The 120,732-nt window shown below is 53.7% G+C and overlaps 5 protein-coding genes and 1 long non-coding RNA gene across 10 annotated transcripts; 3 read left to right on the forward strand and 3 right to left on the reverse strand.

Moving 5' to 3' along the window:
• Window positions 1–990: 990 nt before the first annotated feature.
• Window positions 991–82,910, reverse strand: LOC103299427 (polymeric immunoglobulin receptor-like). Its single transcript, XM_054709505.1, is given in 8 exon segments — window positions 991–1,901; window positions 3,487–3,541; window positions 5,454–5,612; window positions 5,615–5,800; window positions 14,658–14,987; window positions 17,867–18,196; window positions 65,980–66,309; window positions 82,795–82,910. Coding segments are annotated over 8 exon segments (1,638 nt in total). The 5' UTR covers window position 82,910; the 3' UTR covers window positions 991–1,768.
• Window positions 20,853–27,036, forward strand: LOC114227626 (CMRF35-like molecule 7). Its single transcript, XM_028130659.2, has 4 exons — window positions 20,853–20,981; window positions 22,657–22,986; window positions 24,305–24,476; window positions 26,424–27,036. The coding sequence occupies exons 1-4, from the start codon at window positions 20,942–20,944 to the stop codon at window positions 26,599–26,601; spliced, it is 720 nt and encodes a 239-aa protein (XP_027986460.2). The 5' UTR covers window positions 20,853–20,941; the 3' UTR covers window positions 26,602–27,036.
• On the reverse strand, window positions 30,887–35,807 carry LOC103298408 (CMRF35-like molecule 2). Its single transcript, XM_054709323.1, has 4 exons — window positions 35,768–35,807; window positions 33,260–33,607; window positions 32,038–32,137; window positions 30,887–31,160 (listed from the first exon to the last, which is right to left on the reverse strand). The coding sequence occupies exons 1-4, from the start codon at window positions 35,805–35,807 to the stop codon at window positions 30,887–30,889; spliced, it is 762 nt and encodes a 253-aa protein (XP_054565298.1).
• Window positions 56,013–59,592, reverse strand: LOC129147438 (uncharacterized). The gene is made up of 2 exons (XR_008554794.1): window positions 59,383–59,592; window positions 56,013–56,254 (listed from the first exon to the last, which is right to left on the reverse strand). It is a non-coding gene; the product is annotated as an uncharacterized LOC129147438 (long non-coding RNA).
• On the forward strand, window positions 72,497–101,888 carry RAB37 (RAB37, member RAS oncogene family). Of its 4 annotated transcripts, none has more exons than XM_054709509.1 (9): window positions 72,497–72,568; window positions 92,036–92,146; window positions 98,626–98,667; window positions 99,164–99,230; window positions 99,326–99,378; window positions 100,510–100,575; window positions 101,175–101,231; window positions 101,310–101,386; window positions 101,571–101,888. In XM_054709509.1, the coding sequence occupies exons 1-9, from the start codon at window positions 72,497–72,499 to the stop codon at window positions 101,674–101,676; spliced, it is 651 nt and encodes a 216-aa protein (XP_054565484.1). In that variant the 3' UTR covers window positions 101,677–101,888. The 4 variants fall into 4 exon arrangements, with proteins under 4 accessions (XP_054565484.1, XP_008153317.2, XP_054565483.1 ...); XM_008155095.3 differs by lacking the exons at window positions 72,497–72,568; window positions 92,036–92,146 and adding exons at window positions 94,535–94,634; window positions 97,581–97,691; XM_054709508.1 differs by lacking the exons at window positions 72,497–72,568; window positions 92,036–92,146 and adding exons at window positions 94,535–94,634; window positions 97,581–97,691 and having other exon boundaries at window positions 101,175–101,386.
• Window positions 101,889–104,212: 2,324 nt separating this feature from the next.
• On the forward strand, window positions 104,213–120,345 carry NHERF1 (NHERF family PDZ scaffold protein 1). 2 transcript variants are annotated; one of them, XM_028130651.2, is made up of 6 exons: window positions 104,213–104,910; window positions 114,784–114,945; window positions 115,708–115,861; window positions 118,249–118,295; window positions 119,377–119,466; window positions 119,695–120,345. In XM_028130651.2, the coding sequence occupies exons 1-6, from the start codon at window positions 104,446–104,448 to the stop codon at window positions 119,881–119,883; spliced, it is 1,107 nt and encodes a 368-aa protein (XP_027986452.1). In that variant the 5' UTR covers window positions 104,213–104,445; the 3' UTR covers window positions 119,884–120,345. The 2 variants fall into 2 exon arrangements, with proteins under 2 accessions (XP_027986452.1, XP_008153315.1); XM_008155093.3 differs by having other exon boundaries at window positions 118,249–118,289.
• The last annotated feature ends 387 nt before the right edge of the window (window positions 120,346–120,732 follow it).

A 120,732-nucleotide genomic window follows, 5' to 3' on the forward strand; every position in this document is an offset into this window, starting at 1 on the left:
ATGGAATTCTGCCGGGAAGTCTGGATTCTTGTTGTTTGTTGGTCTGCAGCTGTGATAGCAGTTCTCTGTCCCCAGTGGCTGCAGGGTCCTGATTTGTGTCAGAAGCCAGGATCCGAGTCTCAGGCAGCTCTGTTTCTCAAGATGGCGTGGTCTCCGCGTCCGCACCAGCCGCTGAGATGTGTCTGCTTTGTGCGCGGGGCTCCGCCGTCTAGGACTGCCCGGTTAGGCAGCCCCTTGGAAGACGTGCAGAATCTAACTGACCCTAGCTCATACACACACACACCACACGTCTACACTCTTCTCTATGGGTTCCTCACTCACACTCTCTCTCTCCCTACCTTCCTGCCGGTCGCCATCTTCCCACCATGTTACAGACTAATTTTGAGGCTGTTCATGGGGTGCCAGGCCAGGGCCCAACTGTAGACTCTCCCAGGACACTGCAAGATGGACCCCGCCACCCCTCCCCACTTCCCACCCATCTCTCTTCACCCCTGCACCCCTGTCTCCTTGTTTCTAACCCCAACAGCGGCCCTTCCTTAGATGCTTCCTGGCACTGGTCATAGTTAGTCCTTTAGTCACAAGTTCCCTTGCTCCTGGGGAATAGGAAGTGGTGACAGCTGTCACCCCCTGAAGTTCTAAGCTAGCAGAACGTGTTCCCTGAGGGCCTGGGTCTCTGCCTCTCCCAGGGAGTGAGAAATCAGATCCACGTGGTGCTGCTTTTCAGAAATCTGAAGCCTTGGACTGGAATCGGGTGTGTCTTTGTCTCTCGCACCTGGCTCCATCCCCTCCCCTAGGTCCAGTCTACTCCAGTCTGAGCTGCCCACTGGGCTCCAGACCCTTGCTTGTACCTTGAGCCCTGGCCCTGGCCCCCTGAATGCCTGAGTCCACATCTGGTTGGCCCCAATGGAGACAAGGGGGTCCCTACTCAGATAGCCCAGGCTGCTGGGAAGGATGGTGCAGGGAGTGGACCCAGCCTGGGGGAAAGGCAGCAGGATACAATGGGTCTGGATTTGGGGATCAGCCGGAATGGATCCAGCAGCTAAGAAGCAATTCTGTTGGAGAAGAATTATTTCTAAGTCCATGGAGAGATCCATAGTAAAGCTCTGCAAATTGCCTCTGGCGCCATCTCTTGGTGGCTTTAAGAACTGCCTCAAGCATGCTCTTCCTTCTTACCCATGAGGTTGGGAATAGAAATGATGGGCACAAACTAATCCAGAGAGTGGTTGACTCTGGCAGCAAGAGGAGGGGCTTGAGGGCAGGGAGAAGTAGGTGGGGGCTTTATTATTATTATTTTTTTTAAATATATTTTATTGATTTTTTACAGAGAGGAAGAGAGAGGGATAGAGAGTTAGAAACATCGATGAGAGAGAAACATCAATCAGCTGCCTCCTGCACACCCCCCACTGGGGATGTGCCCGCAACCAAGGTACATGCCCCTGACCGGAATCGAACCTGGGACCCTTGAGTCCGCAGGCCGACGCTCTATCCACTGAGCCAAACCGGTTTCGGCAGGTGGGGGCTTTAAATGTCTCAATGATGGTTGATTTCTTAGGCTGAATGGCGGGTACACAGATGTCTATTTTTAGTCCTTCAACTGTTCCTATACACACGTTTGTGTAGGTGATATATTCACTGACATGTTTTTTAAAGTCTCTGGCGATAAGCTGAAAAGGGATGTAAGGTTCAGGGATGAGGTTCCGTCTTCTCTAGTCCAAGTGGCTGTGTCTCTGGACAGGCCATCGCTGGGTGGGGACAGTGGCAGGTTGTCTTAGCCAAACTGTGTTTCCTCACAAGTTGCCCGCTGAGGCCTGTTCACCCAGAGGACAGCACTGAGCATGCTCAGAAACAGGGGTATCTTCAGGAATATGAGGAGCAGGAAGTGGACGCTGCTGAATAGGGACCTGTGAGAGGGACAGTGGCCAGCAGTCAGTGGGAGGCCCAGGCTCCGCCGCTCCCCCACCTTCCTTTGAGCTCAGGTCCTGTGGCCTCAAAACTCAGTATCAGTGTCAAACCTGGGTGGTGCCAGGGCCAGACAGCTCATGCTGAGGACCACAGAAACCTGTCCTTCATTTAATTCAGGAATGAACTTGGAGGCCAGGACACAGCAGGTGCGCGAGGACGTGGTATGAGAAGAGGAGGGAAGACAGATACAGGATTCTGGCCAGACCCTCGTGCCCAGAAAGCCCTCAGCCATCAACACTCACAGGACCCCAGCTATTGCTGGGACCAACTTTAAGAATGAATGTCCCCTTATAACCACTCCACACGCAAATGCAAGTCCTGGCTCACCCTTGAATCAATCATGGGAGCAGATAGTCTGCTTAAACCACCCAACGACCTCTCCCCCAAGGAGTGACTTTGCCCATCCCCTCACCTCCTGGGTCCCAGTACACTGCCCATTCCAGCTCCTCACAAATGTAGCAACCCCTGTTGGTACCCTCTGTTTGCCCACTTGAGCTTCTGGTAGCTGTGGGCAGTTTTGGACCCGCCAATGTCTTCTCACCTCAAGCCGCTGCCCCTTCTTGCCTGAGGATTCTCTGTGGCCGTAGGAGTGGGCATGGCTTGCTGGGCAGAGCAGGCCAGAAATCCCCAGGATTCAGGCCCCAGGAGTGACCCTCTGCCTGGACCAGTCCTACTCCAGATGCTTTCTTGGTTGACTCTCCCACTTCCTTCAGGTCTCTGCTCAGATGTCACTAGTTGAGAGGCCTTCGCTCATCACTCTGTATACAACTAGCAAACCGGCCATCTGGCCCCGCCAGGAGGGCAGACGTGTGTGGATCCCCACCCCGGCTTCCTCACTGCTCCGTGGGCCGGCTCTGAGGAATGTCCTGCACAGCCTCTCTGAGGGAGCCCAGGGGAGTGAGCCCAGTTGCTCCAATGGGAACTCTCTCATCAATGGGCACCTCATTTGTCTTTCCCTCCTTCCCGCTCCCTCACTAGACCTCCTGGGATCACCTCTCTGTAAACTCACTACACCTACATTCTTGTCTCGGGATCCGATTGTGAGGAAACCCAATCTAAGTCTCTTTGTTACTTGTTTTCATTGAGCATCTCATCATGCCCGATCATCTTCCCCACATACATCCCATCACCCTGTCCTTTAATACCTACCTGCTTAATTTTTCTCCAGAGTAATGATCATTAATGACATTTCCTCTATGTGTGTGTGTATCTATCTATCTATCTATCTATCTATCTATCTATCTATCTATCTATCTATCTATCTATCTATCTATCTATCTATCTACCTACCTCATCCATTTGGTCGTTGTTTAAATCTGCCCATTTGAAAGAAACTTCCTTGAGAGAACAGCCTTGCCTGTTCACTGTCATATCCCCAGCATTTGCATCAGTTTCTGGCACATAAGACGTAAATGAAATATTTGCTGAGTGAGTGGCCTATTTAGGAGACCTGTGTCTGGGAAGCCCTACCCTCGGGAAGATGCCGTGCAGATGATAGCAGACACGAGGACACATGCGCCTTACCCTGGGTCTCGGCTGGGAGGTCCAGGCGTCCTTGCAGAGCTCTTGCTGCTGGAGGCTGTGGGGGAGGTGGAGGGTGAGGGACAGGGCCCAGGGCCCCGCCCAGGACTCTTTCCACTTAGGTACCTCTCCCTTGCACGGTCCTAACTTCACAAAGCAGAGGGAACTCAGGGAAGGGGCTGAACAGATGTTCTCAGACCATCCTCTCACCATAGTCAGACCCAGGCCTGAGCAGCGTAGAGGAGTATCCCTCTCCAACCCCATCCCAATGTGCTCTTAGCCAGGTGAACACTATAAACAGGACGAGCGATGCATCGCCTTCTGCCATTAAGCAGTTAGGCATTCCTTGTCTCCCTGAAAACAGGAGTGCTTGAAGGTCAGGTCAAGAGTTAGACCTCAGGTTCCACACACCCCCAACCAGTGCACTCACTTATCAACCCCCCCCCCCCCCGCCACCCCTTGGCAGAAGACTATAGAGGTTGATTCAGGGAAGATTGAAAGTGGGGATACCTCACACAGCTGATGGCTGGAAAATGCTACCAAAGACATGGAATCTGTACTCTGGAAAGTGGGACCCCCCAGCCCCCTCAGCCAACCCAGCTCCTCAGACATTGGCAGCCTCCCCTGTACTCCTTCAGGCGGGAGACTGGAGGTTCTCACTGGCTCAGTGGACCAACTCGGAGGAAGAACCTCCAGATTCAGACACTTAGGGACCCGGAGGAAAAGAGCTGAATCTCTGGGCAGTCACCTAAAGGTGAGGCTCCTCCTCCAGCCCCCACAAAGCACCTCAGGCTGCATTCTTAAGTGCACATAGACAAAACCTTCAGAGGAAAGCCTCCAACATGAAAGAGAGAAACCAACACAATTAGGAGAAAGTGTCAGAAGAAGCTGAGACAATGCAGAAAGCAGAAGAAAAAGAACACACCCTTAGATTGATAAGGGAAGATGCCACTCTCAGGAAAGAAGAAAAAGAAGGAAAGAAAGGAAGAGAGGGGGGCGGAGGTGAAAGGACTTATTAAAAGATCAAGAAACAATTTGAACAGAAACATATGTTAGAGGTGCCCCATCTCTCTTCTGCCCCGTCAGGCCCAGGGGTTTACTGGGCTCCCTCCTGCCTGGTCAAGTGAGTCGGAGGGAGAAGATGCAGAAACTGGGGGAGGGTGCCAGACAGACGGAGACCAGACAGAGGGTTGAGGGCTCCCTCCTTCCCCACAGCCACCAACAAACCAAGTTGACCTGCAGCCAGAGGCCAGGGCCTCCAGAAAATGGGCTTTCCCTGGGGCCAGCACACATACCAGAGGCTGAAGAAAGGCCCAGAAGCTGGGTGTTAGAGAGGCCAGGGCGAGAGTTGGGGCTGGCCATGGATTTCTGGAGCAGGGGTCCCCAGTCAAAGGGATGAGGTTGGCAGTCTGGGCCATCCCTGACCTTAGACCATCTCAAGGTTCCTGTCCGGAGCCTGGGCGAGGCCCTGGTCCCTGGGGTTGTAGAGAGCTCTTAATCCTGAGAGCTCAAGCTAACGGACAGTGTGAAGGGGGTCCCTTTGGAGTGACCTCCACCCTATACACACACTCCACCCTGTGAAGTCAGGAAGGCAGGATGAGGCCTTCAGTCTTGATGGATCCGACGACACAGGGCCCTCCCACCTCAACCCACAGACATTGTCAGGACCTGGGGTGGTGGCAGGAAACTTGGATGTGACGCACCCATGCTCACACTCTCACACGCCTGACACACACACTGGTACTCCGACTGACCCACTTTTTACACGTTTTCCTCACGCACACCCTCACGTTTTCACACACTCACACACAGTCACACACAGTCACATGCACACAACGCACTTGGTCCTGAATCTCTGGTGCACAAACACCAGGCCCCATTCCCTCTCCTGAGTTGAAGTTTCCTGGGATGCTCTGCAGAGATTCGCTCAGACCCCTTCGTCGCTGGTACCAGAGGAAGGAGGGCCTCACCTGGGGAAACAAACACTTGAACCTGGAAAAAGGGTTCAGGCAAGAAGCCAGGAAGCCCCTCTTCCATCAGTAGCGTGGAAATCCCACACCTGTATTTTCCTGCATCGTTTGCAGAGAGGTTCTTCAAGGTCACTGTGAAGGTGAGGTTGCCAGGATGGACACTCGGCCTCTCCTCACCTCTCTCCTGGAGGCGCTGAGCGTCACAGTCTCGGAGAACAGTGGCAAGCACGGCTGTCTGCACCAGTATTTGTTAAAGGCCTCATATTCCTTCTTGTACCGACACGGCACGCTCAGGGATCCACCCACGGTGCCCGTCACATTAGTGGGGCCGCTCAGAGACAAAGAGCCTAGAAAACACAATCCATCTTGTCTTCCCCTGGAAGAGCCTGAGCCAGAGGGGCCCTGGGTGTCAGGTCTTTTGGAAGTCACCCCGAGGCCTGAAGGAGGGGGCAGGCACCAGCAAAGTATAGGCAGACACAGGAGGAGATCTCAGGAGACACCTGCTGTGGGATTCTGAGACTCAAGAGGCCATGACCAGCCTGTGTGAGTTCAACCAACTCACAACGTGAGGGGGAGAGGAAGACTTTGGTGGTCCTAGACAGGTTCTGGGTCCCATCCATTACTTAGAATTGAATAAAGCTACTAAGCATGATCTGAATAAAGGGATGGATGGATGGATGGATGGATGGATGGATGGATGGATGGATGGACGGACGAACTAGAAAACAGAAAATAAGAATGGGAACCAGGAAAAATTAGATAAAGCCCAGTGCTGGGAACTAAGAGGAAGCCTTCAGCTTCTGGCTGTGTCCCTGTTCCCCGTGCTCACTGTGGACCCCGAGTTCATAAGCCCTGCTTGTACAGGTAGGACCTCCTGCTCATAGGTCTGAGTCACACAGGAGATGAGCGCTGGCCAGGGTATAAGGAGGCCATTTAAGAAGGGGCTCTTCTTGACCACGATTCAAGAACATTAAGACTTCGACTCCCCTCCTGGGACAGACGCCTGCAGCAACACTTGCCATCACTGAATATCTTTAGGGACTCTGCTCCACATGGATGACCCACCAGTGGTTCCTTCCCTCCCCTACTCCTCGGCAGCCCCCGCCAGCCTTGCCATGCCCTGGCCTTAGCTTCAGGTCCTTTGCCACCTCTAAGACTTTGGCATTGCCCTTCCTTCTCCAGTCTCTCTGAAAGCCCCAGTTCCAAGTGATGAGGCCCCAGGCCCCACCAATCTCTGCTTCCTGCCTGGAGAGTCACACGAGCTCTAGACACCTGAGGGGTCCTCTCACTGCAAGGAACCATTGCTGTCCACTCTGCCCTTGACAGGTAACACACAATCAGCCCAAAAGTCCTCGCTCTCCGCTCCCCTCCCTCTCCTCTCTGGCGTCTTCCTGACCTTAACAATGATGGTTCTAATGATTAAAATGGCTAGACTTCCTTGGGGCTCCGTCTGTGCTCACAGTGTGGAGAGCATTTCCCAGTTAATCCTCATCCTGTCCCAGGGAGGAACTGGGGTGCGCTGGGGTCTTTATAATCACACCTCATCCCTTTGGCTTGTGTTTTTGTTGCATTCCCTGCCCATCACCACCCTTTGCTCACCCTGACCTGCCAGAGCAGATTTCCCGAGTCCGGGCCCAGCCCCGCTCACCTGGGACACAGAGAAGCAGCAGAGCCCGTGGCAGCCACATGGCCCTGTCCCTCGGGCTGGGAAGGCTCCTCGCCCAGGGTCTGCTCCCCCGTCCCCTCCTCAGCTTCTCTCCGCCCGTCTCTGCTTGTTTCTGTTCTCAGAGCAGGTCAGACAATGTAGCAGCAGAGGGAGCGGGGCCATCGCATGGACGGGGAAACTCGGGGCTGAATCTGAACTTGCAGTTCCCGTTTCTCGCCCCAAACACGAGAGCACCCCTCCCATCACTCAGCCCCAGCCGCAGGCCCGCCCCAGCAGCCGGGTCCATTTCCATCCCCATTTCCCAAGCAAGCCCTGCCCTGCCCGGAGGGCTGGCTCATTTCCTGTGGCCGAGACAGCAGTCTCGTGCGGTACAGGCATGACTAGGCCTTGTCTGGACAAGGCCAGCTACGTACAGGGCCCCATGCAAATGGGCATGCCCTTGTTCCAGAATATTACGAATTTTGAAGGGCGGCTACGAGAGTTACACCGAGCGCGAGGTCCCTCTACGTGCAGGGCCCGGGGTGCATGGCACTGTGCCCCCAGAAAGCCGGCCCTGCCTCTGGGCGGGTCAGATGGTGAGGCGGGGTCCACGTGGGGGCTTTGCTCTTCTGAGCCCCCAGCTCTTGTCTGCCCTCCTCAGACCCAGAAGCCTTGAGTGGTTTCGTCTTGGTCACGTGCTCCTGACCGGTCTCCATTGCTCTGGCTTCAAGGAGAACTTAACCACCCTCAGGCCTCCCCTTGAACCCGTGTGGTTGAATGGGAGGCGAAGCGTCTCCTGGGTAGAGATCTTTCCGGAAATGGGAGGGTAGCCCCGGTGTACCTGGCCAGGAAGACACCCAATTCCGTGAGGCAGCCACGGGGACGTGTAAAGGCAGACGCAGGTGGGAAATGCTCTGTCCAAGAGCTTAGGTTCATGTACGGAGAGCGCTCTGCAATTCGGGGATTCCGTTGTCAAACAGCTTCTCTTAATGGGGCGTCGCAGTAAAAATAAAAATTCTTGCTCATTCATTTTTTTTTTTGCTGAGGAAGCTTCATATTTTCCGTGGTTTTGTGTGTGCTGAGTGTGTGCACACGCACCCGCCCCTCCCGTGTGGGGTGGCTTCCCGCACGTGTTGAGCAATCTCACTCTGCTGCAGAGCCAGGGGGAAGGCCGTGTGCTGGAAGCAGAGGCTTCTCAGGCCACTGGCTTCTGTTTACGTATGTGGACTGCTCCCGGCCCCCCACCCCCCAATGTAAACCTTAGGGGTTCAGAACATGAAAAGATGCAAAAATTCACATCCATATTCTGTGTTGTTGTTTTTTCATTGACTGTGAGAGAGAAAGGGGGAGAGAGAAACATCGATCGGCTGCCTCCGTATGTGCCCCAACCGGGGAGCAAACCTGCATCCCGGGCACGTACCCTGACTGGGAATCGAACCAGCAACCTTTTGGTGCACGGGGTGACACCCAGCCAACTGCAAGGGCCCAGGCCATATTCTGTCATTTTTTCACCACTTTTTGTAGCATCTTATGTAAGCTTACTCTCTTTTCAGCGTGACCTTAAAAGAAAAGGATGCCCCAAAAGTGATTTGTGAGGTGCCGCTGAGAGTTTTCAGCTGTGACCCTCCGTGAGTCACGTGATTGCTCTCAATTCAGGATTCAGACTCGCTCTCTCCTTCCCAGCTCACCCGGACTGGGTGCAGTTGGTGGTAGTTTACCCTGTGTGTCTGTGTGTCCTTTGAAGAAATTCTATTTGTGTGTGTGTGTGTGTGTGTGTGTGTGTGTGTGGTCTTTCCCCTCCTCAGGGTGTTGTCTGCAGCTTGCCTATTTTAACTTACTGTATTTTCAAAATCACCCCATATCAATACCTATAGACTTTTAAAAATATATATATATTTATTGATTTCAGAGAGGAAGGGAAAGGGAGAGAGAGAGAGAGAGAAACATCAATGACGAGAGAGAATCATTGATCGGCTGCCTCCTGCACGTCCCCTACTGGGGATCAAGCCCACAATTCAGGCATGTGCCCTTGACTGGAATTGAACCCAGGACCCTTCAGTCCTCAGGCCCATGCTCTATCCACTGAGCAACACCAGCTGGGGCTGCCTGTAGACCTTTGCTTTCAATGGCTGCATAGTATTGCATGCTGTCTGCATATTGCAATTTGTTTCATTCTTTCCCTCTTGATGGGCACTTGAGTTGTTTTCAGCTCTTTGTAACTACATGCAATTCCTTAATGAATGTCTTTGCATGTGTGGCTTGATACTCATTCATGAATATGCCTGTGGGATAGATTCCTGTATGTGAAACAGCTGGGTTACAGGTCTGTGCATTGTCTGTGCATCGAACCAGCAACCTTTCGGTGCACGGGGCGATGTCCAACCCACGGAGCCACACCTGCCAGGGCCCAACAGTGACGTTTAAATACACACGATATAAAGATGTTTGGAGAGGCGGACACAGGGACAGCAGACAGAGGAAGGACATTCCACAAATGCTCCCTAAGGAGGAGAAAAAGAAGCCACAAGTAAAAGTGATCGAATTGAATTTAAAATGATCCCGAAATAAAGAAACCCTTCCATCTGCAACTGAAAATCCACACAGTGTCCCAGTGGAGCGGGGAAGGGTTTCCTAATGACCCACACCTAGAACCTTCTGACGTTACAGAGCTTCCAGGACAAAGAGAGAATCGCATGGGCTCCGATCAGAGAAGACCCCGGCTCAGAGGGAGTAAGTTGCGAATATGAAGGGAAGAGGCTGGTCTCCGATGCCACCCCAGCACGGCATCTCAGGGGACGTGAGGGAAAATCTACACGTTCCCAGAAAAGACAGGGTCCCCTCTGGGAATTCTCTACCCAGGATCGTTGCTTTTGGCAACACTCTCACACGCGCAAGAACTTATGAAATACAGCACCCGCGAGCCCTTGGAAAATAGAAAAACAACATCGTGATGAAATTGTGCCTACCGAGAACTAAAGCCAATAATGAAGAAAAAAAAGAAGAAGAAGAATAGAAGCTACGGTGAGCAGGGAATATATTTTAAAATAGGAAAAAAGATGAAACTACCATGGGAAATATTTACAGAAGGGCATATAAATACCATCCATGCAAAAAGTACGACACCGGCAAAATCAGTTCTGGGAAAGGGAGGGTGGGCAAAGGGTAAGATGCCGAAGTCCTCACCTTGTACAGCACAGTCCATCGGGAGCTTGAATTGCTGTTAAAAACAAGATGCTCATGCCCTAGCCAGTTTGGCTCAGTGGATAGAGCATCGGCCTGTGGACCAAACGGTCCCAGGTTCGATTCCTGTCAAAGGGCACGTACCTTGATCGCAGGCTCCTCCCCAGCCCAGGCCCTGGTCGGGACTCGTGTAGGAGGCAATCAGTCGATGTGTTTCTCTCACAATGATGTTTCTGTCTGTCTTTCCCTCTCTCACTCTCTCTCAAACTCAATGGGAAAATATCCTTGGGTGAGGATTAAAAAAAAAAAAAAGATGCTCATGGCGGGTCTCAGGGTCCAAGCTCAGTGGTGCAGAGGGCAACCCGGTGAGAGCAAGCTGGCCCCAGCGGGATGAGCAGGGTCCCTTGCGGACGAGACCTCCCCTGGCCCTGTCCCACACCGTCCCTCCTGGCCTGGGCTCATGCTGTTTCTTCTGCCCTTTGCGCTAGTGGCCTCCCCTTTCAATCTTGAAGCTGCCAGAAGTTCAAGTCCAGGGAGGAGCCAGAGAGCAAGAATCTTTTTGTCTTTCTGAAGCAGCAGCATCCTGGTGTCCTCGTCCCTCCTCCACAATTGACGGCCCAGAAGGCTCAGATCCTGATGGGAGAGATCTGGTTCCGGCTCTTGAAAGTATGAGGAGCTGCTCCAGGCTCCTCCCTCCCCAGCTGCCCTAGCTCCCAGCCACTAGGCTGGTCCAGGCTCCACAATCTGACTGATGGGTCCCGTCTCAGTCCCCAAAATACGTGGGCATCTCCCTGTGACGCCAGAATGAGCCTGGCAGCCACACTGGATGCTCTCAAAAGAAGTGAGAACGTTTACGTATCCTACCAGGAAGGGTGATGGGGACAATGAGAGGCTGTGATGCCAAGTTCAGCGTCAGACGTGCAGGAGGCAAGGGACGGAGCTGGCACCAGAGCTTCCTTCCCCACACGTGACAAACACGCAGCAGGGCAAGGACTCCAGACGCTTCTGTTCCCTGTGCATCAGGTCTTCACTCACGGCTGGCATGTCGTCAGTGCACGGTTCAGTTGCTCTATTCATGAGTCAAGAATTGTGAAACCCGGGATTGGCGGGAGCCCTAAACCTCAGGGGACAGGGGACGCAGAAATCAGTCCCGGACCCTGGCAGGTGGCTCACGGGCTTGAGGTCGGAAATGGCCCGCAAGGACTTGGGCCCCCAGCGAAAGGCCTCTTCCTGCACTTCTGTTTGTATTTCCTGCTCTGTGGGGGCCTCAGGACAAGGGGAGACCAGAGGTTGTGCACAGAGAGGGGCCGCAGAGGCCCAGGCCTCACTGCTGTGGGTTCCCAGGGATTAGGGCCCTGACCCTGAGGCAGGGCCCAGGCTGCCTCCAGAGCCACGGTCCCTGCTGTCCACCGTCATTTCACAATAAACAATCTTTCTTCCATTTGAGTTTCTTACTTGCAGACATGACATCGATGAACATGGGAGCTACTGATTACTGGTTAGTGGTTACTGGTTCTCAGAGCGGGGCTGACTCTGCCTCTCCCCCGAGCTCCTCTGAGTCCGGTTCACCCACAGGACAGCACCGAGCATGCCCAGGAGCAAGGGCACCTTCAGGAAGACCAGGAGCAGGAAGTGGGTGCTGCTGAGCTGGAACCTGCGGGAGGGACACGGTGACAGAAGTGAGCTACCGCCCAGGACCCCTCTTCCCCGTGCATCAGGTGCCCAGACTGTGGGTCCCAATAACCTACATGAGGACAAGCCTGGGACCCCAGGCTGACAGTGGCCTCCACTGGCCCCCACACTCTCTCTTCTGATTCCTTCCTCTTCTCACCTTGGCTTGTTCTTTGGGAGGAAGTGCCTGGGGTTCTTATGAGAAGAGACTGGGACACAGACACACACGAGGGGAAACCATGGGAAGACACAAGGAAGAGACGGCTGTCTACAAGCCCAGGACCGAGGCCTCAGGAGGAACCAACCCAGCCGACACCTTGACGCAGACTTCTGGCCTCCAGAACTTGAGAAAGTTGTTTAAGCTGATGCTGCTTTGTGATGGCTGCCCGAGCTGATGAACACAAGGATTATCTCTTACTCATCACAATTCACAGGAAGTCGTAAAATAAACCCATCAATTAATTATTTAGCTCTATTTGCTACATTAACTATCTCTCGATTGTAAGAGCCTGGAGGGCAGACAGACAGCTTGATTGCTCTGTTCATCCTCCTATCCCCCTGTGTTCCCTAAATCGGTGCTAGACAGGAGGGGGGCTCAATAGTTCTTTGTTGAATAAATGAGTGAGTTATCCATAATGTGAGCAAAAGCCCTAATCGGCACTTACATCTGGCTTTGATTCTTGCATTTAAAAACTGCTAGTCTTATTAAAAGCATTTCAGCCCTGGTTGGTGTGGCTCAGTTAGTTGAGTGTCATTCCAACCACCAAAAGGTTGCTGATTTGATTCCCAGCCAGAGCACATGTCCAAGTTTCAGGCTCAATCCCCAGAAGGGAGCGTGCAGGAGGCAGCCCATCAGTGATTCTCTCTCATCATTGATGTTTCTCTCTCTCTCTCTCTCTCCCTCTCCCTTCCTCTCTCTCTAAAATCAATAAGAACATATTTTAAAAAGTGAATAAGTAGTTCGGTAGAAAGCAACTCTCACAACAGAGAGCAAATGGGAGAGGGGCAAAGGCCCCCCTGGTTTGGAAAGCCGGGATGTCCCATAGAGACTGTGGGAAGGCCCAGCAGTAGAAGATACAGCAGATCTGAAGGCAAAGCGAAGAGGGCCAAGGAGGGGGAAGGGAAGAAACGAAAGAGGCCTCTCAGCTTCCAGAAAGCTCCCGTGGCTGTGGAGCTGGGAAACATGAGCCCGGCTCAGTTTCTTTCTCTGTAAAATGGGAACATGCATGTCCATCTGCCTGCCCTCCCCCCACGCCCTGAGGTGGTCACCAGCAAGGTCAACACATGAACAGAATAACACACAGGAAAGTCCCCCGTGAGCTGCCAGGGGCTCGAGAGACACGAGGGACTATCAGGATCACTGTTGTTGCCATAACAGTAACTAGGGAAACAGGACTTCCCCAGGCCCTTCCTGTTCTCCCAGAATTTGGACCAAAGGGCCTTGTGGCCCCATGACACCCGTGTCCACACATCCTGGCCATGCCCTCTGCCCTGAATGCCTGCTCGTCCATCTCCCACCCTCTGAGCTCCTTGGGGGACGCCCCATGTCTGTGTGAGAGAAGTTTGGGACAAGTGAGCCGGAAGGAACAGCAGCGTCCAAGCTGACTTACCTGCCATCGGAGTGGTGGTTGGTCACAGTCGGAGAGCCTGTGGTGTCTTCTGGGGTGTCTGTGAATGTGTTGGCAGTGGAGGTGAGGGTGGGGGTCAGGGGTCAGCACTGTAGTTGTTGCTTGTCATACAGAACAGGTTACATTCCACTCTCCTGCTAACCCACCCGCAGCCTTGCACGTAGCTCGGAGCCAGGGAGGAATGTGGGCTGCCCTGGCCTGTGGAGCCTACAAAGGAGCCTTGGGATGGGGCCTCCAGCTGGACCACTCATACCTCCTAGGCTTCTGGGAGACTCAGAGCCTCAGAGGCCGTCGAGTCTGGGCACAGGTCCAAGAGGACATTGAGCACGCCCTGGAAGGGTGAATGGGCCCAGGACTGCCTCAGGTCAAGGGCAGCTGGGGGGCAGCTTTGGACATGTTTTTAAGTTTCTGTGATGGGGTAGCTCCTTCTCGAGGTCCCATGAGACAAGGAAGGTGCTGCACTTGGCAGCTATCCAGGCCTCCCGGGTTCCAGGTGTGGTGGGGGCGCTCTGAGTGTGTTCCCTCCCGGCCATAAGTGCGCTGTGAGCTGGTGCTGGCTGTCCGAGGATCGGCAGGAGCAGAGCCCAACAGATACACTTGTTCCCACCCGGATGCTCCCAGGAGCGTCTATTCTAGAAGGTCTTAGGAAGAGAGCGTCTCTGAGCCCAGATGCATCAGTGGCTCATGATGGGATTTCAGGAAGAGCAGGGACACCAGGGCACCAGAGGTGCCAGGGAAGCCTTGGCAGGAACTGGCTCCCACAGAAGAGGCTTCCTTCCTCCCATGAGCTAAAACTGGGGCCATCACCATGGTCTCTATGGGAAACAGACTCGGGCAATGAGCTGTGCAGATAAAAAAAATGTGCCCAGAAAGGCTTGATCCCATCTTGAGCCCCAAGAGCATCTAAGAGAAACCCTGAGCCTCTCAACCCAAGTGAGCATCCGGGGTTCCCTGAGACCTCAGGACCAACCCCCCTCTGTGGCAGTTCATCTGAGTGAGTTCAGTCACTGGAGAGGGACCTCAGGGACCAGGGCAGAGCAGGCCCTGAAGAGACACAGACACACATGCACATACTCTTACCTGGGTCAATGGTCACTTTAACAGGGACCCCAGGGTCAGTTCCAGTTCTCTCAATCCCACACCAGTAAGTGCCTGTATCTTCTCGCCTGAGCTCCTTCATGGTCACAGTGAACGTGCGGTTTGTCTGATCGTCCCTGATGGACACACGCTCCTTCACCCCAAAAGCTGATCCATTGGTTTTAACAAGGATCTTGCAGCTTCTTAAATCAGCCCCTTGACACCACCACTTCAGGTGGGTCTCCCAAAATGGGGCATAGCGACACTGCACGGTCAAGACTCCCCGCTCCAGACCTCTCACTTCTTCTGGACCCGTGATGTCAACCGATGAGCCTGGAAAACACAAATCCATGTACCTGTCACCTTACCCCACATCCCTACCCCGAGACCAGGGCCACAGCCGCCTGCACTGTGAGCAGCTCCAACAAGTCCAAGGCCTGATGAGTGGGACAGAGTCAAGGAAGGAATTCACCTTCCACAACACAGACCTTTGTCCTTCAAAGTGCCACTGGCTCAGAGCCACCGCAAAATCACCTGACAGCGCCACTGCAGAGCTCAAGAAAACAAAACCATTGATTCTGAGCAATAATTACCTCCTATAATTCACTTCCTCCCATTCCCCGTGGCCCGTAAATCTTTGTCCTTTTGCAGCATCTCTGTGTTAAGCTGGTCTCATGGAGGAAGTACCAGCGGACCCATTTCCACACGAGTGTGCTTGCTCCTGACCTGCGCTGATGGCCTCAGGAGGTCCAGCTGCTGCACCCGCTCCCCGGGCTGTGCAGAGGCTGCTCCTAGTGGGTCTAGTGGTTCCATAGCAAGCACCCCGGCTGCAGGGTCTTTGACCTTGACCAAAGCAGTAACGCCAACTACGGAATCCATATCACACTGATCCCATGTTCTCCATTGACTCGCCATACATTTCAGTTCCAGACTTTCTAGAACAAGTGATCTTATAAGATAAAAGCATTGAAGCTACAACCTCGTGTGTCTTTCTTGAACCTACTAGAAAGGATTCAAGCAAGAGCTAAAAAGTGAGAAGAGGAACAAGCTCCTGAGCCCTCATGGGTTCAGACCTAGAGATGGGAGGTTCTCCTGGGTGAGCCAGGAGGACCCAGGGCAACCCCGCCCCAGGCTGTGGGTCTGATTCCCTGGTTGCTCACCTGGGAGGATGAGAAGCAGCAGAGCTGGGCAGCCCAATGGCCCCGCCTCCCTAGACCCTGTCCTCTCTGAGCATCCAGCGCCAGCTCTACCCAAGGATTTAACATTCAACCCAGAATTAGACTCCTGGTCTCCCTCCCCATGGTACGACTCCATGCGTCTCCGTCACTGCACTGACCACACTGGATGACCATCTGGCCTTTGGTTCCACCAGAGCAGAAACTCAGGCAGGCGGATGAGTGGCTGGAGCCACGGTCCAGAGCACCTGCCCACCCCGGCCTTGCTGCCCGTCCCTCCCTGGACCTGAGCGTTTTCCTGGAAGCTTCCCAGCTCCAGCTGCAAGCCCCACCAGCTGCCAGGCTTTGGAACAACCCAGACCCTGAGCCCTGCCGTGACGGGGTGGGTCTGGGCTGAAGCCTGAGCATCTTTGCTCCTGAAAAGCCCCCAAGAAGGATTCGCCACGATCCGTCCATCTGCGTCCCCAGCGCAGCCCTGCTGAGAGACACTGACCGGGGGTGGGGGGGGTGTTGGGGAGGTTTGGGGGGTACTTGTGTTGGCTGGGGTTTCCTGTTTCTTTCCTGCACCTACAGAGACCCCGTGAGGTAGCAGCACCTTAATTTCCACTTAACCAAAAGGTGCCTGGATGCTGAAAGGGCCCTGCATTAGCCCTGACGTGTCCCGTCCCCCGGGACAGACCCTCTGGTTTCCTGTCCAGCCTCAGTCACCCCAGTTCCTGAAACCCCGGCCCCACTCACCTGGGACGATGAGAAGAGCAGGGGTGGGAGCAGCCATATGGTCCTGCCTGCCTGGCTCTCTCCCTGGTCACCGTCAAATGCCAGTGCCCTCGATTTGTCTAAGTCATTATGTTTGTTTCTCTCACCTACTTCCCTTAAATGTTTATCTTCAGTTACTTCCTCCTTTCATTAGGTAGGAGACAGGCAGTGTTGTCATTTATGCGTACATGGCTGCTGTGTCTCCAATGATTTGGAGGAAGCAAAGCGTCCAGCCCTGGCCAGGGTTCCACTCTAGAATGTGTGTGTGAGGAGCTGAGAAGGTGGCTGCCGGCAAAGCTGCAGGGCAAGCAGCGGCCCGGGAAGAGCTCAGAGCTCAGAGCTCGGGGCCAGGGAGTGACTTACTCAGGCTGGGTGTGCCCTTGGGGAGGACGCAGCGCTCAGGGCCTTGGGGACATTATGAGGAAGAAGTGGTCTTTGGCTTCAGCCTCATTTTGTCCTGGATGCTGTCCCCCACACCCTTGCATGTTTCACTGGCTGTGGGCCCTGGAAGGGTGAAGGGGCTCAGGACTGCCTCAGGTCCAGGGCAGCTGGGGGGCAGCTTTGGACAAGTTTTTAAGTTTCTGTGATGGGTAGCTCCTTCTCAGGATCCTTCTCGAGGTCCCATGAGACAAGGAAGGTGCTGCACTTGGCAGCTATCCAGGCCTCCCGGGTTCCAGGTGTGGTGAGGGAGCTCTGAGTGTGTTCCCTCCCGGCCATAAGTGCGCTGTGAGCTGATGCTGGCTGTCTAAGGATCGTCATGAGCAGAGCCCAACAGATACACTTGTTCACACCCGGATGCTCCCAGGAGCATCTATTCTAGAAGGTCTTAGGAAGAGCATGTCTCTGAGCCCAGATGCATCAGTAGCTCATGATGGGATTTCAGGAAGAGCAGGGACACCTGGGCACAGAGGTGCCAGGGAAACCTTGGCAGGAATGGAATCTCCGGGATTCCTGGTAGAAGGTTCCTTCAGCCCATGAGGTAAAATTGGGGCCATCACAGTGTTCTCTATGGGCAACAGACTCAGGCGATGAGCTGTGCAGAGAAAAAATGTGCCCAGAAAGGCTTGATCCCATATGGGGAGGTCCTGGGAGCCCCAAAAGCGTCTAAGAGAAACCCTGAGCCTCTCAACCCAAGTGAGCATCCGGGGTTCCCTGAGACCTCAGGACCAACCCCACTCTGTGGCAGTTCATCTGAGTGAGTTCAGTCACTGGAGAGGGACCTCAGGGACCAGGGCAGAGCAGGCCCTGAAGAGACACAGACACACATGCACGTACTCTTACCTGGGTCAATGGTCACTTTAACAGGGACCCCAGGGTCAGTTCCAGTTCTCTCAATCCCACACCAGTAAGTGCCTGTATCTTCTAGTCTGAGCTCCTTCATGGTCACAGTGAACGTGTGGTTTGTCTGATAGTCCCTCATGGACACACGCTCCTTCACCCCAAATGCTGATTCATTGGTTTGAACAAGGATCTTGCAGTTTACAAAATCAGCCCCTCGACACCACCACTTTAGGTAGGTCTCCCACCCTGGGGCATAGCGACACTGCACGGTCAAGACTCCCCGCTCCAGACCTCTCACTGCTTCTGGACCCGTGATGTCAACCGATGAGCCTGGAAAACACAAATCCATGTACCTGTCACCTTACCCCCACGTCCCCACCCCGAGACCAGGGCCACAGCCTTCTGCACTGTGAGCAGCTCCAACAAGTCCAAGGCCTGATGAGTGGGACAGAGTCAAGGAAGAAAATCACCTGCCACAACACAGACCTTTGTCCTGTGAGAGCCACCTCAAAATCACCTGACAGCGCCACTGCAGAGCTCAAGGAAACAAAACCATTGACTCTGAGCAATAATTACCTCCTATAATTCACTCCCTCCTGCTCCCCGTGGCCCGTAAATCTTTGTCCTTTTGCAGCATCTCTGTGTTAAGCTGGTCTCATGGAGGAAGTACCAGCGGACCCATTTCCACACAAGTGTGCTTGCTCCTGACCTGCGCTGATGGCCTCAGGAGGTCCAGCTGCTGCACCCGCTCCCCTGGCTGTGCAGAGGCTGCTCCTAGTGGGTCTAGTGGTTCCATAGCAAGCACCCCGGCTGCAGGGCTTTTGACCTTGACCAAAGCAGTGATGCCAACTACGGAGTCCATATCACACTGATCCCATGTTCTCTGTTGACTTGCCATAGACTTCAGTTCCAGACTTTCTAAAACAAGTGATCTTATAAGATCAAGCATTGAAGCTACAACCTCGTGTGTCTTTCTTAAACCTATTAGAAAGGATTCAAGCAAGAGCTAAAAGGTGAGAAAAGGGACAAGCTCCTGAGCCCTCATGAGGCTGTGGATCCGCTTCTCTGGTTGCTCACCTGGGAGGATGAGAAGCAGCAGAGCTGGGCAGCCCAATGGCCCCGCCTCCCTAGACCCTGTCCTCTTTGAGCACCAGCGCCAGCTCTACCCAAGGACTTAACATTCAGCCCAGAATTAGACTCCTGGTCTCCCTCCCCGTGATACGACTCCATGCGTCTCGGTCATTGCACTGGCCACACTGGATGACCGTCTGGCCTTTGGTTCCACCGGAGCAGAAACTCGGGCAGCGGATGAGTGGCTGGACCCACCGTCCAGAGCGCCTGCCCACCCTGGCCTCACTGCCCGTCCCTCCCTGGACCTGAGCGCTTTCCTGGAGACACCGGTGGGGGAGGGTGGATACTTGTGTTCGCTGGGGTTTCTGTTTCTTTCCTGCACCTCAGAGACCCTGTGAGGTGGCAGCACCTTGGTTTGCATTTAACCAAAAGGTGCCTGGATGCTGAAAGGGCCCTGCATTAGCCCTGACATGTCCCATCCCCCGGGACAGACCCTCTGGTTCCCTGTCCAGCCTCGGTCACCCCAGAACCTGAAACCCCGGCCCCACTCACCTGGGACGATGAGGAGGAGCAGGGGTGGGAGCAGCCACATGGTCCTGCCTGCCGGCTCTCTCCCTGGTCGCCGTCAAATGCCCGTGCCCTCCGGGGACTTGAGCGGAGCCCAGGCACTCACTGCCCTCGATTTGTCTAAGTCATTGTGTTTTGTTTCTCTCACCTGCTTCCCTTACATTTCTGTCTTCCCTTACTTCCTCCTTTCATGAGGTAGGAGGAGACAGGCAGTGTCATCATTTACGAGTACATGGCTGCTGTGTCTCAATGATTTGGGGGGAAGCAAAGCGTCCAGGCCTGGCCAGGGTTCCATGTAGAGTGTGTGTGTGTGAGGAGCTGAGAAGGTGGCTGCCGGCACAGCTGCAGGGCGAGCAGCGGCCCGGGGAGATGCAGCGCTCAGGGCCTTGGGGACGTTATGAGGAAGAAGTGGTCTTTGGCTTCAGCCTCATTTTGTCCTGGATGCTGTCCCCCACACCCTTGCATGTGTCACTGGCTGTGGGCTCTCGGCATTGCCAGTGACAGCCGAGAACCGACCCAGGAGGTGGGGTGGCAGGAGGGTGTGTTTGTGACGGTCCTTTGCTCAGAGGTGATGTTAGACAGCCGGGAAGGGACACTCCCTGGAGACAAGATTCTAGGACAGACTCCAGGAGATTGTGGGGGGCAAGGAGCAGGAGAGGGAGAGGACAGGTGAGAGAGAAGGAGGGAGGGGCTTCTGGAGGAGGAGGGGAGAGGCTCATCAGCATAAGCCGTGTCCACGCAGTGAGTTTGCCAAGAGCCCACAGCCAGCGGAATCTCAAAGATGTAGGGGAAAAGGCATGGAAGACAAAAAGCCACTTCTCCTTCCTTATCCTGTCCCCAAGGCCGTCTCTGCTTGAGAGTGACTCAGGACCTGGGAGGAAGCTGTCCTGGGGAGGGGGGGGGGAGAGCTGGGAGGGGGGAGAGGGGAGGGGGTCCAGCTCAGGGAGGGACAATGGCCCAGGGCAGGAAGGGGGTCTGAGGTGGCCTGTGGTGGCGCTGCCTGGAGTGGGGCTAGGATGGGGCTGTCCCTTCGGCCAGGCTGGGAATCAGCCCTGAGCGCTGCACCCAGCTCGAGTCGGTCACTCCCTCGCCCCGAGCTCTTCCGGGGCCGCTGCTCGCCCTGCAGCTTTGCCAGCAGCCACCTTCTCAGCTCCTCACACACACACTCGAGGTGGAACCCTGGCCAGGCCTGGACGCTTTGCTTCCCCCAAACCATTGGAGACACAGCAGCCATGTACGCGTAAATGATGACACTGCCTGTCTCCTACCTAATGAAAGGAGGAAGTGACGGAAGACAGAAATTTAAGGGAAGTCGATGAGAGAAACAAAATGTTATGACTTAGACAAATCGAGGGCAGTGAGCGCCTGGGCTCCGCGCAAGTCCCGGAGGGCACGGGCATTTGACGGCGACCAGGGAGAGAGCCGGCAGGCAGGACCATGTGGCTGCTCCCACCCCTGCTCCTCCTCATCGTCCCAGGTGAGTGGGGCCGGGGTTTCAGGAACTGGGGTGACCGAGGCTGGACAGGGAACCAGAGGGTCTGTCCCGGGGGACGGGACACGCCAGGGCTAATGCAGGGCCCTTTCAGCATCCAGGCACCTTTTGGTTAAATGCAAACCAAGGTGCTGCCACCTCACAGGGTCTCTGAGGTGCAGGAAAGAAACAGAAACCCCAGCGAACACAAGTATCCACCCTCCCCCACCCACACACACACACCCCGCTGGTGTCTCTCAGCCGGGCTGCGCTGCGGACACAGATGGACGGAATGGATGGATCGTGGTGAATCCTTCTCCGGGGGCTTTTCAGGAGCACACATGCTCGGGCTCCAGCCCAGACCCACCCCGTCACGCGGGGCTCGGGGTCTGGGTTGTTCCAAAGCCTGGCAGCGGGTGGGGCTTGCAGCTGGAGCTGGGAAGCCTCCAGGAAAGCGCTCAGGTCCAGGGAGGGACGGGCAGTGAGGCCAGGGTGGGCAGGCGCTCTGGACGGTGGGTCCAGCCACTCATCCGCTGCCCGAGTTTCTGCTCCGGTGGAACCACAGGCCAGACGGTCATCCAGTGTGGTCAGTGCAGTGACAGAACAAGGACAAAGTGTTCCGGGAGTATCGGGAGGGCTGTGTTGGCCTCAGAATCTGGGAACCTTAGGGGAGATGATGCATGAGCTGAGCCTGGAGGGATGGGTGTAAGGTTTGATTCCTTCGAGCCGAGAGAGGAGAACCTTCAGTGGGAGGGAACAGCTGTGCCAAGGTCTGGAGACACAAAGAGCATGGTTTTCAAGGTAAAAAGGAAAAAAGTGTGTGTGAGTGTGTGAGTGTGTGCATGTGCGTGTGTGAGTGTGTGCTGTGAGTGTGTGTGTGCATGTGTGTGTGTGCGTGTGTTTGTGAGTGTGTATGTGTGTGAATGTGTGTGAGTGTGTGCATGTGTGAGTGTGTGTGTGTGTGAATGTGTGTGAGTGTGTGCTGTGAGTGTGTGCATGTGTGAGTGTGTGTGCATGAGTGTATGCTTAGTTCCTGTAACTCTATCCCCTGTGCAGAGGCAGAGGGTGAGGGCTTTAGGTGTAGGGGACGAAGGAGGCCCAGATGTAACCTCATCGCTCTAGGATTCAGAAATAAACCTGTGACCTGAGCCGGTGTGGCTCAGTGGATAGAGCATTGGCCTGCGGACCAAAGGGTCCTGGGTTCGATTCCGGTCAAGGGCAGGAACCTCGGTTGCGGGCTTCTCCCTGGCCCAGGCCCTGGTCGGGGCGCGTGCAGGAGGCAGCCAGCCGATCTTTCTCTCACATCGATGTTTCTCTCTGTCTTTCCTTCCTCTCCCACTCTCTAAAAACCAATGGAAAGATATCCTCGGGTGAGGATTAAAGACAAGGAGGAGAAATAAGCCTGCGGCCTGTGGGCTGGTGGGGAAGGGGGAGTGCAGGATGGGAGAAGCCCCGAAACGGGGCAGGGGGAGTGGGCAGAGGCCCTGTATTGGGCATTCAGATCCCAAAGGGGACCTTCCCCCGAGAGGTGACAGCAAAAGGCACCTTGCCGGGGACTAAGGAACAAGCCGGAGGTGGGGACGCGAGGACCCAGAGGCTGCTGGTGGCCCGGGGCGGGGCCGGAAGCCCGCCAGCCCCGGGGCTGCAGGCAGGAGGTGCGAGCTGGGCTTCTGTTTTGCAGGCTGCTTCTCCATGTCTGGTCCGTGGTCCGTGAGCGGCCCCAGGGGGGGCTCGGCGACCATTCAGTGTCACTATGACCCAGGCTGGGAAAGCTACTCTAAGTGGTGGTGCCGCGGAGAGGCCTGGGGTTCCTGCAACACCCTCCTTAAAACCACGGGGTCCGACTGGATGGTGAGGAGTGGCCGCATGTCCATCCAGGACAACCACTGGAGGCACATGTTCACCGTGACCATCGAGGAGCTCCGGGCAAGCGACCAGGACGTCTACTGGTGCGGGATCGAGAAGTCAGGAACCGACATGGGGCACCAAGTGCGCGTGTATGTTGGTCCAGGTGAGACCTGCCCCTCCTGTCCTCGGAGCCTGGGACCGACCATGGAGCAGGCAGAACGCTCCCTCTGTCTGCACTGACAGGTGGGGGGGAGGCTGGAGACCTCATGTGTGTTTGCACCCGTGTGTCCATGTGGGCACATGCGTGTATGCACGTGCTAGCGGGGGTACGCCAAGAGTCTGGGGAGACGGAAAGAAAGAGCAAGCCTCAGCATGTCTGCGCGCCTCCATCTAGTGTCACCAGGGGGCAGAGAAGGGCCCACTGGACTTGGGCAGGCTTGTCCAGGGAGGGGGTTCCTCTTTTCTAGGCCTTTTGGGCTTTGCTCTACCCTCAGGGCAGCCCCAGCCCGACCGACCGGGGCCTTGTGGGTTGTGCAGGGAGGAGTGGAGTGTTGGAAAGCCCTTATCCGATTGTCTCAGCCACTGGACAAGTGGCCCTCTCCCTGCGCCTCCCCCCTCCCTTCTCTGGCTCCATAAGAGCAAAGGAGCCCTGGCCAGTGTGGTTCAGTTGGTTGAGCGTCGTCCCGTGCACCATAAGGTCACTGGTTCAATTCCTGGTCAGGACACATACCTAGGTTTCAGGTTTTTTGTTTGTTTGTTTGTTTTTTAATATATTTTTATTGATTTCAGAGAGAAAGGGAGAGGGACAGAGAGAGAAACATCAATGATGACAGAGAATCATTGATTGGCTGCCTCCTGCACACCCCTTACTGGGGATCAAGCCCACAACACGGGCACATGCCCTTGACCTGAATTGAACCCGGGACCCTTCAGTCTGCAGGCTGATGCTCTATTCACTGAACCAATCCAGCTAGGGCAGGTTTCAGGTTTGATCCTTGGTGGGAGCCTATATGGGAGGCAGCCAATTGATATCTCTCTCTCTCTCTCTCTCTCTCTCTCTTAAATCAATTTTTAAAAACATATTAAGAGCAAAGGAGGGGGCGAGGGACTCTGAACTCATTAGTGGCAGAAGGGAGGGTTCACCACGGGGCAGGGGCTCCCCCAGGCCTCCCCTGGCTGCCTCTGAGCCTTGACGGGGCCTCTGGGCTCTGCCACACCTACGCCGGAAGTACCACACCTGCCCCGGAAGTACCTGAGCTTCCCTGGCGTCAGTGACCCGGAAGGAGAGTCAGGTGGTAGCCCCGCCCCCAGGTCCGCTTCCTGAGCCCTCGGTCTTGTCTCCACTTTGGGAATCAGGGAAACCACCCCCTCTTCGTTCCCACTAAATATACGCGCAGACAGCAAACTCGACTGTACCTGTGTCACCAACACAGCTAGACCTGTGTCAACAAACATGGCTGAACTTATGTTAACACATGCAGCTCTACCTGTGACAACACACTCGGCTGAACTTGAGACAACAGATATGACTGAACTGACGTCACCATACCCGGCTGTATCTGTGACAGCAACCGCATCGGTCAGTCTGGCTGCCTCGCCTCCAATCGCCCAGAGCAGCAACAGCAGCATAGCTCTCACCAGATCCCTCACCAGGTGAGCAGAGCCGGGCCCCCGTGACCGCTCCCCTAGGGACGCTCTGTCAGGGACCCCCATGGCGCCACTCTGATGTGCCCCGTGCAGGGGAGAAACAGCAGAGCCTGCACTGCACCTCCAAGGCAACCTTTGACCTCTGCATGCTTAAAGAGCCCCCCACTCCCTACGTGGAACCTAAACAAAGCCCTCAGCGGGGCTACAGGCTCTGGCTCCCTCTCGTTCCCCACCCCCCAGGAAGCAAAAGGAAGTGTAGTGGGGTTCAGCCTCAAGTGGGCTAGAAGGAAGGTACTCTGTATTAGGGTCTTGTGGCTGCTGTAACAAATCACTGCTAACTCGGTGGCTTAAAACAACAAGACCGTTGTTGTCCTATAGTTCTGGAGGTCAGAGGTCTGAAGTGAGGCTCATTGCGCTGACATCAAGGTTCTGACAGGGCTGAGTTCCTCTGGAGAGCCCAGGGAAGGATCATTCCCCTGACTTTTCCAGCTTTTAGGGACCACCCACATTCCTTGGCTCATGGCCCCATCGCTCACCTGTAAAGAGCCTGGTGATTACTTGGGATCCACCCAGATAACCCAGGATAATCTCCCCACCTCTCAGTCAGCTGATTAGTGCTTTAAGTCCACCTGCAGCCTGAATGCCCCTTTGCCATGTAGCATAACGCATTCAGAGGTTCTGGGGGTTAGGGCGTCTTTGGGGATCATTATTCTGCCACAGTCACGGGTAGATACATGCTTCATTGCTCCAGCCCTTCTCTCCCCAAATGCCGGGGCGATGAGAGGAAGGGGTGGGAAGCTGAGGGCATCAACCTGAAGTCCACACCCTTCAGGGGCTCCCAAAGAGCAGTCAATGAGTTCTTCCATCAAAGGGCAAACACCCCCCAGCTTCCATCTACCCCATCACAGCCTGGTGGGCTCCCCGAAATCCAGGGTCAGGCTCCCTTCTCGCCCGGGGTCCAGCCTCTCAGGATCGCCCTCCATCCGCTCACTCTCCTTCCTTCCTCGAGGGTCCCCTTCCTTCCTCGAGGGTCCCCTTCCTTCCTCGAGGGTCCTATTCCTGGGGGCTGGAGCCCTCTGGACAGTTTGTTCAGTGCTGAGTCTGAATGGGGCGAGGCTCTGGGGGGCCTGCTTCAGAACCGGCTTTGTCTTGTTTGGAGAGCAGCTGTTCTGTCGAGTGGAGGGTGCAGAAGGCAGGGCTTTTATCGAGGCTGGAGAAGCACAGGAGGAAACGGTGGGGGAGCGATGGGTGCCGCAGGGAGCAGGACTTGTGAAGAGAGCGCAGTGGATATTTTTAGGATGTGTGGCACCCTCCCTCCCTCCAGGAAACCATCAGTGACATCAGCATGACTCACCCTGCTCAGGACAGGCTGAGGGACAGGGGATGAGGCATAGGGCGAGGGGATCCGATTCTTATACCCAGATAGGAACCCGGGGCCCAATCGGCTAACTGGGCCAAGTGTCCACCAAGAGAGATACATGATCAAGTGCACCTCACCTGTGCCCTTAGGTGGGGGGTCAGAGCCGCGAGAGGACCCTCCCAGGAGCGCCCCGCAGAGAAAGCCCTGCTTACAGGGTAGGGGGACCTTCCTCTGCTTCAAAGCCCAGACCTTCAAAGATGGGCAGGATGTACCAAGGGAGGTGGGGGTGGAGAGAAGAATAGAATAAAGCTTGGCTGGACTGTGGATGAGCTGCAATGAATTGTGGGAGATGAGCCAAAAGGCAGGAGGGAAACAGACTAAGGGTGCTGGACCCCAGCCTGAGCCAGCAGGGCAGCCCCTGCAGCTTAGCCCTTGGGCAGCAGGACTGAGCCCCTCAGAGGGGCCTTCCTGGCCAGGACAGAGGCCGGGGCTTGCCTGTCACCCCAGTCTGAGCTGTGGGAGGTGGGGGTGCTTGAGGGGGACGGGGGCTGCCCCAGAAGAGTCTCACCCCTGTGGCCACGGTCCCTGCACAGGTTCCTGCTCTGCAACCTGCACGTGGTGCTCCTGACCGTCATCAAGGTGCCCCTGCTTGGGGGCCTGCTGTGCGCCCTGATGTGGCTGAGCAGGAGCCAGGGGACCCCAAGGGGAAATAAATCCGTCTTCGCAGGAGACCACAGTCCCCACGCCATCAAGACCCTTGCCTGGGACTAGCAGAACCCCCTGCCGTCTTATCAGGGGGTGGGCAGTGGCTGCAGTTCCAGGAGAGAGGAGGGCCGCTGCTGCCCCAAGGACCCCCTCATCCTGGCCTCGGGAATAGTCGGCTGCCCCTCCCGGCACAGCTCCGGACCCTGGTCTCCACCGAAGGAGCAGAGACAGGAAAAGCGGGGTGCTCCCTCATGCCCTGGGTCCTCGGAGCACCTGCAGTCATACCTGTGTGGATGCCTCATTTCCTTGTGACTCTACTGTGGCTCTGCCCAAGGTCATGGACCACGACACTGTCTGAGGCTCCGGCCAATAATGGAAGCAAGAGTCCAGACCAACCGATAGGTACAAAACCTGAATTAAACCCAAAAGCTCAGAGTGTGTCTATAAGGGCATAGCCCCCAGCACCACCACCGCCACCGCCACCACCACCACCGCCGCCATCACCGCCACCACCATCACCAGCACCACCACTGCCACCACCGCTGCCGCCACCACCGCCACCACTGCCACCACCACCGCCGCCGCCACCACCACCACCACCACCACCACCACCACCGCCACCGCCACCACCACCACCAGCACCACCACTGCCACCACCGCCACCACCACCGCCGCCGCCGCCACCGCCACCACCACCACAGGAGGTGTCAGAGGGCTGCTGACCGCACCTCCTGTTGCATTGGAACCTTCTGGAGAATCACCTGAGCACAGACGATCAAAGACAGGGCTGGACCATCGCCCGGCTCCCACCAACGTGTCTCCTGTGTGTTTCCCATCACACCGATGGATTTCCGGGGCTCTTTGAGATTATATGGGTTGCTGCACTGTTTCCATACATTCGAGAGGGCGTGAAGGGGCCCTGAATCAAGCACCAGGGTCAGGTGTGTCGCACAGGATGTGCCTGTGAGCTAGGAGAGGGGAGAGGGGAGGAGCCTGGCAGATATCTTTCTGTCCCCGAGAGGTTGCAACTAGGACCCTCTTGTGTAGATGCAAACTGTAACTGAAGGCTAGGAGTGAATAAAGGAAGCATGGGGACGTTTGTTTGTTTGTTTTTGTTAATCCCGAGGATATTTTTCCTTTGATTTTTTTAGAGAGAGTGGAAAGGAGGGGGAGACCCAGAGAGAGAAACATGGATGTGAGAGAGACATATGGATTGGTTGCCTCCCACATGTGTCCCATCAGGGCTGGGGCTGGAGCCTGCAACCAAGGTATGTGCCCTTGACTGGAATCGAACCCAGGACCCGTCAGTCTGCAGGCCAACGCTCTATCCACTGAGCAAAACTTGTTAGAGCCATGGGGACTTTTTAAGAGAAATTTTAAAATGTTATTTTCTATATTTTTAAAAGTAATTATTAAGGTGTATTTATATCTCAAAAATTACAAAGCCTTCTCACACTAAGTTTATGGTTTAATAAGTTCTTTTAAGGTTAAACACCTAGGTTATTGTCATCTCAGCCAAGATACTAATAGAGGTGGTGGAGGGATGACTAGTTTGGTCAAAAGCATATCTTTTTTGTTAAAATTTGGGGGGTTGGGGAAAGTTTCAGAAAAATAAAGTATCTAAACAGGTTCCTTAGAAAGAGGATGATGGGAAAAGCGTAGAGAAACGCTGCTGTGTGTCCTGGTTGAAGCAGCCACCACCCACACACTTCAGGGGAGGGGACAGCAACCCACCTTGTAGGAGGAGGAGGTTTAAGGGGTTTTCATCCATTTATTTACAATATATTTTTATTTATTTCAGAGAGAAAGGGAGAGGGAGAGAGAGATAGAAACATCAATGATGAGAGAAAGTCATTGATTGGCTGCCTCCTGCATGCCCCCAACCAGGGATCAAGCCTACAACCTGGGCATGTGCCCTGACCAGGAAATCAAATCTCGACCTCCTGGGTCATAGGTCGACACTCAACTACTGGGCTATGCTGGTCAGGCTCATCCATGTTTTAAAACTGCCTCCATGCAAGTCTTAACCCAGCATCTTCATGTCACATGTGAGAACAAGAAGACCTGAAGGGTGAGGCCCCTACTCCCCAGGAGGCAGAGTTGGACCTGGTCTGAGCCAGCCCAGGGCGGGCCTGCATGTGGACCCTGCTGGTCCATCTGTGCATGGAGAAGGTCAGTTCCCAAGCCTGCTGAGGGCGCCATATGGTCCCAGGCATAAGTGCTGGGCAGACACAAAAATGCTCCACAATTTCTCCACTTCACTCAGAGGTTACATCCTGCACCCACGACTTGCAGGGACTCGCAAGCCTGTTCCATTTTTATCACAATATTTTTAATGGAGTTTGATGCCAGACGGGTAATTTCACTTCGGGCTTCTCATTTAAAAGTTTAAATGCCTGAAAACCATGAATTTCCGATGCCATGTGCTCCCGATAGCCATCCGAGTGCTTAAAAGCTCCCAGAGGCTCCCTGGGGCCTCCAGGACTCCATTAAAGCATACCCACTAGAAAAGAAGAAATAAAAGTGTCTTTCTTGCACATGGCGTGATTGTCCCTGAAGAAGATCCCAAGCAATCTACCAAAAGACTGCTAGAACTGATTGATGAGTTTACAAGGTAACAGGGACAAGATTGAGACACACACAAATTATCTACACTAATAAAAGATAAATATGCAAGTTGACTGTAACTCCGCAATGCCCACCAGCCAATCAGGTGTGAGCATGCAAATTAACCCAACTAAGCTGGCAGGTTAATTTGCATACACAGGCACAGTGTGACTGGGCAGGACACCTGCTATGAGGAGGAGGGTAGGGGGAGGAGGGAGCTACAGGAGCAGTGCTCTGGCCAGTGCAGAGAAGACTGAAGGCTCTGGCCGGAGCGAACACTGAAGGCTCCAGCAGCTGGAGCAAAGACTCTGGCCAGAGTGAAGACGGAAGGCAGCGGCCAGAGCAAAGGCCTGGGTCCCGGGTGCCAGAGGAAAACTGGTGCTGACAGCCAGGGGAAGGAAGGCCTATTGCATGAATCTTTGTGCAATGGGCCTCTAGTATTTCTATATACTACCAACAAAGCATGTAGAAACCGAAATGAAAAACACAGTACTATTGACAGTTGCTCCCCTCAAAAGAAGAAGTACCCTACCCAGGTATAAATCGACCAGAACATGAATAGCACTTTATGCTAAAAATTTACAAAATGCTGATGGTGGAAGTCAAAGAACATTTAAATAAATTGAGAGCTGCACCATGTTTGTGGATGAGAACACTCAACATCATAAAGATACCCATTTCACAATATTAATCTACTAGAGGCCCAGTGCATGAATTCGTGCATGGGTGGGGTCCGGCCAGCCCACCCTGATCGGGATTGATCGGGCCTGGCCAGCCGGGGCAAGGGGCCTCAGACTGTTGGAGGGCCAGCCCCGCCCCTGGTCAAACTCCTGGTTGAACTCCCGATGAAGGGTACAATTTGCATATTAGCCTTTTATTATATAGGATAACTTTAACACAATTCCTACAAAAGCCACAGCAAGATTTTTTTTTGGTAGCTAAAGACAAGCTTACTTTAAAATGTATGCAGAAAGGCAAAGGAACTAGAATAACTAAGACAATTTTGGAAAAGAATAAAGAGGGAGGAATTCTCTGCCTGTACTCTCTACTCTTGTTAAGGAGTCACTTCACCTGATGATGGCTTACTGCTGTGGCCACGGTAATCAAGAAATGTGACATGAGAGGAGGGACAGACACACAGATCCCTGGGAGAAAATACAGAATCCCAAACGCCTGGCTCTTAACTGTGGGGTCTTCAAATGCTCTGTCCTTGGTTCTGAACTTTTCCCTTGAAGATTTCACCTCTCCATCCGACTTCTCTCCAGCATCAGTGCTCTGCTAACCCACGTCTCTGGCTTCCTGATAGGCTTCTCTGCTTGGTCACACAGAGAAATCTAAGCTATGCATCACTCAAGCCTGTGCCTGTCTTTCCTGTGTCTGTAAACGACACCCCATTCTTGTGGTATTCTAGGTTTGAGACCCCGAGAAGAGGGGACAATGGAGCCCAGGGAGCTCAAGGACTGAAGTTGTGAGGGGCGTGTCTTCCAGGAGCCTCCTGTCCGCAGGGAGGAGGTGGTTATCGCCCTGGGGGACACTGAGCTAAGCTTTTGTGCCACAGAGAAGAATAAAGAGCCAGGCTTCTGAGCATGCAACTTCCAGAGAATACTTGAGGATCTGGGACAGAGAGAGGAGGACCCGACACAGGGGCCCGGAGATTCATCTTTCTCCCCCTTGAGGACCAGAGCGGGTGTCCTCTGAGATCCAGGACCCTCCTGGAGGCACAGGAACAATACCCTCCAAAGGCTTAGGTCCATGCAGAGTCCAGGCACTGCTGCCTCCCTGCCCTGGAGTGCAGAGCCCGCAGGTCTCTCTGGTCCAGTCGGAAGGGCTGTATTCCCGGACAGGGCTTTCCTGGAGCTGGTGGACGGCACGGTGGAGTCTCCTGGTCAGGCCGACTCTGTCCGCCTCCGGAGCCCTTCTGACACCTGCTCACCCAGAGGAGAGCAGCGAGCACACCCAGGAACAGAGGCAGCTTCAGGAAGATCAGGAACAGGAAGTGGACAGTGCTGAGCGGAACCCTGTGGGGGACACGGTGATGGGAAATGAAATGCCCCTCAGGGGGAGGCCCCAGGACCCTTTTGTCCCTGCTTCTCCCTGTGCCCTGACTCTGAAGCCCAAATCACTCAGAATCCAATTTAGAAGGGACCCACTCCAGGGCCCCTCTCTAGGGCCCCTGCCATCTCTCCCCCCTTGATCCAGAGCTGCCCTCGGGACTCTCCCAGGGGGTCGATGGAGAAAAGAGAGAAGAGGACGATGGAGAAAAGGAGAAGAAGACGATGGAGAAAAGGAGAAGAGGAACCAGGCTGCGCCCGATTTCTGAGCGTGCTCCCCGCTTTCTCTCTCTCAGTCCCTTTGCCTCTCAGCTTCCCCTTTATCAATGACGTATTGAAACTCACACTTTAAGCCCTTGTCCCTTCCTTCAGGGGCAGGCAGCAGCATCCCAGCCCTTCATTAGTATCTTTGGGAGGCTAATGGGTCCAAACTCCAGCCTGGAGCCAGCCCGTCTCCCCACAAACCCACAAGCAGCTGTGGGAGGAGCAGGATCTCCAGTAGAGAAATTGGAGCGAGCCCAGGTTAGGGACCAGAACTAGGACTCCGAGTCCAGCACAGAGTGGGGAAGGAGGAGGGGAAAGGTGGGGCTGGGAGAAGGGACTGCACTGCCACCTGAACCAGCCTCCTCCTGTGTTCCCGAAACTGCCCCACAGGATCAGTATGCACAGAACCAGTGACATTTTCCACTCAGCATCCCCATGTGAAAATCAGGACCTGAGTTGGAGGGAAACCCCACAGACAGTGAGGAGAGAAAAAAACGTAGTGTGTTTCCAGCCCCCACCACAGGGTCCCATAAGGCTGCTGACCCTCCTCCTCCATGGCCTCCGGGGCTTGGGCCCTTACCCTGGGCAGTGGTTGGTGCTGAAATTCTGCCCAGCGGTCACCGCCGGGAACGTGGCAGGTGTGGCTGGATGTGTGGTTCGTCTTGTGGTCATACGAGGTGCTGGAGGTAAAATCACACATCAGGCATCGCTGTCTCCCCAGCCATGTACCACACAGCTGTTTGAATCTGGGGGTGCGGTGGGGGTGGGGGTTCAAGAGAAAGCCTGAAGCCAAACCCAGGCCACATCCTGGGTGGAGCCCCTCAGATCCAGCCAAGAGTCACCTCTAGTAAGTGCCAGGTTGTTCCTTTCACCCCAAGTCTGATTCTACCTGGGGTGAGGGCAGGGGTCCCTCGGGGGTTCCCCAGCCTGATGAGAGCCTCGGAGGGAGGATTCTGGATGAAGATGGCTCAGAGCCTCATAGAGACTGTGGGAGGGGCTCAGAGCGATATTTATATGGAAACTAAAGCCACTTTAACCCAAAGCTGGGTGGGGATAGGTGTCACCCAGTTTCTCCCAAGGACTTCAAGTGTTCAGACTATTGGCATAACTTACAGCCCCACCTCCACTCTGTCCTAGCCTCTTGATGTCCCCTAAAAAGCAGTCATCCGGGGCTCAGCCCTTCATAGAGCACCCAACACAGGCTCAGGTTTATCCAACCACAGCCTTTGAGGTCCTTGCTGTTGGGGACTAACTGATGGATGTGACACCATCCCTGCCCTTACAGAGAGGCAGAGACACCTAAACAGATTAATTGACTCACATTAATGGAAAGTGTGGACACTGAGGTGGGACCCCACCAGGTACAGCTGGTGCACCGAGGAGGGAGCGTACCTCATCCACCTTCCAGGCCAGCAGAAAGGAGGGAAAGGAGAAACGGTGGCAGGTGGAGGAGGCCGCAGGATTACCATCTGACATGCACATGTGATAGGCCGAGGTGAAGAGCAGTGATGAGGAAGAGGCTGAGGATAGGGGAGGGTGTGGATAATGGATGGAGAAAGGCTACGGATGAGCAAAGAGGGGATTTGGTCCACGGGGATGGGAGGCAAGGAGCCATGGGGTGAGAAGCCAGCCACAGGATTATTGCTGTTGAACTGGAGGAGAAAACTTTACCCTCAACCTAAAAGAGAAAGAGGGAAGAATGGGTTAGGCTGCGCGGAAGTTTGCAGGTGAGGAGGAAAGAGATCGAGAGAGTGAGTCTGATAGCCCATGAGGTCTACCGTTGGAGCAAGGGGAGCTCTTACCTGGGGAAACAGACACCTGAACCTGGAACGAGGGGTCACGTGACCACGCGTCCAGGATCCACACTGTCTGAATTTTACACCAGTAGGATCCGGCGTCGGCCGTGTGGAGGCTCTTCATGGTCACTGTGAGGGTGAGGTCATCGGCATCGTCTCTGATGGACACACGGCCCTTTCTCTCTTCTCTCTCTGTTCCGTGGGTCTCCACAATCTTGTCACAGTCGGTGTCATACTGTCCTCGGCACCAGTATTTATTATACCCCTTGTAACCCTCCTCATACCGACACCGTATGGTCAGGGAGTCCCCCATGGTGCCGGTCACAGATCTGGGGCCCACCAGGGACAAGCAGCCTGAAAAACACAAACCACATCCCAGGACTCCATCCCGATGGCCCCCAGTAACAGCAGCAGCAGCCCGAAAGCCCCAGGGGGAAGGTGCCAGGGCGGTGTGGACGGTCCTGGGCTCAGGAATGGCGACCTGGGAGGACACCTGAGCTTAGACCGATGCCAGAGGGTCTGGGGACGGCAGTCAACAGGAGGAGAAACCTGTTCTCTGGATGCCCAGAGACATGGAGTAACCACATGGGACGCTGTCCCTTGGGGACAGGCAGAGTCGCACCACAGCTGGAGGTGGGAGCAGAGAGAGCTGGCTGTCCTGCCCTGTGCTTAGCCTGCAACCTCTGCTAGGGGCGGGGGGAGAGGGGAGATTCGGTCATTACCCAAACTTCCCTTTGGAGTGAGGCCTCTGCGTGCTGGGCTTCCTGCAACTCGGACCTGCCTTTAAGAGTCCACGTCTGTTTACTCCGCTCTCCGTGTGTCGTCGAGGGAGGAAAACTAAATCTCTGGCTCCCCGGGACTCTCTAGGGAGGATCAACACACTCTGTCTGTCACAGCCCTGGTCGCTGAGAAGGGGCGGGTCCCCAAGGAGGCCCTATTAGGCTTCCTGACACAGGTTTGGGGCGTGAGCTGGTCACCCAAAATCAGGGTCCCCAGGGCCTGGAAAGACAGGAGTGGGGATGAGAAAGGAGACTGGACATGTAAGTCTGTCCAAGTCACTTGGAAGTTTTCATTTGAGCCCCAGCTGCAAAGGGCCCTGGAGGGAGAGGTGAGCCTGTGGGGCTGCGGAGGTCAGCCGGCTGCGCGAGAAGGGGTGGGACGTGCTTTCCGTCATCCATTTCACTGCACCCAGGCTAGGGCACTTAGGTGATTTTATCTCATTGAAGCAAGGAGATTAAAACAAGCAGTGACAAAGCTGATAACCAGCTCTCTGCAGGGGTGCTAGGGAGGGGAAGAAGGCCTGATTTGAAGCAGTTGCCCATTTCCCTGGTGTAAATACTCTCACTATGACTGATTTCAAGCTAACCACATGCTGTCACTGAACGTGAAGTTGGGAAAACACGTTCATCATCGACTCTCATGAGACCGTGCAAGCTGGCTCCAGCCAACACTGCTCTGCGTGCCCATCCTGTCCTCAATGCTGATTCACAAAATGTCTATCCATGATCATCATTGTCTATCATCTTTCAGACATTTCGAGCACCTCCCAGGTGTACAGAAATATATCTCTTTGAAATGTCGTTCTACGTCTAAAACTTGGATTATGAGGGCCTCAGGACACCTCAAAGGTCAGCCAGTCCACTCATTCATTCCACTTATTAGGAAACTACACAAGGTCAGTGTCACCCAGCTGGTTTCTTCTTTGAAATCTCTGCCTTCCCATCCAGTTTCTGAAAGAGTCTGTCATTGTGTTGGGCAGGTTCTATGCTTCGTAAGGAAACCCAACCATAAAATTATTCTACAAACATGAAGACTACCCTCTCATTTTTATCCTAAACTTACTTCCCACAGAGGGGGGAAAATGTGCCCTCAGGCATTTGCAATGTATTTTCTAAGAGTTGCTCTTCTGAAAGTCCAGCCTGAGACGGACAATTTCATTTACTTGCTTACATCACACCTTGACTCTGAAAGAAAATTTAAGGTAAATGCTGAAAATGGCATTTTAGACCCCTCATTAAGTCTCTCTAGCAAATCTTTCCAACTTCTTTCAACTGGACTCCGACAAAACAGAACCACTGCCAATTTCTGAACCTTCCACGATCTCTCTAGCGCCACATTTGACGTAACCTAGTCCCCTTTCCACTCATTCTTCAAGACCAACGTCCAGTGAGGCCTTGGCGAAGACTAGTGTCCTTCCAACAGGAGAGTTAGGGGTCTCTTCTATAATGAGTTCCACGTTGTTTTGGAACTACTTGACTTCCTCATTCAACCATGAGCCCCTGAGTGCAGAAAGTGTTCTTAATTACAGTCCTGGCACTCAGTTGGTACTCAATAAGTGTATGTAGGATCTGTGGACGAATGTTTAAATGCATAGCAGAATATTCAGGTGAATGGATGGATGTGTCCTTCCCATTTCTGCTTTTGCTTTGCTTCTGGCTTGAACCCAGGGCACACCTTCTACCTTCTGTCCTGTCTCCTGTAATAGCAGGCTCCCCAAGCCCCAGCCCCGCTCACCTGGGAGGCAGAGAAGAAGCAGAGCTGGAGGCAGCCACATGGTCCTATATCCCTGGCTGGTGTCCCCTGCAATTCCAAGTCCCAGCTGGAATCCAGATGTTTGCAACAGAGCGTGGCTCATCCGCCCTCTCCTCCTTCAAGTGTCCTATGTGTTTCTGTGTCATCTGCTTCCTTTTCAATCTCTAAGCTACTTCCTAATTTGAAGCCTTACTTAGAAAAACGGGAAGAGGGGCAAGAGACATGCCGGAGAATGGACTAAGCGCAACAAGGAAAATCTGCTCACTTTTTCCCCTGCTTAGTGGCAGTATAATGTTTGGGCCACACCCTGAGCCTTCATGAAAGTCAATCCCAATTATGCGAAACCTCGCACAGAGGAGATCCTGTGTCCCCCTGACTCTTCTTGTCTGGGACTCTTCCTTGGCCTAATCAGCTACCCCTTCTCTCTGGCTGCCTACTTCTGCGTCATAAAACACCCCACTTAGAGACCACCTCCAAGCAGATGACCTCATACCTCTTCCGCAAACCTAATCTCCTTCCTGGGCTCCAGACCCAATTTTCCTTCTTCCCAAGGGGCCACTCCTCCTGGTTGTACACTATTAATCTAATCCTATATAATAAAAAGCTTAATATGCTAAGTGTCCAGTCAGCCATTCAACCAATCAAAGCGTAATATGCTAATGATATGCTAAGGCCACTCAACCGCTCGCTATGACGTGCACTGGCCACCAGGGGGCAGATGCTCCAACCTGTAGGTTAGCTTGCTGTTGGTGTCCAGCCGATTGGGACTGAGTGAGGTGGGTCAGACACGCCCTGGAGCCCTCCTGAGGTCCCTCCCCGCTGGCCAGCTTCCCAAATCTCTCCCTGGCCCTGATCCTGCACCGGTCCCTGGTCCCTTGGCCTGGCCTGCGCCCTCTCACAATCCCGAACCCCTCGGACGATGTCAGAGAGCCGGTTTCAGCTCGATCCCGCAGGCCAGGCTGAGGGACCCCACTGGTGCACAAATTCGTGCACCGGGCCTCTAGTTCAGTATAAGGGTGTTGGTTAAGAACATAGATTTGAGCACAGACTCAAATCCCATCTCCATCCTTTACTAATCATGTGCCTTTGGGCATGTTGCTAAATCGTGCTCATCCTCAGTTTCTTCAGCTATAAAATAGAATAATAATAATTCTTATCTCATAGGAGTACATGAATGAACACAAGTCAAATGCTTGGCACAGAGCCTGGAACCTAGTAACTGCTCGGCAAATGCTAAATGTCTTTGGAATAGTCGTGGACATGAAAATAGCTTCTCATCTGGTCTCTTGGCCAGTTGTACATTCCCTCCAGTCCAGCTTACAGATTGGAAGTGCATCTTTCTCTAGGACACAGGTGCCTGAAAATATAATCCAGTGATGAGCCCTGTCAGCGGCTTCTACTTTTCCCTCTATTTCCTCAGAGATCGATATTTATGGCCTTAAACTTCACTCTCTTTTATAACTCTCTGCCCATTCCTCTGCCATTTCTAACTTCTGCTCTAAGGCACAACTTCTTACCTTCCCTCTTTCGCCATATCTGGTGAAAGATGGTACATAGGTTGAGCCCGAGACCCAACAACAAAACATGTGGGTACTGACAGCATTCTATTTCTTGACCTCATTGGTAGTTATATAAACACGGCTTCAGAATTGTTCAGCAAACTATACATGTGTGTTAAATGCTGCCTTCTCTAGAAATGATATATTTTACAATTAAATGCATACATGTGTGTACCTTATATACTATACGCAATTAAGTAGACATATATACGCAATGGAGTAATGTCTATGGTATTTTGAAAGAAAAGAATCAATGCCCAAGAATGTTATATCTCATAGAGAAAAAGAGACACTTTAAAAATGCAACAACTCCAAAGGTACACCCTCCATGTATACTGTCTTTTCTTAAAAATGACTCAGAGCCCTTGCCAGTGTGTTCAGTGGTTAGAGCACCAGTCCACACATCAAACAGTCACGGGTTCAATTTCCAGTCAAGAGCACATACATACGTACGGGGCGCATGCAGGAGGCAACGAATCAATGTCTCTCTCACATAGATGTTTCTCTCTCTGTCTCTCCCCAACCCCCACCCCCATCCTGCTTCCATTGTCTCTAAAAACCAGATGGGGGGGGGGGAACATCCTCCAGTGAGAATTAACTAAAATTACTCATAGTACTCCACCCAACCGAGAATAAACCCAAAGAATTTACATTTGAGGAAGATGTGGTATACAGGCAATAATAGTGGAAAAAACTAGTTAAACTTTAACATGGAAACTTTACTTTTTTATCTTTACTGTTGAGAGTATTACAGATGCTCCCCTCTTCTCCCCCTTATTGCTCCCTTCCACCCCGTTCCCAACCCGCCCCAGGACTTCACCACCCTACTGTCTGTGTGCATAGGTAAGATCATTGGTTAATCTCTTCCCATATACCCCTCCCCACTTCCCTCTGAGATTCATCAGTCTGTACCATGCTTCCATGCCTCTGATTCTATTTTATTCACCAGTTTATTTTGTTCATTAGATTTCTTGTGTGTAGGAAACACCCCTATGGAGCAGGACTTGCTTCAGTGGGGCTTTGGTGCTCACTGAGTCTGCCTGTTGAGTGTGTCGCTCATGGATGTGTAGAGTTGTAATCTGCTATGGTCTGAAGCTGTCCACGGGGTGCACTGGCTCTAGGGCCTCCAAGGAGGTGCAGTCAGCCACTGCCTGGGGCCACCCTGCAGGAGCATTTGTATTGGGCTTGGGGGTGCCCAGACGAGGCCCAGCTGGGAAGCAAGGCAGGCTCGTGCTAGTGCTGGGTCTTGGGCCTTTTTCTGATAGGCTTGGGGCACGCTGGCCCAGCTGCAGCTTGTTTAGAGATTTTAGCAGTCTGAAGCCGGAGCAAGGACAGGCCACTTATATGCAAAAGCTGCTGCAAACAGGTTGGGTGAGGCTTCCAATCAGATGGGGCTATAAATTGGATGGGGCGGGGTCTCAGGGAATCACCAGGGCAGAGCAAACAGAGATGGCTGCCAGTCAGCCCTGGGACCAAGGCGGTCCCAGCGCAGGAACAATGACCCCTGCAAGCACCTCCATTTGGGAGAAAGCCGCCCGGAGTTCCTGCCCCAATGCCAGACAATCCAGTTCCTTCCGGTATGTGTCTGGGTTCCCCAGAGCCTCGCCCTGATGCTGGAGCTCAGAGGAAGTGGGATCTTTGTAAATTGAGGATGTGCGCCAGTCCTTACTAAGGAACACCTAGGTCTCTAGCAGCCTCCGTGTCCCTGAGCCCCAATCCCCATTAGTTTTTACAGCGAGGGGACTTTTCTTCCAGCTCTGGGAGCCTGGGCTGGGGGTCTGGTATGGGACTGGGACCCCTTGCTCCTCCTGGGCGACCTCCGCAGAGGTGATCTCCCTCCCATTCAGCCAGCTTCCAGGCAGTTCTGAATGATGGTTGTTCTGTATTTTAGTTGTAATTTTGATGTGGTTGTGGGAGGTGGTGAGTTCAGGCATTTACCTACGCCACCACCTTCTCCTCTCTTAAAATGAGGTTTGGAAAGAGGCTTCTGCAGGGGTATGTGGGATGAACTGGAAAGAGGGGAGTCTAGTAATAAAATTCCAAATCTTGAGAGTGGCTATGAGAGTTGGCAAAACAAGGAAAATGTGAGAGCTACGAAATAAAGGTAGAATTGACAAGATTTTTTTTTATCCCTTGGAGGTGAAGAACAAGGAGCCAAAAATAATCTAGAACATCTAGCTTTGGGGCTAGGAACACCATGAACTGAGTGAGGGAAGTCGGGGGAGAGGGAGGCGGCGGGGGGAACAGGCTGGGAAGGAAATGAGTTGGAGGAGCTTCAGGAATGGTCATGAAAAGATCTCCAGGTCAAGGTCCAAGAGAGAGGTGGAAGGTCGACACACTAATTGGAGAGTTTGACAGGGGGGGGCTTAGTAAGACCAGTAGAATGGATGAAACAGTGGTGAAAGGAATGTTCTCCAACGTAAGTGTATGTACTGCTCAGAGAATCTGTACTGCAGACCAAGAAGAAGACAGGAATGTTGGAGGACCTGACATTTAAGGAGTTGGCTGAGGAAGAGGAGTCAGTGAAAAACAAGAAGTTAATTTCAGAAAAACAAAAGAACCAAGGGACACGATATGGCGAAGTTTTCCAAAGGAAGCAGCCAACAATGGCAAATGAGAAAGAAGGGAAAGTTGGCCTTCGGGTGCAGCAGGCGGATGTCGCTAGAGATTTTTTAAAATATATATATATATTATTTATATTATTATATATATATTTTTTTTTTTATTGATTTCAGAGAGGAAGGGAGAGGGAAGAGAGAGCTAGAAACATCAATGATGAAAGAGAATCATTGATCGGCTGCCTCCTGCAGGCCCCACGCTGGGGATTGAGCCAGCAACCCAAGCATGTATCCTGACCGGGAATTGAACCGTGACCTCCTGGTTCATAGATCGATGCTAACCACTGAGCCACGACCACTGGGTGTCACTGGAAATCTTAATTTCCAAAGGCCACTTCAGCTCCTCAGGCCCCACAGCCTTGTCCCACACTTAGGACATGTTCTGTGTCAGGATTACAGGGGTCATTTGGCCTGGTCCCTCCATCCCCTGATGTTCCAGCCTGTGATACAATCCCCGCCTGGACCCACCTTGTGGAGGTTTGTACTGGAAAGTGTTGCTACTCCTTCCTCCACCTCTGCTTCCATCCGGATATCCCTGGACAACTTGGAACCTGAACACTGGCCTCTTTCCCCACCCCCACGACTTGATTTCTCCCCAGAGGAGCCCAGCAGAAGAGGAAGCCAGCAATGCTACAATGTTTTCCCACATTCTGGTTTCTGGCGGACTCCTGCAGCTCCTCACAAGCCCAATGTGGCCAAAAACTAAACCCAAGGCAAAGGTTTAGGCTGTCCCGGGGAAAACATCTGAGCCACAGCAGTTCCAGATATCTCTGGGCACATGTGTGAGCAGCCCCTGCAGATCCTGCTTTTCCAGTTGGTGAATCTCATAGAAGAACACATAAAATGCTCACATTCAAATACAAAGAGCTTTCACACATTCCCACTTATGTTCACATGCACAGTCCACTAGTCAGCAAGATGAATACAAGCTTCTAACTAGGAGTCAGTCATGAAGAACCACACGAGCAATAACTCTTAGAAACTGCCCAACATTGCACACTTCCTGCTAAACTGCCTGCAGTTTCAGTTCCTAGATTCCACAGAAGTTTCTATGTGAGCTCATACATGCATGAGAGTGAGTGTCCCAGAAAACTGAGGGGTGTAAACAATGGGGAGATGCAGGCACAAAGGCAGCTCAAGGCTTCCTGTGGTCATTGGTTAAGAGGTTGCAAGTTAAATAGTGTGTCGTTCCCCTAAATCTATAGGCGAGACTAGACTAAGAGATCATTGGAACTGTCTAGATCCACTGCAGAAGGTAAATGGAACTTAGCCAGTACTACCACTCTCCCAAGGTAGCACAGAGTGGGGCTGAACTAGCCGGTTGCAACCTCTTTTGAGGAGAAAAGAGAGAGTAGTGAGTGAGTGTCCAGCTTCACCAGCTATGGGGAACACTGCTGGAGAAACCCAGTTTCCTTCTGCAGCCACCAGAATATTGAGGCAGGATCGCCACAACTGGAACAAGGCAGATAAGAATATCAAAGGGCATTAATGAAACTGCATTCAAAACTCCAGCAAGAAACTCACTCATGAGCTCATAGGATAACTTCATCCAAGGATCCTCCAATCTGGCCACCCGCAATGGCCCATGCTGAGCCTACACCTCCCCCAACTCTGCAGCCAAATCCTTGTGCACGTGTTGAGTGTGGTGGCAATATACAGTCTGGTAGACAGGGAAGGAGTGTGCTCAGGAAACAGGCCAGACTCTGTGGAAAGGAAAACCACAGACTTGAGCTATAGCACCACCTACTGGAAAACAAAAGAGGTTCCCAACAGCCAGCCTAGTAAATTGTAAGGTAGAGAGAAAATATACAAGCTTAAGAATTCTGCCAAGAGAGGGAGCAAAAAGCAGATATATTCATACAAAATTGGAGAAAGTTCCAGATATAGATAAAACCAATGAAAAATATCTCCTACCTAAGCCAATTAATAAATATCGGAAGAGGTGACTTCTACTTCAAATGCAAAAACAAAATGTAATATGCCAGGAACATGAAGAATCAAAGAACCAGGATATCTCTCACACACACACACACACACACACACACACACACACACACACACAACTATTAATAATCTTCTGGTAAATAAACTCAAAGACATAAAACTCTGCAATCTACCTGATAAAGAATTCAAAATAAATGTTTTGAGGACTCAAACAAAAACACACACAAAAAGACAATTTAACAAAATCAGGTAAACTATACATGAACAAGATGAGAAATTTAATAAAGAGATAGAAATCATAAAAAGAAACCAGATAGAAATTATGGGACTGAAGAATTAAGTGAATAACTTTTTTTTTAATGTTATAAAGAGCACCAGTATCAGAATAGACCAAACAGAAGATAGAATCAGTGAGCTAGAGGATAGGAACTTTAACATAATCTGGTCAGAGGAGATCAAATAAAAAAGAAGGGGGAAGCAAAGAAAGCCAACATGATCTATAGGACACCATCAGAAGTACAAATATCAGAATAATTGCAATTGCAGAAGGAGAAGAGAGGGAGAAGAGGGCAACATTTATTCAAAGAAATAATAGCTGAGAACTTCCCAAACCTGGGGAGAGAGACTTGTACATTCAATTTCCAGAAGCTAATAGATCATCATTATCCCAATGTGAAATGACCTTCTCCAAGACAAACTATAATAAAACTGTCAAAATTTGAAGACAGAGTGAGAACTCTAAAAGCAGGGAGAGGGGAGGAAATAGTGTAAACTACAAAGGAACGCCCATTAAGTTATCAGTGGATTCTTCAGCAGAAACTCTACAGGTCAGGAGAAAGTAGGATAGTATATTCAACATGTTTAAAGAAAAAAAATTGCTAACCAAGACTACTCTATCTGGCAAAGTTATCCTTCAGAAATGAGAGAGAAATAAAGATATTATCAGACCAAAAAAAAAGCTGAGGCTGAAAGGAATACTTTCAGCTGAAAGGAATACTTCAAGCTGAAATGAAAATATGCTAATTAACAGCATGAAAATATGCAAAATATATAATATACTGGTAAATGTAAATATATAGTTAGGTTTAGAAAACCCTAATTCTTCAATATGATGGTGAGTTAACCATTACCTATAGTATAAATGTTAAAAGAAAGGAGTATTAAAAATAACTATAACTACTGTTTTTTAACAAATACACAAAATAGCAGGTAAAATGTGACATCAAATCCATAAAAAGGGTGAAGCAAAAGGGTAAAGCTTTTGTATGTGATCAGAGTTGAGTTGCTATCAGCTTAAAATGGACTGCTTTGTCTATAAGATGTTTTATAAAAGCCCCATGGTAACCACAAGGCAAAAACACTATAGTAGGTTCACAAAAGATAAAGAGAGGGGAATGACAGCATATTCACAAAGATAAACAGAAAGAGAGGGGAGAAATGGAAAATAGAAAACAACCAGGAAGCAATTAATAAGATGGCATTTGTAAATCCTTACATAGCAATACTTACTCTAAATGTAAATGGATTGAATTCTCCAATCATAAGGTACAGACTGGCTGCTGGATAAAAATACAAGACCCAACTACACACTGCCTACAAGAGATTCTTTCAGGACACACATAGGCTCAAAGTGAAGGATGGAAAAAGATATTCCATGCCAGGGAAACCCAAAAGAAATCGTGGGTAGCTATACTCATATCAGACAAAATAGAGTTTATGCCAACAATAGTAGCAAGAGTCAAGAGGACATTATAAATGAGGCTAGCCTTCAGGGAACCCCTGCTTCAATTAAGACTGCTTCCAGATTAAATTTTATTAAACAAGAGGTCCTACGACTGAAAAAAATAGTGTTAAAATACTTTATACAAAACATATATACCACCTATAAATAAATGATAAAGAGTAACAAAATGCACACCTATGTGTGCCCGCCATCCAGCTTAAGAAAGAGCATTTCTTGTTTTTTTCTAAATTTTGTTTCCTGGTTTAAGTGTATATTTTCTATATTCACTATAGAAATTTTGCAAGCTCCAGAAGACTGAGAAAATAAAAATTACCACAGTGCTTCCCTTTTTATTCCGAATATATCGTCTACATCTGAAATTGATGTCTTCTTATACAAATTGTCCCCTTTTATCATCATGACCATTTTCCGCGGGCCAGCTCATTTCTCAGTATCCTTCCACCTCCAAGAAAATGATCCTCAGATACACTTATTTTTCGAATTGAGGGTTGTTTTTCCAAAAAGAAGCAGAAGCAGGAATTGATGGATGGGGGAGTCTTTCTTGTCTGGCTTCTACCTGAAACATAAACTAAATTAAGAGGCTGATAAAGCGCATCCTGTGGTGCCTGGCACAGGGCAGTATCTGGAGAGCAAATGTTGATTGATGACTGCGTCTCACGAGGCGGAAAGCATCCCTGGAGATAAAAGAGAAAACAAAGGCCAGCACTTTGGAGATAAACAAAAATGCCAGAGAAGCCTTCTCTACAGCCCAAGCCGAGTTCAGGATCCAGGGTGGATCTCAACACATATTGGGAGTGTTTGTTTCCTGTGCTTTGTCATTGTGTCTTTATTTAGTAATTATTTATAAAGAGCATAGAGGAGGTTCTGGGTGTTTTGAGGAAGGCCACAAAGAAGCCAACATGCTAGTAGGGGGAGTGCAGGAAGCAGCTGATCAATTATTCTCTCTCATCATTGATGTTTCTATCTCTCTCCCCCTCTCACTTCTTCTCTGAAATGAATAAAAATATTTTTTTTAAAAGAAGTCAACATGGCCCTAGCTGGTTTGACTCAGTGGATAGAGCATCAGCCTGTGGACTGAAGAGTCCCAGGTTCGATTTCGGTCAAGGGCACGTACCTTGGTTACAGGTTCCCAGCCCTGATTGGGTTGCATGCAGGAGGCAATCAATCGTGTATCTCTCACATCGATGTTTCTCTCTGTCTCTCCCTCTCCCTTCCACTCTCTCCAAAACAAATCAGTGGAAAAATATCCTCGTGTGAGGATTAACAACATCAACAACAACAAAGAAGCCAACCTGTGTATTGCTCTCAAGGAGTTAACAATCTAGTGGGGAGGTAGGACATGCAGACAAATAACTCCATACCATGTAAGAGCCCCTTTGTGGCCCAGCTCCCTGTACACAGTAGGTGTTCAAGAACACTCTGTTACACAGTGGCAGGAGAATCACAGAGCTTTACTACTGGAAGGATCTGAGAGTAGAGAGAGACCTCAGTGCAAGTTCTAACTCTTACTTTTACTAGCCGTTTGTTAAATGGGACCAACAATCTGTGTCTCCTTTGATGTTATGAGGAGTAAAAAGGATAATGAACATAAGCTGTAAAGGTCTTCACAATGTAAGGTGTCTTGGAAATACCCTTCTCACCCCACCCCAAATCCAATTTGAGCAATGGGGAGACTGAGACTCAGAAGAGAAATGACATGTCTTGCCCAATACATTGGAGGCAACGTAAAGACTGGAATTCTGGTTTCTTAACCCCCAAGCCCAGAGTGAAACATTGGGTGTACTTGCTAAGAGTAGTAGATGATCCTTGGCTCCTACCTAACCCATCCCAAACTCATGTATTCCTTCTTTCCACTACTTTCTACAGATCTTGTTCATGGCCCCTTGGATGGGCTACTGCCCCCATGGAAGCCAGGATAAAGCCCAAAGGGTCAGAAAATGCTTCCTTAAATGAGCATTGGGACTGTAGGTCTCCCACCACTCTACCCAACCTCATTGATCATAAGCACTCTACCTGGGGGTGTGGGGTGCTTCTCAGCATACACCTTCCTGCCCTGGGTCCACAGCCAGCTGGAAATGTGCTGCTGGGAAGCTCACTCCCCCAAATGGAGATTCATGTTAAAAATGCAAATGGCTTCTAAAAGGTTTCCAATAAATTAGGCACTTTTTAAACTTAACATTTCTAAGGTGCTTTATGATTTGGGTGGGGCTTGAACAGATGATTGGTTAATCCCCTTAGGAACATGTGTGCAGGCAGGTAGGTTTTGTTGCTCCCATTGTATGAGTGAGGAAACTGAGGCTCAGGGACTGGGGCTTGATCAAGGTCTCATGGCTTGATCGAGTGTTGGAGTCAGATGCAAATCAAAGCACTTTCTTAGGATCTTCCCCAAAGAAAAATGGTCTCTCCTATGTCTATTGCCCATCTTACCTCCATTCCTACCGAGGCTCTCTCCCACCTCTCTGAAGGAAACAAAGTCCTATGAATTATATTCAGGCACATCCATTAGTTTTGAACCAAGCAGAAATCCCAGCAACCCCATGACCTCTTTTTGAAGTCAGATATCCCCTTCTCCATGCCTCATGCTATAGGAAAACTGCGGGGCAGGCAATGAGATCATGTAATGACTGGACATATAACAGACACAGCCCTAGACTGTGGAGATTATTCCAGGTTGACCCTATTTAGTCCCACAGCCATTGCTCACCTGGCAGACTATGAGGCCATAGCTGTAGGACAGGACAAAATAGCTCTGCCACCTGCATCGTCCTCCTGGAAATGGAAAGAGCATAGGACCAAAGTCCCATCCTCAGAGCTTGTCTTGGAAATAGGTTCCCCCTCTAGTTCAGCCACAGCTATGGCCTGGTGACCTCACTTTAAATATGACTGTGGGGTGTGGAGCTGCTGACACTCACCTGACTGTCACACATCCCTGTCCTTTGTCACACTCTCCCTGTTGAGTGCAGAATTTTTCTCCCCAGTTATGCCTGGTTTTCAGACCTCCCTTCTGTTCCCAGCTCTAAAATACAAGGTGTAAGAAATGCTCTCTTAATTAAAAGCTTTCCATGTGGAACCTTTAACATGAAGGTTGCCCTTGACTCTTTCCTCTCTTCCTTTCTTCTCCCATAATTCCTCTTCATTCCAGCCAATCCCATCCCCACTCTACTCTCATTCCATGTTACCACCATCCCTCTATTATCCATCTCCTTTCCTTCCCACGATCAAGACTACAAGAGAGGCACCTACGGCACAAAACTTAAGGCATGAAGGACCCTCAGGGGCATTGGGCGTACTTGCTAAAAGATGATCCTCAGAGTGACTGTCCCTAGACACCTATCTTGCCTTATCCTGTTCACCCTTTCCCCACATCTGCTTTACATATTTAGACAAGTCTCTTTCTCCCATCCTTCCCTACTCTTTTGCTCTTTTGACCGCCTGGTAGAGTGTTTACTCTTTATACACACAGCAACTATATTATTTAGAATACCCATTCAGCTATTGTATTAAAAAAAACCAATATTACCATGCTATGCACATGATAGAAATGTATGTATCTTTGCTCTGACATCCAAGGGTAAGCAGTCCAAGGCTGACAGGGCGGCTCCAGGGGCCTCAGGTCCCTTGTAGCCTGGAGCTCTATGATCCTCAGCACCTGGCTTGCATCTTGGGTGGAAGACGGCTGCTCCAGCTTCCACCACCACCTTCACTGGTGGGGGGAACAGGTGGCTGCATGTACAGGCTGTTCCTTCCCTCCTGTGTACTTCTCACTCACGCCAAGAGCCCAGAGCCTGGCCAGGGAGCAGTGCCAAGCCCCTCGCTAGAGGAGAGATGTTGCTGGGTTTTTAATGCAAGAAAGGCCATCCCACCTCGCCATTTCATAACTTTATGCACCATCAAATCCTCACAGGGTTTATTCTGGATATTTTATCTAAATCCATTGAACCTAGCAGTTCCCTTGTTGCCCATTTGGTACTATGATTAATAGATTACTTCCTTAGGGATCCTAAATGAAACTGCCACTTAATCACCACATGAGGGTCAACTCAAAATTTCAGAATAAAAATAGCATATTGGTTAAAAGTGTGAAATCTGAAGTCATCTATTCCTTGGTTCCAAGTCCAACTAGCTACATCCGTGTTTTTTTAAAAAAAAAACCTGAAGCCTCAGTTTCCATTCCTGTAAAATGGATACACTAGTAACTATCTCATAGAATTACTGGTCAGATTAATGAGATAATGTATAAAACATTTTGCTCAGTAACCTGGCACAAACTAAACATTATCGGAGCCAAGGTTTGAATCTGGAGTCTGTGCTCTCAACCAGCATCCTTCTGCCTTTCCCAAGCCAGTTGTTCTTAACTTTTGGGGGGTCGTGTTCATCCTAGAGAGTGTAATTTAAGGTCTGGATCCTCTCCCTAGGAAAATGCAGTTAAAGGAGAATTTTCCAAAACATTTCAGAGACTTCAGGGGCTCCCTAAAGCCCGTCATCTATCAGACTCAGGCTTCACACCGCTATTTGTCTCGTAGATGCTGGAGGGAACTGCCCAGGGAGAACAGAGAAGCGGCGCCAGCGTCTCAGGACTTCGCCTCTGCAAACCCTGGGGGAGAGCGGAGCTGCGTGGTGTGACGAGGACGCTCGTTCACTGAGAATCAGGAACCGTGAGCTCCCGGACCGCAATGCCCTGCGAATGCAGCCGGGTCGCTGAGCCTCCGGAGATCCCATAGCTGCCTGAGATACGCACGGGCCACTGGCTAGACTGAAAGCTGGCGTCCCTCCCCGCATCCTGGAGTCACGAGACGGGGACTCAGAGCAGACCAGGTCTCAGAACTCTGGTCCAGGGCGCACAAGGGCGGTGTCGCTGTTCCTGGTGCTGAAAATGCCGAGGTCGTGGACCTGAGCTCCAGGTACTCCGCCAGGGCGGCCGCGGGAGCTGTCCAGTGCTGAACCCGGATGCGGCCCGGCCCGACCCGCGGGACTTAGACCCGAGCCTGCGGCACCCAGCTGAGCCTGGAGCCTGGACCCAGCTTCCGGAAGCTCTGACGCAGAACGCGGGAGAGCGGGAGCAGCGGGCTCCAAGCCGGACATGGACCTGCAGAGACTCGACTCCTACCAGGGGGGAGCTGGCCCTGACTTCCATGAGCATGTCCTGCATAAGGTAAGACTCCCCTCCAGGCCCCCGCCCCCGTCCCAACGCTGGCGCCCTCACCAGGAGTTCTGTCTGTTCCCCTGACTTGGCTTGGGGACTTATAAAAAATCTCGCCCCTATCTGTGAGCCTAGGGAACCCTTTCTGTTGGATCCTGTTTACTGCTCAAACCAGAGATGCGTGTGCTTTGGGGGAGGGGCCGCCGCCAGAGGCTCAGGTTGTCAGGAGCTTCGTTCATTCATTTAAATCGCCGGTGTCCCTTTCTCATTCACCCCCTCCTGCCTCTCATCCATTTGAACTCCCGGTGTCCCTTTCTCATTCACCCCCTCCTGCCTCTCATCCATTTGAACTCCCGTGTAACCCTTGGGGAGGCTGTTTGTCTTCCCACCCAGGCTCCAGCCCCGTTAGGTCCTACAGTTGTGGTCAAAGACCTCAATTCCTGGCCAACTGGCTAAAATTAGACACAGAAATGATCTGCAGCAGGAAAAAAAAATTGTTGTTTTCAAACCAGACTCCCTCGTGACTCCAGAAACCTGCCCTCCAGCCCTTAACTCGCTCATAGCTGCCTGAAACTGTTAGCTCACTTCAAAGTTCTTTTTCGTCCGTGGCTTCCCTCATTCAAGTTCCTTATGCAACTCAGTCCTCAGTAATGTAGGTCTCCTCTTGAAATGATTATTCAGGAAAGTGGCAGCCTCACTCTAGGCAACACTTTTTAATCCAAAATCCATTGCTTTGAAAGAATCAGAACCTTATTTGTAAAGGGGCAGGATCTCAACATACTTGTCTTATTTTTAAAGTATATATAGTAGAGCCCAAGGAATTCCTGCTGTTTCATTAGAACACATTGACTAAGGGATGTAGCACCCCCCCCCCTCCAACATTAGTTGCTAGGAAGAAGGGTTTTTAAATAAACTTTTATTGAAGTAAAAATAAACACAAGAAAAGCTCAAATCATACATGTACACCCTGATGGATTATTGCAAAGTGAGCACCTCTGGGCAACCACTACCAAGATGAAGAGATGGGACCTTCCAGGTTCCACAACACCCTCACACATACCCCGTCCCACACACTCCTCCCTTCTTCCTCCCCAGAGGTTACCATTACGAAGGAGGAAGAATCATTTCGTGTTTTGACAGAACAGCCAGATGTTATGTCAAATAGTCCTGGAAACTTGTCAGAAAAGAATTGCTATATGGTAGAAAGAGTCTCCAGGCTTGGAATCAGACAGACCTTGATGTGACTTTGAACAACATCTGTGGTCCTTACTTTATTTACCCACAAATAGGGGGAAAAAATGATGCCTGGCTTATTGCTTTTGGAGTGAAGATGTTAGATAATGTATTAGTTGTTTGCCTGTTTGTTTTGCAAGTTGAATATTTTATTTTTCTGGGAAATATAGGAGGTGCAGTGTGGATGCCCTAAAACCTCTCATTAAAATGTACTTATATGAAACCATATGCCAAATATCATCCACCTTGCATGGCACTTGCTCTTTAGCTGGTCCCAAGAGTTGGGAGTTGACCCAAATGAGCCTGAGTAGCTCTTAGAATATTCCTGGGGACGGGGGGAGGGGGCGCTGGAAGCTGGGAACTGCTTGGAAACATTGAGTTCATCCATCACATGCCTGGAGTTTTTAAAGAGTTGCTGTTGTGCTCACAAATCTGAATATTTTATGCAACTAAATAATTTAAAACATGTGGACAACCTTGCTGCTTCTTCCCTCAGAGATGCCCCACCCTCTCTTGCTACTGGTACAGCCTTGAGAGTCATCAAGGGCAATGATGTGAGTTAGAAGCTCAGGAAAAGCCCAAGGGTTGGGTTCTTGCTGTGCCAGGCCTGACTGTGAGCTCTGGGAACATGAAGCACAGACAGGGGGCAGTGTTTGCCCAGATGCTAGTGAATCAGGACAAAGGAACTTATGTTTAAGAGCTGTAACTCACGCCCAACCAGTGCAGCTCAGTGTTTGAGCGTCAACCTATGAACCTAGAGATCACAATTTAATTCCTGGTCAGGGCCCATGCCAGGTTTCGGACTCAGTCCCCAGACGGGCGTGTAGGGGAGGCAGCCGATCAATGATTCCTTCTCACCATTGATATTTCTATCTCTCCCCCCTTCCTCTCTGAAATCAATGAAAATATTTTTTAAATAGAACTCTAACTCACTATCACCAGTGCTACAATAAGTCACCTCCGTAGCATTTCAGAAAGACCAGCACCCCGGTGGGCGGCGGGGGAGGGGTGGCAGAAAGATGTGGCCTGTCCATCCATTCATCCATTCATGTTGGGGGGGGGGGGAGGGAAAGAATTATTGATGAGATAAGAACTGACAGTGTCTGTCCTACACGCGCTTTCCATTCCCTCTGACTCTGCTCTAACAAGTCCTGTCGGTGAGTGGGAAAGGCAAGCAGGTCATCTCTACTTCTCTCCCTCCTCTCTTACATTTGTCCTTCACTTCCCTCTTGTACTGCTCACCTTGTGATTTCTGCATCCATCAGGAGTCAATGTGCCTCATCTAGTCCTTCAGAAAACCTGTATCGAGCATTTCCAAAGTGTAAGAAACTATGCTGGGCATCATAAGAGAACACACACACCAAAAAAAAAAAATAACAATAAAAAATGGCTCTCATTCGAACCAGGGATTGAGCCTGAAATCTAGGCATGTGCCCTGACTTGGAATGGAACCAGCAACCTTTCAGCACATGAAACAACTCATCCAGTGGAGTCACCCCAGCCAGGGCAAGTGGTGGGTGTTTTTTTTTAAAGAAAAAATACATGTAACCAAAATGAGAGCAGTGTCTCCACTTGTTGCCACATCTCCATCCTCAGCTCAGCAACAAACAAGAAAGCCCAGAAAAGTGAGCGGCTCCACTCCCTGTAGAAGGTTTCCGGCAGCTTGTCTGCCTCTTGCTGGAAAGCTGGGAGACTCAGATAAATAGATGAAGTGCAGGTTACATCACTGGTGACGGCTGGCTTGTGGGTCCTGCCCAGACCCCAGGGCAGGCAGCTGGCATGGGGAGTGGCGCTGGCTGGTCCTCCTGGACAGTCTGAGCAGTAAAGGATGGTGACTCAGACCAACCCCCCAACGTCATTTTCCACACTCTGCAGGCTTCCCCCTCTGCGCGCTCCCCTCTCGGGCAGAGTCCCTGGGACCTTTCGTGAGAAAGTTCCTGAAACACATGACTGTTGATGTGCTGATGTTTCCTCTTACAAGCTGCTCTGGGGAAGGGCTCTGACTTCCTCCATTTTCAGGGCAGGAAACCCAGCTTGGCTGGAGGTAAACAGTCAGAGGTGAGCACCCGGCAGGGGAAGTGTTGAACGGACACTTGAAGTGGCTCTAAATTTACCCCAGCCTGCTCCCATCTCCACCTCCCCGCTCAGGCCAGAGAAGCCCTCCCTGGGGCCCACAGGGGAGGATGGAGGTGGCAGCTCCTCTGCTCACTTGCAGAGCACGCGGGCAATGCCCTTCCCAGCTGGGCGCAGCCTGGGTCCATCCTCCCAGGGGAAATAATGGTATAATTGTTGAAATAAGTGGAGCTCCAGAGTCCCCCTAGCAAGTGGTTCCTATTCCCTGACCTTGATGCCAATGTCTGCTCCCTCCTCTTATTTGCATTTCTGCTCATCAGGGACAGCTTTCCCCATCCAGGTGGGGATGTTGTTTAACAACATCTGCTTCCGCAAATGCCTTTACATGTCTTGTATAACTTGTATAATTTTAGGTGTCTTGAACCAAGTCATGTTTAAGTTCATATTTCTTCTTGCTTTCTGCACCTCTGGCCCTGGCTGCCATCAGTACACACACATACACACACACACACACACACACACACACACACACACTCACACACTCACACACACCTCCTCTCACAAGGTATAAGCAGGGCCAGTGATGACATGTTCTTGCTCTCGGTCCCTCCTTCTCTTTTGTTGTTAAGGGCCTTTTAAAGGCAAAGCAAACCCCAACTTAAACCATCTGAAGCAAAAAAGAAAATTCATTGGCTCATGCCGCTGAGAAGCCTGGGGGTGCTGCCCATTTGGATGTGGTGACTTGAGCAATGGCATGGGTATCACTCTCTGGGTCTCTCGACCTGGATCCAATGTTCATTGGACTGAAATGGGTCACATGTCCAGCCCTGAAGATGAGAGTGGAAGAGCTTGATTTCCAAGAGAAACGAGGTGGTGGTAGCTGTAGGTAGCCATGCAGCCACAGCAGCTGCTCCCAGGGTAATCACCGGGGAGGCTGGGTCCCAATATTTTTATGTCTTCAATGAGAAGTGACTGAAAAAGAAATAAACTTGTCATTCTTGCACCTCAACTGGGCTAGTTGTGTCTCACACATGGTGTCATTTAAGAATGAATAACCAGCCCTGGCCCGTGTGATTTAGTTGGTTGGGCATCGTCCGGTGCACCAAAGGGTTGCCGGGTTTGATTCCCAGTCCAGGCACTTGCCTGGGTTGCAGGCTTGATCCCCCGTGGGGGCATGCAGGAGGCAGCTGATCATGTTTCACTCTCACATCAATGTTTTTCTCTATCTCTTCCTCTCACTTCCCTCAAAAAAAAAAAAAAGACTTCATAATCAGACTTACATTATTAATAACTGGACTTTAGGCAATGAGCTGATGTCACCCTATAAAATTACTGACTTATTGGGGCCCTGGAGCCAGACCTCACCCTTTGGGTGAGAGCAGACTTTCCTGTAGAGGGAATAGATGACCCAACTTTCAACCACCCAAGAAAAGGATTGATGTGGGGACAGGGGACGAGGACACAGGAGGGGAGGCTCAGGCTAGAATGTAGGGTAAGCTCTTTCTCCTCTTTTTGGGACCAGGGTGAGCTGGTGAAGGTGCTGGGTTTTTCCAGTGGGTATAAGGCGTAAGCAGCCATGGTCACAGGAAGGCTGGAGAGAAGTGAGGGGGATGCCTGCCAAACAGGGCTGGCTTCGTGGGTGTCACTCAGGGCCCCACGTTTAGCAGGGCCTCATGACTGGTTTAACACTCTGGGGTCACCATGTTGAAAGTCTTGATAACTTTTGTACAAAGACGTCATGAAATTCTAGCACAGCCCTGGCAACAACCTCAGCCTGGCCCAGGACAAACACCGGAGTCCGTGCCGGGGGGGTGGGGGAGCACACTCGGTCACCATGCAGATTCAAGACTCTGCCTCCGGAGCTGCTCAGATGCCCCTGCAAAGGAGGCTTGATGCACTGAGTCACCCGTAATTGGGTCTTAGGAGCTGAGCAACATTATCCCCTGGGGATTTGGCTCCATCAAAACCCAACTGCAGAATTACAGCCCCAGGGAAGCAAGCCAAGATGTACTGACATCAGGGCTGCTCGGGGCAGAACCTCCTTCACTTTACCATCACCTGCTCTCACATCTGCTCTCATGTCTCATTGTATTTTAAGATAAAATACTTCTCTCCCAGTTCTGCTTTCACTTGCCATGAGCCAGACAGCAAGATGTTTCCATGGGAGGACACTGGGTCTCTGGGCTTCGTTCTTCTGCTTCTGTGGCTTGTTATCATTAGTCCTGCAAAGGCTGTGTGAAATTTGAAATGAGGACATCATCTGAACTTTGCAACTCCTTCCAGTGCTTTTCAAATGAAAAACCAGTCACCAGGTCCTTCAACGACACAGACCCGATCGGGCATTGGGGCGGGGGGAGAAAAATATTAAAATAAGAAGAGCAGCACAGACTTGTCAGGTTAGTACAGAATAGCCTGGCCCGCATGGCTCAGTGGTTGAGCATCAACCTATGAACCAGGAGGTTATGGTTTGATTCCTGGTCAAGGCACATGCCCGGGTTGCGGGCTTGATCCCCAGTGTGGAGCGTATAGGAGGCAGCCGATCAGTGAGTCTCTCTCATCATTGATGTTTCTATCCCTCTCTTCCTCTCCCTTCTTCTCTGAAATCAATAAAAATATTTTTAAAAAAAGAATACCACAGAATGCAGACCAGCTCATCTGATGACTTTACCCATTAGTATGAAGGTGAGAACAGTGGGCCAAGGGCTGCGATGGACTGCTAGAGCTACCTATGCAGCCATATTCCTCTTTGGAAGAAAAAAAAAAAAGGCACATAATGAGCTGTGTGGCTTCAGTGGTATTTGTAATGTTCCATTTCTTCAGCACTATCCTTCATAACATGTATATACTTTATATACGTATGTAGTATGCATCAGGTATTTTATAACGTAAAATGAAAAATTAATAAGCTAATAAATGGTAGGATTGGGGCCATCTGGGTTGGTGGCACAGAAGATAGGAAGGTGGCAGGAAGGGATGGAGGAGACCTCAGAGACTCGCCAGGTGGGATTTTCCCTCGGGGACCTGCAGGGAACACAAAGAAGACTCTCTTCCGCTCTGCTAAGAGCAGATTTTCTACCGCACGAGGGTTCAGCATGTACCTTGTCTGTTCCTGAGCCTTAGAAACGGAGTCTTACCCATTCCTTAATTCTGAAACTATGCTCAGAGGTTCTTCGGCAAAACCAATGAGTCAGTCACCCTGCCTTGATGCAAGAACCCCGCACCCTCAGGGCAAGGGCCATGTGAGTTTGAGATCACTGTGGGGAAGGGCTTGTGCTGGGCAGGGGGAATCTGGCATTGGGCCATAGGGCCCTCATGACTGACAGCCTGAGTCAGCATCCAGACAACCAGGGTTACGAAAGGTAGTGAAGGGAATGCTAGACTACACCAGCTGGGACGTACTGGAGGGGATCATGTCCAGAGAACAGTATGAATGAGATCAATGGCTGCCAATCCCGAATCTATATGTGAGTGCCTGCCCTTGACAAAGTATCCATCCCTTGGGAGGAGATTAGGTGCACACAACGTAAGTCCACATGGCACAAAGTCACCAACTATCTTTTCTTGGGAAACACTGACGGCTATTCTGACTTGGGGTCCTCAAATGTCCTTTCTCTTATGAAATTATGTTCATAACAGATGGTTCAGGGGAAACTTTCTTAACCAATCCCACTCTTACTAGTTCAACCAACACCCTTTAGGCTCTTGGTGAAACATACTGACTTGGTCCCTGTGGCAAAGGGTAGATTCTTCTGTTCTCCCCCCTTGAGGTGAGCGTTTAACAAGAGTCAACTGTGTTCGGGCCCAAACTTGCTTAAGCCTGTCGTGTGCAGTAATCATAATGGTGTGATTTAATGCCTGCAGCCATAAGCTAATCAACAAGGAGTATCAACAGAAAGGATACCAATGAAAAAGAGTGTAAGCAAAAAGAGAACTGTTATTTCTACAAAAACTAAATGGAATGCTTTGGAAAGACTCGATAAAAACACGTCATTTTTTTTTTTTTTAACGCGGTCAAATTAGGAATGAGTGAGAGAACTGTGAAATATTCTGAGTAAAAACAGGAAAATGAGACAGGGTTTTGCAATCCGATTGCTTCACAACTGTCTAACGCGTCTTGCTCCACGTTAAACAAACTGGAAGTTCATGCCGAACTGGCCCCTGAAAAGAAAGGCAAAGGAATGGCTCAGGTCTACAGCAAAATACTAGCGAATTGCTGCACACTCAGATATTTGGAGTCAAGACAAAGCATTTAGAGAAAGAATACCTCTTTCATGATTCCCTGATTTAACCGACTCTTTCAATGAACTGATCAATTGCCAATTCCAATCACATTGGCGAAAAACACACCTACTTGGTAAAATAAAAGGCCGGATCAGTCCCTCGGGTTCTAAAAAATTGTTGATTACGTGAAATCAACTTAGTCCAGCAGCCTGGCCCTCCCAAGGCTAAACGGCTGCTGGTTTTTGTTTGTTTGTTTGTTGTTTTAATTTCTTTATTGATTAAGGTATTACATATGTGTCCTCATCCCTCCATTAACCCCCCAACCCCCTTCCCACTCATGCCCTCACCCCCCTGGTATTCGTGTCCATTGGTTAGGCTTATATGCATGCATACAAGTCCTTTGGTTGATCTCTCCCCCTTACCCCCACCCTCCCCTATCTTCCCTCTGAGGTTTGACAGTCTGATGGATGCTTCTCTGTCTCTGGATATCCAACACTTGTCTTCATCGTGCATTTTGAAGGTTACCAGTCCAGTATACCTGTCTCTGTCAACTGACTCTCAGAAAGGCTCAGTCTTCTGAAAGCACATCATTCTCAAAAGAAGACTGTCCAAACCCTACAGCTTTGACAAAGTAGAATCTTTAAATATTAATAATTCAAAAGCCAGAGGAGGGAAGCCCAAGGAGCATTAGACAGGCTGTGACTAATGAGGCACTCTGCCAGAGCTGAGTGGTTAGATACCTTGGACTTTGCCCTCACAGAAATGCGCTTTCCTGGAAACCGTACCGCAAAACAGCAAATGCCACCGTCCCTCACATCAGAAGAACCATGTCTGGACTCCCTTGCAGTAAAGGTGCTAGACCGCACCCAAAATCTGCCTTAAAGTATTCGTGGAGCAGCCGGATATGGCTGAGACAACACTGAGATGCCGATCTATAAACATTACGAAACAACTTCCTTTCGTACCTCTTGCATATGTCTGCTTCCCTTCCCCCCGGGCCCTGGCCACTGCCAGACCACGGTCTAAACTCCAGTTCTGGCTTGAACAAATTGGACTGGCTTCGAGGTCGATTCCTGCAGTCAGGTCAACCTAAAGCACCCAGATGCTTCCCAGGAGGACCACAGCCAGCAGTCTGCTCCGTGCCCTGTAGAACAGACTGGATAGCTTTCCCGAATGCCATGGGCTAGTCAACCCCGACTCTGAGGACATGAAGAGGTCCCTTTAACGACAGCCCCCAATCCAGCAATATATCTGGTAGGCAGCTTTATAAAAGCTTGAATAAAGCAATTGAAAGTTATCACAGTGGATGTCTTTCTTTTAAAAAACTATAATTTTATTGACTTCAGAGAGGAAGGGAGAGGGAGAGAAAGACAGAAACATGAATGGTGAGAGAGAACCATTGATCAGATGCCTCCTGCACACCCCATACCGGGGATCAGGGAATCGAACCGTGACCTCCTGGTTCATAGGTCAATGCTCAACAATGAGCCACGCCAGCCGGGCATGGATCTGTCTGTCTAAGCTGGTTTATTTTCCCTCAGCTCAGCCAGGCTGCCAGAAGCTTCCATTCCCAGCCCATATCCACGGTCCAGAGAAAGGCAGAAGCAACCAGAGTCCTCCAGTCAAATTAAACTGAGCTACATTCTAGTCTCCTCGGTGTTTCTCGATTTATGTCAGGAGATTCATGGCAGGAATCCTCACTAGTTACCAGGAAAGATGAACTCACTACTGTCCGACAAACCCAGGCACTTGTGGGTTCTGCTTGGTGCTGGCTGCTTAAAAACTCAGCGGGAAAACCACGTTATACGCAGAAGTTAAAATGGCACAGCGGTGCCCTGGCCCAAGGCTTTCTATTTTGACTTTTGTTTTTCTGTTTTGACTCACTCTGATTTTGCTCAGCGTTGACCTTTTCCATTTAAAGATCTCTCTGTCGGCACTTCCTGTTCTGTGTAAGTCCTAAAACGGCCGGGGTCACACAGTCTCTCTCTGACCCCAGCAGCATAAATGACCAGCCCAAGAATACGTAAGCTTGTCAGGGCTCTGCAAATTCCCCACCATCGTAAAGCTCTTGCCATGCTAGGGAATTCCCCCGGGAGTGAGAGCAGAATCATGCTGGGATGGCCAACGACCTCCCCAGACCCCTTGGGTGTCCACAGCTGTGAGAAGTGAGGCCAGCCCCAGGACCCACTGATAATGGCCCGCTAAACACTTCTAGGCCCCCTCACCCCGAACCTAAGGCAACCAATTGATGTGTTTCTCCCACATCGATGATTTCTCTATCTTTATCTCTTCCTCCCTTCCACTCTCTCTAAGAAAATCAATGGAAAAAATATATATCCTCAGGTGAGGATTAACAAGCCTTATTATGTTCCAAGGACAGCAGGAAGGCCCCTGGGGATGAAGGGCAGTGAGGGGCAGGAGAGTTGGCAGAGACAGGGTCATAGGGGCAGGCCTCATGGGTCCTGGTGGCCTCATAGGCTGTGGAAGAAGCCACCGCGGGTGATAAGCAGGGAGTGAGCAGGTCTGGCTGCTGCGAGAATGGACACAGATGGAAAGAGGGACTCCAGCCAGGGGACTGGATGGTAGCTTGGACGAGGCTGGTCACCATGGAGACAATGGGATTGGGACAGGATTCAGGACATGCTCTGGAAAGAGGGCTACCGGGACTCTAGAAAAATCATGGTGAGTCCAGAGTTTGTAAATATTCACTAACTATCCCTGTGTGAATGTATATGCCTGTGCGCGCGCGCGCACACACACACACACACACACACACACACACACACACACTCTATCCTCCCTAGACCCACACTGCAGGGTAATGGCCCAGACTCTGGAGGCAAAATGCCCGAGTTCAAATTCCAACTCATCCGCTTGCTGGTGAAAAAACTCAGTAAGTCACTAACCCTCTCTGGACCTCGACTCTTCATCTGTAAAATGGGGCAGTAATGGAGGCACCCTGTTGTGAGGATTGAATGCGTTACTATAGGTGTTACTATAGAGTGTTTAGGAAAGAGTGCCTACCACAATAGGGTATTTGTTTCCAATGTTGCTTAATCCATTACCTCTGATTTAGTGGCTCAAAGAATACATGTACATTTATTCTCCTATAGTTCTGGAGGCCAGAAGTTCCAAATCCCTTCCACTGGGTTTAGGTGAGGGTCTCCGCGAGGCTGGCTCCTTCTGATGGATCCAGTCCTTGACTTTTGCAGCTTCTAGAGGCGACAGCTTTCCTTGGCTCCTGGCTGCATCATTCCAACTTCTGCTTCCGTCATCACAGCACCTTCTCTTGTGACCTTCTTGCCTCCCTTTTGTAAGGAGGACCCTTGTGATTCTAGTTAGGGCCTGCCAGGATAATGCAGAATAATCTCCCCATCTCCAAATCCTTCATTTCATTACATCTGCCCAGCCCCAATGGCCACAGAAGCTAACGCTCACAGGTTCTGGAGATTAGTACATCCATAGCTTTGGGAGCTGTTATTCAACCCACCGCACACGGCAGCAATAAATAAAGGTTCGTTACTATTATTGTCATGATCATCGTTATTCCTCCCTCAGCTGCCACAGACCATAGCCCTAGCCTCTGGGAGAGGAAGGAATATGGAGAGACTCCTTTCTATCTCCCAGAAACCCCCTGAGACCAGGCTTGGAGCCCAGTTCCAGGCTGGGGGTGATGAGAGGACTGGGAGCAGAAAGCAGACGAGATAGGAAGGTGCTGACAGGCCTCATGTGGGGTCGGACAGGGGGTCCTCAGCACAGCTAAGGCTTCCTGATGGCGCTGTATTCGATGAGCTCCTCCTGGCTCCTGCTGGAAAGGGGGGTGGTGAGGTCCTGCGTGTTGATGTAGATTGAGTCCTGATCCAAGTTGTCCAGAGACAGAGCCGCATAGGAAATGTCTGTCTCCAGAAAGGGGGCCTGTAACAAAGACACACGCAGGTCAGGGAGGCTGCGGAGGTGGGGGGAGGGGGTGTGCTCATGGATGAGATGAGGAGGCCTCCCTGAGGCTGGGGGACACGCCCCTCAGGAACTCTGAAATCTCCCACCTCCCTCCTCCCTGCAGGGCACCCTGAGCTCCAGCCACAGCAGAGACTCTCCCTCAACTCCAGGCCAGGTTCTGCGTGTGCTCCCAGGTCACTGGGCCAGTCTGGGTCTCCACTGACCAGGCTCCCAGTCCCCCATGTGGAGACCTGATATGGAGACACTTCCGAAGGCTAAGCGCCTGGCAGAGCTCAGCAGGCAAGTCTTTCAATGGCTGTGATTTTGCCCAGCACCCACCCTCCTCTGTGCCCACAGGGGCGGGAGAAAGTCCATCCTCAAAGCAGGGATGATGTATCCAAGGCCCACAGCAGCCCCACCAAGTACCCACCATGGTGATGTACTCCACCTCCCCCGGGTCGTCCTGGGCAGAGGAGGAGGGCTGTGGGGGGGCCCTCTTCCTGGCGGAGCTGGGCGAGGCTCCTGTCTGCTTCAGGTTCAGGTTGGCATAGCAGACGTTGTCCTCCGGGGGCTGGAGCACCTGGGAGAGGAAGCCCGGGTTCCTCTTCCGCAGAAGGACACCAGCCCCTCTGCTGCTCTGGCCCCCCCTCCCCCAGCTTCCCGTGCAGCCCCCACCTCCCAGTCTCCTTTGCCTTCCCCCTCCCAGCCCTCCACTCCTCTGGCTGTTTCCTGCTCCCCCTCCATCCACCCTGGCCTTGCAGCTGGGAGGATCTGGACACTTGGGCACATGGTCTGCCTGATACCTTTGGACCTCGGGGCCCCTGGGAGATGGAAAATGAGGGAAAGTGCTGGTCTGACCTCAGGGACTCTCTTACCTGCTCTGGGGATATCCCAGCAGCTAAAAGACAAAAACAGTCAGATTTTTAGTTTCAAAACTCTAGATACTATGGAGCACAAGTGTACCTATAACGTGAGCCACGGACAAACCACTCGGGAGAAAATGTGATGAACAGAGCCAGGCTCCCTCCTCCCAGATTATAAGATCCCCCAGGCTGGGGGAAGGGAGGAGGGCTGGAGAGGACCCCATGAAAGAGAGTGCAGGTCCCAGTGGGCTCTGAGAAGGGGGGGGGGTGCCCTTATGTGAGGATGTGGAAGGGGAGCCAGACAGGAGAAGGGTTTGTTTGAGGCTACATCCCCTGTTGGATGATGTTGGCTTGTGAGTGAATGGCTGGGGTGGAGGAGGAGCAAAAGTAGGAATCGCAACCAACCTTTTTAAATAAAACCCAGAGGACTCTGTGTGTGACGTATATGCAAGCATGCATGTGTGTTTGCATGTGTATAATATCTGTGTGCGCATGTGTGTTAACTGTGTGTTAACTGTGTGTTCATGTGTGTGCGTGCACTTTGTTATGTGTGTGCACATTCCTTGCATATGTGTGAGTTTCTCCCTACCTCTGTGTCAGCTCAGTACTTCCTTGGCAACCATATGAATTTCACTGAAGTGTCTGGGTTCCCAAAATGGGCCTATGGTCAGGCCGCTTCTGCCACCAAGAGTCAAGGCAGGAAACAGAGAAGGAGGTGGTGGGTCAAAGAGAAGAGAAGAGCAAGGAGGAGTGTGCAAGGCAGACAGCTAATGCCAGCGCCTCCTGGGCTCAGCTACCCGTGGCCTTCGGGAAAACACCCCTTCCAAACCCCATAGGCAATCCCTTGGACCAATGGCGCCTGGATGACCATCCCAGCCATTGACCCACTCACTTCCACCCAGCCCAGCCCCAGCCAGGCACTCTCACCTTTCTTCTGTCGCTTCACCACTCTCCACACCAACAGTGAGGCTGCCACCAAGAGAAGCAGCAACAGAGTAAGGAAGAGGGGCAGGAGGATGGACAGCTTCAGGGAGGCGCCACTGGAAACAACAGAAGAACCTGTGAACCCTGCTCGCCTCCTGCCTTTGGGCCTTCTCCCACCCACCCGGTAGCAGACAGGGCCACACACCTTCTGGCTTGCCGTTTCCAGCCTGGGAACCCCCACTCCTGGGCGCCCTCAAAAATGGTTGTTGTTTTTAAATGAGAGGAGGGTTCCACAAGGCAGTTTCAATGGGTCTAGAAGCCTAAGAGAAGTGGTATGACAACAGGCACCGGCAAGGTCTCCCTGCTTCCTCACTGGTCCTCTGACCTGGTTGCATAGTGTCCCCCACCCCACAATTCATGTCACTCAGCACCTGGGAAGATGACCTATTTGGAAATAAGATCTTTGCAGATGTGATCAAGGTGATGTCATACTGGATTAGGGTGGGCCTAGCCCAATGACTAGTGTCCTTATAAAAGGAAAATTTGGGCAACAGGGACACAGTCACAGAGACCATGTGACAACAGGGGCAGAGATTGGAGTGATTCAGCCACAGGCCAAGGAGTGCCAAGGACTGCCGGCCACCAACAGCCAAGACAGAGGCATGGGACAGGTTTTACCTTTGAGCCCCAAGGAGCCAACCCTATCAACACCTTGACTTCAGATTATGGGCCTCCTGGGCTGGAAGAATAAACTTGTCTTGTGGTAAGCCACCCAGTTTGTGCCATTTCATTATGGCAGCCACAGGAGACTCATACATCCTCCAACACACACACACACACACACACACACACACACACCACACACACCACACTACAGTTCATCATCAGCACAGCAGCCAGGGAATGCTTTTAACCAAAGTTCCAGCACCTCCCTCCTGTGCTTAAAATCCCATAACAGCCCCATTTCAATCCAAGAAAATGGCCAAGGCTGACATTGGCCTCCACCCCTCACTCTCCTCATTTCTTACTCTTCTCACCCTTGCTTGCTCTTCTGGGAGGAAATGCCTGGGGTTCTTATAATAAGAAGAAGATACTGGGACACAGACACACACAAAGGGGAAACCATGGGAAGACACAGGGAGAGGACGGCCGTCTACAAGCCCAGGACCGAGGCCTCAGAAGGAACCAACCCTGCAACACCTCGACTGAGACTTCTGGCCTCCAGATCTTGATAAAGTTGTTTAAGCTGATGCTGCTTTGTGATGGCAGCCCGAGCTGATGTATTAAGGATTATCTCCTACTCATCACTATTTACAGAAATTTGTAAGATAAGCTCATCAATTAATTACTTAATTAACTCTATTTGGTACATTAATTATCTCTCGGTTGTAAGTGCCTGGAGCGCAGATAGACAGCTTGATTGTTCTGTTCGTCTTCCTATCCCCCTGTGTTCCCTAAATCGGTGCTAGACATGAGCGGGGCTCAATAGCTACTTGTTGAATAAATGAATGTGTTATCCCTGAGCAAAAGCCCTAACTAGTACTTACGCCTGGCTTTGACTCATAAAATGAGAAACTCCTTGCTATTACTTATTTTTTTTTTAATATATTTTATTGATCTTTTACAGAGAGGAAGAGAGAGGGATAGAGAGTTAGAAACATCGATGAGAGAGAAACATCGATCAGCTGCCTCCTGCACACCCCCCACTGGGGACGTGCCCGCAACCAAGGTACATGCCCTTGACCGGAATCGAACCTGGGACCCTTGAGTCCGCAGGCCGACGCTCTATCCACTGAGCCAAACCGGTTTTGGCGCTATTACTTATTAAAAGCAGTCTGGTAGAAAGAAACTCTCCAAAGAGAAGTCTAATGGGCAAGGGGACTAAGGAGTCCTTGGTGTGGAAAGACTGAGGATGGGAATGTGCATAGTCGTCAGCAGAGTCAAAGTACAAACAGAATAACACACAGGAAAGTCCTCCGTGAGCTGCCAGGGGCTCTAGAGACACGAAGGACTATCAGGATCACTGCTGTTGCCATAACAGTAACTGGGGAAACAGGGTTTCCCCAGGCCCTTTCCTGTTCTCACAGAATTTGGACCAGGGGGCACTGTAGCCCCATGACCCCGTGCCCATACAGGCAGTCAGGACAGAGGCTGCCATACCCTCTGCCCTGACTGCCTGCTCCTCCATCTCCCACACTCTGAGCTCCATCGGGGACGCTCCATGTCTGTGTGACCAGAGCTCAACACAGTCCCGGCCAAGGAGAATTTAACCCTGTGGAAATGGGATGGATGTGTGAATGAACCAACAACCTCCAAATTGCACTGAGCTCCAGGATGCAGGATGGGGGGGCGGGGTGGGGCTCACCAAGGACACTGTGTGGTCTGAGAGCAAGTGGGAGGGCCCCTGGCATCCTGGCTGGGACGTGGGACTACAAAGGGTCCCACACTGGAGAAGTCTGGGACAAGTGGGCTACAGGGAACTGCAGCATCCAAGCTGACTTACCTGTCATCAGAGTGGTGGCTGGTCACATTCAGGAAGCCTGTGGTGTCTTCTGGGGTGTCTGGTACTGTGAGCGCGTTAGCAGTGGAGGTGATGGTGGGGGTGGGGGTCGGCACTGTAGTTGTTGCTTGTCATACAGGACAGGTTACATTCCACTCTCCTGCTATCCCACCCGCAGCCCTGCACGTAGCTCAGGGCTGGGAAGGAATGTGGGCTGCCCTGGCCTGCAGAGCCTGTGGCAGGGCCATGGGAAGGGGCCTCCAGCTGGACCACTCATGCCTCCTTGGCTGTAGGAGACCTGGGCACAGGTCCAAGGGATCATTACACAGGCCCTGGAAGGCTCAGGGGGCCCAGGATTGCCTCAGGTCAATGGCAGCTGGAGTTCAGCTAAACTTGAAACACTCCCGCTGTTTATGGCAGGGCCTCCGCCGATACCTCCCCCATCTTACTTATCCAGCAAGGACAAGAGCAGAATGGGGACGTGCCAGGTAACTAACATACCCAAGAGCTATGACCTCTAAGGTCAGGGCCAGCCCTGAGCAAAATCACGATGTTCAGGAAGAGCCTTTCCTTTGGACAAGTTATTAAGTTTCTGTGATGGGGTAGCTCCTTCTCAGGATCCTTCTTGAGATCCCGTGAGACAAGGAACATGCTGCACTTGGCAGCTATCCAGGCCTCCCGGGTTCCAGGTGTGGTGGGGGCGCTCTGAGTGTGTTCCCTCCCGGCCATAAGTGCGCTGTGAGCTGGTGCTGGCTGTCCGAGGATCGGCAGGAGCAGAGCCCAACAGATACACTTGTTCACACCCAGATGCTCCCAGGAGCGTCTATTCTAGAAGGTCTTAGGAAGAGAGCGTCTCTGAGCCCAGATGCATCAATGGTGCATGATGGGATTTCAGGTGCCCAGAATGCAACTGTTTGGCTGTGGAGACCTTTCCAGACCTCAGGAGTGAACCACAGCACCCCACCTGTGCTGGGCCTCCTTCCCCGTGAGACCAGATATGGACAAGGGGTAGGAACAGCAGCTATGAGCCCGGGCCTCAACCTTCAGGAAGAACAGGGACACAGGGTACCAGAGGTGCCAGGGAAATCTTGGCAGGAACTGGTTCCCACAGAAGAGGCTTCCTTCAGCCCATGAACTAAAACTGGGGCCATCACAATGGTCTCTATGGGCAATAGTCTTAGGTACTGAGCTGTGCAGAGAAAAAATGTGCCCAGAAAGGCTTGATCCCATCCTGGGGAGGTCCTGGGAGCCCCCAAGAGCATCTAAGAGAAGCCCTGAGCCTCCCAACCCAAGTGAGCATCCAGGGTTCCCTGAGACCTCAGGACCAACCCCCCGCTGTGGCAGTTCATCTGAGTGAGTTCAGTCACTGGAGAGGGACCTCAGGGACCAGGGCAGAGCAGGCCCTGAAGAGACACAGACACACATGCACATACTCTTACCTGGGTCAATGGTCACTTTAACAGGGAAGCCAGGGTCAGTTCCAGTTCTCTCAATCCCACACCAGTAAGTGTCTGTATCTTCTGGCCTGAGCTCCTTCATGGTCACAGTGAACGTGTGGTTTGTCTGATCGTCCCTGATGGACACACGCTCCTTCACCCCAAATGCTGATTCATTGGTTTGAACAAGGATCTTGCAGCTTCGCAAATCAGCCCCTCGACACCACCACTTCAGGTGGGTCTCCCAATATGGGTCATAGCGACATTGCACGGTCAACAATCCCCGCTCCAGACCTCTCACTGCTTCTGGACCCGTGATGTCAACCGATGAGCCTGGAAAACACAAATCCATGTACCTGTCACCTTACCCCCACGTCCCCACCCCGAGACCAGGGCCACAGCCTTCTGCACTGTGAGCAGCTCCAACAAGTCCAAGGCCTGATGAGTGGGACAGAGTTAAGGAAGGAAATCACCTGCCACAACACAGACCTTTGTCCTTCAAAGTGCCATTGGCTCAGAGCCACCTCAAAATCACCTCACAGCGCCACTGCAGAGCTCAAGGAAACAAAGGCATTGACTCTGAGCAATAATTACCTCCTATAATTCACTCCCTCCTGCTCCCCGTGGCCCGTAAATCTTTGTCCTTTTGCAGCATCTCTGTGTTAAGCTGGTCTCATGGGAAGGAAGTACCAGCGGACCCATTTCCACACAAGTGTGCTTGCTCCTGACCTGTGCTGATGGCCATGGAGGTCCAGCTGCTATGAACGTTCCTATACACTTTTTTGCTTGGATGTGTGTCTTCAATTCTCTTAGCTATATACCTAGGAATGGAATTGCTGGTTCACAGAGTAACTCTGTGGAACTCTTCGGGTAACTGTTAGAGTTTTTCCTAAGAATTTACTTTTGAATTCAGCTTTGGCTATGTTGTCTTAAGTTTTGATGTATAGTATTTTCATTTTTCTTAAAACTTAATAAGTCTTTGCCTGCCCGGTGTGGCTCAATGGTTGAATGTCAACCTATGACCCAGGAAGTCATGGTTCAATCCAAGTCATGGCACATGCCTGGTTTTGAGCTTGATTTCCAGTAGGGGGTGTGTAGGAGGCAGCTGATCAATGTTTTTCTCTCCCTCTTCCTTCCCCTCCGAAATCAATAAAAAGTATATTAAAAAAAAAAAGAGAAGAAGAAGAGTGCTTTAAAAAATTCCATCGTGTGGACAGACCACATTATATTTATTTATGCATCAGTTGATGCACATGTGAGTTTTTCCCACTGTAGGGCTATTAGAGATAATGTTGCCATGAACATTTGCATCCAACTTTTTACATGAACATATATATATATATATATATATATATTTTTTTTTTATTATTTTTTTATTTTTTTTACAGAGAGGAAGGGAGAGCGAGAGAGAGTTAGAAACATCGATGAGAGAGAAACATCGATCAACTGCCTCCTGCACGCCCCCCACTGGGGATGTGCCTGCAACCAAGGTACATGCTCTTGACCGGAATCGAACCTGGGACCCTTGAGTCCGCAGGCCGACACTCTAGCTAGCCACTGAGCCAAACCGGTCAGGGCTGAACATATATTTTCAATTCTCTTGGGTATTGAAATTGCTGGTGTAATTGCTGGGTTACATGATAACCACATGTTTAGAATTTTCAAGAATGTCAAATTGTTTTTCAAAGTGGCTACACCATTTTACATACCCATGAGCAATGTATGTCCTCTCTAGTGAATATTAAGAGTCTCAATAGTTCATTTCTATGAAAGTAGAAAGATTTGGTCTGGGGGTGGGGTAGTTAAAACAATCATATGGCTTCCTCTCCATTAGATACATTCACTCATTTAACTCATACTATTTGTCTCATCTGTACCTGGTATGGTTGTAAGTGCAACAAAACCCCTGCCCTCCTGAAGCTTATATGTAATCAGGGTGGGGGAACGGAGGAGACAAAAGGGAGAAAAATGATGCAAAAAATTGTTATTGTAATTAGGGTCATCAATGAAGGCCTCCATGAGAAGCAAAGACTTGAAAGATGTGAGGGACTGGAACCTGTGGCTCAAGAGAATAGCAGTGCAAAGGCCCTGAGGCAGGAGTTGCCTAACATTTTCAAAGAACTCTAAAAGTTCATTGTAGCTGAAGTGGGTTGAACCAGGGGGAGCAGAATAGAGAAGAGACCAGAGCAATGATGCGGTGGAAGAACTCAGATGTTGAGCACCTGGTAGCTCAGTAAGGAGCTGGATTTTTACTCCAAGTAGGATGGGAGGTCATTGGAAGGTTTTGACTAGAGGAGAGACAGAATCTGTCTTACATTGACAAAGGGTCATTATGGGATATGAGAGGAGATGAATGTCCCCAGGTTTTGTCTGAGCACCTAGAAGGATGGAGATTCCCAACACAAAGGTGGGACAGAAGGAAATTCAAGGGGGAGGGAGTGGTCAGGTCACACTTGAAATGTCAACATCTATTCAATGGGCAATTGGGTAGAAGATTCTGGAATCTAGGAAGATGTCCAGGGACTAGGAATACAGGATTGGGAGTCATCTGTATACAGATAGCATTTAAAGCCAAGAGAGGAGAGGAGATCAACAAGGGAGTGACTCCACAGAGAGAAGAAGCCCAAAGACCAAGCCCTGAAGCCTTCCAACATTTCAAGACAATCCCCTTAATTTTTAATCAAACCGGTGGTATCCATCAACTTCAAGTTCACTTCAACCCTCTGTCCCCCTCCTTTCCTCTTCACCCTACCAAGCTACCTCCTTGTGATTTTTCCAGTCCCTCGGCAACTTCTGCTACTTCCTTCTGCCTCAAAGACCTGGAATCACCTCCCCCTCCCTGTCTGCAAACCTTCCTACTTTCCTTCCCTTTAAACACCTTCCACCTTCACTCCTTTCCCAACGCCTCCCTGGCTTCTAACACAGTCTCGAAGGTCCAGGAGCAAGCATCACCAGCTCTCCTGAGCAGCCAGAGCTCCTCTGCTTTGACTGATGGGCCCCATCCAGCTGTCCATCTTGAACTATCAGCCCCCAGGGTGGGTAGGAATTACGCCTTTCTGCTGGGCTCATGTGAAAGCCATGCTGCATATTTCTTCATTGGCAACTGTAGCCACTGAAACTCTGGTGATGAGCTGAGTAGATGAACCACACAGGCTCATTGCTTGGAGGAAGTACTTAGAAATGGTGTCTACTTCTCAGCAGGACACCTTCTGGGCCCCTTTCTCCTGCTACCAGCCAGCTCCTCCTGCTGCCACCTCCTCCTGCCCATACGCTTTTCCCACAAGTTCAGACCCAGATCCCACTTACCTGGAACCCAAAAGAGGAGGGGAAAGAGCAGCAGCAGGTACATTTTCATCCTCGCACGGGTCCCCCTCAGTCGAGCCCCTCAGCAAGACCCAACTACAGGCTCGGCTCCTTCATCCTCCAACCCTTCTGCTTTTACTTACAGTCACTCTCACACTTCCGCCTCCAGCCACTTGCCATGCGTGAATAGAACTAAAAGAGGAAGTAGGTGTAATGGGCAAGATTTCATAGTTATTGTGAATAAGATTTTAAGTAATACCTCCCTGCCCAGAGCCACGAGGGTTCTCTAAAGAGAGAACTTGCAGTGCTGCTCCATCTTCTAGAAATTGCAGACACATGATCAGGCCGGTTCTTGCACAATCCTCTCAACTGGAGGTGGGAAACCCAGCTCCCAACAGAGAGCCAAGCATTGGACACAATGCCCTAAACCTGGAATTTCAGGTGTAGCCAGATTCTCAGGAGCCCAGAAGGTCAGGAGTTCAACCGGGTGAAGGAGGACTTGGGGCCAAAGTCAGAAAGTCAGGGGAGAGATTCTGGACCAGAGATTGGAATGAAGATCAGGCCGAGGGGCTATCAAAACCCAGCCTGCAGAGAAAGGGGCTCAAAGACAGGGCCCCTGCTGTCCAAGGGGCAAGGGGGCCTCTGTCCTGAGGACATCCCGGAAACTCACTGCTGTGCCCCAGCCCTCCAGGTAAGGGCCCATGGATATCAACCCCAGCCTGAATCTTCCAGAAACTTGTCAGTAACGCCAAGGGCTCCTTAATGAAGAAACTGGTTCATTGTGCTCGCTCTCTCTCTCTCTCTCTCTCAAAAGCAATCAATAAGTAATTTTTTACCCCACCCCTTATAAAACCTATCACTGTTGCTTCCTTTAAGACACATTCTGCAAGTCTTACTCTCTTTTTCCTGCAACTCGGTGCCCATACCCCAACTTCCTCCCTGACTGGGATCCCAGCAAGCCCTCAGGTGGGGCTCAGAATTTAGGAAAAATAGAGCCTTTCTCATATTTCGCTCCTGGAGCCACTTTTGCCATGTGCCACACACACCCTGTGACATCTTGAGGAGCCACTGAGTCCCTAGATGAGACCTACTGCCTACCTACCCTAATCAGGAACAAATAGGAGAGCAGGGGGGTTATTTGCACAGAAAAACACAGCAGCTGACTAGCCAGGGCTTTTCCAGGAAGTGGCCAGAACCGGCCTTTCACTTCACAAGATCATCTATCCATTCGGGGTGAGAGCCTGCTCAGCCTTGTGACCCCACTTCTCCGCAAGCACATCTTCTGCCAGGGTCTCTGAAAACAGGAGAGGGTTTAGTTTCTAGGGGAAATGACGGCCCTGAGAAACCAAGGGGGCAGGAGCTTTCCTTGCCTTTCTTGGGCGTGGGAGCAGGGAGTGAACGGCCTCGGAGCTGCTCAGGGCTCTGCCTGTGGCCTGGCCACTGATCCTGGGCCCTCCTTCCCCCACCCACCCGAGGAGGCTGCCCTTGGAGTCCAGAGCCAGGAGTTATTATCTGGTTGTCTCTGAGTGATGGCAAGACTGCACCTGTGTGCAAGAGTGTGTCTCTGTGTATCTGCCTACCCTCTGTCCATGTGTGCATCTGTGTGAATCTGTCTGTGTGTGGGTTTGTGTGTGTGCGCGCACATGTGTATGTGTGTTTACAAGGAGCCCACTGTCCCAGCCACAACCCCATCTCAGAAACCTACTTCACACTGCAGCTCCCGCCTCTCCTTGCTCCCTTCAGACCATCCTGGTGGGCGACAGTGGCGTGGGGAAGACATCTCTGCTGGTCCAGTTCGACCAGGGCAAGTTCATCCCCGGCTCCTTCTCGGCCACTGTGGGCATCGATTCACAGTAGTTGTTCCCAGCCCCCGGGGCCCCAGTTTGGCTCTGTCAGGGTCCCAGCAGGAAGCAGGTGGTCACTCGCGTTGGATCTTTCAAGGAGGTTTAATGAACAGACTATTGACCAAGGTGTAGGCAGGTGCTGGGAAACCAAGAGGGATGGTGCAGTGTTTTGAGGTTGTTACTGGGCTTCCATCCCCCACCCACTCCCCAGCCTAAGAAAGGTGAGAGGAGGGAACCATCACAGACCCAGGGACCAAGAGGGCTGCGTGCAGGGGGCTGGCGGGCAGGAGCTGTGACCATCAGTGGAGGAACGCAGCAAAGCCTAGTAACCCTCCCCCCACACTGCCCTCCTCCTGCTCTCCCCATATCCTATGGAGCTCCCATTGACGGCACACAACCGGAAGATGGAAAGCAAGGGAATATATCGATACAGATTGTTCAGGGGCACCTTCCAATGCAATCAGAAGGCAAAGTCATGGCTTGAAAATTTAAACACAGTGCGATCGTGCCCGGCCGGTGTGGCTCAATGATTGGGTGTCGACCCATGAACCAGGAGGTCATGGTTTGATTCCCCTTCAGGGCACATGCCAGGTAGCAGGCTCTATCCCCAGTAGGGGGCGTGCAGAAGGCAGCTGATCAATGATTCTCTCTCATCATTGATATGTCTCTCTCTCCCTCTACCTTCCTCTCTGAAATCAATAAAAAAAATATTGAAAAAAATAAAAACAGTCTAATCATAGCATTGTGGTCCTAGGGTGCTGGTAGGTCGAAGGTTAAAGTTCCGTTTTTAGCTAGGGTTCTCCCTGGACACAGCACGGGGACCGCTGAGATTGGGGAAGTGGTCCCAAATGTCCAAGGAGAACAGAGAAGCGGCGCCAGCGTCTCAGGACTTCGCCTCTGCAAACCCTGGGGGAGAGCGGAGCTGCGTGGTGTGACGAGGACGCTCGTTCACTGAGAATCAGGAACCGTGAGCTCCCGGACCGCAATGCCCTGCGAATGCAGCCGGGTCGCTGAGCCTCCGGAGATCCCATAGCTGCCTGAGATACGCACGGGCCACTGGCTAGACTGAAAGCTGGGGTCCCTCCCCGCATCCTGGAGTCACGAGACAGACCAACCAGGTGTCAGAACTCCGGTCCCGGGCACACAAGGGCGGCATCGCTGTGCTGAAAGGCCAAGGTCTCAGACTTGCGCTCCAGGTATCCTACAAGGTGCCGCCAGAACTGTCCAGTGCTGAACCCGGATGCGGCCCGGCCCGACCCGCGGGACTTAGACCCGAGCCTGCGGCACCCAGCTGAGCCTGGAGCCTGGACCCAGCTTCCGGAAGCTCTGACGCAGAACGCGGGAGAGCGGGAGCAGCGGGCTCCAAGCCGGACATGGACCTGCAGAGACTCGACTCCTACCAGGGGGGAGCTGGCCCTGACTTCCATGAGCATGTCCTGCATAAGGTAAGACTCCCCTCCAGGCCCCCGCCCCCCGTCCCAACGCTGGGAGAAGGCACCCTCACCAGGAATTCTGTCTGTTCCCCTGACTTGGCTTAGAGACTTAAAAAGAAACTCGCCCCTATCTGTGAGCCTAGGGAGCCCTTTCTGTTGGATCCTGTTTACTGCTCAAACCAGAGATGCGTGTGCTTTGGGGGAGGGGCCGCCGCCAGAGGCTCAGGTTGTCAGGAGCTTCGTTCATTCATTTAAATCGCCGGTGTCCCTTTCTCATTCACCCCCTCCTGCCTCTCATCCATTTGAACGGTTGTTGGGGAGGCAGTTTGTCTTCCCACCCCAGCTCCAACCCTGTTAGGTCCTACAGTTGTGGTCAAAGACCTCTCATGTGGCCCATGAAAACTTTCACTTCCAACTTGGTTAAAATTAGACACAGAAATTATCTGCAGTAGGAAAAAAAAAAAACAACTGTCGTTTTCAAACCAGACTCCCTCGTGACTCCAGAAACCTGCCCTCCAGCCTTAACTTGCTCATATCCTCCTGAAACTGTTTGCTCATTTCAAAGTTCTTATTCATCCATGGCTTCCCTCGCTCAAGTTCCTTATGCAACTCAGTTCTCAGTAACGTAGGTTGACTCTTGAAGCGATTGTTGGGGAAAGTGGCAGCCTCGCTCTAGGCAACACTTTTCATCCACCACCCATTGCTTTGAAAGAATCAGAACCTTCTATTTGCTGCAAGAAGCCACTGTGGATCCTCTTTACTCCTTATTCCATCCTTACCGTTTCTACTTTGCTAATATCACTTTATTCATTGGTCCCTGGAGAGGCTGTGAATTGTTCTGTACTTGGAGATTATTAAAAATAAAAATACCCTTCTGAAAATTCCATTGATGCACACATACACACAAACCCACACACCCTCTTCCCTTGTTGCACAGTTTATATTTGAGGAAACTGAAGTCCAGAGAGCCCAAGTGACTTGTCCAAGGAAACAAGGTAGAAGAAAGTGGCAGAGCTGATACTAGAAGCCAGGAATTTTGACTCTGTGTCTAATATGGCTTCTCTGTACAAGTCCATAGAGCAGCAGCATTAGCATCGCCTGAGAGCTTGTTAGAGAGCTGAAACCTCAGTCTCCTCCCCGGTTCTGCTGCATCTGCATCTGTAATTTAACAGGATCCTTAGGAAACAAATATACACATTAAAGTTTCAGACGCACAGCCCTGTGTCATGCTGGCTACTTCTGACACAGATAAAGGAAGATCGGTTATTGGAGGGAGCAGGTCTGTAGATTTGAACAGTCCATGTGACTTCTCCCTCCAGGCCTCTGAACCCGTAGGGTATAGAAGAGGAGAATTTATAACAACTGCCCCAGTCTGAAAGTTTTAAAACCATTACAGTTTGAAATAAACTCTTATCAAATCTGTGTTTGTTTAGTCTAACCTTTATAGACAGTGTATGCAAGCAGAGGAACATAATTATCAGTCAATTACAAAAGCATCCTGGTGACTAGATATATGGGTCCAAGCTTAAGCCATCTTATAAGGATAGAAATATTCCTTTTGAAAGGTTAAGACTTGGAGGTCACAGTTTTCAAATTGTTGATCAAGTATGGTTTTACCCACCTCAGTTACTCACACATGAAATGCGGAACGTGACCCATGAGAACTTTCACATCCTTTGGGAAGTGTTGATCAACACATTGGGAAAGATCAACAAACTGCTAATAAATGTCCGATGTTTCCAGCTTGGGTGTGAGCATCTTGAGAGAAGAAGCTGGCTTTAAACCTTCTGGGTGCCCAACAGAGTGACAGATGTGGGTAGAAAGTTTTTCTTCCTATGATAACGCTGACTACCTCCACCTAATATTATTTCGTTATTGTGCATGACTTTTTTATTGTCATCTGCTTAAAAATCCATTTGTAAAAGGGGCAGGATATCAACGTATTTGTCTTATCTTTTAAGTTTGCTGTATAGTAATTCCTGCTGTTTCATTAGCATGCAGTGACCATGGGATGTAGGCTCCCCTCCAACCATAGTTTCTAGGAAGAACGGTTTTTAAATAAACTTTTTATTGAAGTATAGCAACCACAAGAAAAGCTCAAATCCTACAGGTACACCCTGATGGATTATCACAAAGTGAGCACCTCTGGGCAACCACTACCAAGATAAAGAGATGGACCCTTCCAGCTTCCCAGAACTCCCCCCACATACCCACTTCCACACACTCCCTCCTTCTTCCTCCCCAGAGGTTACCATTATGGAGGAGGAAGAATCATTTCATGTTTTGGCAGAGCAGCCAGATGTTGTGTCAAACAGTCCTAGAAACTTGCCAGGAGAGAATTGCTATGTGGTGGAAAGCCCAGGAAAGTGAGCGGCTCCACTCCCTGTAGCAGGTTTCCGGCAGCTTGTCTGCCTCTTGCTGGAAAGCTGGGAGACTCAGATAAATAGATGAAGTGCAGGTTACATCACTGGTGACGGCTGGCTTGTGGGTCCTGCCCAGACCCCAGGGCAGGCAGCTGGCATGGGGAGTGGCGCTGGCTGGTCCTCCTGGACAGCCTGAGCAGTAAAGGATGGTGACTCAGACCAACCCCCCAACGTCATTTTCCACACTCTGCAGGCTTCCCCCTCTGCGCGCTCCCCTCTCGGGCAGAGTCCCTGGGACCTTTCGTGAGAAAGTTCCTGAAACGCATGACTGTTGGTGTGCTGATGTTTCCTCTTACAAGCTGCTCTGGGGAAGGGCTCTGACTTCCTCCATTTTCAGGGCAGGAAACCCAGCTTGGCTGGAGGTAAACAGCCAGAGGTGAGCACACGGTGGGGGAAGTGTTGAACGGACACTTGAAGTGGCTCTAAATTTACCCCAGCCTGCTCCCATCTCCACCTCCCCGCTCAGGCCAGAGAAGCCCTCCCTGGAGCCCACAGGGGAGGATGGAGGTGGCAGCTCCTCTGCTCACCTGCAGAGCACTCGAACAATGCCCTTCCCAGCTGGGCGCAGCCTGGGTCCATCCTCCCAGGGGAAATAATGGTATAATTGTTGAAACAAGTGGATCTCCAGAGTCCCCCTAGCAAGTGGTTCCTATGCCCTGACCTTGATGCCAATGTCTGCTCCCTCCTCTTATTTGCATTTCTGTGTGTGTATATGTGTGTCCCCATCTCTTCCACTATCTCTAAGAAAATCAGTGGAAAATTATATGTCCTTGGGTGAGGATCAACAAACAAACAAATAGAATTCATGAAGCAGTACATGCTATGAAGGAAGCAAAGCAGGGCAACGTGACAGAGAAAAATCAGAGGCATCGTGGGGACTATGCCCGCTAGGGTGGTCAGGGAAGGCCGCTCGGAGAGGGGACATTTGAGCTGAGATGTGATGATGAACAGTAGCTAACTATTCATCCAGCTACAAGAAGAGGGTTCCGGAAAAAAGGGCAGGCACCTGCCAATGCCCTGAGATGGGAACAAGCCTTATCCTGTTAGAAGGACAGCAGGAAGGCCCCTTGGGATGAAGGGCAGTGAGGGGCAGGGAGAGTTGGCAGAGACAGGGTCATAGGGGCAGGCAGGGACCATGGGTCTCGGTGGCCTCATAGGCTGTGGAAGAAGCCACCGAGGGTGATAAGCAGGGAGTGAGCAGGTCTGGCTGCTGGGAGAATGGACACAGATGGAAAGAGGGACTCCAGCCAGGGGACTGGATGGTAGCGTGGATGAGGCTGGTCACCATGGAGACAATGGGATTGGGACAGGATTCAGGACATGCTCTGGAGAGAGGGCTACCAGGACTCTAGAAGAAGCATGGTGAGTCCGGAGTTTGTAAATAGTCACTAACTATCCCTGTGTGAATGCACGTGCCTGCACGTGCGTGCATGCACGCACACACACACACACACACACACACACACTCTCTCTCCTCCCTAGACCCACAGTGCAGGGTGGTGGCCCAGACTCTGGAGGCAAAATGCCCAAGTTCAAATTCCAACTCATCCGCTTGCTGGTGAAAACACTCGGTAAGTCACTGACCCTCTCTGGACCGCAGGACAGGGCAGCAATGGAGGCGCCTGGCAGGGCTGCTGTGAGGATGGAACGAGGAACTGTAGGGGGCGCACTTAGGAAAGAGCGCCCGCTGCAATAGGGCGTTTGTGTCCAATGCTGCCGCATCCATTGGTGGCTTCAAGTAAACAAGGTACATTGATTCTCCCATGTTCCGGAGTCAGGGTCTCCGCGAGGCTGGCTCCTTCTGACGGATCCAGTCCTTGGCTTTTGCAGCTTCTAGAGGCGACAGCTTTCCTTGGCTCCTGGCCGCATCATTCCAACCTCTGCTTCCGTCATCACAGCGCCTTCTCTTGTGACCTTCTTGCCTCCCTTTTGTAAGGAGGACCCTTGTGATTCTAGTTAGGGCCTGCCAGGATAATGCAGAATAATCTCCCCCTCCCCAAATCCTTCATTTCATTACATCTGCCCAGCCCCAATGGCCATAGAAGCTAACGCTCACGGGTTCTGGAGATTAGCACACATAGAACCGTTATTCAGCCCACCGCACACAGCAGCAATAAGTAAAGGTTCATTACTATTATTGTCATGATCATCATTATTCCTCCCTCAGCTGCCATAGACCATAGCCCCAGTCTCTTCCCAAACTATGAGGGAGAGGAAGGGATATGGGGAGACCCCTTTCTATTTCCCAGAAGCCCCCTGAGACCAGGCTTGGAGCCCAGTTCCGGTCTGGGGATGATGAGAGGACTGGGAGCAGAAAGCAGAGGAGGCAGGAACGTGCTGACAGGCCTCATTCGGGGTCGGACAGGGGGTCCTCAGCACAGCTAAGGCTTCCTGATGGCACTGAATTGGATGAGCTCCTCCTGGCTCCTGCTGGGAAAGGGGGTGATGAAGTCCTGTGTGTTGCTATAGATTGAGTCCTGATCCAAGTTGTCCAGAGACAGAGCCTCATAGGAAACATTCGTCCCCAGAAAGGGGGCCTGTAACAAAGACGCACACAGGTCAGGGAGGCTGCGGGGGGAGGGGTGCTCATGGATGAGGAGGCCTCCCTGAGGCTGGGGGACACGCCCCTCAGGAACTCTGAAGTCCACTCCCAGGCCCTCCAGCCCCGCCTCCCTCCTCCCTGCAGGGCACCCTGAGCTCCAGCCACAGCAGAGACTCTCCCTCAACTCCGGGCCAGGGCAGCACGTTCTGCGTGTGCTCCCAGGTCACTGGGCCAGTCTGGGTCTCCACTGACCAGGCTCCCAGTCCCCCATGTGGAGACCTGATATGGAGACACTTCCGAAGGCCAAGCGCCTGGCGGAGCTCAGCAGGCAAGTCTTTCAATGGCTGTGATTTTGCCCAGCACCCACCCTCCTCTGTGCCCACAGGGGCGGGAGAAAGTCCATCCTCAAAGCAGGGATGATGTATCCAAGGCCCACAGCAGCCCCACCAAGTACCCACCATGGTGATGTACTCCACCTCCCCCGGGTCGTCCTGGGCAGAGGAGGAGGGCTGTGGGGGGGCCCTCTTCCTGGCGGAGCTGGGCAGCGTTCCTGTCTGCTTCCAGGGCAGGTTGGCATAGTAGACATTGTTCTCCGGGGGCTGGAGCACCTGGGAGAGGAAGCCCGGGTTCCTCTTCCGCAGAAGGACGCCAGCCCCTCTGCTGCTCTGGCCCCCCATCTCCCTGCTTCCCCTGCAGCCCCCACCTCCCAGTCTCCCACACCTGCCCCTCCCTCCTGGCTGTTTTCAGCACCCCCTCCATTCATCCAGGCCTTGCAGCTGGGAGAATTTGGGCACATGGTCTGTCTGACACATTTGAACCTCGGGGCCCCTGGGAGACGGAAAATAAGAAAAGAGGGGGAACGTGCGTCTGGTATATCTGGTCTGACTCAGGTACTCTCTTACCTGCTCTGGGGGTATCCCAGCAGCTAAAAGACAAAAACAACCAGAATTAGAAAGGTTATCCTAAGACTGGGAGGGTCCCCAGGTCTGGGGGAGAGAAAAAGAAAAGAAAAGAGGTGAATGAGGCTCCAGAAGGGAGACCTGGTTCCAATTCTGACTCTGCAGATGACACAGTCTGTGACATGGTGCATTCCCCTCTCTGGGCTTCCATTTCTCGACTTGAAAAATAAGAGGACCTCAGCTCCTCTGTTCCTCTCATCACAGAACTGTGACATCCGCTGATTGGGGGGCCCAGCCAGCCATCAGCGTCCTGGGATTGTTTCCCTCACTGCCATCCCAGGATCATCCTGTAATGTCAACCAGAAGCTCTACCTCATCCGTCATTCACACCGACCTTCCCCAGCCACCCGGCTGTCTGGTCCCCTCTCCCCAGCTCTCACTGCACTTGATGTATGTCCGTCTCATTGCCTGTGTCCCACCGAATTCTGGTTAGACTTCAGGTGGGCTGTGGGCTGAGGGCTGCTGGGTGGCTGAGCCTGCCCTTCCTGGCATGGCCGGCGCCTGGCTGTGCCTGACACACGGGTGCCCATCAGTAAAAGTCATCTGTGGAGACCCAGGGGTGCTCAAACTGGGTTAGCACCAGATGGACCGGCTTTCAGGTGTTCGCTGGTTCCCGTTTCAGTCTGTCCTGTGGCCCTCCCCTCGCCTCCCAGCTTTAGACACAACAAAGAAACAAGATGTTTACCCCCCAGATTTTTAGTTTCAAAAGTCTAGATACTGAGGAGCACAGAGTACCTACAACATGAGTTATGGACAATGCACTTGGGAGAAAACATGATGAACAGCCAGGTTTCCTCCTCCCAGATTATAAGATCCCCCAGGATGTGGGGAGGGAGGAGGGCTGGAGAGGACCCCATGAGAGAGAGCGCAGGTCCCAGTGGGCTCTGAGAAGGGGGGGTGCCATTATGTGAGGATGTGGAAGGGGAGCCAGACAGGAGGAGGGTTTGTTTGAGGCCACATCCCCTGTTGGATGATGCTGGCTTGTGAGTGAATGGCTGGGGCAGAGGAGGAGCAAAAGTAGGAATCTCAACCAACCTTTTTTAAAAAAACAACAGAGGACTCTGTGTATGAACTGTGTGCATGCACGCATGTGTGTGCATACATGTAATCTGTGTTTACACGTGTGTGTTATCTCTGTGTGTGCGTGCAGTGTGTTGTGTTGCATGCATGTGTGTGTGCTCATGCAGGTGTGTGCACATTCACATGTGTGTGTGTCTGTGTGTGTGTCTGTGTGTGTGTGTGTGTGTGTGTGTGTGTTTCCCAACCCCCATGTCAGCTCAGTACCTCCTTGGCAACCATAGGAATTTCACTGAAGTGTCTGCGCACCTGATATGGGTGTGAGGTCATTGCCATTGGTCCACACACTTGAGCTCCAGGGAGCCAACCCTGTCGACATGGGCCCACACACTTCCACCCAGCCCAGCCCAGCCCCAGCCAGGTCCTCTCACCTTCCTTCTGTCGCTTCACCACCCTCCACACCAACAGTGAGACTGCCACCAAGACAAGCAGCACCAGAGCGATGAAGAGGGGCAGGGAGATGCAGAGCTTCAGGGAGGCGCCACTGGAAACAACAGAAGAACCTGTGAACCCTGCTCGCCTCCTGCCTTTGGGCCTTCTCCCACCCACCCGGTAGCAGACAGGGCCACACACCTTCTGGCTTGCCGTTTCCAGCCTGGGAACCCCCACTCCTGGGCGCCCTCAAAAATGGTGGTTGTTTTTAAATGAGAGGAGGGTTCCACAAGGCAGTTTCAATGGGTCTAGAAGCCTAAGAGAAGTGGTATGACAACAGGCACCGGCAAGGTCTCCCTGCTTCCTCACTGGTCCTCTGACCTGGTTACATAGTGTCCCCCACCCCACAATTCATGTCACTCAGCACCTGGGAAGATGACCTATTTGGAAATAAGATCTTTGCAGATGTGATCAAGGTGATGTCATACTGGATTAGGGTGGGCCTAGCCCAATGACTAGTGTCCTTATAAAAGGAAAATTTGGGCAACCAAATGTGACAACAGGGGCAGAGATTGGGGCGATTCAGCCACAGGCCAGGGAGTGCCAAGGATTGCCCGCCACCAACAGCCAAGAGAGAGGCATGGGACAGATTCTACCCCCACATCAGCTCAGTGCCGCCTTGGAAACCATAGGAATTTCGCTGAAGTGTCTGTGCACCCGAAATGGGCCTAAGGTCATTGCCATCGGCCCACACACTTGAGCTCCAAGGAGCCAACCCTTTTGAAACCTTGATTTCAGATTGTGGACCTCCTGGGCTGTGAGAGAATAAACTTGTCTTGTGTTAAGCCACCCAGTTTGTGCTATTTCATTATGGCAGCCGCAGGAAACGCATACATTCTCCAACACACACACACACACACACACACACACACACACACACACCACACTACAGTTCATCATCAGCACAGCAGCCAGGGAATGCTTTTAACCAAAGTTCCAGCACCTCCCTCCTGTGCTTAAAATCCCATAACAGCCCCATTTCATTCCAAGAAAATGGCCAAGGCTGGCATTGGCTTCCACTGCCCCTCAACCCCCATCCACTCTCCTCATTTCTTACTCTTCTCGCCCTTGCTTGCTCTTCTGGGAAGGAAATGACTGGGGTTCTTACAAGAAGAAGAAGAGATTGGGACACAGACCCACACAAAGGGGAAACCAGGCAAGAAAGTCCTCTGTGAGCTGCCGGGTGGTCGAGAGACTCCAGGAATTGTCAGGATCCCCGCTGTTGCCATAACAGTAACAAGGAATTCATAACAGAAATAGGGCTTCCCCAGGCCCTTTCTGTTCCCCCAGAATTTGGACCAGGGGGCACTGTGGCCCCATGACCCTGTGCCCACACACCCTGGCCATGCCTTCTGCCCTGACTGCCTGCTCCTCCATCTCCCACACTCTGAGCTCTGCATGGGACATGCGACCTGAGCTCAACACAGCGCCGGCCAAGGAGAATTTAACTCAGTGGAAGTGGGATGGATGCGTGAATGAACTGACAAACCTCCAAACTGCACTGAGCTCCAGGATGCAGGATGGGGGGCAGGCAGCTCACCAAGGACACTTGTGGCCTAAGAGCAAGTGGAAGGGCCCCTGGCATCCTGGCTGGGACGTGGACTACAAAGGGTCCGCACACTGGAGAAGTCTGGGACAAGGGAGCCAGAGGGAACAGCAGCATCCAAACTGACTTACCTGCCATCAGAGTGGTGGCTGGTCACAGTCGAGGAGCCTGTGGTGTCTTCTGGGGTGTCTGGTACTGTGAATACGTTGGCAGTGGAGGTGATGGTGGGGGTGGGGGTCGGCACTGTAGTTGTCGCTTATCATACAGAACAGATTACATTGCAATCTCCTGCTATCTCACCCGCAGCCCTGCACATAGCTCGGAGCCAGGGAGGAATGTGGGCTGCCCTGGCCTGCAGAGCCTGGGGCAGGAACACAGGAAGGGGCCTCCAGCTGGACCACTCATGCCTCCTTGGCTGTAGGAGACCTGGGCACAGGTCCAAGGGGTCATCACACAGGCCCTGGAAGGCTCAGGGGGCCCAGGATTGCCTCAGGTCAATGGCAGCTGGAGTTCAGCTAAACTTGAAACACTCCCGCTGTTTATGGCAGGGCCTCCGCCAATACCTCCCCCATCTTACTTATCCAGCAAGGACAAGAGCAGAATGGGGACGTGCCAGGTAACTAACATACCCAAGAGCTATGACCTCTAAGGTCAGGGCCAGCCCTGAGCAAAATCACGATGTTTGGGAAGAGCCTTTCCTTTGGACAAGTTATTAAGTTTCTGTGATGGGGTAGCTCCTTCTCAGGATCCTTCTCGAGATCCCGTGAGACAAGGAACGTGCTGCACTTGGCAACTATCCAGGCCTGAGACCAGATATGGACAAGGGGTGGGAACAGCGGCTATGAGCCCGGGCCCCAACCTTCAGGAAGAGCAGGGACACCAGGGCACCAGAGGGGCCAGGGAAGCCTTGGCAGGAATTGGCTCCCACAGAAGAGGCTTCCCTCAGCCCATGAGCTAAAACTGGGGCCATCACCGTGGTCTCTATGGGCAACAGACTCAGACGATGAGCTGTACAGAGAAAAAAAATGCGCCCAGAAAGACTTGATCCATCCTGGGGAGGTCCTGGGAGCCCCAAGAGCCTCTAAGAGAAACCCTGAGCCTCCCAACCTAAGTGAATAGCCAGGGTTCCCTGAGACCTCAGGACCAAACCCCCGCTGTGGCAGTTCATCTGAGTGAGTTCAGTCACTGGAGAGGGACCTCAGGGACCAGGGCAGAGCAGGCCCTGAAAGAGACACAGACACACATGCACGTACTCTTACCTGGGTCAATGGTCACTTTAACAGGGACCCCAGGGTCAGATCCACTTCTCTCAATCCCACACCAGTAAGTGCCTGTATCTTCTCGCCTGAGCTCCTTCATGATCACAGTGAACATGAGGCTTCTCGGATGGTCCCTGATGGACACATGGTTCTTCTTCACCTCCTCTGATCCATTGGTTATAACAAGGACCTCACAGCTAAACCAGTCATGCCCACGACACCACCACTTCCTGTAGGTCTCCCACCCTGGGTCATAGTGACAGTGCACGGACAATGAGTGCCACTCCTGGCCTCTCACTTCTTTTGGTCCCGAGATGATATATGATGAGTCTGGAAAACACAAGTCCATATATCTGTCACCTCCCGCACCTCTGCCTCAAGGGTCGGGCGGCAGCCTTCTGCACTGTGAACAGCACCAACAAGTCCAAGGCCTGATGAGTGGGACAGAGTCAAGGAAGGAATTCACCTTCCACAACACAGACCTTTATCCTTCAAAGTGCCACTGGCTCAGAGCCACCTCAAAATCACCTCACAGCGCCACTGCAGAGCTCAAGGAAACAAAGGCATTGACTCTGAGCAATAATTACCTCCTATAATTCACTCCCTCCCGCTCCCTGTGGCCCGTAAATCTTTGTCCTTTTGCAGCATCTCTGTGTTAAGCTGGTCTCATGGAGGAAGTACCAGCGGATCCATTTCCACAGGATTGTGCTTGCTCCTGACCTGCGCTGATGACCTCAGGAGGTCCAGCTGCTGCACCCGCTCCCCTGGCTGTGCAGAGGCTGCTCCTAGTGGGTCTAGTGGTTCCATAGCAAGCACCCCGGCTGCAGGGTCTTTGACCTTGACCAAAGCAGTGACGCCAACTACAGAGTCCATATCACACTGATCCCATGTTCTCCACTTAATTGCTTTGGTTTCTTTGTCAAAAAGTAAATATGTGAGTTACTTATAGATTTTCCTTGCTGGCCCATTGATCCCTTTGTCTATCCCCATGCCAAGCCATCATATGGACAGACCACATTTTATTTATCCATCAGTTGATGCACATGTGAGTTGTTCCCACTTTTGGGCTATTTGGGGTGAACATTTGCATCAACTTTTTACATGGACATATATTTTCAATTCTCTTGGGTATTTACCCACGAGTGGAATTGCTGGATCACATGATAACCGTATGTTTAGCATTTTCAAGAATGTCAAATTGTTTTCCAAAGTGGCTGCACCATTTTACATACCCATGAGCAATGTGTGTCCTCTCTAATGAATGTTAAGAGTCTCAGTAGTTCAGTTCTGTGAAAGTAGAAAGATTTGGTCTAGGGGTGGGGTGGTTTCAGCAGTCACATAGCTTCATTGCCATTTGATACATTCACTCATTCAACTCACCCTTTGTCTAATCTGTACTTGGTATGTTTATAGATGCAAATATCTCTAAAACTTATATTCAATCAAGGTGGGGGAAAGGAGGAGACAGACAGTGGAGAAAAATGATGCAAAGGAATTGTTATTGTAGTTAAGGTCATCAATGAAGGCCTCCAAGAGAAGCAAAGATGTGAGGGACTGGAACCTGTGGCTCAAGAGAATAGCAGTGCAAAGGCCCTGAGGCAGGAGTTGCCCAACATGTTCAAAGAACATCTAAGAGGCCAGTGATAAAGAGGTTGAACCAGGGGGAGCAGAATAGAGAAGAGGCCAGAGCAATGATGTGGTGGAAGAACTCAGATAGTGATCAACTGGTAGCTCAGTAAGGAGCTGGATTTTTACTCCAAGTAGGATGGGAGGTCAATGGAAGGTTTTGACTAGAGGAGAGACAGAATCTGTCTTACATTGACAAAGGGTCATTATGGGATATGAGAGGAGATGTGTGTCCCCAGATTTTGCCTGAGCACCTAGAAGGATGGAGGTTCCCAACGCAAAGGTGGGACAGAAAGGAATTCAAGGGGGAGGGAGTGGTCAGGTCACACTTGAAATGTCAACATCTGAGTGAAGCTATTCAATGGGCAATTGGGTAGAAGATTCTGGAATCTAGGAAGATGTCCAGGGACTAGGAATACAGGATTGGGAGTCATCTGTATACAGATAGCATTTAAAGCCAAGAGAGGAGAGGAGATCAACAAGGGAGTGACTCCACAGAGAGAAGAAGCCCAAAGACCAAGCCCTGAAGCCTTCCAACATTTCAAGACAATCCCCTTAATTTTTAATCAAACTGGTGGTATCCATCAACTTCAAGTTCACTTCAACCCTCTGTCCCCCTCCTTTCCTCTTCACCCTACCAAGCTACCTCCTCTGGATTGTTCCAGTCCCTCAGCAACTTCTGCTACTTCCTTCTGCCTCAAAGACCTGGAATCACCTCCCCCTCCCTGTCTGGCAACCTTCCTACTTTCCTTCCCTTTAAACACCTTCCACCTTCACTCCTTTCCCAACGCCTCCCTGGCTTCTAACACAGTCTCGAAGGTCCAGGAGCAAGCATCACCAGCTCTCCTGAGCAGCCAGAGCTCCTCTGCTTTGACCGATGGGCCCCATCCAGCTGTCCATCTGGAACTATCAGCCCCGGGGTGGTTAGGAATTACGCCTTTCTGCTGGGCTCATGTGAAAGCCATGCTGCATATTTCTTCGTTGGCAACTGTAGCCACTGAAACTCTGGTGATGAGCTGAGTAGATGAACCGCACAGGCTCATTGCTTGGAGGAAGTACTTAGAAATGGGGTCTACTTCTCAGTAGGACACCTTTTGGTCCCCTTTCTCCTGCTGCCAGCCAGCTCCTCCTGCCCATGAGCTTTTCCCACGAGTTCAGACCCAGCCCCCACTCACCTGAGTACAACAAGAAGGGAGGGAAGACCATCAACAGGTACATTTTCAGCCTCGCATGGGTCCTCCTTGGTCTAGCCGGTCAGCAAGTGCAACCTACAGACTCACTCACTGGTGAATAGAACTGAAAGAGAACTTGCAGTGCTGCTCCGTCTTCTAGAAATTGCAGACACAAACCCACCAGGTCAGGCCGGCTCTTACTCAACCCTCTGGACTGGAGGCGGGGAGCCCAGCTCCAACAGAGAGCCAAGCATTGGACACAATGCCCTAAACCTGGAATTTCAGGTGTAGCCAGATTCTCAGGAGCCCAGAAGGTCAGGAGTTCAACCGGGTGAAGGAGGACTTGGGGCCAAAGTCAGAAAGTCAGGGGAGAGATTCTAGACCAGAGATTGGAATGAAGATCAGGCCGAGGGGCTATCAAAACCCAGCCTGCAGAGAAAGGGGCTCAAAGACAGGGCCCCTGCTGTCCAAGGGGCAAGGGGGCCTCTGTCCTGAGGACATCCCGGAAACTCACTGCTGTGCCCCAGCCCTCCAGGTAAGGGCCCATGGATATCAACCCCAGCCTGAATCTTCCAGAAACTTGGCAGTAACGCCAAGGGATCCTTAATGAAGAAAGTGTTTCATTGTGCCCTGGCCCCTGGCTCAATCTTTCTCTCGCTCGCTCTCTCTCGCTCTCTCTCTCTCTCTCTCTCTCTCTCTGAGCAATCAATCAATAATCTTTTAAAAAATAAAAGAAACCAGCTCATTACACTTGGCTATTCTCTCTCGGTCCTCACTGTTCCCCCCTCCCCCCATAAAACCTATTTTGCTGATGTAGAGAGAGGAAAAACCACTGGTTCTGCAGGTCTTACTCCCTTTTTTCTACAACTTGGTGCTCATCCCCCTCATCTCCCTCCCGCACTGGGATCCCAGCAAGCCCTCAGGGTGGGGCTCAGAGGTTATGAAAAGATAAAGCCTTTCTCGTATTTCACTCCTGGAGCCACTTTTGCCATGTGTCACACACATCCTTTGATATCTTGAGGAGCCACTGAGTCCCGAGGGGAGACCTCAGGCCTTCCTTCCGAATCAGGAACGAATAAGGGAGCGGGAGGGTTCTTTGCACAGAAAAACGCAGCAGCTGACTAGCCAGGGCTTTTCCAGGAAGTGGCCAGAGCCCGCCTTTCACTTCACAAGATCAACTATCCAGTGGGGGTGAGAAGCCAAGGGGGCAGGAGCTTTCCTTGCCTTTCTTGGGCATGAGTACAGGTAGTGAACCGCCTCGGAGCTGCTCAGGGTTCTGCCTGTGGCCGGGCCCCCTGATCCTGGGCCACCCGGCCCCCGCCCACCCGCGGAGGCTGCCCTTGGAGTCCAGAGCCGGGAGTTATTATCTGTTTGTTATCTGTTTGTCTCTGAGTGACAGCAAGACTGCTCCTCTAAACAAGTGCCTCTGGGGACTCCAGGAGAAGCGGGCTGTGCTGGGGGCCCTGTGTCCTCAAAGACCCCTTTGCGGCCCTTAGTTCGGACTTGGCCATTGACTTCGCAGGAGTCAGTTACCTCCGCAGGCTCACAGGTTCCCACATAAAAGAAAGGATGGAAGGGGCCATCTGAGAGTCCTCCTGCACTAAGCACCTACATATATGTGTGTGTATGTGTGTGCTTGACGGCGGCGCCCCCTCTCAACTCTTCTCGGAGGGCCTTCAAGCTCCCCACTCCTCTGTGAAAGTGAGGAAGAGGCAGATTTGCCCTGAGGCTGATGGAGCTTAACCAACAGCACCCCTCACCAGATCAGGCTCCTTTCAAAGCCCTATATCCAATGTTGTATTCATGATGTAGGTCCTCTTTCCTCAAAGGCCGCCTCAACATTGTGTAAGCGTCAGGCCTGTGATAGATGGCCCCACCCTCTGCTCTTTACTCCACCTTTGTTCTCACTGAAGGGGAGGGTCTATCCCCTCCCCGCCGCACCCCCATCCCATCCTTGAGTCTGGACCAGACCTGTGACCTACTTTCCCAAGAAAACCCAGCAGAAGTAACGGTGCACCAGTTCCAGACTCAGCCCGTGGAGGCCTCTGGCGTTCCCTCTTGCTCTCATTCACCTCTGCCTCTGCCATGACGACAAAGGAGCTAGCGTTGGGTGGATGGAAACACACGTGGAGCAGAGCCAAGCTGCCCCCGCCAGCAGCCAGCCAACCCTCAACACCCAAGGGAGCCCGCCTGAGCCCAGAAGCACCACCCAGATCAAACTGCTCTCACAGACTCACTCTGTGCCCCTGTGTTTGGGACGGTTCATTGCAGCCTTCTTGTGGCAACAGAAAATGTAGAGAAGACCCTGCAAAACCTAGACCCGCCACCTAGACCCAGCAGCCGCCTCCACTCTGAACCCCTTTAGCTGCCCCTGGCTTCGGTCCACCCAGCTGCTCTCTGCCCCTTTGACTTCCCCTTGCAGCTCCTCAAGGATGACCCCCCAACACACACCTCTTTCTCAGATGTGGTTCAGAAGAGAACAGACCTTGTGTTACCGGTGGGGAGAGGTCCTGGTCTCCCCTCATTGCTCGTGGGAGTGGACTTTTTGCAATATCCCAAGAAAAAGCATTTTCTGAGACTTGTGTGGGAGAATGAGTGGTTTTTATTTGCATGGAATGAACTCCCAGAGTTCCCAAGGTCTCGTTTCCCTTTGTCCCACCAAGGAAGAAGCGTAGCTGTGGCGTCCCTCGGGCTGGTGTCCAGAGTTTCCTTGCCGGGTGCGTGCAGTGCAGTTCAGAGTCAGGCAGGCTTAGCTCGTGCTCCCCCTGCACCCATCGGTCCATTGCTTGTGGGTCCACACGGTCGTGGGCCATACAGGCGAATGCAAGGAAGCCCAGAGCAACAAGAGCCAACAGTCACAAGAGCCAACTCCTTTGTGTAGGGGATTATGTGTTCCCAAATTTCCCTGGGCTTGCCCACTGTGCCACCATCAAATTCCCCGACTACCGGGTCAGCCATGGAGAAGTTAGAAGACAACAAGACGCTGTGTTCCTTGTGGATGTCAAGGCCAACAAGCACCAGATCAAACAGGCTGTGAAGACGCTCTATGACATTGAGGTGGCCAAGGTCAACGGCCTGATCAGGCCTGATGGAGGGAAGAAGGCATGTGTTCGAGTGGCTCCTGACTATGATGCTTTGGATGTTGCCAACAAAATTGAGATCATCTAACCTGAGTCCATTGCCTAATTCTAAATATAAAAATTTTACACTGAAAAAAAAAAAAAAACCCTAGCTAATTAGCTAATTACAATGGTATCACTTAAACCACTAGAACCATCTGTGGCTTGTGATTCAAAACAAGAAGTTGGTCTAAATACAAAAGCAATACATGTTCATGTTAGGAAAAGAAATTGTGAAACACACTATGAACAACTCTATTCCAATAAACTAGACAACCTGGAGGAAATGGACATATTCTAGAAAAATACAACCTCCCAAAACTCAATCAGGAAGAATCTAAAAATCTCAATAGGCCGATAACTATGGAGGAAATTGTTGAAGCAGTTATCAAAAAGCTTCTAGCAAGCAAAAGCCCAGGGCCAGACGGCTTCACAGGGGAGTTTTACCAAACTTCAAAGAAGAACTAAAACCTATCCTCCTCTGACTGTTCCAGAAAATTCAAGAGGAAGGAACACTTCCAAGCTCATTACCCTAATACCAAAACCAGATAAAGACAACATAAAGAAAGAGAATTACAGGCAAATATTCTTCATGAACATAGATGCCAAAATCCTCAACAAAATTCTAGCAAATCAGATCCAACATTACATCAGAAAGATCATACACCATGATCAAGTAGGATTTATCCCAGGGAAACAAGGATGGTACAATATCCACAAATCAATAAACGTGATACATCAAACAAATTGAGAGATTTTTTAAAAATTGTGAAAACACAGATAAGGTTAAAAAAAAAGTTTTAATTGCCTCTAATCTCACCACCCCAAGATAATCACTTTTAACATCTTTTATCTCTGCCTACAGAAATGCATGATTATTTCAGAAATTAAGCAGAGTCGCTGATGTGTTACATGAGTTCATGTCACTCATTGCTCAATAGATTTTTGTTGTCAATTTTGGGGAAAGATGTCCTATAAACAAATATTGTCAAGGTATTTGTCTTGGTGGAAATGCATACAGCGACTGCAAGCCACACTCCTCTTGGTCAGTGTAGACTTGCCAACTACAGCTAATCTGCTATCAGAACCCAATCTGTCCATAGGTGACGGAGCCCAGTTAGTTGCATCTCTCCCACTCTGGATTTTAGGGCTGTATTCCCAGTGGCTAAAACCACATTGGGCACATAGTAGTTACTCAGTAAATAACTGATGGAAAATGAATGAACTATTTTTAGTGCATTGTTATTCTTCCCCTGGATGCTTGCCTTGCAAAGTAACTGTTGTCCATTTTGAAACTAAGGCATTTATCCACTCATTTATGGTATTCATCCCTTCATTCACTCACTGAGAGACTGCTGGGTACCAGCCCTTGGGTGTGTGTAAAGGGTGGGGCAAAAGTAGGTTTACAGTTGTGAGTACATGAAACACACAGTTTATTCTATTCTTTTCTTTTTCTTTTTTAATCCTCACCTGAGGATATTTTTTCTATTGATTTTTAGAGAGAATGGAAGAGAAAGGGAAAGACAGAGAGAAATACTGATGTGAGAGAAACATCAATTGGTTGCCTCCTGCACAGAGCCTGGGCTGGGGAGGAGCCTGCAACTGAGGTACATGCTCTGGACCAAAATCAAACCTGGGACCCTTGGGTCCGCAGGCTAATGCTCCATCCACTGAGCCAAACTGGCTAGGACCAGAGTTCATTCTTGTACTATTATTTATTAATTATTCGGCACCTGAACTTCCACGCTAATTCTCTCCCCTTCTTCCTCCCAGTACAATGTGTCCTTCCCCTCTTTTCCCAAACTCTACTTCTCTTTGAAATGTTCTCTCCGAGGCCTTGTGCCAGGGCCAAGTGCAAACTCTTTCTTCCCACGGCATATGGCCTGACATGCTGATCTTTCCTGTACACTCTTGTTTTATTGTTTTAATATATTTTTTATTGATTTCAGAGAGGAAGGGAGAGGGAGAGAAAGATAGAAACGTCTGAACAGCAGGCTGCGTGGGGCGACAATGATGATAGAGAATCATTGATTGGCTGCCTCCTACACGCCCCCTATTGGGGATCAAGCCCACAACCCAGGCATGTGCCCTTGACCGGAATCGAACCTGGGACCTTTCAGTCCAAAGGCCGACACTCTATTCATTGAGCCAAACCGGCCAGGACTGCACACTCTTGTTTTAGACTTCCCCATACTAAGGGCCCATTGTGCTAGTCCAGGTCTCCCAGGAAGCAGGCGTGGAAAGGGAACTCAATGTGCAGGGACTGTATTAGGGGAAACCCAGGTAGAAACCAGGAGAGGCAGGGAGAGCCTTCAGACCATGGTCTGACCCCAAGTGAAGGAGAGAGGCCACCAGGCAGCCTCCGGATGGTTCTGTAAAACCATGAGGAGGTCCCCAGGCCGAAAGCAGCCATGAGGGTCCTGTGCCCCCAGAAACAAGCCCGCCTCCGAGTCCCTGCCACGCTCCGTCTTTGGCTGGGATTGCCTGTGTGAAGTGGCCTCCGTGCAAACACACCAATGGTGGACTGCAGAGTCAGTGGGGGAGGGGGGAGAAGGAGGAGGTGGGCAGTTGTGCCCCTGAGGTTAGGCGCCTGAGAGGCACCTTCTCATGGTCACCTCAGATGTTTTTGTTTTTGTTTTTTTTTTAAATATATTTTATTGATTTTTTACAGAGAGGAAGAGAGAGGGATAGAGAGTTAGAAACATCGATGATAGAGAAACATCAATTAGCTGCCTCTTGCACACCCCCTACTGGGGATGTGCCCGCAACCAAGGTACATGCCCTTGACCGGAATCGAACCTGGGACCTTTCAGTCCGCAAGCCGACGCTCTATCCACTGAGCCAAACCGGTTTCGGCTCAGATGTTTCTTAACTTGGGGTGAAACAACATTCCCTCTATGCTTTCCTGCCTTCTTCAGCGAATGTGCATCTGTGTGTATGAGTGTGTCTCTGTGTGTGTTTGTGTGTGCACCTCTGTGTATGAGTGTGTCTCTGTGTGTGTTTGTGTGTGCACCCTCTGTGTATGAGTGTGTCTGTGTGTGTTTGTGTGTGCACCCTCTGTGTATGAGTGTGTCTCTGTGTGTGTTTGTGTGTGCACCCTATCTATGTGTATCTGCGTGTAAGAGTGTGTCTCTGTACATGTTGTGTGTATATGCATACCCTCTGTCTATGTATACATCTGTGTGAATGTGTCCGTGTGTGGGTTTGTGTGTGTGTGTGTGCACATGTGTATGTGTGTTTACAAGGAGCCCACTGTCCCAGCCACAACCCCATCTCAGAAATCTACGTCACACTGCAGCTCCCGCCTCTCCTTGCTCCCTTCAGACCATCCTGGTGGGCGACAGTGGCGTGGGGAAGACATCTCTGCTGGTCCAGTTCGACCAGGGCAAGTTCATCCCCGGCTCCTTCTCGGCCACTGTGGGCATCGGATTCACAGTGAGTGCTCCCCGTCCCCAGGGCCCCGGTTTGGCTCTGTCAGGGTCCCAGCAGGAAGCAGGTGGTCACTCGCATTGGATCTTTCAAGGAGGTTTAATAGACTATTGACCAAGGTATAGGCAGGAGCTGGGAAACCAGGAGGGATGGTGCAGTGTTTTGGGGTTGTTACTGGGCTTCCATCCCCCACCCACTCCCCAGCCTAAGAGAGCTGAGAGGAGGGAACCATCACAGACCCAGGGACCAAGAGGGCTGCGTGCAGGGGGCTGGCGGGCAGGAGCTGTGACCATCAGTGGAGGAACGCAGCAAAGCCCAGTAACCCTCCCCCCACACTGCCCTCCTCCTGCTCCCCCAATCCTATGGGACTCCCCATTGACTGCACACAACCGGAAGCTGGAAAAACAAGGACATGTGTCGATACAGATTGCTCATGTCCACCTCCCAAGGCAATAAGAACCTGGAGAGGCAAAGGTGTGGCTTAAAATAACAAAAACAGCCCAATCCTGGCATTGTGGTCCTAGGGCACTGGGAGGGCAAAGGTTAAAGTTCTTTTTTTTAATACTTGGTCTCTCCCTGGACACAGCACGGGGGTGGCTCAGATTAGGGAAGTGGTCCCAACCCGTAGCCTCCCTCCACCCCTCGCCCTCTGTCCACTCTCACCAGGACTGCGGCTCTCAGTAACCCCTGATCCTGGGAAGGCCTCTGAGGGGACTGGCTCTGGGCTTGGACTATTCTCAGGAGCTGCAGGGCCCTTCTTTGGGGTCTCCGGAGTCCTGGGGAGGAGCACATGGCATTGTGGGCGGCGTGGGTGTTTGGGAGGCCAGCCTCCGGGACCGACAGAGCACAGGCCTGCAAGGCCACGCGGCTGGGACGCAGCAGAATCACGCCTGTGGAAAGAGACAAGGGAAACCTCAGATGCTGAGCTTGCCTGGGTCACAGGTGGAAGGCCAGGGAGGGCCCACCACAGACAGGGCTTCTGATTGAGGCTGAAACGGGAGCTCGGCCCCCGTGCGGAGCCCAGAATCCAACCTGACACACCAGGGCCCCCAGCTCCCCCGCCACTGGGCACAGCTGGGCTCCGGAGTGCGGGGCTGAGCCCCAGGAGGGCGGGGCTGTCCTGACTGGCTGGTGCTGGGCGTCCCCCATCCTGGGCACACGCCCCGCCTGGCCCCTCAGCACACAGGGCACACGGTGCCCTCGTAGTCACACTCCACTCCCTGCCCTCTCTCCACCGGTCAGACTCAGAGGGCAGAGTGTGGGCTGGGCATGGGTGTGGCTACGGGTGCACAGACTCTCATTCACGCTCCACAGATGCACAGGTGGGGACTCCAAGCTTTGTCCCCGCCTGCGAGAAGGAGGGAAGTGTGTGGTTCAATTGAGAGCCTGACGCTGCCTGAGACAGGACAGGCCTTCCTGGGATGTCCCGGAGGCTCTGCTCAACATGCTTCACAACTTCATGAATTCATCTGATACCAAACGTTTAGGGCCTCCTAATTGCCAGAGGCGGAGGGCCACGCGGGAAGGCCAGGCCTGCCTTCAGGAGCGCCAACTTAGACGCAGCCACAAAGGCACTGCGTCCCGGGAGTCCCCGGGTCTCAGGGCCAAGGGCGAGGGGAGGGGTGGCCCTCAGAACCCGCACAGGAATCCCCAGTTCACCTCGCAGGGCGGGGAGAGCCCGTGATGGGACATTCTGAACGCAGCCCAACAGGTGAGGGAGAAATGAGAGGCTGGCTACACCAAGGGTCAAAGTTCAAGCACCAACCAACGGGGGCCCATGTGCTGCAAGGTGCATATCGGTCGGTAACTAAAATATATTCACACGAGCTCCGGCTGGGCTGCCTCAGTAACAGTGAGGTGCCTGGGCTATTTCCTCCGGACGTACACCCTCTCTCCAACCCAGCACCGCGCAGGTCAGGGGCGCCCCAGCCGCTCCCCGACCCCGCACCCGGGGCCACCTGTGGACCGCCAGCTGGCGAGGCTCGGGCGCCGCCTGCTGGCCGCGCTGCGCAGCGACAGCGGAAACCCCGGCGCCGGTGCGCGGGCCCCAATGATGCCAGACCTTCCGTGCCAGGCCGGGTCCGCAGGCACCGCTACCCGTGGGAACTGAACCCCGACGGCTGGCGACTTTGGGGAACCCGTCCTAGGGGTGGACTGGGCCCCTGCCTCAGAGCCAGAAGCCGGGTCAGCGTGGCCGCGGGGTCCCGCCGCCCTTCGGGCGCTGCCCCTGCGGAGCTGCGCGCCCTGGCGGGTGTGCGGGGCTGGCGGGGCAGAGGGAGGAGCCTGGCGGGGTCCCGGCAGGGGCGGGGGAGGGTAGAAGGAGTGGGTGGAGCGAAGGCGGGGCTGTTCCTGCTCTGTCCGTGGCGCGCCGCGGGCCCCAGCTCCGCTCTGGTCCAGGAATATGACGGGCACGCCTGGCGCCTCTGCCACCCGGGATGGCGAGGCCCCCGAGCTCTCGCCGCCCTGCAGCCCGAGCTACGATCTCGCGCGCAAGGTGGGTGGGCACCGCGTCCAGCGCTGGGGACTCCTGTGCGGGTGCTGAGGGCCACCCCTCCCCGCGCCCTTTAACCTGAGATCCTGGGGCTCCCGGGACCCTGCGCCTCCAGGCAGCCGGTGTCCGGAGTAGAGAGGGAGGGTGGAGACACGGCCGCTGGGCCCAGCCCAACTTCTTAGGTATCTGAGCTGGCTCTGCCGGGCCTGGGAGAGGAAGCTGGGAAGTGACACCCCAACCCAACTTTCTTCTGCCACCCCCGGCTCATGTGAGTCCCCGGGGGCCCAACCCCAGGCTCCTCGCTAAGGGTTCGCTCTCCGGGACGCAGGCACCCACCCTGGGTGCCAGGAAGCAGGGTGCCCGGACACCCAGAGAAGCTGGCCCCTGGCGGTGAGCAAAGGGGTGAATGCCCTTTTCCCAGCTAAGCTCTCAGCTGAGGCTTGACATGGGTTCCTTAGGCCCAAAACTCCAGCCGCCCCCAAGTTCTACCTCTTCCCTTCCCGCTGCTGCCTCGCACCTTCTCCCAGAACACAGGCCCACCTGGGGGTTTTAGAACCTGAGCAAGATCTCAGTGATTGCTCACGGCCCCCACCTGGGAGAGCGGACCCCCACCTGGGAGAGCGGACCCGCACCGGGGAGAGCGGACCCCCACCTGGGAGAGCGGACCCCCACCTGGGAGAGCGGACCCCCACCGGGGAGAGCGGACCCCCACTTGGGAGCGTGTAAGTCCGCTCTCTGGGCTCAGTCCCTCCACAGGGTGACCCGTACAGAGCAGGTGAGGGTGGCCGTGGACGCTGGGCTGTGCGCCCTCCTTCCGGGCCCTGGAAGCAGCCGGGTACCAGGGACTCTGAAAGAGGTGCGAAGGGAGCTCAGCCTCCCGGGCGTCCTGTTTCGGGATGCACGGCCTTGGAAGAGACCCGCTCTCTCTGTGCCTTGGTTTCCTCCCCACACGCGGGGCTCACTCTAGCCAGGAGCTGGGGCCTCCACCCCCATGGTTTCAGGGGAAGCCACTCGGCAAGTCACCCGCCCGCCCAGAGCCGTTGAGATAGGCGTCCTGTGTGGGCTCTTGGCAGGAAATGGGCCCCTGGGCCTTCGGTGGGAGGGAAGTGGGGGAGAGCCAGCCCCAGGCTGGGGGGGGGGGGGGCAGGGACCGCCTGACCTCCTTGCCGGACAAGCCAATGAGCTGTTTGCCTAGGAGGTGGCAAGGCTGGGCAGCTGTTTGTGTTTAGTGGTAGGTGGCTGGCAGCGTTTGCTCAGGGCAGCTGTGATCTGTAAAGTACACAGGAGCTCACGCTCCTTCTCTCCTCCTTGGGGGTGGGACCTCCGAGCCCAGGAACCGTGTGGCCGCAGAGGGCTCCCAGCGCCTCCCTCTGTCCCCGGGGCCAAGCGGCCTCCACCAACCTGCGCGCCCCAGGCCCGCCCAGGAGGCTGGGTCCAGGACAGCCTGGCAGGAGCCCCTGGGCTGCCTTAGAAGGGGGGCGGGCTGCAGCGGGCAGTACCCCCTGCACCCACTCTTCGGAAGTCTTGGGTGGTTCATGCAACATGATTGGTCCTGGCCCATTAACAGGCTCTAGAAAGGCCTCAAACAAAGTCCCCCTCCATCCTTCTAGCCACTGTGGGCACCATGCCACAGGTCAGGAATCTTCCCAAAGCCCCCGTCACAAGCCAGGACCCCAGCCTTCATCCACCTTTGGCTCAGCCCCCTAACCTTCCAGCAGAGTTAGCTCATCCCCATATCCCACGTGCACAGCAGGAAAGCCTTTGTCAAGGTCAGAGCCTCAAGAAGGACGCAGGCCTCGTCCTTCTCCAACCCATTAAGCATCTAATGGGCCAGCTGGGGAAATTCCAGCTTTAGGTCCAGACCTCTGTTCTCCAAGATGGAGGAATATCCGGACAGGGCGCTCGCCTCCCCGACCCCTTGTGCTCCCCGGTGAAGATGAGCAGAGACTGGCCTAGCGATAAAGGGGCGGGACACACCCCTCGGCCCCACACTCCCTGCCCTACAGGGACCCAGTGACGCCAGTTTGTGGCCATTTGTCCCACTTTGAGGTTTCTGCTGAAAGAACTTCAGACTGAATGTCTCCCCACCTCAGTATAAAGTTGAATCTTTCCTGATTCATGCAATGTTTTTTTTTTAAAAAAAAATTTTTTTTTTTATTTTAAAGAGAGAGGACGGGAGAGAGAGAGATAGAAACACTGATGAGAGAGAAACATCTACTGGTTGCCTCCAGCACCTCCCTTACCAGGAATCGATCCTGGAACCCCGGCATGTGCCCTGACCAGTAAGCAAACCGATGACCTCTTGGCTCATGGGTTGATTCTCAACCACTGAGCCACACTGGCCAGGCCATGAAACCTTTTTATAAACACGTAACATCACATAAAGAAAAGAAAACAACAACAACATGTAACATCATCAGAAACTTCCAAATACACGTGGCGACCAAAACCATCGTAACTTGGGAACGTGCCTTAGCAAAAGGGGTGCCCCCGACCATCAGAGGCTGACACCTCCCTTGGCCAGGAATCCTGTCCCAAGTATTAACACTTCCTGATATTTTTTTTAACGTTTATTGCCTGCTTCTCTGCCCACGCATGCATGCAGGCACAGCTGGAACACGCAGTGCGAGGGGATCTGGGCCCCATGTGGCAGGGGCAGACGTGTCTGAGACAGATGGGGTGGCTCTCCAGGGCCAGGGAACACATCCGGGGACCGATGGTGCTGAGGTCTCAGCGCAAGCTTCCAGAGCGCTGGGTGAGGACCAAGGTCAGAGGGAGAGCCGAGGGGCGAGAGCGTGGAGGGAAGAGGCGGACTTCCAGCAGCAGATGCCCCTCCCCCCAAGTCAGCCTCCTCCCCTCGCCCTCTGCCCCTCTGTCCAGGCTTCTCTCCCGGGAAGCCCAGCAATGCGCCCCGGCTCCCCATTGACTGCCTCTGCCCCCATCCTCCAGGTGATGCTTCTGGGAGACTCGGGCGTCGGGAAAACCTGTTTCCTGATCCAATTCAAAGACGGGGCCTTCCTGTCCGGGACCTTCCTGGCCACCGTCGGCATAGACTTCAGGGTGAGGTGGCCGCAGGCTCTGCCTCCCGCCGCGAGCCGGGCTGTGGCTCAGGCCCGGGCACTGCCCTGTCCTCCCTGTCCCAGCGCTGCAGGACGGGGGCTCGCGGCCCGGAGGGCACCAGGGCCGCCCCAGGGAAGGGACCACTGCGTGGGCCCGTGTGCAGAGGCCGGGCCTGGCTCCTTGCCCGCTGCAGGCTGTGAACATTGAGAGATGAGCCTGAAAGCTCGGCCCCCAGTGGGGCAGACACACTTCAGTGAGCCCAGCTTCTTGCCCTCAACCCCCTTGCTCGGTGCCCCCTCGCCTGGGCCCCTGGGCGAGGCCTCCGCCAGGCTTTCCTGGCGCTCCGGGAAGCACCGCCGCACCAGGTGGAGGAGCTGGGCTGGCGGGTGGAGGAGAGCAGCCTGCCAGGGCCCCTCTCACCTTCAGGGTTCTTCTTGACAAATCCGCATCGGGATGCTGAGGCCTCTGAGCGCTGCTCAGCCAAAGGGTCAGGGGAGTGAGGGCCCAACCGGAGGTGGGGTGCCCCCTCCCATGGGAGGGGAAGGAAGTCCACTTAGGAGGATTGGGGGGCAGCCAGAGGAGGTCCCCGGCATGCTGGGGCATCTCATCTCTAAGAGCTTGGTTGCAGGATGGGACCCAGCTCCTGGAGAGGCAGGCGGAAGTCGGGGAGGGGCGGGATCCCCAGTTCTCAGACCTCGGGCTCCTCTTAGCCACGTGTTGTGAGAAGAAACGACAGAGAGGGCTCCTCAGCAGGACTCTGGGGACAGGGGCTCACTGCCCTGATGGGGTGATCTGGCTGGGACAGCTCTGAGGCTCACCACACCCCCTCCAGTCCTGGGGAGCAACCAGGACAAGACGCTCGTTCCTCGTAGGACGTCAGCAGGAGCCGGGGCTGCCCTGCCTGCTGGCCACCTGTGTGCCTTTTGTCTTTCAGAACAAGGTGGTGACCGTGGATGGTGTGAGGGTGAAGCTGCAGGTGAGAGGAAGGCTTGGTGGGAGGGAGGAGAGGGGAAGGAGGATGGAGGGCCTGCCCTGGCTCTTCACCCGAACCACAGGAGGCTGTGGCCCTGCCCCCTGCCCTCAGCCTGGGGCAATTTCCTGTGGGGCCACAAGAAGAAACAGCGGCTCTTGTTCCTTTGATGTCTGCAGCCAAAGCACTTCCCAGGCACCTCTCCTCTAGCAAAGGCAGCTCAAGAGCCTCAGACAAGCTTCGGCTTGCTCCCTCCTCCCCTGCCTCCCAGCTCCCGGCTTCCAACTCCCGTCCCCTGGGCTGGGGAAGGGGCCACAGCAGAGTGAGCTTCAGGACTCGGGACCTGTCACAGGCAGGAATCGGCAGGTGTGAGGAGCCCGTGAGAAGCAGAGGAGCAAGGGTGCCGCCTTCCCACACAGCTCTCGCACCACAACACGGGTGTCCTCTGCCCACCACCGCCCCTGCGCTGCCTCCTTCTGACCGTGTGCCCATCCCTTCCTAGATCTGGGACACGGCCGGGCAGGAGCGGTTCCGCAGTGTCACCCACGCTTACTACCGAGATGCCCAAGGTAAGGGCCCAGCGCAGGCCACCTCCTTCCCCAGCCCACCTGGGACCCCCGCCCTCCTGCCCCAGTGCCCGTGTGACCTCTCTCTCCCCCTGCAGCCTTGCTCCTGCTGTATGACATCACCAACAAGTCCTCCTTCGAAAACATCCGGGTAGGTCGCTCTGTCCACCGCCGGAGCAGCCGAGGCAGGGCTGCGGCGTTCCGGGCTGCCTCCTGCTCTGGGGGGAGGGGTGGGGCACAGAACACCGCTGCCTTCGCAGCATACCTGAGCTGTGACTCAGGCGCAATAAGCCGCCTCTGGGTATGTGATGGGCATGTGGGCATGGAGACCAGGCAAACGCTCAGCCTGACGGTGATTCATGAGTGCGCTTCGTGACACAAGTTCAGAAAGTACCCAGCTCCGCCCTGGACAATTAGCCACAGGGGCCAGGGGGAGAAGAGCAGAAAAGCCTATCCCCACATCTAGTCCAAGTCGCAAGCAAGTGACTCAGGTAGGCAGAGTGCGTGGCTCTGTGCTCACCACCAAACTATTGAAGAAAACAGACGATCACGCAACAAATATAAGCACTGACCCCGTGTGTAACCCTGTAAAGGTTTCCCATGCTCTCTGACCTCAAGGGGTCGACAAGCAAAGTGGGGAACAAGACATACAGATATAAAACAGCTTATAAAGAGAATGGAGCCCCGGCTGGTGTGGCTCAGTCAGTTGTGGCATCATGCCGTACACCAGAAGGTCGTGGGTTTGATTCCTAGTCAGGGCACATACCTAGGTTGTGGGTTCCTCCCCCGGTCAGGCGCATATGGGAGGCAACCAATTGATGTTCTCTCTCTCTCTCTCTCTCTCTCTCTCTCTCTCTCTCTCTCCCCTTCCCTCTCTCTCTCTAAACTCAAACAAAAAAAGAGGATGGCACTCATACTGCCACTTCCAACCCCATGCTCATGGCAGACATTACTAATCAATCATAGTATTTTTGATCACTGAGCCCTGATGTGGCCGTAGAATCCTCAATGGGAAATCGCTGGTGACTACCAACTGATTGCTGAGACAAAGCTTCTGCCATCTCTATAGAACTAGGAGTCGCACTGCATGGGGTTTGAGCCACTCAGGACTGGAGAGGCCAAGAACAAGGATGCAGATATGAGAGTGAATAGGGCATCGGGGCTGGAGGGGGTAGGGAGTAGCCCAGGATAATCAAATAGGGCAGATGAAGGAAGGGCAAAAGGGAGGGGAAGAATGGCTGGTGCTCAGCCTGCGCCCGGCTCAGCTCACCCTCTCCCACAGGCCTGGCTCACTGAGATTCATGAGTACGCCCAGAGGGATGTGGTGATCATGCTGCTAGGCAACAAGGTGAGTGGTCCATGGCAGGACCAGCCCACCTGCACGTCCTCTCCCGCTGCCACAGCATTACCTGCGCCCAGCCTCATCACTGCCCGAGTGTTAGCTGGCCATCCTTCCAGCAAAGGAACCGGTCTCCAGTTCAGGGGTCGGACTGTCCTGGCGACTCAGCCCATCTTCTCTGTCCTCCTTACGCTTTGGAATGGTCCTTGTGGGGAAAGCTCCAGCTGCTGCTTATGAGATCCAAGGCTGCCCAGCTGCTCGGCCCCTATTAGATCATAGTAACCAGGGTCCCGGATGCAGAGCCAAGAGCAGAAAGCTTAGCCCCAACTACTGTCACCCCTCTGAGGCTGGGTCTCCACGCCCTTGCCTAGGAGAGTTACCCACCTTCCCAAGAGGGAGGGAGATTCCAGGGCCCACAGCTGGGGAACACCTCCTGAACCAGGTGGAAACCCTGCCCGGTGCCAATCATACCGCCCGCAGTCCCACAGGCCACCAGCAGAGGGCGGGCAGTGCCTACTCCTGGGGCAAAAGATGGGCCAGAAGGGGCAGGAGAGGGGCGGACTGGGGTCCAGGTTTCCTTCCCCAGAGTGACCTGCCTGGGCTTGCAGGCAGATGTGAGCAGTGAGAGGGTGATTCGCTCGGAAGATGGAGAGACGCTAGCCAGGGTAAGTGGCTGCCTTGCGGGCAGGGTGACGGGTGGGGGCGACCAGAGGCTGGCCCTGAGGACACGCTCTCCCTGGCAGGAGTACGGAGTTCCCTTCATGGAGACCAGCGCCAAGACGGGCATGAATGTGGAGTTGGCCTTTCTGGCCATTGCCAAGTGAGAGCTGAGCGGGGAAGGGAGTGGTGTGGGGCCGGGTGGCACCATCTGGGAACCCACTAGGGCCCGGCCCCTGGGCTCCACTGCACCTGCACCCTGAGGTCCCTTTGCCCCCGGCCATGGGAGAGGGGAGGGTGCTCCACGCCTGGCTCGCTGCCCAGCCCATTGCCTCTTCCTCTTCCAGGGAGCTGAAATACAGAGCCGGGCAGCAGGCTGGTGAGCCCAGCTTCCAGATCCGAGATTATGTGGAGTCCCAGAAGAAGCGTCCCGGCTGTTGCTCCTTCCTGTGAGACCCAAGGGGCTGAGAGACGGCTCCCGGGGCCCACAAGGACGCAGCCTTCTCCCCAAGACCTGGTTGATTCTGAGCAGCTAAGCCAATGGGGGGAGAGAGTTGGGGGCCTTAGTGCACAGCCCCTTCCCAATTGGGGGCTGTACCCCCACCCCTACCTTAGTTCCTGTAGCTTCCCTGCATCGCCAGGGAGGGTAAAATATTTGTATGTCACTTTAGTGATACATAATTCAACACACACACATACACAAAAAGGGGGCACCAGAAAGCCAAGGTAGGGACCTGGTGGCCTCAGCCTTCTGGTAGATACTAGGGCTCGGGGCTGGGCCTCCCTCCTAGCCGTGATGAGGCAGTAACACTCCCGCTCTCTACCAAGGAGCATGCGCTTGTGGTGCAGCAGGGCAGGCAGTGACCCTGTTCCCACCCTCAGTTCAGCTGGGGAGAGGCTGAGCAGACCCCAGACTTCGTTTCCTCCAGCTCCCCCAGGGAACAGCCTCCCCCAGAAGATGGGCCCTCGTGCTGGGAGCTAGACCAAAGCCTGCCTGTTATCAGGGAAGATAAGAAATGCGGAGATCGGGCGGGGCCCAGCTCCCTGCCTGTGCCGGGGAGAGGAGTAGCAGAGATTGGGTCTGTTTGGCTGCCTCTAGCCTTACCCTCCAGGAGGCGCAGCCCTTCTCCTCCTGCTCACAAGCACAACGGGGCACTTGGGAGCCTTTGGTTGCTACTCTCTGGGCCTCCCCGGACCCCCGGTCGTACTTTCCTTTCTGCTGTGCCGCTGGACACCTGAGGTCATGGTGGGTGCGGGAGAGTTGATTCTCCGGTCCCAACCCTTGGGCAGGTATGCAGTCCGCAGGCTATTTCTGCAAACAGCTGCAGTGCTTCTCCTGGGGAAAGGGCCAGTTAAAGAGAAACCCCTGACTCCAGAGCAGGTGGGAAGCAACCCTGAGCAAGCCGCACCTCACGTGTGTTCTCCTAAACCCAGTGCTGCCTCTCCCCTGGCGACGCCCTTCTGTTCTCAGACAGGCCCCAGGGCCAACACTGCTCTGCCTCCCCTCCTCCGGAGACAGGCGAGGGACAGGGAGGCCACCCGTGTCTGGGTTAACCAGAATGCGTGCAAAACAAGGTCGCGTGGGGAAGACTGGGGTGGGGAAAGGGGCAGCAAGGAGTTCATGTGGGGCCCGGTCACAGGTCTCCCAAAGCCCTGACCCCAGCAACGGGAAGGGGGCAGGAGGCACGCAGGTCCCAACCTAGAGGCGCCGATGCTCTGGCTCCCAGGCCAGGGGCAGGGGAGAGGGGTGAGAAAGAGGTGTGCGCCGGGCATGTCTGAGGCCGCTGCATTTGCTTTCAAGGCAGAAATCTCGCTGTCCGAGAGCGGAGTCAGCAGCTCCAACGTGGGCCCTGATAAGGAAGCTCTCCGCGGCCTCTCCCAGGCAGAGCAGGGAGGAGCCTGACCTGGTCACTGGGGATCCAGTCACTCGGGCTGCTCTGGGCCGCTAGCGTCTGTTTTTTTCAGAATTAAATTGCAGTATTTTGGAAAGGACATCCTGTCCACTGCTTCTTTGAGATGCGCACGGGAGCGGGGATCATGTTGAAAGGAGGGTTCCTGCGAATTGGAGGAGCTGGCCTTAAATGCCAACATCATTTGATCCTCACCCTTCAGTGGCCCCAGCTAGTCACCTCGCCCTTTCACAGAATGCCCAGCCTCCCCTCTGTGAGGAGCTGAAAGAAGGCTTATCTTAGGGTCCTAATCATGTTTCCTTTATTGAAGAAAGCCAGGGCTCCTTTCCCTGTAGACTGGACTGCGGTTGGTTACCTGACTCTGTTCTGCCTGCCCCCACCCACCCCAATTCTCCCGTCAAGCGCCGAGGCCCATGCCCACGCCATTGCCCTCGCTGGCCTCTCTTCAGTGGGCAGGCCCCCTCCTGAGTCCTCACGCCGTCCCAGTGAGGATCAGAGCTCGCAGCCCTATAAACAGGTCCCGGGACAGCACGAACTGACTCCACAAGCCGAAGACTTCGTTATTCAAACAACTGTTGAGTCCGAGGTGGATCTCAGTCTTTTTTTTCTGTAAGGCCGCTGGGACCCCGCAGCCTCGTTCCGGAACGGGATCGGTTTCCCCAGCAACAGTCGCTCCCCCTCCCCCCTCTCCCTCCCAAACCCCTGAATTGAAAGCTGCACACAAGGTTTTGGCTAAAGGCTGTTTAAAACGTTAGGGTCCCGGATGAGCTCTCCTCAATCCCCGCCACACACGGGTGGGAGGAATCAGAACCGAGCCAGCGGGCCCCCGCGGCCCAGGACCGGGAACCCGCCCCGCCCCCGCCTCAACTCCGGCCACTTGGTAACAAACACTTCCACTTCCTGAGCCTCTTTCTTCTCCCGCCGCCGAGCGCCGCGCGGAGCGCACGGTCCCGCCCCTGCGCGTTCTCATTGGCCAGCGTCGTTCACCCGGCCAGAGCGCCCCCTGCCTGTGGCCCCTGATTGGCTCCGGGTGCTCCACACCCTCGGCGCGGCCCCGCCCCCTAGAAGAAGGGGTCGGGGCGGGTGCTGGGAAGCTCAGACGCCGCGCGGGCGGGGATTGGTCCGCGCGCCCGTAGTTTGGCTCCCGAGGTACGCGGCTGCCTGTGGCGGACCACCTGCTCGTTCCGCCGGCGCGGAGAGTCCTCGCGGCGCTCCCTCCGGCCTCCTCGTCTGCGGGGAAAGGGCTGGGTCGTCCCGTCTCCGGCCCCCGACAGGACCCCCGCGTCGAACCGCTGAGCCGTCGCAGGGCGAGATGAGCGCGGACGCGGCGGCGGCCGGGGCGCCCCTACCCCGGCTCTGCTGCCTGGAGAAGGGTCCGAACGGCTACGGCTTCCACCTGCACGGGGAGAAGGGCAAGGTGGGCCAGTTCATCCGGCTGGTGGAGCCCGGCTCGCCGGCCGAGAAGGCAGGGCTGCTGGCCGGCGACCGGCTGGTGGAGGTGAACGGCGAGAACGTGGAGAAGGAGACCCACCAGCAGGTGGTGAGCCGCATCCGCGCCTCGCTCAACGCCGTGCGCCTGCTGGTGGTCGACCCGGAGACGGACGAGCGGCTGCAGAAGCTGGGCGTCCAGATCCGGGAGGAGCTGCTCCGCGCCCAGGAAGGGCCCGGGCAGGCCGAGCCGCCGGCCGCCGTCGAGGCGAAGGGGGCTGGCGGCGAAAATGAGCCGCAGGCCGCCGCGCCGGAACCCCGTGAGTCCGAGAAGAGCCAAACCGAGCGGGTAAGTGGGGGGCCCGGGCCGGGCCGGGCCGGGCGGCGAGTCTGGAACGGGGCGAGGGGAGGGGAACCGGGGAGAGAGACCCAGGCGCCCGGACGCCCAGCCCCGCGCCCGCCTTGTCTTTGGGAAACTCGATCCTCGAGGGGGAAACTGCTTCCGCCCGCCTACCGGGCGCCGGGGCGGTTGCAGGCTTGGGGCTGCTTCCCACGACCCCCACCCCCTCTCCACGCTGGGCTGGGGCTCCGCTTTTTTGGCCACTTGTTCTTTGGCCTCGGGAAGTGGGAGGGAAGGAGGGAGGGCGGCCCAGTCCCCTTTTGCCTCTGTCGTTCTGCTGGTGGCGGCTGCTCCCGTGTTTTGGGAAACCTCTAATCCCGCCCATCCCGGGGCCGGCTTTTCAGCCACCCGGTTCCCAGCCTGCCCAGAGGTGCCAGCTTCCTCCGTGGCCCCAGTGGGTGGTGACGAGCTGGGATGAAGCAAGTGGGACCTGCGGAGCCCGGGCGCCGGGAGGGGAGGGGAGGGGAGGGGAGGGGTGGCAGGCAGGGCTGTCTCCGCGCCGCCCCTCCAGCCCTGGTATGTGTATCATCAACTTCGGCCGGCTGGACTTCATCCTCCTCTGGAAGTCCGGTGTGACTTCTAAGAAAAGCGAGGAAGCCCCGCCAACCGTGGGCGCTGTGGGGTGGAGTCCGGGGAGGAGGTGCAGAGGTCTCTCCGGGATGGTGGCGGCGGCTCTGCCTCCTAGGATTTATGATTCTCAGGAATGTGAGGAGTAAGCGCTAGCTGGTATCTGCGCGCGGGAGGGAGGACCTTGGAGGAGGAGAAAGATGGCTGGGGGAGGGAGGGGAGGGAGTGGTCCCTGGCGCTGGGCCACGCCGGGGCCAGCAAGCAGCTCCGGGTAGGTGGTCCTGCCCAGGCATCCGCCCCACTCCAGTCCCCGGACAGCAGGGAGTCTGGCTGCTTTCTACCCACGTTTAGAGTTTCCCCAAACGTCCCCAGCCTGGGTCAGCTGCACCATGGGCAGTGCCAACACTGGAGCTGTGCTCAGCCTCTGCCCCCAGAGACTGAAGGGGGAGGCCTCAGGGTGCAGACTGGGGGGGAGCAGGGCCTGGGCCCATTTGGTGGCTCTCCACCTGGTGGCGGCATGTGGCACAGGTGTTCGTGGAGCCTCCCCTGGACAGAGAAAGGGCACAGTTCAGCCTAAAGGTAGAAGGTGGAGCCAGAGAGGACCGACTGGTTCAGTGGAAGTAACGGAAGTGAGGTCACGCAGAGAGCCCTGTCCAGCGGAGTGGAGTGCCAAGAATGCCAGGGCCACCAGGCTCCCACTTCCTGCCATTACCAGCGAGGCACTGGCAAGGGTGGGGCAGGGGCCAGAGCACCGCAGCCAGGGGTCAGACACCAGGGAGTTGGAGCCCGTGACCTCTGGTCCCAGGCACAAATCCAGTTTGCTGAGCGCATCGATTTGCCATTCCCTTTTTTCTGGACTTTGGCACTCGCACAAGTACCCCGCCACCCCTCAGCCCCCACCCCCCACCCCCGAAGTTGCATCAGGTCAAGCTCCTCCCATTACCCTTTTGGTTTTGCTGCGGGGTGTGGGAGGACCCAGCACATGCCGCCCCTCCTCCCCGGTGCCGTCTGAAAGGCAGCAGCGCTTGGCTTCCTGCTCTGGGGCGAGCACAGAACCGAGTCCCCCAGGTGGTTTGTATGCATCGTGTTAGCGAGGAGGACCAGCCCCCAGTCCTGGGGACACCGTCACCAAGCCTCTGGGGGTTCCAGGTCAACAAGCAAATCAGAACTTCCCTGAGCCTTGGTTCTCCCATCTGTAAAATGGGCGCCTTGGATTACGTGATACCCGTCCTCTAGAATTCTACAAATAACAGGAAGTGCTTGCACCTCTAGGGATGCTGAATTGAGCTCCTTTAGGCCCAGGCGTTTGCAACCGAGCGCTACGGAGCCACGGCCTTAAGCCTTGTGCACAGCCCATCAGCACTCGTAAATCCCTCCAGTAGGAAATTCCCATGAAACCTGGCATGGTGGGCCTAAAGGTGACCCACCCTGTCACTGCAAAAATGTTAAAGAACATCGTAAATTATTTTTCCTAAAAGGCCTCTCTGTGGGGCTGTTTCGGTCTCCGTTAGTTCTCATACGTGGAAAAGCTGTTGCTGGGAAAGGGGCGGGGGTGGCAGGGGACAGCTGATGGGGAAGACAGCCTGGGGCAGGAGTGACACCGGCGGAGGGTGAGGGGCCGGCGGAGGGTGAGGGGCCGGTGGAAGGAGGCGGAGGGGTGCGTCCAGCTCTGCCCCCTTTGTTGGTGGCCTTCCCGCCTCCACCCACAGGGAGAGGGGCGGTCACAGGATGGGACCTGACCCCTGAGCGTGGCGCCTGGCACATGGACTCACCGCGGCGAACGGGCAGGCCTGAGCCGGCTCCACTGTACTGGCGGGGCCAGCTCTCAGCCTCTCTAAGCCTCCATTTCCTCTTGTGTAAGTTGGGGCGACAGCAGCAGCCTCGAAGGGTTGTCGGGATTACTTTAGGGTGTGTGTTAAGCTCAGTGCCTGGCACCGAGTGGGTGGTAAACGTCGGTCGTTGGTATATGAATTAATAAATATTCCACAGCAATTGTTGCCCCATCCATGGGGCAACCAGGCCTGGATCAGCCTCCCTCGTTAGGCAAGTGCAGCTGCAGCCACACCTGGCACGAAGTATGTGCTCAAGTAGGGGTGTCGCTCTTGTTGAATAGTCACGTTCCACAGCCTTCTCTCCCCACCTCCCGGCGGGTGTCCACCCAGCCACACCACGGGTCCAAACTCCCCGCTGGCACACCATGCTCGCTTGGCCTTTGAGCCTTCACGCCTGGTCCCCTTCAGCCCCTTCGCCACAGGGCACACTCCCCAAGGCCACTGGCTGCCCCGGGAGCCTCTTCTCGCCTCCTCCCACTCCCTGTCCTCCCGTCTGTCACGGCTCTGAAGGTGCAGGATTTGAATTCTGTTTATGATCTCTATCCCTGCGTGCCCAGGCCCCGGGCAACACCTGCCCTTATTTGTGTTTCTCTCCCCGGCATTGTGCACAGGGTAGGGAGGGGCTCAATCAAATTTTTTGAATTAGTGAATAAATGCCTAACAGCCACCAGGGACCTTTGTCCTAAGTCATCTCACTCCAGTACACCTGGGCCTGTTTACACCTCAAAGCCTCTAACACACCCAGAGATCGGAATTCCAGAAGAATTTCCCCACTCCTTTTTCTTGCCTTCTAGCAGCTTCCATTTTAAAATTAGGACACCAAAAGTCTGGGCTTTGGGGTCAGATCTGCCAGCCCACTGGCTCTGGGCCCCTAATTGTCCATTGTTCCCTGGGAGCCTCAGCTTCTACGTCTCTGAGATGGGACGCCAGCACCCAGGGCTGCTGAGAGGGTTCAGTGGTGGGGTGTGGCTGTGTAAGAGCCCAGCTTGGGGTGGTTTCCACCAAACCTGACCCTGACCCCAGAGGCAAAGATGGTGCAGGCACCCCAGCTAACAGTGTGGGTGGGTGGGCACAATTATCTGGCAGCCTAGCAACCTCTTCCCATTTCTGGGAGGACGGAACAGGGCTTGAGCTGCAGGATGTTTGGATGTGAAATGGACAGGGTGTGTGACCTTTTTGTATAGGTTCCTCCTCCTAGGCCATGTTTTTGGGGTCTCTTTTCAGGGGGGTGTCTTGGAACCCAGCTTGCTCTGACTCCAGTGTCCACCTGCATATCCATTTGGCCACACCTTTGGATTGGGCTTGGGGGCCTGGCTCTCCAGCTGGTGTCTGCCCATCACAGTGGTACAAATTCAGGCTGCTTGGACCATCTCCCTGCAAGGGTCCGGTAGCTGAGCCCTTTGGGCCAGGACTCCCAGGTGCTCCTGTCCCCAACAGTGTCCTTCAAGCACCTGATGGAACACCTCCGCCCAGAAAGGGCAGACTCCTTGGACCCATCTATCCCTTCTCCTGAGATGGGCTGGGTGGGGAGTCTGGTGACTAAGGCTCTACCTTCACCCTCAGGCCCTTAGAATCCACCCTTGCTATCTCTGGGCTGTCCTGAAGTACAAAGGGCTTCCCTGGAGGCTGATCTTGACTATTGGCCTTGGCCTGCCTTTCCCCATCGACAACTCACCACTCCCCAGACCCCTAGGCAATGTTTAGGTTCCTGCCCTAGAAAAAGACAAATGCTACCTATTCCCTGAGGTCCAGGTTCAAGGTGCTGCTCTCTGCTGTGTGATTGAGCTCCCATCTCTCCTTGTGCCCTGTTATAAGGTCATGGGTGGGGATCTGGAAGTGTTTGGGGCTGACAGCCAAATGGGTGAGGATCTAAGCAGGCCATTGCCACAGCCACTGGCTACGTGTGGCTCCTAGTACATGGAATGTGCTAGTCCACATTGAGAGGTGCTGTAAGCGTACATGCCAGTTTTTGTAGACCTAGTACAGATAAAAAGATGTAAAATAGCCCGTTGATAATCTTTTAAACGGATTACATGTTGAAATGTTGTGTTAAACAAGGTATTACAACTCGTTTCTCTTGTTTCTTTTTACTTTTTAATGTGGCTAATAGAATATTTTTAATTACCTATGTTAAAAAACAAAACTCAACCAAGTAAATTTGAAGGTCAAATTGGCTTTATTCAGTGATTCATGGGGTCGTGAATACAATACAATTGTATACAGGTGACGTATTATACAAATATACACCTGAAACCGATAAAATTTTATTAACCAATGTAACCCCAATACATTCAGTTAATAAAACGACTCATCCCAATAGCAACTGGCAGGCTCGCTGAGGGGCCGTACAAAACGGAAGGATTTTATAGGAAGAAGGGTGCGGCGAAGGAACTGCTGGCAAAAGAAAAGGGTGATTTGGGGCCTGACCCCTTTTCTCCGGGAAGGTTTTATCCTGCAGATTGCCTCTTCTTTCTATGGGGAGAGGGCCCAGGTGAGGGATTACCTTACTGGTGTTTGTCCAGAAAATTCCAGACTGATTAAGATTATACTTCTTGGAGAGGTGGAAACTGCAGTTAGACCAAGTATGTCTAGGTGTGGTGTCGTGGGTTATTAGCATGAGTGATGCCATATTGGCCTGTGGTATGTTTTTTTCTCTAACGCCTAGATGCCTGGCATTATATTCCTATTGGATAATGCTGGTCTGGATCTGAGTTTGGAGCCTGCTCTCTTTGAACCTGAGTTTCCTCATCTGTGAAATGAGGGCAATAATACCTCCCTTGCAGGGTTATAATTGAGTTTTAACAAGAAAATACACATAAAGTCCTAGTGCCGTGATAGGCACATAGTAAGTGCTCAGTAAACAGTAGCTGCTCTGTGCTATTTCAGTCGAGCTCCCGTTTCACAAGCTCCCTGAAGGTTCTTACAAGGAACCTCATGACACAGCTCACAGGAGTTAAATCCAGCGACTTCTCTGTGGGAGAAGGGTGAGGGATCGGGGGGGGGGGGGGGGGGGGGGGGGGGCTGATGGTGGAGTGCCTGCTGGGCCGCGGGCATGGGGTGGCCAGCCGGGAAGGTGGCCAGCCCGGCAGCAGCCCACGTACCAGCCTGCTCCATCCCAGCCTTGCCCAGCCCCGGGGAGACCTGAGCCAACCTCTCCCTCAGATGGGTCCCTGGACAGCACTGGGAGGAAAGAGCCAGAGGGGGATCTGGCTCAGGGCCCCTACTCGGGGGTGTCGGAGAAGTGGCCGCCACTTTAGCTTATGTCTCCCTCCTGGATCCCACCCTGCTGGGCTCCAGGAAAGTCCCTCTCCACGGAGAAACAGCAGGAAGCTCAGGATCAAGGGCTCGGAGCAGCTCGCTTTTTGCGAATGGAGGTGTCTAGCATTCCTGAGACGGGAGGTCCTGTGGGGTGAAGTGGAGCCACCTCAGGGCATGAGTCAGTGGCAGCCAAGCCTCTCCGCTCCTGGGGTGAGGAGAGGATCCATGAGCCCAGAGCTGTGGACACTGGCCAGTGGTCCGAGCTCCTGGTCACTTCCCAGCCTGCCCTGAGGGCAGTGCCCACATGTTCCCCGTCCCACGTCACCCTGGCAGGGCCAGCTCTCCATCCAGCCAGGGTTCCTTGGCCCAGCACACCCTCTGCCTGCCCCACCAGGACAGCCAGGCCCTCCTCCTGCCCTGTGGCCGGGGCTCATTTCTCTGTGGGAGGCCGCTGGGCACCATTCTTAGGTGCATAAACAGGAGCCCTGGGCTGGGTGGGGCTGGGGCGGGGCTGGGGGGATGGGCAGCCCTGGGAGGTGAGGGTCACCTCTATTGTTCCCCTAGCCACCTGGTAGTCTCCCCTCCCGCAGCCCGCCCCTTGCAGGAAGCTGCCTGGCTGTTCTATGTGGGCTCTTCTCCATGGCACCGGCCAGGGAGGGGCCAGGCCCAGCGGGGCGTTGGCCCCCCAGCCATCCTCCCCTGGGCCTGATCCCCAGAGACGGTCGCTGGGATTAGGGTATCGACTTTCCCCAGCTTTCCAGGTGGCTGCTGGCGGTGCCTATTGAATTCCGTGCCCGCCATCCGCTCCCTGGGCTGCGGGGGTGGAGGTGACTGGGCGGCCACTTGGGGTGGGGCTGGGCTCCCTGGGGGAGAGGAGGGCAGGCCTGGGACAGAATTTGGAGCAGCCCGAGAACCTGATGGCTCCGTGAGTCTGGAGGCAGGTCTCCTGGCAGGGTCTTTTCCAGAAAGTGGGTCTGGCGTTTTCTGGAAGTGACTCAGGCTCATGCCACCCCAGCCCACTGGCCACCATTGCCTCACGTTCCTTCCTCTCGCTGCGGATCTCTGCCAGTCTCCTCACTGAGCAGATCCTGATTTTCACTTCTGAGCTGTGCTCCCTGAGGCTCCGAACACCCTGAGACCATGTTCCCCTTGTAGTGACCCCCAACCCAGCTCTGGGCCCCTCAAGCACCAGCACAAGGCTCCCCCTGAACCCCGGGGCCACACCACAGGCCGGGGATGGCTTGGACTGGCCACTTCCCCCTCTCCCCAGGCCCTGCCCAGCTCTGGGCATACAGGCCCAGGAGCCACGGCGGCCAAGCTCCAGGCACCTGACCCCTCCCTCTTCTCCTCAGGGCCAGGCCAGCCCCAGGACCCCCAGGGAGGCTGCCCCCAGGGACTCCTGTCAGCACCAGCCTCCACCCAGGATGGGCTGGGCTGACTCAGCAGCTGGCGCTGACACCTCCTGGAGACAGCGGGGAGGGGGGCGGGGAGAAACAAGCCGGTCTCCCAGGAAGAATGCGAAGCCTGCAGCTGGCCCTGGGAAGGAAGGAGCCTCTGGGGACCTGGGGAGGAGGGTGCGGGATGGGGCTCTGTGGGTGTCAAACACTTCAGAGGGGTTTCCTGTCCACCTGCCCAGAGGGCAGTGAGCAGGTCCCAGTATGGAGGGAGGAGAGCCGCAGGGCCCTGAGCCCCTCTGGCTGGGTCCCTTATTTCTTCCGTCCTCGCGGCTCAGTGCGGCCCTCCAGCTTTAAGGACAGGTCACCAGGCAAGGCTCAGTAAGGGGAGCCTGCGACAGAGCCCTGGGCAGCAGTGCCGCCGTGCCAGCCTGGAGAGCACCCACGCTGCCCCCTTCCCCGCCCAGGCCCAGCCCAGGCTGCTCACTGTCCCTGTCATCGCCTCTCCCAGGCTCAGGCTGAGCTCTGGCTGCAAGAACCTTTCTCGCACCCGGAAGGAAGGCTGTGGTTTCATCAGCTCCCAGGCCCCTCCCCGCAGAGGCTGCAGGCACCTCGGGTGAGGACTCCAGTGCTTGTGACCCAGCTGAGGCCCCAGCTCTGGGGTGGGGAGGGGGGTGCGCACCTCCCAGTCTGAACTTGGGTCTTCAGGTGCCAGCCCACAGATGGTGGGAGGAACACGGGCTCCAAGTCAGAGACAGCTTTGGGGTTCTGGCTCCTCCCCTGTAAAGCCGTGTGACGTCAGGCAGTGGGCATGGCATCCAGTTTCCCCATCTTGAAGCTGGGGGGTGACCCTTCCCGGCCAGGTTGCTCTGGGAAGGCTCTTTGGAGTGAGGGCAGGTGGGGAGAGGCAGAGACATGGGAGCTGCCCCCCACCCCACGTTCTCAGGGCCACGGTGGAGCTGAGCCTGGCTGGGCAGAAAGCTGAGCCAGCCCAGGTGGCGGCAGCTGGTCAGACCTGTTCTGCTCACCTCGCCTGGGGGAGGGCGGCCGACAGCTTTGCGGAGGGATTAGCTTGAGGGGAGAAGCGTTTGTCTTACACTAAGAACGAGATCCCAGAGGGCTGTGCTGGCCCGGATAAGCAGGCAGCAGCTAGGCATGCTGATGGGGCCCTGCCACGGAACGAGGAACGGGAGGGGATGAGAACTCGGAGAAAGGGGCCCGGGCCTCTAACCCAGATTAGGGTACCCGCAGGCTCAACTGTCATCCCTCCTTCCTGTCTTGGCCTGTCCACACCCCCCACCAACATCCTGAAGCACAGAAAGATCCGCCCCAGCACTTAAAGGAGGCAAAGTCACCCTGAGAGTGAGGGGTGGGGACTGAGCCTCGCAGCTGACTGACGGTGCTGCCTCCTGGGCTGGCCCGTTGGGACAGGTGGCCTGTGATCCCTCCTCACCTCCACTCCCAGCTGACGACCGGGGTTTCAGAGCAACCTGGCACCCCTCCCCAGAGCCCCAGAATCTCACTTCTCGCTTTCGTTTGACTGTTGGTGAGTGTTCACAACAGTGGGAAAGTCTGCTCTGCTCAGGGACTGTACACTGATGTTTAATTGTATGTTAATGCCTCAGTGAGTAAGCTGGGGTTCTGAGAAGGAAACCACTGCCCGAGGTCACACAGTGGGGCAGCTGGAACCTGGGCCAGGGCCTTGACTTCAGCCATTGCTCGTGGCCTGGTGTCCAGGGGGGACCCAGAGCTCATAGGCTGGCTGCTGTGGCCCTGCCCCAGGCCTGGGAGTAGGGGGAGAGGGGCCCAGGTCAGCCCCGGTGCTCGGACATCAGTGTCCTGCCCACTCTCACCCGTTCCCTGCATCATGTCTGCGCATTCCGGGGCTGCAGCCGCGAGCTCAGCTGCCTGAGGCGGCCCGAGGATGGCGAGATGGCCCCAGCTGGTGTCTGCTCCTTGGGGACCAGCAGGATCTCTGAGCTTCTGCTGTTCTCTGCTAGACCAGTCTTGGCTCTGCCGGGGGTGGGGGTGGGGGGTTCTTATCCTGTCCAGGACCCCCGGCTGTGCCTCCCCCTGGTCTGTGGTCATCGGCCACTTCGTTCCCTTTGGAGGGGCCACTTGGCTTGGCGGTGGGGGGAGAGACGGGAGCCTGCGTGAGGAGCGGCTTGACTGTAAGCATGCTGCCAGCTTTCAGTAAACACCGGCCTGCCTCCCTCTGCAGACGGGAGCCTGGGTGGGGAAGGGGCCCTGAGAGCAGGGCTGGGCTGAAGGAACCCAGTGTGGCTGCGGCCGCGGCCTGGCCAGGGCCACCTACAAAAGGGCCCGGGCAGAGCGCTGGCACTGAAACGGTCTTCACATCTTATACAGAGGCCACGGTTCCCTCCCGTGCCAGGCACCCACCGGTCACCCCCCAGGAGGGCCAGGCTGAGCCGTTGGTAGGAGGGACAAGGTATCAATCAAAATGATTAACCACAGAATGTCACAAGGGTAGGGACCTGAGCTACTCTATCCCCGTTTCTCATTTGCAGAAGAGGAAACTGAGGCTCGGAGAGGGGCCTTGTTGCCCAGGGTCACCCAGGCATTTCGCTGCAACGCGGGGTCTCCACACGCAGTGTTGGGAGCCCCGGGCCAGCGTTCTCCCGGTGCGGAGTGGGATCTCAGCAGATTTGCCTGTTATCAGATCTTCCTGGTGGGAGCCGGCGCCAGGCACAGGGCAGGGAGAGTGGGGACAAGGACACTGGAACGACACGGACTCTGCTTTGTCCTCACAGCGTGAGCTTCGGCCTCGGCTCTGCGCCATGAAGAGGGGTCCCAACGGCTACGGCTTCAACCTGCACAGCGACAAGTCCAAGCCAGGCCAGTTCATCCGGTCAGTGGACCCAGACTCGCCCGCCGAGGCCTCGGGGCTCCAGGCCCAGGACCGGATCGTGGAGGTAATGCCTCTCGCCTTCTCCCCAGGCTCCTCCCTCCCGGCGACCTCCCCGCAGATACAGACAGCTCCTTGGTTAGCCCCTGGTGGGTAGATGCCGCAGGGAGGGATGGTGGGCGGGCAGGAGGGAAGGAAAGAAGGAAAGGTGGCGGGGAGGCGAAGGGACTGACTTCCTCCCCGCCCCTACCTCCCCCGGCGCCTCTTCACTGAGCAGACACACTTGGCGGTTCATGATTCACCCATCGATCCAGGTAGACATCCGGGGCCACCCCCAGAGCTTCCTGCCACCTGCGTCCTCCACGCCAGGCGCAGGGATGGAGTGCGAGGGCGAAACCCTTCTCCCGGCGAGGCTGTTAGGCCGAGAGGAAACGCGAACCAGTGCCTCGGGCAGGTTCCAGAATCTCAGTCTCAGAACCTTAGAGCTGATCTGCTCTCTGAGACTTCTCACTTTACACTGAGCAGGCCGGGGCCAGGGAGGGAGTCCGAGGGCAGGTCCATAGAGAAGCTGGGGCCCAGCCAGGCTCCAGGCCTTGCCCGTCCGTCTTCCCAGCTGTTTGCTTAGTCTCCCCGGCTTTTCCCCTGTGTCCTGCCTCCCATCTGACGATCAAGTGGGAGGACCCCTTGCCTCGTTCAGGACTCAGTGCGCAAGGGGGGCTCCGTGTCCCTGGATTGCCAACTGGATGAGGACGAAGGGGACCACTTGTGCCTCCTCGCCCTACGCCCCCCCGAACTGAGACCCGTGCTGGTAACCATGCCCCGCCCACAGGTGAACGGCGTCTGCATGGAGGGCAAGCAGCACGGGGACGTGGTGTCTGCCATCAAGGCTGGCGGCGAGGAGACCAAGCTGCTGGTGGTGGACAAGGAGACCGATGAGTTCTTCAAGAAATGCAAAGTGGTCCCGTCTCACGAGCACCTGCACGGTGAGCTGGGCGGGGTGGCTGGAGGCCCCCAGGTCAGGGATGTTGGCCAGGGTTCCGGACGTGACTGTGTCCCAGGTGAGGGGTGACAGCTTCCTGCTGCGATGCTCCCCCCTCTCCTTCAGCGGAGGCCAAGGGGTGTGGGTGGGGAGGGAGCGGGGCCGAGCTAGTATCAACAGGAAGCAGGGATGGGCCTTGGGTTTCTGAGGATGGCATGTGACAGGTAAGCTGGCACAAGGGATGGTGAGATGGGACGGAGCTGCTGTTCCTGGGCCAGAGGGCAGCACTAAAGGGAACCCAGCCCCTTCCCCCACCACGTTCTCAGGGCAGGGCTGATGCCAGGAAAGGGTTAACTCCGGGGCTGCCGCCTGGTCAGATCAGAGTCCAGTGACAGGGGCCCAGTGCCTCCCCCTCCCTTCTCTCAGGTTGTCTTGGAAACCCAGGCTTGCTGGCTGGAGAGAGCAGTGGGTCCCCACTTGGTCCCTGGGCCCCTGTCCTCCCCACCCCCACGGTCACCCTGCCAAGCCTGGCAGGCCCCTTGCTGGAGCCCAAGCTAAGTGGGGGCAGGGCTGCTACTCGGGGCAGGGAGGAGTTAAGCAGCCACTCTGCTCCCTGGTCTGCGTTTTCTCCCTGGGAAGATGGCTGGGAGGGGGGAGGAGGGAGGAGGGTCGGGTCAGGGATAGAATCTCTATGGTCTTTGCCATGGGCGGCCCCTCCCTGAAGGTGTGGGGGTTCTGTTTGTAAGGGGGAGGGGGATTCCACATGAAGGACATGACTTAGGCTTGGATCCCTGGCTGGAGGGGCTGAATGGGGAGGCCCCATCCTATCTAGCTCAATCTAGGGTGCTGGGGGTACTGGAGTCGGGGGTTAGTTGGAAATCCCTAACCAACTCTGCATGGGAGGTGAGATGCCACCTCACCCTGTCTCAGTGCAGGGAAACTGAGGCCCAAGAAGCCCCAGCCTCGCTCTTGGGGACATGGCATGAGGGAGACACAGCAGAGGTCTGGATTCCTCCCAGCTCCTCAGATTCCTTCCCGGCCTCCTCCAGCCCCTTCTCCCCTCAGCACCAGGGCACCAGCCCGCACCTCCCTCCCTCCCTCTCTGGCTGGGCGGGCGGGGCCTTGAGAACAGGGTGCCTGCAGCCCCTGCCCAGAGGACCTGCACTGGGAGAGGCCCTGGGACAGGTCTCCCCAGGGTCCCTCCTGGTCTCTCCAGGATGGTGTCTCCTCCCAGTTCAGCTTGTGGGCAGTGGGAGTGAGCGTCCCCGTGTCCTAACAGCCCCCTGCCGGCCACTGTGGGAAGGCCGAGGGTATTGGGAGAGTCAGGTATGCCTGGCTGCCCAGACTGTGGTCCGGGGGGGTGAGGGGATGAACATTGATGGTAAGCTAAGTTCAGAAGATATCCGCCCAGGCTGACCAGTCCCCAGAGATGGAACAGCTCCCCTGGCAGCCACGTGGGGCCTCTGGCCTGAGTGAGCCCCGTGAGGGTGACCCCAGGCAGCATCCGCTTCCTCTGACCCCTCCGCCACCGCCCTGTTCCCACTGGCTGGGACACTGCCCTGAGCCCCCTGTCCTCTCATCTCCACGCCGGCCATTCGGCTGAGGCAGGGGCAGGCACTAACCACGGCCCGGCTGTGGTTCTAGTTCCGGTGACACCACCGTCTCCTAGGAAGCCTTTGGAACATTCCGGTTCCCGGGCCACTTCAGCCCCACTGGACCAGAGGCTCTGGTGCCAGAGCCCAGGAATCTGTACTCTTAGCCAGTTTCCCTGGTGATTCTTAGGCGGCCGGCCGGCCTTTTCAGCCCATTCCGGGACAATGCTTTGCTCTCCATCAGTGGCTCGTGGGATTGGTTTAGTAGGCAGAGACCAGCACATTCTTTTAAGGAAAGTTGAGTAGAAAATGTCAGTGAGCATTGAGGCGCGAGGGAAGGTGGGGTGTGGTGAGGGCAGGTTGTCCACGAAACCTGTCACACTCACGCACAGGCCGTGCCGTGCCGGTCATCAGAAGGCAGCCGCGCTCACAGTGGTTGCAGTCGAGAGACTGACCAGGAATGAGATCTCTCCCAGCCCCACACCTCCCTCCTCCACGCCCCACCCGCCCGCATGCCCAGAGTTTCTTTTTTTTTTTTTTTTAAATATATTTTATTATTAATTTTTTACAGAGAGGAAGAGAGGGATAGAGAGTTAGAAACATCGATGAGAGAGAAACATCGATCAGCTGCCTCTTGCACACCCCCTACTGGAGGTGTGCCCGCAACCAAGGTACATGCCCTTGACCGGAATCGAACCTGGGACCCTTGAGTCCACAGGCCGACGCTCTATCCACTGAGCCAAACCGGTTTCGGCATGCCCAGAGCTTCTGACTCACCTCTGCTTTTTCCCTTCACTAGGTCCCTTGCCCGAGCCCTTTACCAATGGGGAGATCCAGAAGGTAAAGGTGAACCCCTAACTGCTTCTCTGGCTCCTAGTCTGGGGGCTGCGGGAGGAGGGTGGAAGGGGGTGTGGTTGGGCGGACAGCCAGCTGGCCCAGGTTGAAACTCATTTCTGAGCTACTCCCTCCTGAGTCCACACCGTATACCTACTGGTGTGCCCTCGACCCCTGCCTGGGACCAAGGAGAGGCCTGGCATGCCCCTCTGCACCCCACCATCCTGGTGACAAGCCCCGCCTCCAAGTCCCCCACACAGAAGAGGCCATTCTTCCCCCCAAGAACAGAGCAGCAGTGTCTGGCCGCCTGCTGCCCGGCTACTTCCAGTCTGGGTTGGAAGAACAAAGCCCCCCGCGCCTCCTCCTTCCAGGCAGCGGGAAGGGAAGGCAGTGGAGGCCCGAGCCGAGATGGCAGGGCCCGGTGCCAGCCCGGCCCCAGGAACCCAGGCGGGGCTGAGCGCCAAACTGAAGGCCTGGCCAAGGCCTTCGCTCTGGGGTAGACTGACCACGGAGTGAGGCTCTCTGCAGGGGCTGCTCAGTCTCCCCTGCCAGGGGACACAGCAGGGGGCGTCCCTGGACCACCTGTCACTCCATTTGGGGTGCAGAATCTCATGCACTTTACTCCCTACTCCAAAGCCCTTTTTAGCTGCTTTGGCGTTAGTTTTAAGATTACTGGGTCAAATCCAACTAATTAGGTGGGCAACAGGAGATTCGGGGAGCATCACAGGGGTTTCCCACGCCAAGTTGAGGCCCCGGTGTCCCCGCGCCCCAGGAACCTCTCCTTGGTCACTGGCCCAAAAGGCAAGGCAGTCCTGAAGGCCTCCCTGGGAGGACTGGGAATGGGCAGTTCAGCTAATCCCCGGATGGTCCTCCTAGCCTGCACCCAAGCTCCCCTCTGGTCCTTGGAGGAATGTGACAATGGAAGTCCCCTGAGGGCCGCGGGCAGGCTCAGGCCGTGGGCTCTGGGGTAGATGGCAAGGGCTCAGGTGGGGGTTCTCAGACAAGGCACCTGTCTTCCCTGGAATCTCCCTTTCCTGCTCAGGACTTCCCCAACCCACCCCCCGCCAACCCATACCTGTCCTCTCTCTGCCAGGAGAACAGTCATGAAGCCCTGGCCGAGGTGGCCTCAGAGAACCCCAGGCGAGCCCTGGCACGATCCACCTCCAGTGATACCAGCGAGGAGGTAGGCCAGCGGGTGGGCAAGGGGCGGCACTGGGTTAGTGGCACCCCGTTCTCAGGCCATGCTCGTGCCTGGCACACCAGCCTGCCTCGGAGGTCACATGTTGAGCCACGTTCTGTTCTTGTGACCTGGCTTCCCTGGGCACTGCCCCAAGGAGCCATCTCTCTGAGGCTGAGACCAGGACGCCTCGCCTGGCACTGACTCCCGCTCTGCCTTCCCCTCCTCCTTCAGCTGAACTCCCAAGACAGCCCCAAGAAGCAGGACTCCGCGGCACCCTCATCTACCTCCTCCTCCGACCCCATCCCAGACTTCAACATCTCCCTGGCCGTGGCCAAAGAGAGGGCCCACCAGAAGCGCAGCAACAAACGGGCCCCGCAGATGGACTGGAGCAAGAAAAACGAACTCTTCAGTAATCTCTGAGCGCCGCCCCTCGCACCCAGCAAGCTGGAAGGGCTGGGCCCGCACCCCACCCATCCCCCTCCCACCTCCCCACTGACCCCTGAATGGCAAACAAATCAGCACCAGCAGCCGCCTCTTGGCAAATGTGATTCTTCTAAGGAACTGTTGATTGATCAGGGACTGGGATTGCAGCGGCCACAGCATTTCAAGCGCTGTGGGCTGGGGATCTTATTTTTGTTCATTGTTTCTTTGTTTTTTTTGAGTGCAGAGTAGAGGGATTTTTGTCTCCTGATTAACATGATTTCCCAGGTTGCTGCATCCAGGACATAGCAGCGGCCTCAGCCTTAAACTTTCTTGTTTCTACTCCCACCGAAGAAACCCTGGCCGGTGGGGGAGGGTTTGGCCACTCCCTGGCCAGCCCTGAGCCAGGCACCACCATTGTAAGGAAACTCCACCAGAAATTCAACTGGTTTCTCCAAACCGCCTCAGCCTCTGTGTCTTCTTTAGAGCTCTGTCCTCCTGGCCTGAGAGGTGGCAAACCTGTGTTCCTGGGGTGGCCTCTGGCTGAGAGGGTAGGGCACCCCAGGCCTGGGAGTGGGAGGGCCCTGGGCCTGTCTGTAACTGTCCGGTGGCCCCACCCACCCAGTTCCAGGTGCTTCCCCTGGTGGTCAACATGCACAGGCATGTTCGCCCCAGGAACTAGGGGCCCAGAGCACATGCTGAGGACGTCCAGCCTTCCTGAGTCCAGGAGCTTTGGGGGTGTGACCCCGCTGGGGCCTGACTGGGAAAGTGAAGACGTGGCTTTCATCCTCCCGCCCTCAGCCGACGGGGTGCAGGATTCCCAGGAGTGGCCTGAGCTGGCGCCAAATA

The sequence above is a fragment of the Eptesicus fuscus genome, chromosome 20 (assembly GCF_027574615.1).
Source record: "Eptesicus fuscus isolate TK198812 chromosome 20, DD_ASM_mEF_20220401, whole genome shotgun sequence".
Classification (NCBI taxonomy): Eukaryota; Metazoa; Chordata; class Mammalia; order Chiroptera; family Vespertilionidae; genus Eptesicus; species Eptesicus fuscus.

Coding starts and splice junctions, on each gene's coding strand:
- LOC103298408 (XM_054709323.1), bottom strand. CDS start 35,807: ATGTGGCTGCCTCCAGCTCTGCTTCTTCTCTGCCTCCCAG. Junction 33,608..35,767: donor GCTTCTTCTCTGCCTCCCAG/GTGAGCGGGGCT, acceptor TGTGTTTTTCAG/GCTGCTTGTCCCTGGTGGGC. Junction 31,161..32,037: donor AGCACCAACCACTGCCCAGG/GTAAGGGCCCAA, acceptor TGTCCCCCACAG/GGTTCCGCTCAGCACTGTCC.
- NHERF1 (XM_028130651.2), top strand. CDS start 104,446: ATGAGCGCGGACGCGGCGGCGGCCGGGGCGCCCCTACCCCGGCTCTGC. Junction 114,946..115,707: donor CCCAGGACCGGATCGTGGAG/GTAATGCCTCTC, acceptor CCCCGCCCACAG/GTGAACGGCGTCTGCATGGA. Junction 118,296..119,376: donor GGGAGATCCAGAAGGTAAAG/GTGAACCCCTAA, acceptor TCTCTCTGCCAG/GAGAACAGTCATGAAGCCCT.
- LOC114227626 (XM_028130659.2), top strand. CDS start 20,942: ATGTGGCTGCTCCCACCCCTGCTCCTCCTCATCGTCCCAG. Junction 20,982..22,656: donor GCTCCTCCTCATCGTCCCAG/GTGAGTGGGGCC, acceptor TCTGTTTTGCAG/GCTGCTTCTCCATGTCTGGT. Junction 22,987..24,304: donor GCGCGTGTATGTTGGTCCAG/GTGAGACCTGCC, acceptor TAACACATGCAG/CTCTACCTGTGACAACACAC.
- RAB37 (XM_054709508.1), top strand. CDS start 94,542: ATGACGGGCACGCCTGGCGCCTCTGCCACCCGGGATGGCGAGGCCCCC. Junction 99,231..99,325: donor TTACTACCGAGATGCCCAAG/GTAAGGGCCCAG, acceptor CTCCCCCTGCAG/CCTTGCTCCTGCTGTATGAC. Junction 100,576..101,174: donor TCATGCTGCTAGGCAACAAG/GTGAGTGGTCCA, acceptor CTGGGCTTGCAG/GCAGATGTGAGCAGTGAGAG.